The sequence below is a fragment of the Meleagris gallopavo genome, chromosome 5 (assembly GCF_905368555.1).
Source record: "Meleagris gallopavo chromosome 5, MGAL_WU_HG_1.1, whole genome shotgun sequence".
Lineage (NCBI taxonomy): Eukaryota > Metazoa > Chordata > Aves > Galliformes > Phasianidae > Meleagris > Meleagris gallopavo.
This window is the reverse complement of record NC_139408.1, coordinates 51,369,255-51,511,723: the sequence shown is the minus strand read 5'-3', so window position 1 is coordinate 51,511,723 and position 142,469 is coordinate 51,369,255. Positions and strand designations below refer to the sequence as shown.

Genomic DNA, 142,469 nt, shown 5'->3' with positions numbered 1-142,469 from the left:
TAGTCCGTGGGACTGGAAACAGCAACAGGGTGCTGAACAACATACGAAGATGTTAAGATCATAGCAATGCTTGCCCAGGCTTACCTTCCAGACAAAAGAGACGTCTTTGCATTTCTGTATTGCATGTTTAATTCTGAATATCACTTCTCAGTCATGTGTAGGAGCTTCCCTAGGTGGCTTCAATGCTGTCTTCCAAAAATTTTGTCTCAACAACGTCTGATTACATGGAAACTGCAGGTCCAGTGCATGGTCCTGGGTAGAAGCAGGAGTTGGACTGGACAGTCCTTGCGGGTCCCTTCCAGCTCGGGATGCTCTGTGACCCTATGATTCCATGACACACAGCATCTCTCCATGGACTTGCTCCTCCTCACGGACAGCACAAGGACCAATCCTCTGGAAACAGCAGCAGGAAGGGTGAAGCGAGCAACAGCGGGAGCAGGAGGGAGTTAGGAACACCTCCCTCCTTTTTCTAAAGAGCAGTAGAACTTCATTATTGCTTAGTGACTAGTATTATTGCCTTCTTTAATCAATATTTGAGCTCTTCTCTGGCAAATACATCTTGCCCAGGGAGTGACTTTAAGGTATGATTATCTTCAAAGGCCTAAAAGCTGGCTGAGACTGCAGCATTTGTATTTTATTGGAGCACTCTTGTTATCTCCTTGCAGAGGAGCAACACACCATGCCTTGCTGCTCTCTGCATCCCTGGGGTGCCAGGCAGGAGGACAGGGTGAGCAGTGGTCACTTCTGGGCCATTTTAAAGGCTTTTTGCATTGAGCTTTTGCCTAAACTGATGTAAATCCTTTATAAATAAAAGCAGACTTCCTCTTGTTTTCTTGTCCTGTTGTTGAGTCATATCTTATTATTGATTTAATTGCCCCATTAGGATTTTATAAATATTTTCCACTTCTCTCTGAACTACATCCAGAAATGCTGCTCTATCAGCCAATCCACAGAACAGCTCTATACAGCTATAAGGAGGTAGGATAATTTACTTCTTTATACAAGCCTGCCATCTAGGCAAATCTTTGCTATAAGTTACTATAAAAAGGTTAGTGATTGCTTTAGTTCCTCTTTAAGCTTGGTTTAACCAATACACATGTATTTATCTGAGCAGCCAGTGCTTCACTATTTATAGAGAAGAAAAATAGTCCCACGTGTCCTCTGACCTGATTGAAAACACAGTTTAGGCCAATGTGCTAGGCTTGCCTTAATGCTTTGTTACAGCCTCCTCATTTTATTCCAGTGATCTAGAGGGAATTAAAATATAATAAGGGTAGTCTTCCCTTCTTTCTTCACCACTCCTAAAATAGCATATGGGCATTGGGGGCTGCGGAATAGCATCGTGCTACACCGTTATCTTTAAATCCCATCTAAAAGAATGTATCTGTGGGAAGGAGAAGCTGTTGCTTCTTTGCTTTTTCACTTTTTTTCCCACTGGAACAAATTCTGTTGGCAGCCTTTGCAACATGTGCGCTGACCTGGTTGACACCAAGCGTTCACCAAACACACAACTGCCTTTGGAAGCATGATGCTAGTACATAGTTTCCTTAAAACCACCCCTGGTTTTCTCAGTGTGGCAGTTCAGTGCAGACACAAGAATGATATATTTGAAGAAGAGGAAGAGTATGACTGACTGGGAGGGGAGTTTCAAGGAGAAAATGTTGGCATGGAAGAAAGACTGTGAAGAGGAGAAAATACAGAGGATACATTGAAAATGAAGTTAAGTGATGGCAAGTGTTGAGGGTGCTTGAGTACAGAATACGCTGAGTATCCTGCACAGGGGCAGGACTGGGCTAAGTTGCACATCAAATGTGAAATTCAGCAGTTTTCACTCAGGTATATTGTCTGTTTTAAACATTCTCCAGCCATCATTATCACAGTGCTTTCAGCCCTATTCCCTAAACAGAGGGGAACATTACTTACATTCAACAATTAAAATGCCCCTGCTCTGACCTCATCAGTCCATGGGCCCAGTCTGCCTCCAATTGCATTGGGGAAATGTGTACTGCTGCAGGGCAGTGAGGCAGACACCCAAGCATGCAAGGAGAAGGGAAGGCTCAGGAAAGACCTCGAGAAGTTGGATGCAGCAGCAGCATAGTGCAGCCTGTGTTTGCAACAGGTGGTGCTTATCATGCAAATATCTACATTACTGTAGAACAGTCACCTTCAACTCCAAGGGGCATGCCTGTGGCTGTATGAACCTGCACAACCCAGGCTGCAGGAGGTTCACTGTACTGTACATTGTGCAGGTGCAGAGTGAGGAGCAATTCCTGTCCTAAAGCTTTGCCTCATATTCCCAGAAAACAAAGAGAAGTTGAGATAAAATCTCACTGAAAGAATAACAGTGGGTCATAGGCCTGTTGAAAAGCCAGTTTTTTGTAACCAGAACTGTTGAATCTAGATACAAAGATCATCTTTACTGAAATATCTTTTGTCTGAAACTCTGAGTCCATGGTTATCATGTCTTGGACCAGAACAACTTTAGTTCCTTACTTCAAAACAAAGATCCTGCCACTCCCAAAGGAGCTGAATTAGATCAGGCTTTTTTTGCCAGGTTCTGATGTAAGGGAAGTCTTGACAGAGTTCCCAAACGTGAAGCATCTTGCTACGTCTTGCTGCAGAAAAGGCTTCTGTTCCAAGCTGATCATAGCCTCATCCAGATACACCAGAATGGCAATTTTTAATGTGAATGGGATAAGTGAAAGAAAAAATATTATTGCTTAGGTACTCATATGATGGTTAGCTTGTAAGTAAAGATGTAAGAATTGCTGAGGGAACTCTGCCTGAGGAACCCATCACACGCTGCCTGAAATCAGGTACGTGCAGTAGCATGCACATACGTTCACAGGCACGCGTACAGCTTGTGAATTCCCAGCTGCTTTGCATCAAAGGCACTGCAGAAGGAGTCATCAGGCACTGTTTTGCAGGATTATTTCATTTGCTCTTCACTAACTTACTTGAGATGCATCAGGAAGGGTTCATAAGTAGGTCACGCAGGCTTCCTTAATGCTCTTCTTCACTCTGATGATTTCTGCTCCCATGTGATGACTTTCTATCCCAGAAAGCAAAAAACTGCATCAAGGCTAGTTCTTCAGGCCTTGCTGCAGGGAGCTGGATGTGCTCCTGTTCCACACTTGCAGGATTCTCCCTCTGGACCAGAATTCCTGGTTTCATTTTCAGTGCCAGCTGCAAAGATCTGTGGACTTTTGGAAGAGGACAAAGCAGGTCTGAACCCATGTCCTTCATGCAGCAAATGGTGCTATTGCCTGCCAACAGAAAGTACAGGATTGGGCCCTTTCTGTAGGGCTTAGGACCAATGCCTTTCATCACTAATTATGAATATCAGCCCAAGCTGGTTTACCACAGAATGCAAATCATCTCCCTTCTGAATATGCACTTTGCAAACCATCTGCCTTCTGAATATGTTCTTTTAAGTGTCATTTTGAATGTCTTTGCCTTGATTTTTCTTGTTTATTTCTGATTGATTGATTTATCTTTTAATTGCAAGGTATTTGTCAGCGCGTGGATGTTTATCTTCCATTTAGTAACGCTGGCGTAACAACGTTGCTGAATCCTGATTCGTATCAGCAAGAGCAAAGCAATTCTGCTCCTCCTCTCTAAGTATCAATCTTTCGCTCTGCCAAATGTATTGGTTGTGCTGTTTGCCAACATTCCCTTCTTCTGTGCAGCCAGCAACAGGCTGCAAAGCTGCCCAGTCAACTGGAAGACAATGGCACCATTCATGTGTGCAGTTATTCACTTGGACAAATGTTTGCAGAGATACAGTCTGACTGGGACAGACCTCTTGTTTGAACACTTCTGAAGGATGGAATTTTACAACACTAATGTTTTCAATTCATTTATTAAAGAGCTGTAGAGGCAGATTCTTAGCAGGATTATAGTATTATCACTCAAAATGGCTTCACTTTGGCTTCCTTGCTTTTTACCAGCTTGAGAGCTTTTCCTATATTTCTTCATCCACAGCATAGTCTCAAGTACCAACATGACATTTACTTTTAGTACAGTGGAATTTATTAAAATAAAACCTTCTATGCATTAACACTTCTTTTCATTATGTGCAGTACGGCCTTCTGTAGTCATCCTGCTTTATTCCCCCACTATGCCACAGAAATTATTTTATTTTTATTATATAGCTTAAATCATAGAGCGATGTTCAATTTATGACCCTCGTTACTCGAGTCAGGGGGCCAAGAAGAAATATCAGTGCAATAAAAGAGTGGAGCTGGTAGAGTGTGAGCGTTGTCAGAATGTCTCATCTAGGATTCATGCGGTATAAAACTTTATCGAAAGACTTAAAGCATATGCTTAAGTGATCTTATATTTGGCATTTTTAATTAGTGAAAGCTCAGCAATGAAGATGTTGTGCTGCATGATGAGATTAGGTCAGATGATACATGGCTGTGTGGTGTGGCATCTTAAATAGGAACCACCTTATGGCAAGTCGGAGCTATTTCGATGTCGCATTTAAAGAAATTGCTTCTCAGGGAAAGTTGATTGGTTTCATAAGAGAAGCAGCAGGGTTTTGAGGATTCCTGTGTGGGAGAATGGGGACAATGGGCAGCCTCAGATCATCTCCATTTCAGTTTCTTTTCTCTCATTCATTCAGTTAATATTTGTGTATGTGCATGCTTGTTATGAGAAAGGTTGCGTGCATCTTTAAACAGAAAAATGACTTTACGTGGCCTGAAGAATCCAGTGCAGCACATATAGCCAGGAAGCTGTATTTTGTCCTCTAAAACATGAGCAAATTCCTTCTTCTGTTCCACTGTGGTTTTGATTATAATGGTAAGGCATGAACTTTTGGTTGAATACCATAGATGTAAGATTTCCTTAATCTGTTTTGCTCCAGTACCTCTGCTTTTCTTTTTCTTCCTTTTCCCCTTTTACTCCACTCATGCACTTTCAGACCCAGGCTGAGCTTTACTTTGACAGCACATCCATGGTAGAGACTGTTTAAGGAAGATGATCCTCTACTGCCACATCTCCAGAGTCTGCCTGTTCAGAAGATACTTTATGGCACTTCATCACTTGGATAAATATCAGAAACATCCTTTCCAGGAAAATCTTGATATTTAGCTCATGGAGTCCATTTGATTGATATTTATGAAAGAGATCATAGAATCATGGAATGGCCTGGGTTGAGAAGGACCACAACGATCATCTAGTTTCAACCCCCTGCTATGTGCAGGGCCGCCAACCACCAGACCAGGCTGCCCATAGCCACATCCAGCCTGGCCTTCAATGCCAGGAATGAGGCATCCACAGTCTCCTTGGGCAACCTGTTCCAGTGCATCACCACCCTCTGTGTGAAAAACTTCCTCCTAATATCTAACTTAAATCTCCCTTGTCTCAATTTAAAACCATTGGTCCTATCAAGGATGAAAATCCTGATTCGAATTTAAGCATCAGTTAAGGAAAACTGAGACTGTCATTCAACTGCAGATCACTGATTTATGAACTGCACAGATTTCTTCCTTGTCTCAGAGACCAGACTTAGAAAATACACAACAGGTGAATGAGACCTCATGAAAAAAGAGAAGACGCCCCTGTACATTTTTATCAAAATAATGTATTACACAGGAAATCCAGGATTGTTGAAATTTCTTTGCTGGCCTTATAAATAAGGTAAATAAAGAAGAGAGATTTTTAGGTTAGAGTAGATTGCTGCTTCTCTGGACAACTCATAGCAAGAAGCATTTGTTCTGCTAACTGATACTAGAACGCACCATTCATGTTTAATGAAAAGGTCAGTTCTGCTAGAAACTATCTTACTGGCTTGTTACATTCTATTGCACTATACTTTTTGCCTGTAAGATGGAAAGCTTTGATGGAGTATCTAACATACATAAAAGAAAATATCACAATTCCTTTAAACTGAAGAACATCTCTACAGTAATATCCACTGCGGAGGTGAAGGCCTTACAAGGAGGGAAGTTTTTTAATTTATTGGCCTGCAGAGAATAATTTACTTGGAGATTCACGCATTTTCTATCTGGTGGAAGCTAAACCATATCCTGCTGTATTGATCTTCAGCACTGTGCTTCCATCATTTGAGATCAGTGGGGAATGATATGAATATGGATGAAAAGGTCATCAGTGTCAGGACAAGCCAGCCTGCTTCCACGGGGTCAACTGGGGGGGCAGCTTTAATTATTTATAGCATGCAAGCCATCAGCTGGAGATTTATATGCTTGCCAGGCATTTTAAAAGAAGTAATCAGAGTAATATTTATTTCTTTGGGGGAAACAGTTGGATTAGCAGCACCATAGGATTGTATAAGCCACCAGATGGAGACCAGCAGAGCAGTATTTTCATGATGGAGGAGCAGCGGATTGATTACTTGCAGGTTATTAAAAGATTCAGGATACTTTGGGATAATCTTCTTTAGTCAGCAGGTGCATGAACTCCCGTGTTCTCCATATTCATTGAATCATCTTAAAACCCGGCAAAGTGTGTGTGCCAGCTAAATACATGCACATGTCTCAGAGCTGTGCTTTTCACCAAAAAGCTCCATCTGCTTCAGGTAAACAGAGCAATTCCTACTGACACAGAATAAGGCAAGCCAGGCATGGACTGTGGTATTTTTTCAATGCATCCACGCTGGTCTAGATGACACAAGAGTGCAAGGTATTTTCATATTTTGCAGGGTACTTTCATTATGAGAAAGCTAAGTCCTGAAAACAACTTGTGGGTACGTGAGATGATGGGCAGAGGAAGGCAAAGTAACACCTGAACAAGAACCAGAGGTACCACATTGCCAGTTGTCTGGACCCTTTCAATATCTATCATACGGCATGGGTGCCCATTAGGAGATAACAGAACTGCCTGACTGCCATTGTTATATCAGTTTGTTTGCATTTTCCTGCATTTTCTGCAGGAAAATCTTCAGGAGAAGCAGCTCTCAATTGATTGAGTCTGGTTACCGCAGGCAGGCAGGGCCATGTTGTATTTCACTGGCCAGGTCACATACTGGAGGCTTTAGAAGCTCTCAGAGAAGGGTGCAGCCATCACCAAACTGCTTCTCCTTTCCCTGGAGTGCACATTTTTTTCACTGATTTGTGTTTTTCTCTAGCACCAGTTCAAGAGTTCCAGAGCAGCAAGGAGGCAGGTGTAATACCAGCAAATAGGGCCTCTGAGGAAAAACAGCAATCTCTGCTGGTCACGCATGCCTAATAGCCAATTGCTTAAAGATTGGAATGGATTATGCTGCTAAATATCACTAAGGAGGCGGTTGCCAATTCTTTTGCAACACATCACAGTGCAGAGCCTTTTCCATGCACATCACCTCCTCTCTCCATCTTGTCTAGCTGCATTTTGTCTTCCCCCTAGCTGCTGTAGGCCAGATTTCTCCTCTTGGGATCTTAAAGAAACGTCCTTGAGCTTTCCACCCACTCACTGTGAGTTGAATTTAAATACAGAGACATTCATTAGCTCTGCATTGTCTTAATTTCTCATTCATTCTCAAGAGTTATCTTCTCCACTCTACATTTTAACGTTAGGCGTTTCTCAGTGCCTGGGTTTGCATATCCATTACCTCCAACACATGGTGGAGATTAGAGGAGCAAACACAGCACAGACATGCCACGAAGAGGTCCTCCAAGTGGTGTGCTTAGAGACTGAACTGCATACATTGTACTATGCATTGAGCTGCTCAGCATTGCTGAAGTATAAATCATCATTCAGTAGAACCTAATGTATACCTGGAAAAGATGAAAATCAAATCCCTCCACGATCCTAGGTAAAATGGAGATAACTTATTAGAATTTTAAAAAGAAAGGCAATAAAGTGAGGAGGGGCAAGAGATGGTATAGTTAAGGCTGATTGTGTTGTCTGTAATTTTTTTTTGTTGTTGTTATAGCTTGTAATAGCTGAACACACAAAGAAAAGAAATTAAGCAACATCTTTGACTCCAATAATCACATTTATAAGAAGCCCTCTTATTAACATGAGGAGAACAGGAAATTCTCCAGTGTGTGGCCTGACTGGTCCTGTGATCTGTTGTTCAGCAGTAAGCTGATTGCCTGGGACACGTCTGGACAGGGAGAGGAGCCGAGGTTAACCGCACAGAGCTCACTGTGCCCTTTCACAGTGAATTCAGCAAAGTTTATGCAAATATATTCTGCACATACTTGAAGGGAGGGTAAAGAGCAATACAGTACTGGACTGGTGGGACAAAAGGACTTTTGAAATTTCCGGTTAATACTTGAAAGTGTTTTGAAGAGTGCACTGTCCACGTTTGCCAGGTTTCTTTGTCCCTGAAGGACAAACGTCTTGCAGAAGCATGGTTCATGCTTTCTCTCCCCCATAATGGCCACAATAGCTTTCCAAGAGATGACATTTCCTGCTTTAAGGCAAAACAAAACCAAAATGCAGAACATCATCCAGAAAGCCTATGTTTTAAAATACGCTTTTTGTTTGTCCTTAAAGGGGACAGAATTGGAGATCAAGAACAACAGTGTGATTCCTTGCACACTGCAGAGCCATGCACGCAGTGAATAGGAGGAGAGCACAGCATTTGCACAGCCAGGGCACTCCCAGCACATGAACCTCTAAGTGCCAGGAGTGTCCAGGAAGAGAGCAGTCTGTGTGATGTAACCCAACCCACATGAATGGAAGTCGGCACCTTCAGAGCCCTAATCACAGGATCTGGTCACAGACCATAGTCATTAACTGAGAGAGCACTGATGTCAGCGGCCATCAGGCACTGCCTCACTCTGCAGGTTTGTAGGTCCATGCCACTTCTGAGCCGTGTTATCAAAGTTAATCCATTTTCTTCCATCTCTGTGCTGCAGCTGGTTAATTTTTTACATTGGAAGCACTTAGAATGGATGGTGCCTAGAAATCAGCTTTTAAAAACATCAGATGAAAAATGCCCGCAGTTGTAAAACAAATTTAAGGCTTAAGGAGAGTATAGTGCTGCCTTTCACACTAATTTAAATCTTGAACTGCAGCCATCTTTACCTTTAACAAAATCAGTAGGAGCATGTGATGTGTCAGCCATTGCCCATTTCAATCTGAAGTCATGTTGGCGTCCAGAAACAAAGATAGCAGCATCCTGGGAGGCTGCATTCATCCCTGAGCAGCCTTCAGGATTGCATTGCTGCAGTCTTGAACAATCAGGTCCTAAGTCAGTTGTGGGGATTTCAGATAGAGCAGGACAATAAGCTGCCTTTTGGCTCTAGTTTACATGTAAGCTGTTTCAGAAGCACGAGCATCACAAGATGGAAGTGGTCAAATTGTTGATGTTGATGTGAAGATGACTGAGGTGTTCAATAAATATTTTTGTTCAGACTTTGGAAACAAGAAGAATCACGCATTGATGTCATGAGGAGACAATGCACTTTCCATCCCATTAGTAACCAAGGAGGCTATTAAACAGCATTACTGAGGATAAACATTATTACCTTAACAGGTCCATGCAACTGTCACCCTCACAACCAGAGTGAATTGGCTCAAGGGATCTCTGCTCCTCTCCCATTTCATCTTGGAGGACTTCAGACGTTTTACAGGATTGGAGAAATGCTGCATTTGGACAAACTAATAAAAACATAACTCAAGCAGCTAGGCCGTTCTAAGCCAGTTAGCATAGCAATTCTGGGCAAAGTAATGAAATGCTAATATAAAAGTCAACAAATGAAAGGTGTAAATAACAGAGGTCAACATGATTTACGGGGAAAAAAAGTCTTGTGAAAGAAGCTTGATTTTCTATTTTCGTGAAACTATCGGTTTGGCTGACAACAGCAACTAAATACAGATAATTTATATAATTTATAAAAATAATACAGATAATAAATAGATAATTTATTGTGCAGTTCTCTCATTGTAAGTTAAGGCAGTAGCTAATAACTTAGGAAGTAAGTGAATTAAGAGCTGAGTAACTGGCAAATCTAAAGTAAAACGCAACTCTCAGTAGGGAGTTGGCAGGAATCAGAAGTGCAGCCAGGTTCTGACATTACACCCAACACCACTCAGCTTTCTTTTCTAAGGTGAGTGCGTTGTGCACTTTGTATAAAATGGACTTCAGTTTAAAAAAGACGATGTCACAGTTTGTAGGAGTCACTGCTAAAGCCAGTTTCTACCACTGCCTCCTCTGCAACTGGTTTGGCCTGGGCCCCGAACGGAAAAATACGACTGTATAACTGGATGAGATACATACATGAGATCTCTCCCAGCTCAGGCAGAAAGGAGTGCTGTGACCCAGCTGCAGGGACCCATGGGAGAGCTCAAAAGGCACAGATTTTGGGAGTCAGAGTTTCAGTCATCAAAACAGTCATGCTGGGAATATTTAGCACAGCTGAGTGCTTCATCTGAGCTCTTGCAGTTTTGGCCGGGTAGCTTAAAAATAGAAAGCTGGGAAGTAAACATGGATATGTCAATGTCCTTACAGAGCAAGAGTTCACATCTCTGAGAACTTAGGCTCCAAATTTCTCTTCTCGGGTAGGGAGAAAGGCAAGGAAAGCTTTGAACAGTCTCATAGCGTAAGAGTAAATCTGTGGAAATCTATTTATGTTAGCAGAGGGTCTGACTGTGCACATTTATTCTGCTCTGTGTAATTAGCACCATTGCCTCCTGGTAATTATTTTACTCTCCATGAACACAGCCATTAACCTGGAAGGAAGAGAAAAAGAAGAAGTAGGGGCATGTGGGAAAGACTTTGAACACCAGATTCATTCACTAGTTAGGAAAAAAAAGAGCATATTTAGAAGCTTAATTAACGAAAAGTCTATCTCAAGGAATGCAGCTTACTACTAATAGATATCATGAAAATTCATCAATTCACTGCTGCAAATGAGGTTTTGCTGGCTGCAGACAGTTGCACGGAGCTCTTCCCTCTCTGCTTCTTTGCAATCTAATGGTAAGTGACGTCCAGAACTGAGTTTTCCTGCAGGCCTTTATGCAATTAGTGTGATTCCTTGGCACTGGATGCTAATGATTCACCTGGATTGAGTCACACACGAGGCAGTGTGGCTCTGGAACGCTTCCCGCTACAACGGCTGTGCTCAGCAAATCTGGGAGGTGAGTACAAAGGATCTTGCAACTGCTAAGCCTTCTAGGGAAAAGGAGAGGCTTAAAAGGAGTTCAGCAGTCACTTGCACTGATCACAGCCATGGATTTTATAAATCAAATCTTCTCTGCTGGAGAAAAGTAATTTCAGGGTATCTAAGACTTGAAGGGAGATGTCATAAGTAGAAGGCTGGGTTTGGGAACAGCGTGGGTGTTGGGAAGGTATTGTGGAGTTCCACAAAACTGAGAGAAGACAAGGAGCAAAGAGCAACAGTGGAGACACTCCAAACCTGCCCTGCTCCATCAGTCATTGGGAAAATGGCACAGGCCTGGGGATAGGCAACAGCCCATTTGGAAAGAAGGCAGGCAGACATGCAAAGAAAGCAGGGGAGGCATCGCTTGGCATTTGGGGAGCAGAGGTGGTGCAGGTGGCAGTGCCATGAAGAACAGAGTGAAAGAAAATGAAACATTCTTGAAGTGATGCTGGTTTTACTGGGCAGTTGAGGCTCTGTTGTTCTCAGCAGGGTGCGATGGGAAGAGGCACAGGGTTGCAAGATTTTCCATCAGTGTGGATGGATAACTCCAGCAGCCCCTCCCCTGCCCACTGTTATGCAGCAGCACTACAATCTCGATCAAGTATTTATTAAGAGGTGTTTTACTGGGCAAATGACACATCACTGGGCCCCACCTGTGGGCATTTGTGAGGTGTGGTTGTTGCAGTGTCCCTGCTGTCCTCAGTGCCTCAATGACACCACTGCTGGTATAGACTAAAAGTGGTCTGTGCGCTCTCTCAAGGTGGGATTGCAATGGGCTACCCAGAACATGTGCATGGGGCAGGGCAGGAGGTGAGCAATCAGCCTGACAAGTCCATGAGTGAATATTCACGTACGTGTCCAACACATTCAAGTGTCCCTTTGCATACAGAAGTGCATTAGCTCATCACATTGAGCAGTCTGTTAACTGAGTTAATAGCTGGAACAGGCAAAACTCAGAGTAGTGGATGACATGAACATTTCTGCTTTGGTTTTCAAGATCTGTGTTGCTTGAACCTGTTTATCCTGTGTCTAGTTCCATGATCTGATTAAATCACAAGTCAGCAAAAGAATTAAGCTCAAAATTATGATGTTTGCCCAGCAGTTCTCTTTAAGGTATCAAAACAGCTTGCCTATAAAAAGCCGTACATGTTTTTCCCAGAGCCGCCTTTCTTGCCTTGTATGATATGCCCAGTAAATCCCAGTATATTGGCCTTCAGAGGCATAGATGGCATCTTGGCCATCTTCACTTGGCCATATGTTAATGTCCGGGGGAGGAAGGTGGTTCAGGTGTGCAGGAGAAGCAGGCAGATCTCCTGCTAGATCCCACCATCTTTTGGACACAGATGGCATTGCTAGGATTTCTGAAAATAGAGGGTTACCAGTATGTACTGTAAAACACCTTTTCCCTTCCTGTTTTTTTCTTAGAAATAGCTAAAGAAAGCTGGCCTCAGTTAATGGGCCCGAGGCAGAGATAGGTTGGAGGGCTTTAACCCAAATGACTAAGCCTTAAACAAAATGTAACTAAGGGAAAATAGGTTTGTGAGAGGAAGTTAGAAGTAGCAATGCCAACCTCACCTACAGTAGGCATTATGTCAACCATGCTCAACATTTTGTGGTTTTAGTCCTCTGCAAGATTTGTAATAGGCTGTCAGCTTTTTCCTTCATATTCTTGATCACATCAAGAGATATGCTTAATTAGAGAATCATTTGGACAGTGCCTAGGTGAAATAAGGGATTTTAAGCCTGTCTTGTAGATAATGTGGTTTCTAAGTTTCTGTTTTTGTATGATTCCTTCAATTGTTGTAACACTGTTCCTGCACAGAGCAGCACCTGTATACCACAATCATTAGTTTTAAATGAAAATATACAAATAATTGTATACATCAATGCATGTGAAATAAAAAAATAAAATTTAAAAAACAAAACAAGAACAAAAACAAAATGTCAAAAAAAACAAAACAAACAAAAAACAAAAAACAAACACTTGGAGAATCTTTAAGAATATGAACTCTAAGTTTTGAAAACTAAATAAGCTTATTGTAATGCAGTTCACCAGTATAAAGTGGTGTATACGGAGTTTTATGCCTGTCTGGCTTTCTTTTCTTCCAAAAATGAATACTAGAATTGTTACAATCTCTTTTATACTAAAACAGTGCCTTTGTGAAGAATGGAGATGGATGAGCAATTTTCTCTTGTAGTGATGCCAGTATAATTAAAGAGGCAGAAGCAGAAGTGGAAATTGCTTCTTCACATGAATGATTGCATCTGGGATGCAATACAGAGGTGAAAAAAGCAGGGAATGCCTTAAGATTGGCCTTCCTGTGACCATCACACCTGCTGTGGTATATATGTAGATGGTCAGCTCCTTTCAGATCAATCACTCAAAACCGCCTTATTTGACTTTTTTACTGTTCAGTATTTCACATTCATCACTTCAAAGCCAAGTGCTCTCAAATTTCAGGTCCTTTTCCCTTCCCCATTTGCCTTTATTATGGACTTCTTTATGTGCATTACAAAGCTTAGCTGCCTCCCAGGTTCTGGCTAGTGCTCTGCTGTCCTCAGGCAACCACATCTCAAAACCCCAAATATAAACATCTCAGGCTCTACTTTGAGAACAACTCTGGGCTTCTCTTTCCAGTACTCATCCCTACAAGGAGGACATCCTTCCAGCCCCAAGAGTTAGAAGCTGTCTCCTTCAAAACCAAAATTCCTCATGGGACAACCTGGTCCTGCTGATCCTGGTGCCACCACTGAAGCACAAAACCAATGCCTGCACTCTCTGCAGTGCATAGCCCACAGCACAGCATGCTCAGACACACAGCCCCATCTCTGTCAGATCCAGTTTGCCTGACTGATAACTGTCTCTGATCTCTTTTGCTCAAGAAGCAATGGTGGAAGGTCATATGCTATGAAGTGCTGGAAATCGTCATCTTTTCTCGCTGGGGCCACTGCTCTGCTCCACACTGTGGACTCCACACTGTGGATACTCCTTGCTTGTGTTAGTGCTAAATTCATTTCCTAAGGCAATACAAACAACAACAACAGCAGCAACAGCACAAAACAAACAAAAAAAAAACACACCTTCAATGTCAGGACTGCTCCCTTTCCCTCCTGAGAGAGAAATCCTCAATCATTGCCTCCTCCTACACTCGTCTTCCTTTCACATACACAACCAGATTGAGCAGAGCGTCCCAGACGAAGTCTCACCAGCTTATGTACCTTCATGGCCTTCATCCTTCCTCATACCTACTGGAAACACATTCCCACCCCTTACATCCTTAGAGCAAACACACCACCATCAGCGCCATGCTATGTTGGTGAGTCTTGGACCTCCTTCACTTGGATGAAGCACTGAGGTCTTCCCAGTCATTCCCAAGTGTCAGTGACCTGTTTCATGGCCAAAGATCCATTGTTACTCCATTAACTCATGCTCAGAGCAACTGAATTTGATCCTCTTCTTCTCCTGCCATTCATGCTCCACTAGGACATGCAAGCTCTCCCTCTCCACAGCCATTTTCCACCTTCCTCCTGTAGGAAGAGCTCCAGCAGCTTTCTCCCAGTGCTAGTGCCTTCCTCACTGCTCACAACACCCTGGCCCTTACATCCTTACCCCATCAAAACACTCCTACTAATTCCCACCTTAATGCATAATTTCCTGTTTGGCACTTTATCAACTGCTCTGGGAAACAAGGTGGGTACATGCTGTACATCTTATCTGGAAGATCAGTTCTCCTATCAAAGAAAGCTAACAGGTTAGGCTAGCATGGTTGACTTGGGATAACGTTATCTCATCTTCTATTGCTTCCATAGCGATAATTGCTCATTCCTTCAAAGTTTCTTTTAAAGCCTTTCATCGCATTGAAGTAAGATTAATCTAACCTGTGGCTGTCCTGAGCTCACCTTTCCTCTCTACTTGTTTTAATTTTGTGCACAAATGCTGTGTGTTATTTGCCATAATATTTGCTCCAGATTAGATCATATGGGCTTTAAACCTTCTCTGCAAAAGTGTTCAGCTGTCTTTTGCTGCATACTTTTAGCAGAAAGTAATAACTATGAAACAAACATACAGTGCTCAAGAGCACACAGAGTCATGTTTTCTGAAGACTTTCTGCAAAAGGAGCTGGCCAGAGGAAATCGTATCCATGACTTCACTGGAGAGAGGAGTAGTTTGCTCACTGAGAAAAGCCAAAGCACTATAGCACAGTGGAGTGAGGAAGGAAAGTATGACATCATTTTTGTCCAGGAGTTGGAGAGCAGGATGTTGTCATTGGCCATGTATCTGCCCACCTAAAATATTTATACACCTCCCATCATCTTTTAACTGAGCACTCAGCAACCTGTAATAGGCTCATTCCCTTCTGAGGCAGGGAAATTAACATTTTTCACTTTACGGGATAAAAAGTAAGGCATAGAGTAGACTAGATTTATGTAATATAATACCATAATAACATACATATGCATAATAGCTTGTAACGACTATTTTAGAATCTTTAGCTGCACTCTGTTTTTTGTAGTGCAACAAAAACAAAAGTAGCCCAGTGTGGGAAAATGGCTTACAGTTATCAAACATGTGGAGCAGGTTTTTGTGGCAAAAGAAGGAGTCTCAGAACCTCAATGGCAGTATAACTTTTACCCTTGCTAATTAGCAAAATGCATCTGTAGTCAAAACGCACCCCTTACAGGCATTAATCTGTAAATACGTAATACACATTTTAACTCATTTTAAAATGTTTCTCTGCAATAAGCCTTTCATTTTAATGTGTCTGAACACTTACATACATTTACCACTATAAAATGGATGATGCTCAGAGTTTCATTGGTGAGAGCTACGTAACTGTACCATTAAAAGGCTTGGCCCCACAAAGTTTTTGGTGCTAACTCCTACTGAAACCAACCTCCAACGTTAGAAAGTAGTTACTGTGTTTGCACTGCTTCCTTAGCTAGCACATTGTGTTGCCACTTAGCACAAACTCTACAAAGGATTTCGGTCTTTTACTCTATTTCTTAATTATTATTTTTGCAAGGCAAACAGACAGGGAACGTGGAAGTATTACCTTAAATATGCACTAGAGGATGCTCTTGGGTCATCAGTGAGAGACAAGCTGCTTTCTCCTGCTCTCAACCTGCAGTGGCTCGAGATGTTTTCAGGGCTCAGAAAGTGTTTCACGGCTTAGACAGTGTTGTGAGTCTTAGAAAGGATAAGAAAAAATGTTCACATAGTGTAATGTAAATGATATAGTAGTGACAAAATCTTCTCCTCCTTGCTTGTGCAACTGTATTGCTGCTCAATATAAGTAGTATATGTTTAAAGTCTGCCTACATTCAGACAGGGACCTGGACAAGCCCAATAGTTCGTTGTTTTTTTTTTCTAATTACTTACTGATTATACATTACATGGGACAAGTTGTGTTTTGGCCAGAGCACGGAGGGCAAACATCACCTAAAGGCCATTTCTAACCTTGACTGGCTGTCACTGATATTGCTGACAGCAAGGAAGAAAGGACAGGAGGGGATCTGGGTGGCTCTGCACATTGCCAGGACAGGAATGGCTCTTGTGGAGGCCAGCAGGAGGTCAGAACAAACACACTGAGCACCTGAGTGATCTGATTGTTTTATCTAAAAGTACCTTTTTCATCAAACTGCCTAATTTTACAGTATGGAAACAGTTGCAGTGCATTGGAACAAATTTGGTGTAATGGAACACCTGCATGCAAATGCAGGCTGTCAGGTGAGCACTGAACTGAGAGTAGAAAAAGGACTCCAAATGAAGGGCTTGTCATTTCTGGGGAGCTGGAAACCCAGGGGGGATTTTTATTTTTAAAAAACAGATCAGGTGTTTTCAAAACAAAAGACAAAGGAAAACCCACCACAAAATGCCACGCTGATTTCATCATGAGGTGACACGAAGGGGCTGTGACTGTAATAACCACTCCAGCCTGGGCGGCTCCTGAGGGAACAGACTTGTGAGGCCATAAGAAAACTCTTTCAGGAGCCAGGCTTGCTTCATCCTTCACTCTGAACACTCTGTTCAGCAAAACTCCTTTCAAACACAAGCCTCCTGGCTTGGAACCTGCATGAGAGACAGATAGATCATGAGGAAGGCCCTGTGTGAAGTGCAGGAGCACACACTGGGTTATACCACATTCCTGGAGGTGCATGGGAAAGCATCCCAGAGCAACACACACCTGTCTCACAAAGCTCCATGGAGACAGCACTCAAACAGATCTTCTTCCTCAAGTAACACAAGGGCAAACTGATGATCTAAGCAACATGGCCTGCTCAGGGTGGGACAATTGCAGAGTCATCTGGGAGCCTGAGGTAGGAGCTGCCTTCTCACCTCCACCAGACATCTTAGGACAAGGGGTAATGGTTTACACCTAAAAGAGAATAGTCTAGATTTAGATTTAGATTGGATGTTAGGAAGAAATTCTTCACTCAGAGGGCAGTGAGGCCCTGGCACTGCTGCCCAGAGAGCCATGGATGCCCCATCCCTGGAGGTGCTCAAGGCCAGGCTGGATGGGGCCCTGGGCAGCCTGAGCTGGTGGGAGTAACCAGCCCATGGCAGGGGTTGGAGCTGGGTGGGCTCTTAAGGTCTCTTCCAACACAACCAATTCCATGATGCTGTGATTCTATGAACTCATTTGATCCCCTAATAAACGCACAGATGAAACCAGTCCTTTGTGGCACAGGAATAGGGAAAGCAGTATTAGCTGTGCCACTACTGAAAATCCTTCACCTGGAAAGTTCGTGCTGCTGAGTGAGCAGGGAAAACAATTATAACAGCAGATGAGCGGTGTAACTTGTGGTCATGATGCTCACCTGGGACTGCAGTTTGCAATTCAAGACTTTGCCGTGGTCCAGAGAGAACATACATTGCTCAAACCGAAGTTGAAACTTCTGCTCTGAACCTCAGAATCCTGTTATGTGTTTGAACCTTTTTCCTAGGAAAATCTGTTTTCCATATAAATACCCTGATGGCCTTTCCTCCCCCAGAGACATGCTAAATGTTTGGTGTAAGCAGCTCCATGTGGTAACAAATCCCAAAGGCTAATTGTGTGGAAAAGCATTTCCTTTCATCAGTTTTAAATTTTCTGCCTTTTAGTGTTGACTGCACCCTTTCCCTTGCATCATGAGAAAGCAATGCTCAATGCACAGAGCTGGAAAGGGCCCAAGACCACCGATTCATTCTGTGAAGACCAGCGGGCTGCCAGCAGCCTTAAACAACTGTTGATCACCAACACCAACGAATTCCAAACAGATTACCAAAAAAGGGCAAGGCCAAAACCCATTTCTGGGCTATAAAAACAGATTCCTCCAACTGTCGTTACGGTGAGTAATTCAGCTTGTTTGCAGATGACAGGCAGAGCAGAGCTGTCAGTTGCTGGCAGAAGGAAAACATGCAAGCCCTTGGAAGTTGTGCAGTTTTCCTTTATTTTGCCTGAGTAGCTGCTAACATCACAAACAGCTTTTCTGAAGAAAACGCCAAATCTATCCTGTTTTACTTCAGAATGAAAAAACAGTTACTCAGAATTCCCCCAGCATCAACTTTAGGCTGTATTTACGAGAAGAGATTTCTTTCCTTCCCCCTCCCTAACTTGTCTTTCTCTTCCCAAGAGTCTGCAGCCTGCTGGCTCTTAGGTAACCTTGGCAGACTAGCAACACCAAGCATCCTACCATATCAGACCTTCATTTGCTTCCATTCCTGAAATAAGGCAACTTAAAAAAGCCAAACTCACAGACAGGCCATTAAGTCACATCATGTGCTTTCTTATGCTCATTTCCACATGTGGCGTGTGGCAGTGAACCCATCTTTCCCAGTTCCACCTCCCTTCTGTGCCAACCTGGGACTGTGTGTGCCAGGCAGAAAGGCCAGCATCACGTGGTGGGATGCATGCATGCAGCCCAAATTGGGCAAGCAGTCAGGACAGAGGATGTCTCTGTATGCAAATCTCTGCTCACCTTCCTCCCCACACAGGCATGTGATGACTGGCTAGCAATCATAATAAAAACATAAGGAAAAATTAGGCGTTACCACCCAAATCTTTTGCTGTGTCAATGCACAAGGTAATCCTAGAGCAGATTAGTCAGCAGCTTCCCGCTATCCTATAATCTCCTGCATAAACTCCACTATTCCAACATTGCTGTTCCTATAGCCCATATCCTCAGATAACCCACTGCTGCTGTGTGCCCTTCTCTGGGAAGATGTGGCATGAAGGGAAAAAATACTCTGAGCTGAGACAACTCCCCATTTATTGTCTGTAGATGTACACAGAAGGGCTGAGAAGTCAGTACAGGTAATATCTGGCTACCACACAAGAAAATGTTTGCTTTCATTTAAGTCAATAACGTCAGTTAAAATGCTTAGCAGAAATTTCTTCATGGCTCCCTGATTCAAGATCCTTTGGTAAGTGAAAAGCAGAGTGGTAATTTTTGTAAGTTTATGGCTAAGAAAACATAACCAGGTTACTATAATGTGTCACCTACACCACCATAGGGACACTGTTGAAGATGTGTTTGGCATGGAAATATCACTATGGATTTTGGGGTAAAGTAAAAGAAATATATACGCTTTTAACTATATAGTATCACCATACATGGAATTGAGCACATTGAAAAAGTCAGTCTTCAGAGATTTTTTGCTGTTTCCGACAGGTTCTTTTGCTACTGAAGTTTGAAAATATTCTCTTTTTTATTAGTGAGAGACAGATTGGTTGAATTCTAGATTTGAATATGATCTCGTTGTCCAACTGCTTTAATTTCCTCAAATAAAATTCTGCAGGGTTAAAAACAAAATCCTACTTCATCCATCTTCGCAGTTGTCTTTGCTTTAAAAAAGCTCCTACTTCGACTTCAACATGAACTTCTTTGTACACGTCCCACACACATTCAGATGGGCAGTTATGCGTCTTCATAACCTCAGCAGTTAAAATTTTGTTTAAATATACCCTGGTTCAAGGAGTTCCAGAGCAAGCCAAGTGTGTTGCCTGCTGTACACAGCCTTAAAAGCGAGGTCTGTTTGCATTTGTGTGTGTCATTAAAGACAATATTGACGAGCTACTGAAAGGCAGAAGTGGAGCAAGGCATCAAACACTTGAAAATAATCCAGGGACAATTTTATATTGAGAAAAGAGCTGCTCTACTCTAAAGAAGCAGAAAAAGAAGTTGAAAACAGCAGCAGAAGTTTGAGCAGATGCTAGGGCAAAGGCAGGGGGTGAGATACGGGAAGAAAGCGAACTACAGGTTCTGCTTGCTGTCAGCTAACGCCAGCTGAAGGCACACAGATAATTTTCCCATCCCAGTTTATTTCCCTTTCTTTATGCTTATGATGCAAGCACATATTGACTTGATTTTAAACAAAAACTGAACTGCATAAATTGAAGTTCCTCAAATTGTCCTGAGAAAAGAGGGATGAGGATATGAAAACCAAATATTTATACAAGTGTTTTCTTTGGGAGAGTGGAATTGATTTTACTACTTTTCTCTCAATGAATACCACTGCTTTGTACCTCCGTGGGTTAAACTTTGACCAGACACAGCCTGAGAAAGAGAGAAGAACCTATGTTCAGTTAAAACTCATTTCAAATATATCTTCCCATTAACTTTCATTCTTCTTTTTCTGTTTCCTTCCCAGTACTTTTTCCCAAATACCTTCTACAAAGAGGCCTGCACTCTGACACCCACATACAAAGGTGAGGAGCTCCCCCTGCCACACTAACAACTAGCAGGAGCACGGAGTCAGGCTTGTCTCGCTTCAGCTGGTTGTACACACACAACGTCTGAAGCATTGCGCAAGGAATCTTGTGTGATTTTTCAGGGATTAAGAGACAATGCAGAAAACAGCACATCAAGATCCTTCCATGACCCAGGTTTCCCTCATCCACATCCCACGCAACAAATGCTCCAGTGCCCTCAATTCAGTGTCTGGGTCACCAGAGTGCTCCCACCCTGGTAGCAAGGTGGGTCTGTGTGATTGGTGAGACCTTGATCCATCAATCCACCCCACGCAGAGACCAGTCCAACACAAACACAGCTTTCTATGGAAGCACATAGCATTACATAAGTGACTTTAGCATTATTAGCCTTATCACTGTCAAGAGACAAATGCTTTCTGCTGTTTACCCCTCAAACTTTGGTCAATATTTACAGTGTTGTCCTCGATGCATTAGCAAAGACATTCTCTCACATTTGCTGTCTGCCAAAAAAGCGAGTTAATTTAGATCAGTGTTACAATCCAAAGCAGTTTGAGTCATCTACATCACCGGCTATTGGTGTCCAGACAGACACCACATCCATGCACGCACACATTAATAAAGGTGTAAAAATAGACCATCAGTTCCTCTAGACCTGAAATAACACATCTGAACCCAGGAAAGCAAAAGAACTGAGAGGAATGACCTTGGCTGAGGAGCTACAATGCAGGTTTTCTTAATGCATCCTCAAGTGGTAGTGGCAAGTCTTCCCGCTGTCCTGGAGCCTGCCTTTGGGGACGGAACACCAGTGATGCTCCAGCAGGGCCAGCACTGTCTCCTCACCCAGACCTAGGTACCAAGGAGCGATGGATCAATTATTCATCAGCTAAAAGGCACACTTCTATTACAGCAGATGTTTCTCCGAATGTTTGACACTGCCCATTAACTCACCCTTTAATTTTAATTGCTTAACTAATGGTTATAGTCAAGGTTAAATGAGTTTAAATCTTCCTACTTCTTTTATGCTGCTTAATAAAAAGATACCATCTGACCTAATGAGGAAAAAGGAGGAAGAAGGAGCTGAAGCAAGTACAATCTTTGATAGGATACAAACAAATAGCCATAGCAATAGTGAATGCTCCACGAACACAGCAATCAGACCTGGTTCTCACTACAGCAGAGGAGTGATGCAAAGCTCCCTGTGGCCAAAGGTGGCCATCAGGTTGCAAATTGGGGCAGGACCCCAGCTGCACGAGGGCAGGACACGTCACCTTCCACCTTCCTGAAGCCGATAGGGAGAGGAAGCTCCTGCTCAGAAAGGTAAGAAGCATTTGTTTCACACTAGCTGAGTAGGTGACCTCCAAGCTGAGACCTCAAGTTATTTGAGTAATTCAAGTCTATAGGTCACATTGAAGTTTTCCCCATGCTTTCTCCTGCACGTATCTACAGCCCATCTGAAGAGCAGAGCTAGTGGGACAAACAGGGAAGGAGCTGTTGCGTAAGAAGTGCTGGGTTGCAGGACAGGGACGGTCTGTCCCAGCCTTGCTGCTGCGATCGCATCCTTCCAGCTGGTTGCTGTTCTAGCTCTGTACCAGGTGAGAGCATGCAGCTGGTGCTCAGTGTCCTAGAGAGAGGGTAAGCACACCAATTTCTGCAGCATGCATAGCTGTGCTCTTGCTATCTTCCAAGGCAACAAATATCATGCATTTTTTCTCTGCAAGACAGTACTCCCAGGAATAAGTAATGTAGGTGCTGTGAGTGCCACAAGAAGAATGCACCTTTCCCATCACAGCTCCCCCAGCACAGACAGCAGCTGTGGCAATCTCACCCCTCAAATCACACAGGAGGAAAACATAAGGATGCATCCTGCAGGGACTACATCACCAAGCAGGAGTCTTTCTCTCAGCAGATGCAAGCACAAAGCTACCTTCAGCATCAAACTCTTTGACAAAACTCAAGGATTCACTCACGGTGTTTCTAGCCTTTCCTGTCTGAAAGGATCTCTTGACCAGTTCAGGTCTGCCCAGAGAAAAACATCCCAGTGTAGATAGCAGAAGTAAGGTGATACAGACCAAGCTGCTCCGCAGCCCAGGGACACACGGTCAAGGAAAACATTTTTTCTCTCAGCATCCTACCAGAATGACATGAGGGGAGGAAAGAGGAAGCAGGAAGAAGAATAAGCTATTTTTTTTCAACACAGAAAAGGAAACATATATCTTTCCTTTCTGTCTTTCTTTCCTTCCTTTTATAGAATCATAGAACCATTAAGGTTGGAAAAGACGACAACTAGCTCAACCATCACCACCACGCCCACTAGCCATGTCCCTTTTTGCTCCCTTTTCAAAAGGTGAGGGATCACAGATTGATGCACACCATACTCCAGGTTGTGCTTATCATTTGGTCTAGATACTTGTTGTCTGTTTTTTGTGAAGAATTTGGAGATCGGCATGAGAATGGGCTCCACACTAGGACTAAATGAGGCAAGAGCCTGATCTCAGCTTGGATGGTGCCGCTCAAGCTCAGTTCAGACATTACACCCAACCCAGGCTCTAGTACCATGTTCCCACTTCGGCTCACCATAGAATCATTAAAGGTGGAAAGACCGCTAAGATCATCTAGTCCAACCATCAAACCACACAGCCTCTCACTCAAGTTCCACAAATCCAGTCCCCACTTAGACCAAACACGTTACAACCAGCTACCTCACTGCAGTCATGCATTAGCTGCTGCTATGATCACAACTTGGAACGGGCCCAGGCCTTGATTTCTACATGGAAAAAGGGAAAACCATTAAGGAACATCAGCCTGTCCTCTGTTGCCACATCAGTTACATCACAGCTGTTAGGATCAGGGCTGCCCTCAGTTAAACATCCCTTTATAGAATCACAGAATCACCAAAGTTGGAAAAGACCTCCAAGATCATCTAGTCCAACCATTTGCCCATCACCAATATTTCCCACTAAACTATGTCCATCTCTCATCCCATGAGCAGTTTAGCAGAGGAGGACACCTCCTCCTTTCCCCTAAATCTGCTCCACCAAAATGGAACCAAGGAGCTGAGAGCTGCTGACCTCGCAGCTCTGCGTGCAGCAGGCACTCCTCTCAGTCTCATCACCTCTTCTCAGCTAAGCAATCACAAAGTAGAACAAGGCTCTCTACTTTAGTTTCTAAACTGAAAGAAAAAAAAAAAAAAGTTCTTAGGTTTTTGGTGCTTTTTGTCTTTTTCCATGTTTTTCCCTCCCCCAAGCAGGCTCACGAGGACATCCACTCATTTGCTTTTGGCTCCGGCTCAGCAGCGTTCAGTAGTGACAACCATCAATCCTGCCAGACAGCCGCCGGCACAGGCTGCTGGGAGTGGGCGATCTCCATTTTGCAGCTCCGCTGCAATGTGCGTGCGGCTCTGGGCGGGCTGGCGGGCAGCCAGGCGCTCGGCATCGCCCTCCCACCCGGAGAGGTGTCTCGACAGAGCGAGGTGCCAAGAGCGTGGTGCCAACCGTGCCCATCCTGCAAATAGAGGCAGCAGCATGGCGGGGCTGTTCATCCCATGCGTTTCAGTGTCACCAAGTTCGCCATCGGTGAGATTTTTCCACCCACTAAGCGGTGCTGAGTTTAATTCTACGGATGGCTCAGTGCAGAAAAAAGAAAGGCTGCATGAAGCACTCCCTTCAGCTGGCAATTTCAAGGTCCAGCCGAGGGTGTGCTACCAGCTTGCCCGTACCCTTTGGTGAAGATCAGATTTCTGAGTGCAGAATGGAGGATTTCATTCTTTGTTCTTGAACTTATTCTTTCCATTGCAGGGTCCAGTGGAATGTAATCTCTCTAGATGCCAGCACCTCTTAGGAAATTGTAATATAGCAGCTATGCGCTCTAAGTGGCTTATTCATACACAGAGACTAGTAATATCCTTGGGGGAACGTTTAGAAATGGTGCGCAGTGATGCGATCCCGGCACAGGCAGGCTTTCCTTCAGCAGAGGCTCTGTCCCAAATCCACGCTTGTTTTCAAGAGAAGCAGCAGAGCTTGCATTTTGCATTTTCCTCTCAGTTTGTTTAAAGTGTTTTCTTGCTGTTTAAAGCAACCAGCGCTTCCTTCCTGGGAGGGAGGCAATGCTTTTAGGGTTACTGTAAATAATCAGAGCCAGTACAATTGGCTGAGTAAATTATCCTGTCTGCTGACACTAACAGACTCCATCGAGCTACTGGGAACTTCATCAGCTTTTTTCCCTCTTACTATTATTGTAACAAAACAAAGATTTGCCGAGAGCTTTGCAGCAAACCAAGAGCAACACCTCGCAGACTGCAGCGCCAAGGCTCAATTTGCAAAGACCTCATGCAGTGGCTCCAAATGAAGAGGTCCATCAAGGAGAGAACCAAGGGGCTCAAGGAGCCAACTGGCAGATGATGGCATGACAGAGCCCAAAGGAAACTCCAGTGCTGCCAATGCAACTGCCTGCAGCATGCACCAGGAGCCAGGTGCTGCTGCTGGATGTCATTTTGTGGGGCTGGGGAGCCAGGATGGCACTTTGCAACATAAGAAGCTGATGGAGCTGTAGGTGTCCCTGTTCATTGCAGGGGAGTTGGACCCGGTGGCCTTTGAAGGTCCCTCCCAGTTCAAACAATTCTATGACTCTATGATTCTAGTCTAACAAAGAGGGGATGGAGGGACAGCTGTGGTCCCCATGCCCATTATATCTTGGGGATGGCAAGCAAGAGTATGAAAAGACCTGGAGAGAGGCATAGGTAGGTTTCTTACAGAAAGAAAAAAGAAAAAAAAAAAAAAAAAAGATGAGGTCTGCTTCTTACCCAGAAACTAGAATAGGAGCAAGCTGCAAAAAAGCTTTGGTTAGTGTCTTTCCTGTTTGTGCAAAGTAATCTACCACTCACGAGGGGACAAGCGATGGGTCAGACAAGGGGAAGGATGACACAGAGGTGAAGGGGTGCAGCAGTCAGCCTTGCAGAATGAGGACTCACACTGGGTATATTCAGGAGCTTGTTGCTCATCTTTCTCTAAAGAAGAACTTTATTAGCAGGCAGCTCTGCTCGGCAGCTGGATTATGCTGAGGAAAGGGCAAGTTAACGGTGTTAACATTACCCTTGGATGGAAGCAGCATAAATACAAAATATTTGTTTCTCTGCTACTGTGCAACATCTGTTCTCAATAACTCAGTCATTTTCATCTCTCCCTCCCTCAGGGTTTCAAAGTACACAAGGAAGTGGGAGCGACTTACAGGTAGCCCGCTGTGCCTGCCTGAAAGTTGTGCAACACACAGAGAAAGGCTTTGCAGAAAGTTTGCCCCAGCAAACTGGAGTTTGCCCCAGCAGCACCTACCAGGGCAGAGCTTTGTAGGATACTGGCAGTAAAACAGGCGCCTTGTAAAGAGATATATCTTCAGCAATTTGGTACATTCACATGTGAAAAATCTTGGGGGATGGCAACCTTAAAGACTTTCAACTAAAAGGCTGAAAATAAAAAAAATAAAAAAATAAAAAAGAAGAAGAAAAAAAGACTTGTAAACCTCTCCACAAATTAGACAGCTTTGGCTGCAGTTCTGAAAGCCAGCAATGCAGTAAGAACACTTGTTCATCTATTTTTCTCCTTTAGCACAATGCAGTTGTAAAAGCAGAGGGAGCTTGTGCCAGGTCATGATGTGGAAGAGGGCTCTCCAAGGAAAACTCCCGGCACTGACATTTGAGCAACAAGGCTTTTGGATATGTCAACTTGAGGCGAGAATTAAGAGATCCAGATATCATGGTTGTGCATGAGATCATCCTGGGGGATGAATTCAGGTTTTGTAGTTACATTCTTGATACCCTCCTGCATTCCCCTGTGCTCCATCAACTACACAGAGCCACGCTATGCACCCCAAAGACCAAATGAACAAACAAAAAACACACAAAAAGGCACATTTAGAAGAACAATTTTCCAAGATAAATCTCCTAGGTTTCCTTATTCTGAAGGCAGCTGACATTTTTGTTGGGTTTGAAATAAATGAAACAAAGAGCCAGAAGTTTTTATTTGAAGGTGAGCAGTAAGGCATTGCAAAAACTTGCCAGCATGCAACTGCAGGCACAGCAAAACACCTCAAGGAAGCTGCTGCACTCACACTGCACTTCAGAGCAGCGTTCAGTAAGTTCTGGCACCTTTTGATGTTTGCAAATACTGCAGAACAAAGCGCTGTCTGATCTCATAAATTCTAGTTTTACAAGAGGGCTTAAAAAAAAATTGAGTCCCCCCTCCCCTGAAAAATGACAGGTAACTTTTGTTGTTGAGAGTCTCAGGCTTTTTAGCTGCCCAGAGGGGTGGTGGAGTCACCGTCCCTGGAGGTATTCAAGGACCATGGAGATGTGGTACTGAGGGACACGGTCAGAGAGCATGATGGGAGGGGTTGGGGTTGGACTGGATGATCTTAGAGGTCCAGTGCCTCTGCCCTTTCATCGCTGTAGGGGTATTCCATCCCTACAAACGCCAGGAGCAATAGGAAGCAGTGCTGTTACTGACATTTTAGAGTAAGTCCATGCCCAGAGGCTTGTACCTTGCTCCAAAAAAATCCTGCCCTTTCCGCATTCAAGTCTGCAATCCCAGATTGCTGCCTTCCCAAAATTATCCTGGCTCCCTGTGGGCTGTATCTGGGCAATACAACCTAGGCTGGGATCCCAAATCCCAAAAGGCTGTGAAGGGCCTGAAGCTCTGCTACCTCACAACCTGCATCATGGCCAGAGCAAAATTCAACCCCCAGGTGAACTCGAGCTTGAGCAAACTCTCCACGCTCCAGCAGAGCCATGGAAGTGACAGTTTGTCTCCTAGGTGTAGGATAGGCACCAGGAAACAAAACACAGCCCAGAGGGACCAGGGGGGAGCAGTGAACACTGCCTGGCCTGCCCCTTGGCCTGGAGACAGCTTTCAAAGACCAGAGCCCCACCAGCCCCTTCCCTTTCCTACACACATTGCCTCAGTGGCCCATCTCTCACATCCTGGGGCCTCCTGTATCTTTACTGTCCACAAAATAAGGCATTTGGAGGCTTTAGAATAAGTTTGTCCTGTAGTTTGGTGAATTTGTTCGAGACTCTGCATCTCACCCCATGAGCCCACCCTCACAGTTCAGCCTTCACACTGCCAGCAGAGCCTCTCAGATAAACAAAAACATAACAGTATGAACTCTGTATTAGACATTGCAGGAAGAAACAAGCTTTCCAGGCTAAGGGAAAGGCAGACACCACTGCAGGTAGCATGAGGAGCTGAGCCAGCCTTGCACAAGAGTGGGAGGACAGAGCAGATACCCAGAAAGAGGTCTTCCAGCCCTCTGCCAAAGACTTTGTGCGTGGAAAGCAGCAGCGTGAATAGTTTTGCTTACAAAACAGTTGAAGAAAAAAAAAAAAGCTGTTTGCCACGTAAAAGGAACTCTGAAGAAATGATTAAAAGAAAATCAGCTTCTTCTGACAGCTGATTAGCCATCAGAAGGGTTGAAATCCCAGTCTTTGTAGCTACTCCCGGTCTACCAAAAATAAGATTTTTTAACTAATTTATAAGTAAAGGGAGAGAAAAGTTTCTGCTCCTCCAAATGTCAGTGGCCTGCTGTAAAATAAAGATTCTTTCTGCTATGTGAAAAATGTAGATGCCCATTTCCTTTCCTTGCTCAGCATTTGTTGCCATAACCTATAGCACAGATGCGATGGGTTTTTGAACACAAGATCTATTATGTTTCCTGCCAGAGGCTCAAATCCATACAGGTTTCAAAACACCTTGCCAGGCAGTTACCTTTTGTACTGACTCAGGATTTGCTGGCAGCTGCTGCCAGGCACTGGCTTAGGTCTCACCAATGGCCTGGGAAATCAGCATCACTAATAACATTCATTTTGTTATCTACACAATCAACCTCCCCCCACCCCAAAGCAAGCAATTGTCCAGAACCCAGCCCAAGTAAATTCTGGATTGTGCTGTCCAACAGGAAATTGGGATTATCCTTTCTCCCTCCTGCAAGCATGCTCTCACACAGAGTCCATACTCACACTGCATTTGTCCTACACTCCTGCAGCACTGCAGCTGCTTTACTGCCCCAGAAGGAAAACTTAGCGCCTTATTTCCTTCAACTTGAGCACCAAGCATTGTAATGCTTGTGTTTCCAGCCTGAGCTCCCTCACTGTGACCTTGGGGAGGGATGACAGCCCTGTCTGGCTCCTACCTTGTGCCAGCCAGGACACCCAGTGCCTGCCAAGCACCAGACAGACACCCCAGCAAATTGTGGCACAGCTTCTTCCTGAGCACAACCCGAGCCAAAATGGCCATTTGATAATTAACCACTTGGCCTGAGCCAGGCAAGGCACAACTAGGGACACGGCCTGCACTCAATGGGGTGGCTGCAACCTGCACACCATTCAGGGGGCATCTGGGATGAGACTGGGGGCTGACCCCAGCCTTGCTTGCAGCCACAGCAGCAGATGTGCTGGGCTTCCCCACAGCCTCCCCCTCGCCTGGCAGATGCTGGCCTCACTGGGAAAGCACTAAATGGATTCTGCTGAATCACTGCAGCAGATGGTTCCTAACACCACCTGGATAGCTCAGGAAAGAAGGGAGAGATAAGGAAGGTTGGGGAACAGAGAGTACCTAGTATGTGGGCTGAGCCATCCCCAGGGAGGAGTAACCTGTGAGTAAAGGTGTCATTCAAACTGCTGTTTTCCCCAAATTACTGTGTTAGCAAGTCTAATATCATCCCTTTCCTAGTGATGTTGTGCCAAAAGCACATCGCTCCATCCCCCCTTGGGAAAATCCTCTGCCCCCAGGGCTTCTTGAGAGGGCTTGAGGAGATGGACTAGGAGCTCAGGAAGAGGGACTGAGGCCAGGGTTGCTAGCATTATACCACAGGGTTGAAGGGGACAGAGAACTGACTGCCCACCAGGGAAGGCAGCACCACTGTCTCCATGCATGTACAAGGCTCTATATTCATCTGTAGTAATAGGTCTTTATTTTTAAAGGTTGGCAAGCACTTTTTATTTTCTGCAACAGTTCCTTCTAAAAGGACACAGGAGCCAGCTGTGTACAGAAGTGTGCAGCTGTATGACAGAGCATAACAAACAGGAAACAGGTAACAATAACTGAACTGTTTGCTCTTTCTCCTCCTATTCAAACAGTGCTAGTGATATTTTTTATTTTTTAATTGGCATGAAAAGAACCAGTCAGGAAGACAGAGGTACAAGCTTGGAAAGTACCCTGCATTCTTCTTCAGACACTGTCCCAACCTCAGTCACACGCATGGGCAACAGAGCAGCAGCCCTTGGATGCACTGTGGTGAAAGACACCTCTCTGTGCAAAGTTGCTCAATCCACAGCACTTCCAGTCCAGTCCTCCACAATACCAAACAGCAAGTAATTTGAGACAAAATGTTCCCCAAGCAGGTCACTGTGTGCATAGTTCCTCCTTCTTCTCTCCTCCTCCCAGGGCAAGGCGTTTTCACACACCAACCACACCATACTCCATTTCACTTAAGCCCAGCTTTGTCCTACATAGGCTGTTTTTGCTGGGTCACACCTGCCATTGATTTCCCAGATAACAGCTGCTGCTTCATGTTCTGCTGTGCACATACTCCAGCAAAAGGGCACAGAAAAATACTCAAAGGCAACTGAAGCTCAGGGTGACACAATGACAGCCACAGAAGATGGAAAGCAGAGGTGCCACAACCAAGTTGGGCAAGAGATCCTCTCTATGCTCCCCAGTACCAACTGTTTCTGATGGAGGCTTCCCTTATCACTGGCCTGGAGACTTGGCTCACCTTCAAGAATTTAAGGAATAAACATGGCCCATCCACACTGTGCAATTCTACAAGGTAGAATACAACAGGACTAGGGAACCTCACCTGGTGACATCCCCAAAGGCCAACATGAGCTTTCCTCAGTGGCTGGGATCTAATCAATGCCCTATTGTCGAAACTAGGAAAGAGCTGGTACTCAGTGGCATTCAGATGTACAGTGGCACTTAATGGCACATGGCAACTGCTATGCACACCCAAGGCCAGATCACCTCTGGAAGTCACTTGAAAACAGAAGTTAAAAACGAAAACATCTTGTAAGACTCACCCCAACAAGAGCCAAGCTTTACAAGAGCAGCAGGAACCCCCTTTGCCAGCACCTTCCAGGACTGACCCTCGTGGCTAGGACAGCCATCCCTTCAGGTTGGACAGTTGCAAAAGTTTCTTCTCTGAAGGAACGGTGAGGCATTGGCACAGCTGCCCAGGGAGGTGATGAAGTGACCATTCCTGGAGGCGTTAAGAACTATGGAGATGTGGCACTGAGGTACATGGTCAGCAGGCATGGTGAGGATGGGTTGGAGTTGGACTAGGTGATCTTAATGGTTTTTTTTTTTTTAACCTTTATGATTCTATGCTATTACCCATACTCACTCATAATTAAGGGCAGCAACACTCCCTGTGTACCTGCAAGTCAGGAACCTGTGCCCAGAAGCATCTGAAGGTTCCTTTGGTCCCTCCATGTGCACACAGCCCCTCCAGCATCAACTCAGCAGCTGGGTTTCTTCTTTCACATTCCACAGATTTAATGACATTATCAGAATAACAGTCATCGGGATCTGGAGTGCCAAATTTCACATTAGCAATTGATAACAGCAACAACAACAACAAAGAAAGGCACAGCGTGCCCACACCAGCACAGACGTGGGCAGCTCCCTTCAGTCTATGTGCAGTTACTTATAGCTGCCATCTCCCAGGAGGAGCTCTTTTCGCTTCTTCTCCCTCCTCACCCCCCAAACCTCCCCCTCCCCCTTCCACACCAAGGAAAGCTTGCTGCCTCCCTCCACAGCACAGCATCTAGATTTGAGTAGGGTGAGTTATACCTCCTTCCACTCATTTAAAGAGCATGCCACAGACAAAGCAACTGCAGGGAGATTTCCACCCTTCTCCCTCCCCAAAAGCAGAAATACAAACTTTAAAATGTTTCTAAGATTTTGCCTCAGAACTAAATGTTGCAGGAACGACGCACATCTCAGTGCTCCCTATGGATGGCGATGGGCACACAGGCTGCACCAAGCATGATTAAATGCAGGAAATATTCCTGTTTAGATGGCATTGCAGAGAAGCAACAACCTGACAGCAGGAGGGCAGATAGCTGTGCCTGCCCACCAGAACCACCTCGCATTTGCCCTTCCCTTAAGGAGCACCATCCCAAAGCAGCCCGATTCCAGTAGGGCCCTTTGCCTCACAAGAATTAAGCAATAAAAGACGTAATACAGGTGCAAAACCATCCATGGGCTCCTCTCCTCCCCGCAAGCAGCAGCTGGTGCATGCAGCTCATGTCTTCCTCCTCCCAACCCCAGCTCCTGCTGAAGGCAAACAGCTGCAGAACAGCAGGAGCTGGGGCAGAGCTCAGCTCTTCCAAACCCACCGAGGTTTTGGTGCCCGCACAGCTCCCTCCATCCATGTGGGCTCAGGATCCAACCGTGCACAACACCTTGCATATCTACAATTCCCACCGACCCTGAAAAAAAGAAATAGTGGAGCATCAACTTTAATGGGCAATATTGGTGGCAGGTGGACTAGATGACCTTAGAGGTCTTTTCCAACTTTAATGAGTCTACAGCAAACGCAATAAAAGCAGCAGCACCAGCTGTACGTCACAACAACCCCAACCACCCTCCCCTTCCGCTACAGGTGGAAGAGGAGGCTCAAGTTTACAACTCTAGCACATTTTATTTTGTGGAAATTTGTAAAGACAACAATCCTAGTCACGATTGTCACATTGTACAACACATACCAATACAGTTGCAAACAGAACTCCACGCAAAACTAAGCGCTAACAACAGCTGAAGTCACTCTCCCTGCGATTGTCGGACCTACGCTAACAGCACAACGCTAACACTGAAGGAAAAATAGTTCACTATAAAACAGTGATAGAATGCTCTTATAAAATATACTCCATTCCGATAGCTTTTTCTACATACTGTATACTATAAAACTCTCCCACAAAAAAATTAGTGTCTTTAAATATACATATTTAATCTGAACTGCACCAAAGATTAAAAACAATTAAAAATATCAATGATTTTTTTTGTGAGTTTTTTGTTTGTTTGTTTTTACATCAACTTCACAGTATTTGTTTGCAGTAGAAGACAAATCCAGTGTTTAAAATGCAGCGCAGCACCGTCCCCTACTGAGACAGCAACTGCCCCACAGTGACAGAGATCCTGCAAAGATGAGCCCAGTGTGCAATGGTTTGAGTACTTCTCTGTAGAGCCACGAACCCCTAGGAAAACATGCTCAGAGCTATTGCAGCTTGAAGTTGGAGACACAGAGAGAGAGAGAGAGAGAGAGACCAAAAAAAAAGTCACCTTAAGAACAAAAATAAGTGCAAACATCTTTACTTTAGAAATTCAAGCTATGACGAGTGGGAACACAAATACCAGACTATGAGAACAATGTGTTTATGATGGAGGAAAGAATGAGAAAAGTCTTTTTTGCTTTTTCCTTTTAAAAAAAAACTTTTGTCCTGTATTCACTGCAGTACAGAGTATGCTCATAGCATCAGTTAATGAGTTATTCCTATACTAACGTCAGATGCAAACTTGGTTCAACCTTTTCCTGCTCCATACGCAGGGATGTCTTATGGCACACCCTCTTTTATGCTCCTAGGAAAAATAACCAACAAAAAAAAAAACCAACAAACTGAAGACTGAAAGGCAAAAAGCGTAACAAGGATGCAAAATTAAGATCTCCAGCTCCAGTAATGCTGACTCTACATTAACTCCTTACATGTTGTTCAACATGCAAAACCACCGTTATAAAATTTAAAGTGTAAAGTAACTAGTTTTGAAATAGATTAACAGTAACAATTCCACTTCAAAAAAAAAAGCTAATAAATACTATATCAAGTATCTTCAGGAGAAAAAAATAACTTAATTTTAGTAGAAAGAAAAAAATAACTTAATTTTAGTAGATTTTGTTCAGTGCTATTTCCAATCACAGCAACAAAAGGAGAAATAGAACAGAAATTGATTAAGTAGAATAAGACCACAGTACCAAAGACACTTAAGAACTCTCCCACGACTTCCATATGTAACAGGTTCAGCAAAAATATTTTACAGTTGAGAAATCAGACTGAAAACAAAACCCCAAACTATAAATAGAAGCAAAATTTCACATTACATGTACATTCATAGTTTAAGAGATGAATGGGAGGAGGCTGCAACAAGTATATCTCAATATTTTTTCTTTAAGAGGAAGTACTTAGTTATAAAAAATAAAAACCAAAATCCCATATTACTCATGTAGGTAGTGCTCAGGTTTTGGACCAGAGGGGGAAGGCTTTAGGCAATTCTTTTCTTTATAAGGTGAAATACAGTATTTAAAGCACAACTTTAAGAAAGAAAAAAAAAAAAAAGAAACAAACCAAACTCAGTGCTTCACGTTCATTTAAAAATAAACTTATGTGCTTCACAGAACAGTTCCAGAAGCGTCAGGAAAACTGGTGAAGGCAAGTAATGGAGAGCAGCAGTTGGAACCCTCTGATGTACCTCAGCCCCACGCACACATACCTCGAATGGAGAACTCAGCGGGGTGGGAATCATCTGACATAAAGGATGCTCTACCAGGCGAGGCATTGAGTTGTGTTTGGAGTAACGCTGGTTGTGGTTACAGGCAGCCTCAGCTTACAGGAATTTAAAATAATAAAAATAAAAACCCAAATCCTAAAACCTCCCCTGGAAAGGTGGTGAGTGGCTGGGTGGGATGTGGGGGAGAGAGCTGGGATGCGCCTCCCTCCAGTGGTTTCCCTTCATTCAGCCCTCAGGGATTGCACAGAACCAGGCCCAGAGGGATCACCAACTTCATGAAAAATAAAAATAAATTAAATCCTGAGCTGCCGATCCAAGCAAGGCAGCAGGGCACCTCTCAGAGCAGACAGCAGGGCATCTCCTGCCTTCTGGAGCAGCACCAGCCCAAAGCTGTTCCCACCACATCAGTCCCAGTGTGTCAACATGGGGATAAAAGCAGCTGGGGACAGCACGGATCCATGCCCATTGGGGCCACCAGGAAGCTGCGTAGGTGAGGAAGATAGGTAGGAGGGAAATAAGTCAGGCCTGAAGGCAAACCTTCACATTCAGTAGTGGAGCTATTCCAAAATAACGAAGAGAATTTTAAAAAGTGAGCAGTACCGAAGGTGTACCCAGGAATTCTCACCCCTCCTTACTTTCTGGGCCAGTTAGAGTTTCCTCCTGCACCACAAGGCTGCTGCCAGCTACTCAAGAGAGAGCACTACAGAGAACTTCCTCTGCACTGAAATGTACTGAAAGCATCGCTCATCTCCCCAAACATCTCTGGGCAACATGCAGATGAATCAGGGAGCTTAACAGGATCCAAACACTTCTCCAGAATTGACAATCAATCCTTCTTCCAACTTAAAATAAAAGTTAATAAATAAATAGAACCTCCTCAACCACAGAGCGAGTACTTCCAGCACGAGAACAGGCGCTAAATCATTGCAGAATTACTGAGATTGTTTCACATTAATAATGGAACGTGGGAAGATCTGAGGGGCAGAGAGGTGAGAGGGGCAGGGCTGGGGAAATGGGGGGCGGAATTGCATTGAAAGGCCTCTGGAGTGTGTACCTCTGCATCTTTTAAAGATCAAATACCTGAAAAGTGAATATCACCAAAATAAAAGGGAGGGGGCAAAAAAAAAAAAAAAAAAAAGGAAAAAAAGATTCAAATGCTGCCTTTTTTCCCCTGCTTTAAGAGCGCGAGGGGGGGGGAGGGAGGGGGGGGAGTGAAAATAAGAAGAATCCCACGTCTCAAACAACCAAAGACTTGACAAGGCCACAATGGAACTTGCGGATGTGTCTGTACAGATCCCCCGACTGCGTGAAGCGTCTCTCGCACCACTTGCAGCCGTGGGGCTTCTCACGGGTGTGCACGACCGCGTGGCGGCTCAGGTTGTGCGAGTACTGGAAGCTCTTCCCGCACTGCCCGCAGGTGTAGGGCTTCTCGCCCGAGTGCGTCCGCTCGTGCCGCTTCAGGGTGTACATGCAGGAAAAAGTCTTCCCGCAGAGGGTGCAGGTGGGCACCGCGCCGTCGGGGGAGAGGCGGCTCCTGGCGCCATCCTTATCGCGGAAGTGGGAGCTGAGGTGCAACTGCAGGACGTGCGGGCTGGGGAACACCTTGCTGCACAGCGGGCAGATGCAGATGTGCCCTGGGGGCACCAGCACGCCCGCAGAGATGTCCGCGGGGTCTATGTCGTCCTCGCTCTCCTCTCGCTCTTGGTCTAGGTCCTCCTCCCGGCCGTGAGAGCTGCCATTCCTTGCGAACATGTGTCCTAACCCTGTCACCAGACTCTTGGCCGAGTTCCCAAAATGCTGACTCTCCGGACTGCCGGCTTCGCCGTCCTCCCGCTCTGACAGCGACTCTTGTTCATCCTTCACCAGCGGCTCGGTGCCCTGCTGCTGGCTGTCGGAAGCCAGCTGTCCGAAGGCATAGGAGGGCTGCAAGGAATCTCTCCCCAGCATGGGCTTGAAAGACAAATCCAGCGCGCAGTCGGCCTCGCTCGACACCGGGGGACGGCTGGCGGACCTTTGGGACAAAGGTCCCGCACAACTATTGACATTTGCCTTTGTTTTTCCAGCTGCCGCCGCGCAGGGCTCTGCCTCGGCCGGGCTGAGGTTGGGGGGGCCGCAGGGCCAGGCGGGGTGGGATCCCACCTTCTCCTTGCCCACGGCCCGCTCGTATTCCAATCTCGCTTTGCCCCCCGGCTCGAACTCATCGAGGAAACGCTCCGCTTTGTCCAGCACGGCCGCCTCATCGCCCGGCTTCTCCTCCGAGCCCGATTCTTTATCTTTCAACTTGCCCTTGCAGACTTTCACAATGTCATACATGTGGAGGTAGCTGGCAGCGGCCAGCACATCTTCCACCGGGAGGCTGTGGAACTCCAGCTTCCCCTCGTACATGAATTCAAGCAGCAGGCTGAAGGCAGGGGCCGTGACAATGTCACTGTTCAGATGCACAATATCCCTTTTGTCTAACTGGTCCCTGTAGAAAAGATGGAAGTACATGCTGCAAGAGGCGAGGACGGCTCTGTGCGCTCGGAACTGAGCTTCTCCAACCAACACAGTACAGTCACACAGGAAGCCCTGGTGACGCTGCTGACTCAGACACTGCAGCAACTGGCGGCTATGGTCTGGAAACTCCATTCTTCCTTCATAACCTGTTCAAAACAGGAAAAACTTGAATGCTACTGTAAACTAAAGCCTCCTAGCAGCTGGAGCAAACAGATCGGCTTTGGGGTAACGCAAGGCGAAAGGAGAGCCGCGGAGATAGCGTTTGCTGCTAATTGGGTGTAATGGTTTTATTAAAGGGGGGAGTGGGGGGAGGGAGGGGGAAAGAGAAGGGGGGAAAAAAAATAGGAGGAAAAAGAAAAAGGAAAAAACAGCACAACAGCTCCTCATCCCCTCGCACCTGCTCCAAACAGGAAAAACTTGATTGGAAGTAAACAAAAGCACCAAAAGCAGCAGCCCCTCCACCTTTGTTTCTTTCACTTAATAAAATTAAGAGGAAAACACGGGAAGCAAAAAAAGAAAAAAAAAAAAAAAAAAAGCAACCACCGAACTCCACAGCTCTTCCCGGCCACCCATCTCGGGGCATCCCCCGACACAGCCCATCCCCGTCCCGTACGCAGCCCTTATTTAAACTTTCTCCCCCGTCGTTATGCACCGAACCACAACACAACCCGCGGGCGGCGCTGGGGACGGGGCGGAATCCCCGGTATGGGGGGGGGGGGGGGAGAGAGGGAAAAGGCGGGGGGTGCGCGGTGTGGGCAGAGCGATGGCACCCCCCGAGCTCCGCATGCAGGAAATAAGAGAAAAAAAAAAAAAAAAAAACAGAAAAAAATAAATTAATTAAAAAAAAAAAAAGGAAAAAAAAGTTTCCCTCGAAGTTATTAAAAGCCGAGGGGGGATAAGCGGCGGGAGGAGGGCAGGGCCGGGTGCGGTGCCCGCCGGGCTCTTACCTTCCCGGGGCGCGGAGCCGGAGCCGTGCGGGAGGAGCGCGGAGCGGTGCGGGTGCGAGCGCGGCGCGGCGGGAGGGAGGCAGGCGGGCGGGCGGAGGGAAGGAGGAGTGCTCGGTTTGCTAATTACACCGCAAGCTGGAGAGTCAGCTGCTCTGACTTCACTGCGATGGAAATGCTACCTCCAGCTGTGCGCCTTTTAATGCCATATGTTACTCCAAATCTCGCTACCAGCCAACCACAGCTTGCTGCCTTTTAAAGTTCCAGCAACCCCATTTATAGCCCGCGATTAAATCCCACAAACTTGCCCCGAGCCCGCCCCCAAAGACCCCCCCCCCCTCCCACCGCAAAGCTCGTTCCCCGCACCACCGCGGTGACCTTCGCTGGAGCGAGCGGGGGGGGGGGCACCGCGGAGCCGCTTTTCGGTCGCCCCCCCCCCCCTCCTCCTTCTTTCCCGGCTCCGCTCTCCGCAACTTTGCGGGGCTCTCTCTCCCGAGGCTCGGCCGGCCCGTACTCACCGGCGGGCGGCTGCGGGGCTGTGCGGCCGCATGTGCGCGGTGCGCGGCGCTCCGCGGGCGCGGCGCGGGGCCGGCGGGGCTGCGGAGCAGGTTGTTCGCCGGCCGCTCTCGCGATACTTTCCTTCCGAGCCGCGGGTGTGAGTGAGTGAGTGCGTGTGTGGGAGCGTGTCTGTGTCTGTGTGTGTGTGTGCGCGCGTCCCCGGCTGGTGCACACAATAGCCCCCGCCGGCCCGGCCAGCCCCGGCGGCCGGTGCGTGCTGCCGGCTGCTCCCTCCTCCTGCTCTTTCTCCTCCTCCTCCTCCTCCTCCTCCTCCCTTCCTCCCCGCCCGGCCGCAGCGTTGGCCGTCCCGCTCCTAACTCCGGCGCAGCCCCGCGGAAGGAGCGCGGAGCGGAGCGCTCTGGGAGCGCTCCTCGGTGTTTCTTTTCCAGTGCACGGTGCTAGCTTCGTGCATCGGGTTTATCAACTGGCATATTTGTTACTAATTTAATCCAGCTCTTTGCTGTGACTGTTTTGCCACTATTCCCTTACAGACCTCAACCATTGAATTGGGTTGGCAGTGAGTGCCAGCCTATTTGGAGCACCTTCAGTAACCGCGTGATCCCAAAGCTCTGCATAATGTAAAGCCGTTATGCACAGTGCTCAAACTGGGAAACCCCAGCCCAGAATGGGGAGGTGCCCACTCCAGTGGACAAATTAAAGGTGCTGGGGCTACAACCATCCCTGTTTGGCACAACCGAGGGCGTTAAGAAAGAATAGAGGATTTAATTCGTGCTTGGATTCTTAAGCTAGGAGTCATAGAACATCATGAGCTGTTAGAGACCCGTAAGGATCATCGAGTCCAACCTGTGGCTCCACACAGCATCACCCAAATCCAATCTTTATGCCTGAGAGCGGTGTCCCAGCGCTCCCTGAGCTCCGGCACTGGGGCTGTGCCCACTGCCCTGGGCAGCCTTTTCTGTGCCCACCACCTTTCCCTAACCCTCGCTTGGCCCTCCCCTGTCACAGTTCCATGCTGTTCCCTCAGGCTCTGCCACGGCCAGTGCTGCCCTTCTGCTCCCTTGCAGATGCCATCAGGCCTCCCCTCATCACCTTCTGCTCTGGGCTCAGCAAACCAAGTAATTGTCTGCAATTTAACAGTACTCTATTTTTAGTAAACTTGTTACAATTTCATAGTAAACCTGTGATCTGTACCCAGGTTGAAATACCATGCCGTACGCCCGTGCCTGTTCCTTCATATCTCCTGCTCCGCACAGCGCTGGCTTGCTTTCCAGAAGCTCCCAAGCCCTGTGCTTGTCTTCACACCGGGCAGCAGCAGGCACACAATGCAGGTGTTGTGCTGATTTACCCGTGCCTGTATAAAATACTGGTAGTACAACTTGCTAGTGTAAACAGGCCCAGAGCGATTATTTGAGGCAAGGCAACAGGAAGAACTGCCCCAGAAGCTTTATTCTGTGAACTGCTCCGTTCTGAAAGCCCCTGTGAAAGCACAAAGTCACAAGCAAGCGATCTGCTTCCGCCCCAGCCCCAGGCTGGGGTCCCCATACATTCAGAACAGGCTCTGTTTTCAGACTTACCCCAAGGGGGAGGAGCTATCTGGCCCTCATATTCTGTAGGAAACACTGGGACCAGGGCCCAAGCAGGGGGACATCATCATCATCCCATTGCCAGATGTGGAGGTGGCTGCATGGAACAGCGAGTGATGGAGAAGGCTGAGAGCTGACATATTGGGCACTCTTTGTGCCATGTGCATTCCTGGGCTCCGCTAAAACCCTTCTGCAGTTTTAGGGCAGAGTGGAAACTTGGCTGTAATGGCAGGGCTTTCCTTTGCCAGCCCCAGTCCCTGTTCTGTATGCTGCCAAAGCCCACAGAAATTAGTAGAAAACCAACTGGATTGGGTCCATGGAGCCTGAGGACTCGCTTCCATTCCTTCCCCTTTGATCCCAGGAGAGAGCGTGTTTACCCAGTGGGGCCTCTCCGTCCCTCTTCGTTGGCCAAATGCAGAAGTGGTAGCAACAGGTTTTTCACGCGTTTAATCGTTTTCTTTCTCACCTCATTGGGTAGCAGCCTCTTTTGTTTGTTTCTACATGATTTCCGTGCTTTTATGTTTTTTTTTTTTTCTTTAGCATGGCATCTCCTTTTAGAAGTCTAGTCACATTTCAGAGGGAGAGGCAGGAACTGTGTAACACTGCAGGCAATGAAGATGTTTCAGATCTATTGGTCATAGCAAGGTTGGTTTGCAGAAGTTCTTCCCAACTTTTCCAAATGTTGACTTATCCCATGCAGACATCTGCATGCATTAGAAGGACCAAATGCTTCATCTTGTGCTCTGAAATAGCCCCATGCTATTAAGAGAAGGAGCTGCCACTGGCATCTGTGGATCTTCCCCACTTTGCAGTCTGTTCCAGCACTTACCTGCAGTCAGAACTAAGGTCAGCTTTCAGGGGTTGCCCAGTTTACATCCAAGCCATAGATAAGCGGGGTGAACTTTCCACAGATCCTGTCCTAGCACATCCTGTGGGACTCAAGGAAGCATTAACATATACTACTGCCATTCCAGACATTAATCTGAGTATATATTGCAGCCATGCTCCTGAGCAGTGTGCTTATGTACATCCTATTAGCTCTATGGCTGTCCTGCTGATTCATCCCTGATAACAAGACCTTTGTGCACTGGACTGTTGGTGAGCATGTATTGCAGTGCTTTATTCCACCGTCAAGCCATCCTACAGAATGCATAGACTCCTATTAGCCTTAATCTGCATATATAAATTGCATATTAACTCATATTTTCTGTTGCATCAATAAGGACAGGCTGATCTAGGAACAAGCATTAGAGGTGCAATGGGCTCTGCAGGCTCTGAGCCATCAGACACTTCCCATCGCACCTGCACTGCATCTCCAGCAGCAGCAGCTGGGAGAAGGCTTCTTCCTCCTCATTATTCATCCTTCACAGTTTCACTCTGCCTGCCGAACCCTCAACTTCTGCTTGGTCTTGTTACAATCTGCTGTGTTTGGGATTTCTAGAAAGTGTAAACAAAGGTACATTTTCAGCCTCTTGGTGTTTTTTTCACATACAGGGCTTGTACAGGTTGAGGAAATATATGTGGTATTGATAAGGTACAATGTCGTCTTTGGGAGGTTTTTTCCCTTTTGTCCTTGCTAATCACCCTAGCAGCCATATTTCAATGTTGCTCTAATTTGCTTGCTTACATTCAGAATCTAATATACATTTACTTTGGAATTATCTAATACAATTAAGCAACTTGCTTCCTTTTTGATATTTGCTTTATTTATTTATCCATCCATCAATCCCCAGGAAGCAAAACCAGGAGCCCATGTTATAAATTAACAGGTGGATGGAAGTTTGTAGCAGGATATATAGAGGGTGACAACGAGAGGCTGTAAATAACGGCAGATTGTAAGAGACAAAATTGGTGTCTGCTTTGGGACCAGGCATAAAATTCACCAGGCCCAGGCAAAACTCTTTAAATCAGCAGCTGATATGTTCTCAGATAAGCTAAGCAGCACTGTAGGGTCCAGTGTGGAGTTACAAATATCGTGCTAAAGGAGAAGTTCTTAACTGGTGCTGCTCTATTTGTAGGCAAATAGTACTCTTTGTTAACAATGCACTTTATTTTAGTAGCTCCCAGAAGAAAGCAGAGCTAAATATTGGAGATGTATTTTGCTATATTGGAACTGGGAAATCTCACAATGGAAACACTTGCTAAGCAAAAATATATCCTAAAATAAAAGACCCAGTACAAGTGGTGTTTGGGTGCCAGTTGAGCAGCGGTTCCTTGGAAAGTGCTTTGTCCCAGGGTAAATCAACCTCACCTCCAACTGTTACCCTGAACTTTGCGAGGCAGAAGATTGATGTACCCACCTCTCTGCCTGCAAAAGTTCTGTTAAGTGGGATGAGTTGTAGGTTGTTGGGTTGGCCAACTATAGCAGAATGAGCACTGTCATCCTGGTTTGATACATCTGCCATCTCAGGTGCGAAAGGACTCCATCTTTTCCCAAATGCGTGGCATATAATTTCAGTCTTCTCTTGATTTTTGCTGTTCCGTGGCAGTTTTATATCAAACTAGACAGAGCAAATATAAACAAGTGTAGGCATCCCAGATACAAGTTAAAGCAAACAAATAAACATACACACATATGTCTCACTTGTCTCCATTTCACATCCTAAATCCTTCACTCATGCCTTACACAGCTCACACCATGATTACTACAACCTCTTAGCTGGCCTTAGTGATGCCCATTTCTGCCTTCTCTAAGCCACGCAGATGGCTGCAGAAATCACCTCTACTATTTCTTTATCCTTTCTTTATTCAAGTTCTGAATCACAACCAAGCTCTTTGCTCCCACCTTCACGACCTTCTGCATATGGGGTGCTTACAGTGGCATCATTTCCTAGCCCCTCTCCCACTCACACTGGACATTCTCTCACACCCTTGTATCATTTTTATGCTATCCAGTGGATGTCTCTTACTCAGGAATCCATGCTTCTTCACTATTTTGTCTCCAAATACATAAACTACCAGTTTTTAAATGTAATAGACTTCTTCTGCATGGACAATCTCTCTTTCCTCTCATTCTCCCTGATCTGGTCAAAGGAGATGAGGATGGGACGAAACAGCATTGGACAAGAAGGGTTTTGGGAGGGAGTGGGAGCTGTGTGCAGAAGGAAGCTGGGCTTGTTGTGCTCCCAACCTCCGCTCAACTCTTTTGTGAGTGTGGGTCCAGACTGGGCTGCGAATGGAGAACTGGGGGCTGCAAATGGGGAGAGCAAGACTGACCATTTTCCTAGTCGAAAAGAGCTGCTGTTGTCTTATAGTAGCCATCCCCACTGGTCGCTCTAGTTCCTTCTAATGTATTCCAGGTGGAGGGGAAGTCCAAAGAATGTAATGTAAGAAATGCAAATAAAAATATCTTTCTAGACTTCCTTCTCTTATGTGCTGTCTGCCAAATCCTTCACTCCCTTCCTTTACTGCTTTGCCTATGGATGTTTTATGCTTTTATCTTTCTGTTCTGGTAAAAGAAGAAATACTTGCTGTGAGTTTACATAACTTGCTTTTTACTCCTCTGGAAATGAATGTGGAACTTTGGTCTTAATTAAATTCTCAGTGTAATAGAGAACTCTCCTGTTCTGTTGAATTGCTGAGATATGTGAATAGCATTAAGAAGGTGGTTGCTGAGTTCAGTGGATGTTGGCCACTCAAAGCTGGTTGCAAGGCTGGGTCTGTGGGACATGAGTGAAATATAGGATGTTGGAGATGTTAGCAGAGAGTTAGAGAAGCTGTGGATGCCCCATCCCTGGATGTGCCCAAGGCTAGGCTGGATACGGTCCTGGGCAGCCTAAGCTGGTGGAGGCAGCCAGCCCACACCTAGGGGTTGGAGCTGGATAGGCTTTAAGGTCCCTTCCAACCCAACCCATTTTGTGATTCTATGATTAGGAGTTGGACTCAATGATCCTTATGGGTCTCTTCCAACTCAAGATATCTTATGATTTTATGATGCTATGGTCATTTGCAGAAAATGAAAAACATACTGTGCTAAAAGTAAAACTGAAATGCAAACAATCTCTGTCTGCTTCCTGACCAGGAGGTCACATTGCTAATTTAACTCATCTCTACAGGTAAGGCAGACAAATGTGGAGAGATTTATACAGAGGAGAGATGGCAAAGAAATCACAAGTTAGATAGTATTTGAAGTGATGGGAAAATCTGGATAAATAGGGAAATCCTGGCAGAACAGCAGGACAAAAACGGTGAAGTTCTCAAGAGAGGCTGATAAAAAGTATATTTTACATACTGGAAAAATAAGATGGGTAAAGACTAAACCCCACAATCCCTTACTCACGCAAGGAATCCTGTTGACTGCAATACTTGTGTGGAAGTATTTCTGTGGGTAAGGATTTGTTGGACCACCTCCAGGAGCAGGCTGAGGCCGATGTGTTCGCAGGGACTTCCTTCTGCCACCTCGGCATTCGCAGGGCGTGTTTTGCCGACTAAATCAGAAGCCCCTCAGCTCAGTGTGTGGGGACATGGGGTGACAGGATGGTGACACCGGGAGCAGGGCCAGCGGTTGCCAGCACAGCCCCTCTGCTCGGGGACACCGCTGCCAGCAGAAACTTACACAAGTCGGGTTGGCGGCTGGCCTAGAACAACACGGGGCTGTTTTTTCCCTTTTGTGCCTGACTCTCTTGAGCTGGAACAATGTGAGAGTTTTTAGTTTTGTACGCAGAAGGAAGAAGGAATACAACCTTTTTTTTTGTTGTTTGTTTTTTAAGTTATTTTTTTCTCTGCTGTACTCATTTCTGTGCGTGGTCTGGTACAAAGCCAGGTCAGCACATATTTTATCCCAGTGACAAGTGTACGCGCAAAGGGCACAAGAGGCAGCTGTGAGCAGGGCACCTATAACAGCCACAGACACCAGAACAAACCCACGGAGTGTGTCCCAAACTTTTATTGCTCTGCAACAGGCTGTTGAAAGGCTACAGCAGCCTTTCTGAGAGAGCAACCAGCGGAGCAACAGAATGAAGCTTTCAGGTGCTTGATTGATAAACGCGATAAAAAGTCCTACTCACTTTTAGTGCTAGTGACTGAGGGAACCAAACTGCAAATCCTGCACTCATCCGTGGGCTGCGTGGATGTGAGTCTGGCCATACACAGCAATTCCTACACCCTGCAGCTGGTGGCCCTGGAGCACCAGCACTGGGGTAGCCCAGTCCTTCCCCAAGGAAGCCAGGGGAGGAATTGCTTCTCAGCAGCAGCCGGCACCTGACGTCCCTCCAGCACTTTGCAGAAGGAGCCGTGGGTGCATGTGGCCCTGATGTGCTGGGAGTCCCTCCCGTGCTTAGTGCTAGGCAGGTGCTGGCTAGCCCGGGATCTAAAGGGTTAATTTCCAAGTGGCTTCTTAGAGCAGATGTTCCCATGTGTATCCCCTCCTTCCCTCTTCTGACACATTTCCTACACAAACAGCAGATTGCATTGCTGCTGTCCTTTTGATCTGCGGGAGGGGGAGGAAAATCCCACACAAATGATATTAGTTCTCTGCTCAGGCAGCCTGGTGACGGCGCACAGAGCCCTGTGCCTCCTCCTGCCTCGTGCTATGCAGATGTCTGCTCTGGAACATCTCCTCTGGTCCTTGCACACCTCTGGAGCTGCTCTTCTTAAAGACTGTGAGGGAGTAGGGCAGTACAGCTGGGCAAATTGGGGGGAAAATTTTCCTTTGATACAAGAACAAAACAGATCAGATAAACTTAGAAGGATGGCTTAAGGGAGAGCCTCCCTTATGGAACTGCAGATTCCCTTGACACAATACCTTCTGGGTGCCAAAACTGCATAGGGCATAAGGGCTGCTAGAAAAAATATAGTCAATAAACTCGTTGAAAGGCAATGCCACAAGGCATTGGTTTTGACTGGGAGAGCCACAAAGTGCTGGCAGCACGAAGAACGTACTGGGGAAGTATCATGGTTTGATCACCCTATTTTTGTACTCAGCCCTCCATATCACTTCTGTTCTTTGATAGAGAGAAAATACTAGGTAATGTGTGCCTTTGGTCTGACCCGAGGTGGCCTTTTTTGTATTATTATCTCTGGATAAAGATAGGAAAGAAAGCTTGATGTCGCTCAGCTCCAGGTGGGAGTGAGAGAAGCCCTCTAGATGTATGGTGGAGATACTCATGGAATAATCCAAATTGGAAGAGACCCACAAAGATCATCAGGTCCAAGGAGGTGAGTGAGGTAGTCACCGATATTTCTTGTATCATCCTTATAACTCCTTCCTGTGACTTAACTGGTCTGAAAAAGGTCAGCAACTATGCATCATCATTCCTTTGGGGTGGCTTCGGGATGCTGAGAGCTGCCACATGGATGCAAGCACCTGATGGTTATAAGAATAACATGTTTTGAGGCAAGGAGTGGAAAGGCTCGGACGTGACATCGTGACGAGCCATAGCAGCAAGGAGGGGAGTGACTGGTTGAAATGCTCTAAATAACAAATTATTTTAAACCAGAAACAATTCCAAAGACTCTCTGCGTATTTGCAGATGTTCTTCATATATAAGGAGAGTCACATGTCGTCAAATAACCCAAGCACTCACTTGGAGAGGAGCTGGTCCCTTGCAGCAGTCATGCAAAAATTCACTTTGTGGTGACAACAGCAAAGGGAAGAGCACGCACGTCATGTTCCTGGAGGGAGAAGTGCAGGCTGGTTTTCCTTCACAGTGTTCCATTTGCAGCAGCTTTTCCATGAGTTTTTGTGATAGTTTTTAGACAGAATTTTCTGTCATTTTGTGTTTTTCCATTATCTTTGGATTTATCAAATTTCTGAGTTCACCTTGACTCCAGGGGAAAGAAGAAACCTGCCCAATCCTTTGCATTCCTCATTTACACTTTCTCAATATTTTTCTATTGTAAGCCATCATGTGAACCCTTGTTACAAAGTACGGAAGTAGAAAAGCTGGAGTTTGCCATTCTTTCTTTTCCCTGTAACTTTTCCCAAGCTGATGAAATGATGACAAGTTGGAGACTGAAAACAAAAGCAGTGGGGAGAATGGGGACAAATGGATCCCTTCTAATCCTCACCTGGCATTTCCCCAATATCTTTCACTTTATTTTGTTTAGCAGTAGCAACAATAGGAAACAAGTTTTTATCAAGTAACCAGATGTCCTTTGCAATGCTCTGAAAAGTGAATGTTTAGATTATTTGTGTGTTGGCCTTCATTGCTGTACAGTCTCAGGACTATTAAAAAATAGGTTTTGTTTTCTGGCAGCAGAGAAGACACCAGAGTGCTTGAAGCAAATTAAATTTCAAATTCAGAAGAAATAAGGTGAAGGAAAGGGAACAGTAATGGGAGAAAAATTGAAAAAGTTAAAAATAAAAGCTCTGGAGGCAAGCGTGTTCAGACAGACATCCTGGCAAGGGCAGTTGCAGCCCCCAGGAGCTGGTGTGAAAGACAAGGAGCTCATCCAGTTTGTGGGAAGATTCCACTGGCCATGTGGATATACTTGCTTTTAGGTGTTATTCTACCCAAGAGATCGTGTTCTATGATATCAGTAGCAGCTGAAAGCAGTTTTTGTGTGTTCCCCAAGGTAGGCCATATGCTTCATTCCCATCTTCTGCTTGACCCACTGTGTAGCCCAAGCTCTCCTCCTCAGCTGCTTTTACAGGTTGTCCCAGCAGCATTAGCAGAGCTCTTGCTCTCAGAAGTTGATTCAGGAGACCATGGGATGCATCTCAGCTTTGACTTCTGGGTTAAGCTGTGCTGCAGCACACATATGGCACAGCTGAGGAGCAGAAGGCAAAGAGGTGTTTTTCAGCTGGTAGGAAATGTTTCTTCCTAGGTCTAAATTTTATCAATTTCACTGCATTACATATATTTAGAGATTGTACATGTCCATATATTTCCTACCAATGAGTCTATAACCTTGTGGCAGCCCATAGGCTTAGTAGACTTGCATGCAACAATACTCAAATTCTTTCCTTCTAACATCAAACCATTCATTCATTACTGCTTGATTTATTCAAAGGCCGTAGCATGGAAAGTAAGAAATCCTGTTTGTTGCCAATAATATAATCACGTGGGGCTTAATCCTGTAAACACTTGAAGTAAAGTTACTTACATATCTAAGTCTTTGCTGAATGCAGCCATTTGAATGTAAACTCCTCAGCCTGAACATGCATCTGTATAGTATTTAATGCGAAAGGTTTGATCCAGCCTGGGGTCTTTGTGCTAAATATACAATAATTATTATAGTGAGTGTATTAATGATTTGTTTGTGCGCTGCTCTTACATCTAGTGCCAAATATTATAGAGATTGTGTATCTGGGAAGAATTTAGCCCTTAGTATTTTATATCTGTAATAATCCATGACTGAGTTGCTGGATTCCATCTCATTTGTATATGCCATATTTTTTTTTCCAGAACATCTGTTTAAACCCACACTGGATAGCTGCCAGATTAGTGGAAAGGATATGGTATAAAGAAGACTTTTGTTTCCTTCAAGCAAGGAGAAAAAATAAGTTACAAGTTGGTGCATATTGCTGAGAAGAAGCAACTTTTTCTCTCCAGAAGCAGATGTCCTGTAGCGTTTGAAAATGAAATGTTTTTGTGTCTTGCAGGCAAAGGTTCTGCATTTCAACAATATTGATTGTCGGTTCTTACAGGCTGTCAGCCTGCCGTGGTTAACCTACCAGTTGTTTGAGAGACAATCAAGAACAATTAAGAATCACATTTCGCAGTTTCAAATGCATCCATATTGCCACTTTATTCAAAATCCTTTTTTTTCATGTTGGAAAGTACACTGGTGAGAGAGGGGGAGTTTTCTTTTTTCCTCTTGCCAACCGTATTTTCATTGCTGGCCAAATTAAAAGAGATATATATTGCTCATAAACTTGCTGCAGTTTCTTGATTAAAATCTTACATGCAGCACTCCTTTCAACATCAATCTATAATAATAAGGAGTGAGCACAGTGCATTTCATTTCTTTGTATTGTGCCTGAGAAGTAAAGCAGCAGGGAAACATCATGGAAAGATTCAGCTGCCTAACAGCCTCACAATGAGAAAAAGGCCGTTCTTTCCAAGGACAAAACTTAGTGATTGAACTGAAGAAAAGAATGGGTAAATTAAAATCAAGAAGAGCCAAGTGCTGAGCAACTGAGGTTACAGCGGTGTTAGCTGCGCAGTGGTTTTACAGCTGATAGCAGCAAGGTAACAAAGTGCTGAGATCAACCTGTTGCACCAAAACAAGCAGCCCACACGACGTGAAGCACGGCATGCTAGCACAACTCCAAGGCCAGTGGTGCTTGGAAGACTCTCATCACCCTTCTGCCAAATGCTTTTCAAGTCTCTGCTAGCTGCTGGCCTGCTGGAGGGATGTGTCGGGGACACCGGGTTTGGGTGCTCTCTTAGCACAGATCAGTGGTGGGGATTGGCTCTTTTCCCAGGTAACTGTGGTAGGACAAGAGGTAACAGCTTTAAGTTGCACCAGGGAAGGTTCAGGTTGCACATTAGGAAAAATTTCTTCTCAGAAAGCATAATTTGTTATTGGCACAGCTGTCCAGGTAGGTGGTGGAGTCACTGCTCTTCAAGTTGTTCAAGAATGGGGATGGGTTGAACTAGATGATCTTAGAGGTCTTGGCAACCTTAATGATTCTAAGTTTCTATGATTCTGTGATGTGTTGCAGTATGCCAGGCTCTGTGCATGCTGTGTCATCGCCTTGACTGGTAACTTCAGTCCAAATACCTAGGAATCATCTCAGCCTCATGAGATTGGCTCAGAAGGACCACTGTTATGTGGAGTAACACAGGCAGGTTTTGCTGTTGGGATTACGCCCCTTGCAGAACACAGCATTCTGCATTATACAATATGGTGTAGGGAACCTGCTTTGGCAGGGGGGTTGGTCTCGATGATCTCTAGAGGTCCCTTCCAACCCCTACAATTCTGTGATTCTGTGATTCTGTGATTATACACATGGAAGACTACTAAATGTAAAGCCTTAAGCAAAACCATATACATAAATCAGAGACTGTCAAATTTCTACGAGAGCAACTAGCAGAAGATGTCAGCACATGCTTGGCAATTAAGGGGCTCAGAAAGGCTCGTAGTCTGTGACATCATCCATGGAAATCGTTTGATTCCTGTCTTGCTTTCCTTTCTGTCCCATCATCATTTAAAAAACAAACACACAAAAGCGGCACAGAAGGATTAACAAAGGGAAATCTTCACTATTTAGAATCTCAAGATAAAATTTCAGAAATGATTGTTGACAATTTTGGGCAGCAAAAGCATCAAATGAAAAGTGCTGAAAATGGGGAATCACAAGAGAAAAAAGGGAAATTATGCAGCTGAATAATATTGTGAAGCTATCTCCCACACGAAAATGTACACAGGTTCTGATACCAAAGTTGGTGTGAGCATAAAAGTGAAGAGTTTCACATTCAGTAGGACTTTGTCAATTCAAAACTTAGATGGCAGGATTTCTGTGCAGGACCCTTTTCTGAGCATCTTCACCTCTCCTCTGCACAAAACACAAGTTTGTGGTTTCACAATCACATTTTCCTATTTTTAAAATATGTTTTCTCTGCTTCTTGCTTTATGAGAAAGACAGTGAAACTGTAAGAGAAACTGTCTTGACAGAGGAAACAGAAATGGGTTTACATGCGAGTGACTGAACAAAGTAAACACTGACAAAAATAGAAAGCAAGGTTTATTTTCTTTCTGATCTTTCATTTTGGTGATATTTGTGATTAAGGAGAACTTCCAGCGCTTCAGACAAAAGGGAGATTTTTAAGGAAGTGAAATAATAGAGAGTTCAGATGTTATCGTACAATGAAATCGTATCTTCTTTTTACTGACAGCAGGATACAAAGATTTCTTGTATTTAGAACTCTACTCTAAACCAGCAAGAATTCTCTATTTAAAAGAACTGCAGGTCTTTGCATCACACTCAATAGCTCTGTCTCTTTGAAGCTGATTCTTTTAGGATTAAGCATTCAAGAAAACTAAACGTCCTTTTGGCCCCCTCTCCTATGTTTGACCTGAGAAGTTTTCATTGGAGTGACTTAAGCTGGAGAAAATGTCAACTGCCTCAAAAACATGAATGTGATTTATGGTCCCCAAATCTTGGTCCTGATACCAGAGACGAGAAATGTAAGCTTGCTTTGACAAAATGTCTTATGCTGATCTTGATCCAACTGTTGACACTGACATTAAGCAAACATACTAGGGTATAATTACATTTTATACTGATCCATAAAATATTCATGCAATAGTAATGAATACATATATGCAATCATACAATATCATCATCATAAACTGTGGTCAAATACATATGATATTTGCAATGCTTATACTTTGTGCATATTAATACGTATTCATTAGAACTGAAACTAATTAGCGCACGGTCAATGACAGCTGAGAATATTAAGTACCACTCCTGAATTACGCTTTCACAGGCAATTTTGAAATGACATTCATCTTCACGTTGTGGGTCAGTTTACTTCTCCAGCTACGACAATATTTTTTTGCGATGGAAAGGATAATGTTTATACTAACTGTCATGAGAACGTCCGAGCGGTTTCTGTGACTAGTAACCAAATCAGGCAGTTGAAAGTGTCCTTAACTATACCAATGATAGTCTATTTTCATATTTAAAATTGGCCTTTCCCACAGCTCATTCAAGTTTATGTTCTAGCCACATGTCCCACAGATAAATAAACAGATGCTCTATATAAAGAGTTAGATCATATTCTGAATGAGTGAGGAACATATGTCATCATTAAGAGAAGCTTCAGTGCCAATGCTGGCATTAAGGTAAAGGAAAGAAAACAAGTACTTGAAATGGAGCAGCATAATCCCAAGGAAGTTGTCAGAACCTGGAGAGAGGTTATTTTCACAGGAACTGCTAAGAAAATATCCTTCAGCAGTTTTTGCCGGAAAACAAAAGAATAGCGAGAGATATGTTTGATTTTTAATTAAAAGATGTCCTCTGTTGTTGGCAGGTTTTGACTGAAACCAAAAAATATGTTTTTTCAACGTGCCCAAACCCTAAGTGTTGTTTGAATAGTTTTTTTTGTGAGAGATCTTAAGTGCACCGTTCTCTAATTAAAACAGTGACAGAATGAATAAAACTGACATTTCCCAGGAATGCTTTTCCTTGCTAAAAACCTAACTTTCGAGTAAGAAATCTTCCTGATTTATCTTTACACACACTACCAATGAAGTAGATGGTAGCAGATCTTTACTGTCCAAGCAAAATTAGATTGGTGCAAACTTGCTGGAGGTACGCTCGATCCCACTGCCCATGACAAAGATGTTAAAACAGCACCAGTACCAAAATCAACCCCTGAGGAGCACTATTTGTCAGTGGGATTGCTCCGAGAAAAGCACTGTGCACACATAAAAGGATGTTAGTTCTTAGGGTTCAGGAAAACCAAAAATGAGAAATCATCTTGAAAGTCATAAACCAACAATTGTTATCTGCAAATGCCTCCACCAATTGTTTTAGCAATTCGATCATAGCAGATGAGCACAGGATGAATGCAGAAGATCTGGGGGAAAGCAAAGGGCTGAAAGACGGAGAGGGTTTTGTGATCGGCAGTGCAGAGATCACAGATGCAGCCAGAAGGTTTATGCGGGATATCATTTCAAGTGACAGCTGATTTTCTAAATCACAAACTTTCTACAGTGTGTTCGAAGATATAGAATAGTAACGTGCAGAGCGCTGGGAGGACAGCTGCTTTGACACCAAATTTCCTCTTTAAATTCTCTAAGCCAGGGTTTAGGTCTTGGATGAAATCCACAAGGATTGGGGCATCCAAGGGCAGGAAGGGAGAGAAGGCAGCAAAGAAAGGAAAAAGCCCGTTGCTCTGTCTTTGGCATAACACAGTGAATTAAGGAAACGTGGGTGTCAGGCTGCAGAGCCCTCTAGCCGCGTGGTGCTTGGGAGAGGTGAGAAGTTCTGCATCTGTGGATCGTGCTCCAGCTCTGGAGGAGGCTGCTGAATTTAGCACGCTGCTGTTGACTCCTGTTGCGTCGGTCAGTGGCGGGCTGCAACAGTTTGGCAGTACGTAGCTGGATCTGTGTGAGACTTGGCTGCCTGTGTGATGTTTTTATGTACTTAATTTGAGAAGTGAGCGCACGACAGAAATTTCTGATGGCCTGATGCAACTGAAAGTGTCCAGTGCTCTGTGTGACTAAGGAGTCCCGTAAAGCCCCAGATTCAGGTATAGCCCTGTCTGGAGGAACACAAGTCCTGCACTCCTGATGTAGAAGGGAAACTCAAGTAAGAAAGATGTAGGAAAGGTATTTTTGCTGCAGAACCATTCACACCAACAAGCTTTGGGCTATTTCTTGCTGAGGGCTGTGCAATCACTCCTGTCAATGCATCCCAATCTCTGGAGAGTGAGGGAAGAGGTAGTATGGCCCAAAGCTTGAGCTGTTTTGTCTCAGAGGTTGTGGCTCCATGGGCATGTTGGCCAGGCTGGCAGCTCAGCTTGTCCCTATGTTGCTACAGCTATTGCATTTTGTGACAGTTTGTGGGAAACATCTGGCATGGCATCTGACTGACAGCTACAGAAAACTGAGAAATATTAAAGCAGCCACCAGGGATAACAAAATGCCATTTTAGGCATCTTAAGCCTCATTTTCTTCTCACAGCCACCAGAAATAAGCCAAGGGTAATATAGGCAAAGTCAGGGAGAGACAGGCCAAAAGATAGCATGAGCGTTGGTAAAAGCATCACTATCTTATGCTCAAAGCACTCAGCTGGACCATCCAGGTTCTCTTGTTTGTACCATCACTGGTTTGGTGTGTTGCTCTGGTTCAAGTCATTTTTCTTTCCTCCAGTTTCTCTCTCAAAATGAGGAAAGAGACAGCTCTGGTCACATTGATATCTGTCGGTGCATATAGACAAGTTAATCACAGAGCCATTCTACCTCCATTTATGACTGTCTGTAGCTTTGGTGACAGTCTCACAGCCAAAGGGAAAACAGGACTAGGAGCTGGAAGGGGAAACTTATCACAGTTCAACCTAAATGCATGTGCATGTGTTCAGGGCAGATGACGGGCCACTTGCTTGAACTTATCATTGGCCATAGTGGATTCTCCATGCAGAATATCTACAGGAAGTCCGGCATTAAAAATACAGGTTCTAGAGGACTAGAACCGTGCTTTAACATTTGGTTTTCCTTCATCCAACACCTGACCAGCCTGCTACCACAAACTAAACCTAATAGTATGATCTGGGGGGAAATCAGGTCTCTATAGAGCTCAGGTGCAGGATCCAGGTAGTGAACAAGCTACCTCATGTCAGTTGAGATGGGGTAGCTACAAGAGTACTTGCTCCTACAAGCAATAACAATAGCTCCTTACAGCAAGTGTGCACAATTTCATCTCTGCTTTCCCCACCACGAGAAGTGCCATTCCCCTGCACTTACAGCGTGCACATGGTTGTAACAGCTTGATTCAGCTGACAAGTGCTAGCTTGTCAAATCGCAGTAGCTCGATAAAATGTCTGAGCGCTAATAGCGAAACCTCACTGAAAAGACCTCCTTGAGGACACATTCATTCTTAAGACGTGCTAACAGTGGATGTGGTTGTACAGTGAAGAAGCTCTAGCAGGTAGCGCACAGCCTTCTCCCCTACAGGAAGCTCTGCAGCTTCATAACCAGTGACTGCTGCTGCTATCCAAAGTTGTTGCTTAAAATACTCTCTGCTGTTGGAATACACCAGAACAGCTCTCCTCCCACATCCAGCCCCCATACAGAATGATCTAAATGTTAAAGCAGCTACAAAAAGAGTGTTTTTGGAAATAATTAGGTCAATTAAAATGTAACAAGGAGAGTGGTCTAGACACAGAAAGCACTTAAATTAGCAACAAACTGCTTCGTTTGGGCTCTTTGGTTCAATCGCCTATTTAATCATCAATTCATCTATGTGAATTCCTAGCAAATTTGCTAAATTAACATACCCTGAAGGTGGTGACTAAATTATGTATCAATGTCAGTGATGCCTGTTCTCTCTACAGCGTGAGAGAAGCACAGCCAGGCTGTTCAGAGAGAGGCTTTGGTGCTACACATTCTCCAGCGGTCACACGAAATGCTGCAGTTTAGAAAGGTCTGCAAGATTTAAAAAAATTCACTTGGTTCTGCATTAACAGACTGAGTTTTCATTTAAGCACTCCTCACCCAAACCTGAAGCCCATGAACAAAGCCACTGCTAAAACAGAGAGCGCTGAAACAAAATTCATCCTCAACCTGTCCTGTACCCCAAAGCTGCAGGCGGCCAAATTTGAAGCCAATGGTAATGAACAAATAAACACTTTGATAAGTGATATACCTCTCAAGTAGGTTGGTTGGAAGGCAGGAACTGGGAGGGTAATGCCCATCCCAGTGTAAGAGACGATCAGGTTCATGTGAGGAACCTGAACATCCAGAAGTCCCTATGAGATGCATACCAGAGTCTTGAGGGAACTGGCTGATGTAGTCACCAAGCCACTCTTGATGGTATTTGAAAAGTCATGGTCAGGCAAAGTCCTTGGTGACTGGAAAAAAAGACACTGTCACGCTCATTTTTAAAAAAAGTAGAAAGGATGACTCCTGTCACCTCACCTCTGTGCTGGGGAACGTCATGAAGCAGATCCTTCTGGAAGATATGATAAGGCACATGGATGAGTGGGAGGTGATAAGGGATAACCAGCATGGCTTCACCAAGGGCAAAGCCACATCTATCTGGACTTCAGTAAAGCCTTTGATATAGTTCCTACAACATCCTTCTCTCCAAATTGGAAAGACCTGAGAGCAGCCTTTCAGCATTTAAAGATGGGCTGTAAAAAAGAAGGGGACAGACTCTTTAGCAGGACTTGTTGTGATAGCGCAAGGAGGAATGGTTACAAATTAAAAGGGGAGATTTAGATTGGATTTAAGGAAGAAGCTTTTTACATAAGGGTGGTGAAGCACTGGTACAGGTTGCCCAGACATGGTGGATGCCCCATCCCTCTAGAAACCCAAGACCAGGCTGTATGGGGCTCTGAGCACCTGATGAAGCTGTGGGTGTCCCTGTTCGCTGCAGGGCAGTCAATGGTTCTTTCCAACTCAAATGATTCTGTGGTTCTATAAGTAAATCTAAAAGTGGGAGATGATGCGGGAACCATAATTATATACCAAGAAGCTAACCCTGGCCCTTGTACAGCCTTTCTCTGAGTGTCAGTGTCTTCTGCAAGTGAGACTAACTCTCAGCTGGGGTGAAGGTGGCCCTGTGGAAAACATATAAAAGAATAACCATCATCCCAGGCAGTGATACAAGCTAAATGATGAAAAAAAAAAAAAATCTGGTTTGGTTTTAGAATTGATGCCCTGCTAGAAACAAAGGTGTTCTCCAGGGCTCAAAAGTGAGCTTCTCTAACACGGTCTGAGTCCTTCAGCCCTGCAATGGACTTCAGCAGGACTGAAGCCATCTCTGAAGGAAACAAATACAAGGTGCATCCCAAAAGGCATCTTTGAAGGAAACATGGGTGGGGAGTCAATGGAGGATGAAGAAGATGTGTGAGGAAAAAATATGAGAGGCAAACAAAACTGGAAGCAAAATGGTGTTTGAAATGCCTACCTTCATGCTGCACACTCTACATGCTTTACTCTCCCTCCAGTGTACACTCATTTTGGCCTCAGCAATTTGAGGAAGCCCCTGCTGTGCAGTCAGCAACAGATCGAGTATTCAATCTCAAGCTTTGCCTAAAGCAAAAAGGGTGACATTATTTGTCACACGCCATAGCTCTTCTTAAGATTCCCTGCAACGGGACAAGCTTGCCTGGTGAGATCAGTCCAAGGGATGCTTTCAGGTGCTGCTCCTGAGTGAGGTGCACGTTGCCAGCATGCAGCCATCCTCACCGGGTTACCCGGTGACCTGAGAGCAGGGCTGCTGCCGAAGGGCTCAGTGCTGCTGGGGTGGTGTTCAAGTGCCTAGAGATAGAGGGATGGGTGCAGTCTTGGCAAGATTTGAAAAGCGAGATAAGGAGAAATGAATAACGAGGCATCTGACTTGAGCTGAAGATTTGCTTCTCTCCTCAGGATTGGTGAACTGCTTTGGCTACAACAAGATGCAGTTTGAATCTTTGCCAGTTGCCTGTATTAAACTGAACCCTTTTTTTTTTTTTTTTCCTTTCTTTCTTAAGATCAGAGATTGCTTTGTTCAATGTTGGAGCACGTCAGAAATTCTTCTGCAATCCTTGGAAGTGTGAGTGCAGGGGGGGCAGTGAGGAAGGAGTTGCCAGATTGCTGCCTTTGGCACTGGTGCTGCGATTCAGTGAGGGTTTTGAGAAACAAGAGGGGCTGCCTAGATGTGGGCAGCTCCCTGGGTACCCCTCTGTGCCCAATGCAAGGCATTTGGTTAAAAAAACAGGATACGGCCCCTCTGCGCAGCTTGGGCTTGCTGTTTTCAGAAAGGTTTGCCCTTCAGAGCAGGACCTTTCAGAGCCCTGCTTTCTTCCCCAGCCACTTGCTGGCTTGCAGAATACTTGCTGCCTTCCCAGATGGGTCCGATAACGGCACAGAGCTGGCTGGCCCCAGGCCCTGGGGTTTTAAAGGGCAGCCACAGCACTGCGGTGCGGAGCAGAGCCAGGAGGGTGGCTGGAAGAACTTTGACTTCAGCAGAAAGTGAAATGATTTGGGCAGTATATGAATACAGCAAGTATATGCTAACATGGCCAGATCTGAAATTAAAATAGAGGCAACTCTGGCATTCCTTTACTTTACAATGCCTGATTGAAGAATTTGGTCACATGGCAGGAAAGAAGGTCATTGAAGGGAACTGTTTTAACAGAAGCTCATTCGTATTTTAAACTGGTCACATGCCTTTTCATCTGTGTCCTCTCTGACATGACTCTCCTCCTCCTTCATCTTTATTTACATTGATCTATTTTGATATTTTGCTGTGCATTGTAAGCAGACTTTTATCTGTTAGCAGCGTGAGAGGATGGCTGAAGCATCCCCGCTGCTGGCACTGCATACAAGAGGAATCATTTCTGCTAATGAAGGAGCATTACAGCAATTGCATTGACACGATGCATTTTATGCTGACTGGTCAAGATCAATTTTATAAACAAACCAGCACTCAAGTGCTGCATTTCCATTTGTCTCTGCAGTCAAGCACATGACAAACACATTCCTTGTCACGTTCCAGACTGGAACAAAAAGTATCTATCTTAAACAGTAGGGCTCGTTAGCTAAAATTATCAGAAGTACTGCATAGAGATGCAACCTTGGTGCAGTACAGACTGAGGAATGGGTATCGTGCTCATAAAGTAGCAGTGTTTGTAAAGCATGCCATACATAACAAGGAGAATCTCATCCTGCACAGCAAGGAGACGTGTTGGCTGCTTCAAAGAAATAGATTTAGTTTATACTTGAAAATAATTTGATCTTCAGTTTTTCTCCACACTACTTACTATGTCTGAACAGCTTATACGAACTACTGACAGCAGAAATTGTTGGGGAGTTACGGCTTTTTAAGATCTGACTTTCTCAGCAGTTGCAAATACAAGACCAGAATGCTGATGAGCTCTAAGATGACATATGCATAAAATAAAGGACCCCAAGAATATCATAATTCAAGGCTACTTAAAGTGAAATGTGGTTTTGTAAACATGACGCATATTGTGACTTGGGGAATCTGAGCCCTGAGCAGAAAGCCAAGCTGAATACATTTGCAGAGAATGTGCAGTTAGTACCTCCACCGTGATAAGATTACAATGAGCATTTTCGACTCCTGCTAACTATAAACAGAAATCTGAGCCGTGTGGGTCAACGTGGTGACTCAGCAATCCAAGCACTTCCATCCTGCTGCAGTCAGAGGACTGCAGTTTGGTTCCCAGAACCACGTTTATGATTTCCAGGGGGAACAGGAGATGAGTCAGGGAATTAGAGCAACCTTGCACTGCATAACGAGCATTCGTGGCTTGATCAATGGCACTGGGAAGCACTGCTGTAGGGAACCCCTGCAACAGTGTCGCAGTGAGCTCACTGCTACAGAGCGCAGTGGAGGCTACCAGTGCTGTCTTACGTGTGGGGGGAAACTGGGGAGGGAAGGAAAAAAGATGGCAAGGAAATGAAGCGAGAATTTTCTGTAGCATCACATAGCAAATAATATTTACCCTATTGGGTGTGAGACAAAGCATACTGCATGCTGGCCGTGATGCACGTAGGAACAAAACTTTATATCCCATAGCTCAAAAAATACTGTTATTCTCAAGGTACCAGCAAGCTGGAAAGCACAGCAAAAAAAGCCCCACAGCATTTCCCTGTAGGAGTGTGTCCTCAGCAGTCAGCTGCAGCACCGGGCAGGTAATTAACAAATGCCTGGATAGAATGAGCGAGGGCTTGTTTATCAATCAACATGCTATTAATTATCTCACGTGTCAATTTTAATTGAAGCGATTTGTATTAATAATAGCAGTCTGCCCAACTTGTATGGCATACCTGCAGGGATATGTGCTTGTTCTCATGTTTTCCTTTTGGCACATATTCTAACCTGGATAACATCTTCCCAGTTTCAAAATACTGGCTATTTTTTCGGAGATAACTAGTTGTGTAACTAATGGTTATTCATTATAGAACCTATACATGAAGAACCATCACTTAACAAATGTCTGAAATTAAAAAAAAAAAATAATAAAAAATGATGCTGTTATGTAAGAAACTGTCTAGCTGAAGACATGCCATAAAAAAAATCTCCAATGGCACACATAAAGGGGTAACATTATTTGCAAATTACAATAATAGCTTTCCACAGCTGTTCTCATGAAGAGGGAAAGCTGTGTGGCTGATGGTATTTTATTTAATATTTGGATCCATATGGATTCTGTTTTTTAAAAAATCAATGCCTCTTTTCATTTTACCTGTTCTTACTTTGCTAGAGGAAATGCTGTTGCTCAGTTACTCAGTGACTGTCATAATCCCAGGATCATGTTGAGCCTCTTCTGGAACTGAATCATCCCAGGTGTGCTTTCAATTTAAAACTGATTCTGTGAGGACAAATATTAGGGCAATCACAGCTGCTTCTGTGCTACAGAACATGATTATTATTTTATCATTTACAGTATTGCCAGAGCTGCCTTGTGCTATGCAGTGCCCTGGCACCTCACAGGAGGCAGCATCTGCCCCCAAAGAACCTATCATCACAAAAACCAGAGAGTGGGCTGGGGGAAGGGAATTAATCAATTATTGACTTTCTCTGTATTAAATACAGGAGTGTCTGAGGTCCAGAGATTAAATGACTTGGCGGGGTTATGCAGAGAGCCTTTAAAACAGCTGGGAATTGAAAGTAGCCCTCTTCCATCTAAATTCAGCCGTGTTGAGTCATCAGTCAATAACAAAACTGATTTCCACGGCAGGAGCTTTTGGAGGCTTTAATTGGGTTTCACGTCCTATTATGCAGGGTACCATGTAAATATAGAATAGCAGAGGCTCTCTGCAGGCATGTCCTCAAGCAATCCTCAATGATTTCAGGGGAACTCTGCACCCAGAAGGATGTCGTGGGGTCGACCTGATTTCCTAAATAGGGACAAAGTGAGAGTAACACCAGCATCATGTGCTGAGTATGGCAAGAGCTGAGAAGGGGGGAAACATCCAAACAGGTGATTTTTATAGCAGCAGAAATGTAAGTTGTTTTCAGCCTGAATTTTGTGGAGTTTCTGCACGTGCCTGATTCTCATTCCTAGTATCTTCTTAAATTTGTGAACAGTTTCATTTCATGTGGAAGCATCCTTTTTCTGTATTTTCATTAACATCTTGGATTAGGGAAAGCGATTTGGAAGCAACTCCCCTGATCATGCCAATTCATAGAATTATAAAATCATAGAATGGTTTGTGTTGGAAGGGACCTTAAAGCACACCCAGATCAAGTCCCCTGCAGTGGGGAGGTCCTATCCAACCTGGCCTTAAGCACCTTCAGGGATGGGGCACCAACAGATCTCTGGGAAGCAGTGCCAGGGCCTCATCTCCCTCTAAATAAGAATTTCCTCCTAACATCTAAATAAATCTCCCCTCTTTTAGTTAAAAGCCAATTCACTGCACTTTGGTTCATATCACAGAGCAGCCTTGGAACATGTGTGCTGGGCTCCCTTCCAGTAAATCCAGAGCAGAGATGTCCTCCAGAATGGTTTCTATAAGCTCTGACCACCACCAGGCATTGAGCCCATGAGACCCATTTACACCTAATCTGAAGCGTGACCCTTCACCAACACACAGTGTGGAGTCAGGACCTCCACACCATTGCACTGCACTAGAAGACAGCTCCTCAAAGACCACGACTGCTCAAGCAGATCTGTCTCATCTTGCTTTCTTACCCACAGGAAACTTCAGGCCGGGGGGAGAGGAAGAGGTTCAGGCCTGGAGAGGAGCCCTGTCCGTATAAGCAGAATGGAGTAACTTGCTCTGGCCACAGAGTGCTATAGCCACAAACCTAAATGTAGGCACAGCTAACAAAAACAGCAAAGCTGTAGCCAAAGGCTAGTCAAAGCTTTCAAGAATTTTCTGACTGCAAGAAATTGGTCAGAAATCAAAAGAGAAAATCTGAGTGATCTCATTGAAGACAAGGGGTATCTTCCAGGCTGGATGTGACTCTGGGCAGCCTGGTCTGGTGATTGGCAGCCCTGCACACAGCAGGAGGGTTGAAACTAGATGATCACTGTGGTCCTTTTCAACCCAGGTCATTCTATGATTCTGTGATTCTATGACTCATAATCAAACTCAGTCAGACACTGAGGAAATACTGGAGAAATGCTTAAACTGGAAAAAAAAAAGAAAAAAAAAGAAAAAAAAAAGAAAAAAAATGCTCTGAATGGAGTTTTGCACTTACTGCACCATATAGTATTATATTTCTGGAGCTTCTCTTTCACAGAACAGCTTCTTGTATTCTAAATACAGCCAAAACACCTCTCTTGTTGCTTCACAAACCCATTGTTTTTTGGCTGGTATCTGACTGCAGAAACAAGGACATGGCAGGGCTCTGTTTCAAAGAAATGATATGAAGATATGAATTTATCCTTCTCCTCTTTCCTGGCTTATCCTTGGTTCATGGTAGTGTGATCTTTTCTACCCATGAGTGCGAATACAGATGAAGACACACTAAGTGCAGTTTTATGGCTGTGGGAGCTGGGAGGTCAGCCCAGAATGATGCTGCCCTTCAAAGTTTTCAAACTATAAAATTTTGATGAAGTGATTCAAATTGCAGCAGATTCTCGTGTGCGTGCAGACGCCACTGAGGAAATTTAAATCCCTTCTCTTCTAGCATCAATATACAAATAATGACATAGAAAACCCTGCCTGTTCTCTGGATAAATGTCTCAGGTACATGTTAAAGGATCTATGAAGCCTCTGTTGCCCTAATGCCTAAAACCTTAACAGCTCTGTTAAAGCTCTTGATCTCAAGGAAATTGTAAAGATCATAAGAAAGATTGACTGGCTCTGCATTGGTTCCACCTGGAGCACAGCACAGCCAACATCAGTGTTCCAACAGCACTGTGCTCATGCCATGCTGTGCTGCTGCTCCTTCTGCATTTCCAAGTGGAGATCTGCAGGGGCAATCAATCGCTAATACTGCACTCAAGTTAATATGCCCATATTGAGCTTAACTGCATAATTTTAAGTGAAGAGCATAATCAGTGATGGGTATATGAGAGACAGGAATGCAACAGGAACCTGACTGTTTTTACTTTGGCTTGTTTGTTTGTTTTTTGTTGTGGTTTTTTTTTTTCCCAATATATGTATATAAGTTCAATATTTCAGTGTCATAAGATTTTCCCTTCTGAGTACAGCTAGAATTGTGATGTTTCCTCACACAGGTTACTGGAATTTCAGCATTTTCCCAGAACTAAGTACTCATGAAATGTTACTTCACGAACAAGGGGGTAAATCAACAGTTTGAGGTAGAATTCAGTTCATCAACATCAGAAACTCTGTCTTCTGATGTGCCTCTGCAGACCTGAATGGTGACTGATCTAGAGTGGGACTTGTGGTTGTCACTGTAACAACAAAAACAGCTGTGGTGGTGTATGGGACAGAAGTGATACACACATTATTTTTGCATGCTCTGTATCTAACTAGTGCGTTTTCTATACAAACCAATTCAGTTTCTGTTTATGTTTCCCACAGTGTGTTTGCTGTCCTATGTTATGGCTATCATTATTCCAAATGGAGAGGACTGCACAGCTCTCACTTTGGAGTTTGTCAACACCATTCCTGACTCAGCCAGACAGGCTCATGGCAGGGCTGGGAAGTGCACCTTCTTCCTCCTGCTCCAGCTGGAGGAAGTGCACTGCCTCCCCAGGGCTCCCCAGCTTCAGCATGCTGGCGACCAGGAAACAGAAGCTGGCAACTGAACAGAGGTCTCCTGCCCTTCCTCTTGCAGGGGTTTTAACAAGCTATTAGGAAGAGCTCCCCAAAACACTCTAGCAAACAGCATAATTCAGACCGCTGCTGTTCAAGGTGCCGGTTTAGCTGACACTCAGCCTTATATGGACAAGACAAATTTCTAAAAAGCAAAGTCGCGATGTTTCAATATGACTGTAATTATTATTTTTTTCTAGATAGCCCGCTATTGTTTTGCTGCTGAGAAATACATCTTCAAGAATTGGATTTGTTCAATTTTAGAAGTACAACTCTGTTTCTTATAGCTGGCACTACTAAACGCACTCTTAATTTTCATATTCAGTAAGCTATATTTTTGTCCTAGACCAAACCTGAGTTGGGTACTTAAAAACCTTTAATACCTAGTTCAAAAACCCCAGTGGGCTGTCACATAGTCTTTCCATTTGAGTACACCCCACCTTTTAAAAAGGGAGGAACACATTTCCTGATGGCCCATAAAAGTGCTGCCGCTACTTGCATCACAGAACAGAACTTGTTCTACTGGTGGTTAACTCAGGAATTCCATTTCATCTTAATATGCTATTCCTTCTTTTTATGCCTGGCTGGGTATAAAACTTTTTTTTTTTTTAATCCAAAGCTGAATAATTTCAACATTTTAAAATGACTTTAACAGTTACATCAAATTCTATCATAGAATCACAGAATGGCCTGGGTTGAAAAGGAGCACAATGATCATCTAGTTTCAACCCCCTGCTATGTGCAGGGTCGCCAACCACCAGGCTGCCCAGAGCCACATCCAGCCTGGCCTTGAATGCCTCCAGGGATGGGGCATCCCAACCTCCTTGGGCAACCTGTTCCAGTGCATTACCGCTCCCTTTGTGAAAAACTTCCTCCCAGTATCTAACCTAAACCTCCTCTCTTAGTTTAAAACCATTCCCCCTTGTCCTATCGCTATCCATCCTTGTAAACAGCCATTTCCCCCTCCCCTCTCCCCCCCCCCCAGCCTCCCCTCTGTTTATATGCTCCCTTCAAGTATTGGAAGGCCACAGATTATTAAAAATGGATGGAAACTATTCTTTTGGTATGGTATCAACTGTTCTCTGCCATTAGCCCCTGCATTTATTATTTTAGGGTGATATGATACCAAGGAAGACCTGACGCACCTTATTCTGAAGCATGTAAGAAATGAGAGTAAACAGATGAAATCTGAGGACGCACCCAGGGAAATCTAGGGACTTCCCTCAAAATTAGGGTTTATAGACTGTAATCCCCTTGATGATAACTGAGTGATAAAGCACACGTTGTTTGCATTTATAACAATTATTGAGCGATTTCATTGTTCCCATTGAAGAAAAGGCCTGCTTTTGTTCATTGTTGATACAAAGTCTCTCTTGTTGCAGACTAGGCACTTCCTACTTTACCTGGGTATTTTTATCGGCAGTACTTCACTGAGTCTGAGACCAAGCCTTACTCCTGTCTCTGAGTCTAACTTCCCTCTCAAATTTGGGGAATATCAGCTCCACATCAGGATCCTGCATACTGCTTAGTATGGATCTGTCTTTCATCATGGTGAATCAACAGTCTGCGAATCTAAACAATCTCTTCGTGTTGATTTTTTTTTAATTGCACTTCCTTTTTAGCAAACAACGGAGGTTTATTTTCCTCTCTTCAGGACTGAAAACAGTGTTTACCATATGATCTTATTTTTAAAACTGCTGCTTCATTTGCAGGGGGAAGTCCTAATGACCTTGATCACCATGCAGCCTGGGAGCTTATTAATCAGGACTGGGTTTGGCAGGAAGGCAAGAAGCTCTCCTCAATCACATCTACTACCAGAGATCCCCCCACCTATACAGAAGCGTCTCACAGACAGTAAAGTCCAGTACTTACACATGCTCTTTATTGCTAGGCATAATTGCAGGCTGAAGACTCAAAATTAGTTCATAAGTGGATATTCTTCTTGTACTTGTAAGTTCTATATGTGCCTGTTAGCTCTGAGCTTTGCATGCTGACAATTAATTTCCTTTTAAATTTATCTCTGATACCTACCTACATTTTATTCTATGCTTAATATTCTGAACTTAACGCATAGTATATAGAAATATGATTTTTCTTTTCCATTATGTTAGGGTGTGGACAGTTCTCCGCCATTTCATTCTGTTCCGATATCAATATAAATCTTTCCACTGACAGCAGATGCAGATCTGACCTGATGCCAGGCAATTGGGCCTGCATCAGGGGGTCTGTGCATTCTGCCAAGTTGCCTGAATGTTATATTTTTAAAATTATGCTGAAACAAGCCCCAGCGAACCTAAAGGAGAGCTATGGTGTAGCATTCTGCCAGGAGGAGCTGGCTAGTTTGCTGGTGGGAAAGGAGGCTTTTTTCCCTCCGTCCTGAAGAAGGGCTTACTCTTTTCTTTCATGCTCCTCTAGTGCACTGATGTACACACAATCTGATGATCCACTGGACACTCAGAAAATTAGGGACAGATAAGATTATTTGGACAGACTTCCTAGTTGATTACAATGGAAGAAGGATATAAAACGTGAATTTCCGTAAGAACGTACAATCATCCCCAATGACACAGTGGGAAAATCTCTTAGTATATCAAATAGATTTGCTGCTTGTGTAAAAGCAGAGCTGTGTTCCCCAGCTTTACTGCTGTAAATGCATTTTACGCACCTTTATTTTGTTAACAGTGCAAAGCTGTGGGAAGATGTGCCATTTTCTAAGTTCTAACGAGTTTCCAATTACAGAAACACGATCATCAGTGATCGTATGCTTCTGAACAAATCAAATCACTCTTACGGCCCAGTTAGATTTTATGGCACTGTCAATTAGAAAATAAACAAAATCCCTTAATGAGTAAACAGGGAAAATTTTGATACTGGAAGCAGAGAGAAATCATAAATCTGTCAAAGCCATTTCCACAACATCATTTTTCAGAGCGGAACAGCTCTTAAAATCTGACAAAATACTGCCCTGCTGCAAGCGATAGTTCTTGTTGCTGCAGCAATCTGTAACGTTTTGGGAATGGCTTTAAACTAAAGAGAGGGACATTTAAGTTAGACGTTAGGAAGAAATTCTTCATTCAGAGGGCAACGAGGCCCTGGCAGTTCTGCACAGAGAGCACTGTGTGCCCCATTGCTGGAGGTGCTGGGGTCCTGGGCAGCCTGAGCTGGTAGGGGGCAATCAGCCCATGGCAGGGGTTGGAGCTGGGCAGGCTTTGAGGTCCCCTCCAACCGAAGACATTGTGTGATTGTATGAGATGTGTGTACTGAAAGCAGAACAGCCTAGCAAGCAGCAGGGAGGCTGAGAGGCAGCACCTAGACTCATGGCCTGGGTTGCTACCCAGTCCCCAGGCAGCCTGCTTGCTGTGGGAAGGGATATTGAAATATCCTCTAAGTGATACCACATTATTGAATCAATCAGGATTTAGGAGGCGCAGGGAAAACCTGCAGCGTGTTAAGTAGATTTGTATGGCTTCAGAAAAGCTCCACAAAGTTGCTCCGGCGCTGTACAGGAGTCGCACACTTTCTGAGCAGCAGAGGTGCCACGAAACCACTGGGGCCCGTGCTCTATGCCTGCTTTTTGGAGTTCACTGCCAACACTTTGGGAACACTTTGACGAGACCAGACAGCAGGCAGCTTCCCGCAGCCCTAAGCCAGGAGAAGCCACAAAGCGACTCGCACCCGAGGCTCTGGCAACGGAACGGCGGTGCCTCTCAAGGAGGGCAGCCCGAAGCGGGGCCCGGGGCCGGGCAGGCGGCGGGCCGAGGGGAGCAGCGAGGCGGAGCAGGGCGGCCCCGCGGCGGGGCGGGCGGGAAGCGGCGCGGCGGCGGTAGGACCCGGCGGCCGCTCCCCGGAGGATGTGAGCGAGCGCGTGTGGGACGAGCCCGGCTCCGGCTGCGGGGAGCTCGGCCCTGCGGCTCCGGGGGTGCTGCTGAGCGAGGAGAGAGGCGCAGCCTCCTCCTCTCGGCCAGAGGCAGGAGCGAGGCGGAGCGGCGGGGAAGGCAGGCCGGCAGCCCGTGTGAGCCCCATGGGCCGAGCGACTGCGAGAAGGGGAGGAGGAGCCGGCCCGCCGCCCGCCGCCCGGGGATGGTGAGGAGGCGGCGGCTGCCGTGAGCCCAGTTAGGCCTTCGCTCGGCGCCCGCCCGCCCGCCGGGCTCTCCCTTCCTCCGCTCGCTCGCTCCCCCCTTCCCTCCCCTTCCCCTGCTCCTTTCCCTGCCGCCGCCGCCGCCGCCCTCCCATCACCTCCTCCCCGGGCTCCCGCAGCCATGTAAGTGACCCGCTCCCCGGGGTGGGAAGGGCCGGGGGAAGGAAGCGCCGGGGCCTGCTCCGCCGCGCATTGTGCGGGGCCGGGAGGGGCGGCCAGGCGAGGCGAGGTTGAGGCGGCCGCTCTCCGCCTTCCCCGGGCGGCGGCTGCCGGGCGCTCGCTGACCCGCGTAGGCCGCGGCGGGGGCTGCTGCCGGCCCGGCTGAGGCACCGCGGGGCCGCGTGTGGTGTGCGGTGGGGGGGAGGAGAGGGCTGCGGCCCCGCCGGAGCCGGGCCGGAGGGCTCGGGGCGAACGGGAAGCCGTTGGCTTCCCCGGGATGCGGGGGATGGAAGCGCTGCGGGGCGGGGGGCTCCCCCGGCCGCCCTCGGGGCCTGCTGCGGCCGCGTAGTCCCCGAGCATCTCCGAGGGAAAAGGGGCTCGGGGCAGAGGGAGGCACGGGGCATTTCCCAAAGTGTGGCACAGAAAGTGGCCGAGCGCTCTTCCATCTCCTCCCCCCGCCCCCATTTTCTCCCTTTATCTTTTGTGCGGCCCCGCGCTGCGTTGTGGACCGGGGGTGTGGGTCTGTGTGTGTGTCGGTGCCGGGCAGTGCTGCCGGGCCCCATCGCTTTGACTTCTTGCGGTGGTGGTGTGCAGAGCTGCGGGGAGCTGCCTGCAGCCGACACCCCTCCTCCTCCCGCAAACCCCCCCAGGTGGAGTTCTGCTGTCGCTGAAGCGTTCCTGCAGACTTCTAGGACTTTTCCTTTGGATCCTTTGTAGAATGCAGAATTCTGTCGGAGCATGTGAGCATGCTGTGTTTGCTGTGTGTTTTACTGACAGAAAGGTACTGATGCAGGTTGCAACTTATTGGGATTCCCCCTGCCCCTGGGAAAGGATTTAACCATTTTTCTCCTTTATTTTTCTTCCATCCCACCCATACAAGAAGCTAATCCCTGCTTTACTCTTGTTTATTGTATTTATGCCACCAGGAGGGATGTACATTTCGAAATACAGTTACAAAGGGGCGTTACTAACACTTAATTCAGAAGAATATTTGTTTACAGGTAAATAAATGTAACACTAGTCTATGACTAGTAATTACCTTTTTGTAGCAGCTAATTTCCTGATGACAGCCACAGCATTTGTCTGAGTTAATAGATTTAAAGGCACTGTGAAAGTACCTTTGATTTTTTTAAATAGGAGGGTTTTCCTTGTGTACTTTGTGTATGGAACTGCTTTTGGTTCTGAGCTACAGCAGTAAATCAAATCTAAGAATTGATCCAATGTCCGCAAGTAACCTGTAGCTCCAGCATTGCTGGCTTATAGAAACAACCTGTAAGTAATTACAAATAGGATTAAATAGGTTCATGAGTGACTTGGTTTGTTTGGGAGACAGAACAAAACTTCTGTTATAAATACTTTGAAATGGAATTTGATTAAATGCATCTTAAGTTGGTACAGAAGTTCTGAGCAGCACAGTCATTAAATTATATGAGGGTAAACTGTAAAAGGCCTTCTTCTTGTTTTGGAACATAAAGAAGATTTTGTCTAGCCTATGTCTTTGACAGAGAGTATGAAGAGATCTCTTTCTCTGCCATTGCTTAGTTTTGAAATACGTAGTTCAGTTTGTCCTATCAAACTGCAGTTGTGGTTGCAGCTTGGACAGCTGCGTGTCGTAACTCTGGCCCCTCACCTGAACAAAATCAACCTCCTGTCTATTGATTAGCGAAGACATGAGAGCACAGGCATTCCAAATTGCAGCCTTGTAAACCTAGCTTGTGCTGACTGATTGGAAGAAAAGTGGATGTGGCTTTAGAGATCTTTTTTCTTCTCTGCTTACTGTTTTTCCCGCAGTTCTTAGTATCAGAGAAACATTTCTAAACCTTGTGATAAGCTGCACATACAATCATGAAATACTCATTTAGACATGATGTTCTAAATGGAACATCACATGAGCTAGTAGCAAATATTTGTGACCATGCCTAACTCATGGTCCACAATGCATTTTTGTAAAGCAAGCTAAGATGCTGGAACAACCTGGTCCTTCTGTGCTCTCCTGAAAGCTATCTGCCCAGATTGAGTAACTGGGTCATGGTGTGAAGCCTCTGTGAATTCGTGGAGCCTTGAGTGCTTTGGAAGCACTGCTTCTCCTGGGTAGGATTTGCATAATGCAGGAGATGTACTTCACTGGTCAGAGCCTGGTGGAGATACTTCTCCGTACGCTCTACTTAAAATGTTGGCTGGAGCCCAACTTTGTTGTGCTTGTGCCATTTGGATGCAGTTGGCTGTGAGTTTAAAATGAGAACGGGGATTATGCTGCAGAAAGAGAGCGCGGGCTGCTCGTGCGATGCATGGGCCCCAAAACACACACCTCTGCTCCCCTGCAGTTCTTGTGCAGCTTGCCTACCGTGTGACAGTGCCTTGCAACCAAGGTGGGCAGCGCGGGGTCCTTTTTTGAATGGTTCTGCTGTTGCGTGTTAAGGGAACGTGCACGGATGTGTGTCACGTGAGGGCATCAGGGCTGCCAGTCTGCGTCCCGTAATGGGTGTTGGGATGGGCAGAGCGTTAGTCCAGGAGCATGCTTTGCTGTAACCTGCTTTCTGATCTGTGCTGACTGGCACAGCTGAGTGAGACAGGTGGGACTGAGGCTGGTGGGTTTGATCTTCCTCTGAGAGAGGCTTACTGCTTCACAGGGATGAAGTCATTACCGTGATGCTCCTGCATCCCGTAAGCTTGTTTCAGATTCACTGTTAATGGAAGAATTAATTTTCTTCCTGCTCTGCTTTTGGGTGTGAGTAGAAAGGAATATAAAATTTGACCTTGGAAAGAAGGTGGATTGAGAAGGACAAATTGATCTCTTGATTTCAGGGGTATTTGGGAACAAGAGAACGTGAACATAAGTACAAAAGCATACAAAAAAAGGAGCCTTCGCAAATACAGGAAAGATGATTCTGCTCCACCTTCTGTTTAAGCTGATTCCTTAAAGCAGGCTTCGTTGTTTCAGTGCACAGGGAAATGAGTTATCTCATTACTTATGAAAGTTAATAACCTTTAGGGAATTAATGTATGCATTAGATCAGTATTCACTGGGGCACAATGCTGATGTTGTGCTATTTGTGATCTGTGCGCTTCCGCTGTGTGAGGAATATTTTGGTATTGAAAAAAGTATTACAGAAAGTGTATTGAAAGTCCAGCAAACTGAATGCTGAGAGAAAGACAGAGTTGTTTAGCTTTTGACAGTATTCAGTCATGTGCAGACAGACTGAAGCAGCCAGGTCATACTTACCTCAGATGCCCTCTGCTCACTGGGAACCATTCCTAGATGGCCATAAAGGAGGGCTGTAATAATTCTTCTTTTTTTTTTTTTCTTCTCTCTAACGATTTTATGCAAATGGAACTTTCTCTGGTTTACACATCTTCAGAAATACATTGGCCAGTGGTTAACTTACTCCTCTATCCCAGGAAATTACCATTATTTGCTAGCGCTCTATTTGATTACCTTTTATTTAAATACATTTATTAAGCACAACTTGGGTGTGTATTTTGAAGTACCAGGTAGAGTGAGTTTGCTGCTGTTGGAGCTTTGGACATTCTACCGCACAGCGAGAAGGCATTCCCAACTCTAAGTAAAGTTCCCCCTTACAAAATAAATGCTTTGGCATTGCTGAAGGAAGAACAAGGTGGAGCTGATGCTGCAGTGTGGTGGAAGGAGCTGGGCAGGTAGACACATCCCTGATGGCAGTGCTGCACTAATAAGTGGAGGATGCTTCTCGTATAGGAATTGGATGTGGAGGGCAGTCCAGGCTTTTTGGACACCACAGAAACTGGAAAAAGTAGTTCCTCTGAACTTTGGTTTTCGTTGCTGATTTGCTGTTTTTTGGTCTGCATGGTCACTGATTCAGATTGAGATGATAATTTAGGCTGTGAGGAGCAGGAGGCTGCCAGGTGGTAATCTTAGCAAGTGTTAACATAGAAACCTGAAGTATGTTAGTTGGAGGTTCTATGATTTTGTGCCATCACACTTTTTTCTGGTATTAGTAAAAGGACGGTCCTTTCTACAGACTAGTTTGGTTCATAGCTTTCTTTTTTTTTTTTTCTTTCTCTCTTTTTTTTTTTTTTTAAAGTATGAATCTTGAAAAGGATGTTGATTGCTTAACATGTTGAAATTGTAGAATTGAAGACACAGAGGTAGGCTACACAGAGCCCACTTTCTGTTACAGCACCATGTTAGATGCATTTATTTTCACACCTTGGTGTTGTGTTTCCTTACCTAAGCTGTGATAATCTTAGGGGTTTTGCTCAATGCTTTGCAAATCTCTCGATGCTGAAGTGAAGCCTTTAGAAAGGTTTGGTCTCTTGTTGATGTCAACAAGTAGATCTAGCTGGGGTGACTTGTGCATGCATTTTTGAAAGAGTGAAAGCCTGCTGTGTTCATCAAGTTGTGTCTTAATTGCTCTGGATCTGAAGGAGTTTGTTCGAAGACAACTGGTGGCTGTGGGTTGCTGGTCTCTATTCTGCAGCATATGGTTCTCACATATTTATTTATGAAATTAAGAATTCTTACAAGTCTCTTGTTCCAGTGTCATTTTTTTGTGTGTGTTTTCCCTCCCTCAGGCAAACGTTGTATCTGTTTCTTTGAGATTATAATTATAAGCAGTCAGAAATGGCAGATTCGTAATTTGGAAAAATATCTGCTGTTTCCAGGGGGGAAAAAAAAAAAAAAAACAATAAAATGTTACTGGAAATAGTGATAAATAGTTAAAGTTCATAGGTAAAAATACTAGGATTGGCTTTTTTTCTCTCACATCTCCTCCCTGTCAATTTCTGCTTCTAGTGACCATTCAAATTTGACTTCCTTGCTTTGAAAATAGTTACAGAGCTCTGGCAATGAATGGTACAGGCCCCTCTGTCCTTGCTAATGTCTCAGTTCTGGGTTGGATTCATTTTGACCACCTGCTTCTTCCATCCAGGGTTGTGTCTTAGTGAGTTATGTGAAATTAGTTGTTTTTTAATCTGGTTTCTGATGAGTATCACCTGCGTGCTCAGAAATAATTGATGCACACACGCCAAATGCATGCAGAGATGATATATATTTGTTGGTGGGAATGTGATGCCTCGATGTTTGGAGAGAGACCAGTAAAAGCCAGGTCTTTGTTGGCTTGTTACAAGTGCTGCTATGTTAGTTATTACTTAGTTATTGCTTAGAACATGTCACTAGATTTTTTTGATCACCTAAGCAGTATCCAATTGGATGAACAAATGGATGCTTCTGAGAGCTCGAAAGTCATTAAAGAAAAGCTACATAGATATATAGTATAGAACTATACCACAAGCAGAAAAGATAATAATATTCAATTTAGAAAAAAAATAAAAGCTGATGTGTCTGGGAAGAGCTACTTTCAGTGAGGGAGAGAAAGATTAAGAACATTCATGTGATGGTCAGCCATGAGATAGACAAAACCTTATTGAAAATGTGTCTATTTTGAGCTACTTAGATAGAGACTTCACCTCATAAAGCAAGAAGGTAGAAATCCTAAGGTGTCCTTAGGTTATTTCACTGCAAGAAGGAGCACCAATCTGCAGTGAGTTACAGAAAATGATAAAATTGATCAGGGTGCTTCTAAGGGCTGATTTAGGATAACATGGGCTTATCTCTGAATCTTTGTAGAGAGGCAGGAATTATATCACAGGTAGAAAAGGTGATTTTGGGGGAAGACAAGGAGATTTGAGTGAGATAACAAGATAATGTGCAGCAAAGTATTGGGAATTTTTACTCGTAATCCCTAAGATGCACCATGTATTTGTTGATAGACTGATGTAAAGCAGGCTGTAAATAAACCTTCTTGAGGAGATTCTGGAAGTCTTACCAGGAAATATTTAGAACTTGTCTTTGCTGAGTCTTGGATTTTTTCTTGGTGAGGGGAGTTTGATGTTGTTCAAGAGCTGGAAGATGCCTACTGGGCAGGGACTTGCAGCCACCTCTAATCTAGACAGGGTGGTGATATGGTGAGTCTGCCAGCGGTCAACCAACTTAGTGAGGAAGCAGGGCTTCAGCAGGCACTTCTAGCACCTTCACCTGCTGAGATACAACAATCCCTGCGAAGAACAAAGCCCTCATTTAGGATTTGTAATAATAGTTTAAAAACAAAAAAACCAACAACCCAGCAGTAAAACTACTCCCTGTTGTACCCCTGATTTAACGTAAGTGATGTACTTCAAATAATGGTGGACTTTGTTTCTTTGATCCTTTTAGAAGTAGCTGAGAACGAGAGAGACAAGAAAAAGAACATCCCTGTTGTGGACCCTTCTGCAGGAGTTCAGAAATTTCAACAGTGATCTTTTGACATAAGCTGATCTACCAAGAGACATTCTCGCCATTATGAATGAAGTAGCGATAGTGAAGGAAGGATGGCTCCACAAACGAGGTAAGTGGCTCTCCTCTTCAGGATGACTGGTCTTGGGTCCTGCAACATGGGATCTGCCCTTCAGCAAGGTATTATTTAGATAATCAGTTCTTATTTTCCTGCTTGCCTCAGTGGGAAACTGCCTGTAAGGAGTGTGTGTGACTTTCTGTCAAGCTGAGCAAACGTGTTACAAGGGGATTTCTTTGGGTTCGTGCATGTGCGTGTGTTCACATAAAACTGCAACAGCTCTTTGGTTTGAAAATGATTATGAAGATAGCAACCAGAGATGATACTTAGAGCGTTAAAGGTTCAGCTGAGCCAAATTGTTTGTTTTATATGTAGATCTGTAGCTTTTCTTTTTCTGTTTATATGCTGTTAGGAGGTAGAATTGTCTTGAAGTGAACCTTGATTTGAACGGTGATCAGTCTTTGCGAGCAGCGCGTTCTCTTGCAGAGACTTGCCAGAGAACATGTTTCTCTGTTTGCCTGAACCTCTCTTGGTACTGGTGCCCTGGACACAAAGAGCAACCTTGAGTTTGTGCACTCTGGGTTTCTGCTTTACCGCTAACAAAGTATGATTCTTATCCAAAATTTTCTTGACTGGATGGCAAAACTGCAGTAACGTAGTCACATGTACCATTATGCTTTTTGCATTCTTAAATGTTGTATTTCCAAAACGCCGGATTTGTACTTAATTTTTGAGAGGATAGGCGGGTGTTTTCAACACCGCTCTTGGCTTACCTGCTTCTTTGTATTCTGCTATTGTTTCTTGTAAGAGAGAGAACAGTGTTAGGTACTTTCCTTAATATCGTCATTTTTTGGACCAAAACCAGAACCCGTGTGCTCCAGCAGTAGGGAAACTTGTATGGTTTTGCAAACTCAGGATTTTTCCAGAGGGTTTGCAACAACATGCCTGAAGGTGCAAAGGTATAGTGTAATTATTTTTGGAAGAAAATGGAAATTCATTATCATAACCTTGATAAAGGCTGATCATTCATCTGCAACAATGAAGCTTATAATCCATGGTTTAATAGAGTGGAAGCTGGATGCAGTTTAGCAAATTATCTGATGCTTGATGTAAAAGTGCTTTGATAAGTTTTTTTCATGTTTTTGTTCTGGTCTGTTCTACTTAAAAGCAAGGATATGAATGCTCCTATTCACTCATTACCTTCAGTAATGCACCAGATAATTCTGGTGTACTCGGGCTGCCTTATTCTGGTGACAAAGTTGTGAATGACACTGTTTGGTTAGAACAGGAGGAAGAAACACAAAATCATGTTTCCCATTCCCATTTATGTATCTAGAAACTCATTAAATAAGTGATACATTTTTAGTTTTAAATGGTGTACTTAGACTGCAGTGTTTTTTAATCTTCTTGTTACAGTTTTTTTCTGTACTTTTTTTAATTTTTTTTAGGAGCACTGCACAGAAATTTGAGGGAGACGTATTTAGTTTTAAAAATCTGAAAATGGAATTTGAAAACCACACAGATTATCAGGATGATCCAGGTGTTTCTGAAACTTTAAAGCAGTCGTATTTCAGTCTTGTTTTAATTTAGCCTTGAGTACTGAATTCACGTTGTTTCTGGAATTACAATGAATCTCCTTTCATGTAAGGAGACCTTTGCAGGTACTACCAAAAGATGCTCTGATCTCTTGATCTGATACTTTACTTTTTCAAATCACCTTGCAGAATGAGATTATTGTCTCGGATGGCTTGCTGATAGTACTTTGAGATTGTCTGTAGAATGCATTTCCATTTCCAAAATGTTACTCTGCATGTTCTGCATAATTGAGATTGCAAATTTGTGCCTAAACTGTCAGATATATCTTTGTGGTTCTTGGATGCCAGTTGTCCCAGCCTTTTTTAACCAGTTCCACATTGCTTTTTTGCCTTCTTGGTAGGTACGGTGACTCCTACCTCACCCTGCTTAATACATTTTGCCACTGTTAATCTGGCATTGTCCAATTGGTTTTAGAAAGCAGTGCTGGATCTTCCCAGCTTACCCTGGTGCATTCTGCGTGCCAGTTCCGTTACTCTCTTAATTGTTGTAGCTGCTGTGAGATCTGTTGAGAAACTCAATTCTTTTGGCTTGGGGGAGGGGAATCTGATCCGTTTGTGTATATGTTTTGTAAATGACTTTTCTTTTTAATCACTTATTGTCAGACCCTATCAGTTTGCTTGCTCTGCAAGATGAAGTTTGCTACAACCACAGGATGTTTCCAAAACTGGTGTCTGATACTGAGAACTTCTGAAGTCAAGGCATAAACAGTAATTACTGCAGGGAGGGACTGCTAGAGGATTTTAGATTTAGGAAATGTATACTGCTTGTCTTATAAAACTGAAGGTTGGACTGCTTGTGGTCTTTGAAGATCCTAGGGCTTTTCACATGCAAATATTTTGTAGCAACAGGCCAAAATCCAGGTTGGGCAATTAACATTCTCTCTACCTAAAATTTCCCCCTTAGCTTTGGTTGGATATGGTATCTCTTAGTCCATGTCCTGAGCAGTTGAACAGTGTGACTGTGTGCAGTTAAACAGTTGCTACATCTCAATTAAGCAGAGGCTTAATTTTGGTAGTTTTAATGATTTGTGTATGTATAAATCAGTTGGTAAAGTGCTCTGGAGTCCTTCTGGATGGCAGGTGTATGTAAGCAAAAAGCCATCATTATCAGGAGCAGGTGTTTTGGTCTGGCAGGGAAATAGCAGGGCTTTCTAGAATTCTAGGGTTGTTTTCTTCTGTCAGCTTGCTTTACATTTTGGTTTTTGTTTCCAAGATTAAAAATACAAATGGAGAAATGAAATTAAACATCTCTGCTGGCTGCGAGCTCTTGGCAGTTCTGTAAGTCAGTCGCTTAAAGGAAGTTCTACTTCCAGTAGCACAGATGTTTGTTTGTGCAGAGGCCAGAGTCATCTCCATGACATGCCTAACCTCAACCAGGCAGAAATGTAAGAATTCATGAATGAACTTTTTTCCCACTTGGCAATACTTGTTGCTGTTGCTCCAGTCACAGTGAGGCGACAGACTCTTGCAAGACAAAAACGGTAGTTAAATTACTAACCAGTTTGTGCAGAACTGCATAGCTGAAGGCTTGAAACAAACACATGAAAAGCACGGAGTGAAGAAACTCTGATTTGGGGCGGTGCAGTGTGTGTGTATTCAGCACATGAAGCCTCTGAGAGTTAAGCAGGGGAATTGTTCATTGGCACACATGGGGGAAACGGGTAGCTACAGATGTGCTGTACTTGTGATTGTATATGAAGGAGCAAGGAGAAAAATGATTTGTCTAAACTGCTGCTTGCTGAAATATTGAGATTCTGGTTTTCTGGATGTTTATAAGGCATATCTTTACTTCTGGTTGTGTGTTGTGGAACTTTTAGATAAAAGAGAAATACCTGAGTGCATTTCATTAACTTTACTGCTTCACTTTTAAAGATCTCACTGGATTTCTCATATATTCCTGCTCTGGTCCCTGCTTATGAAAGTCCTTCTATTGTCTTCAGTCTTCATCCTGTTTTTTTTTAAGCCTTTCTGCAAGGCTAACAAAGAGTGGGATTGTGCATGCTGATGCTCTGTCATCTCTGTCTTCCCTACTACGTCCGGTTTTCCTATTAGGGCATAAACTCAATGGAGAGAGGAGTCTTTTGGAGAGAGAGAGGGTAGGACGGAAGGAGGGGGAGGGAAAAATGTACGCTGACATTTGTGAAAGGAAATAGAAATCTAGATTTCTCACTCTGAGAACTTTGAAGCAATTTTGAGCAATAGGAGAAACATTATGGATGTGTATTCATCCATTAATATTTGGCAGCAAACGTGGAGCTACTTTCTTGTTTGTTTTTAAATAGCTTAAGAACACAGCGCAGTGATTTTAGCCATGAAAACTAGAACATGTCCTCCAAATGTCAATTTGTGTGGGCTTCAGGCCGAACAGACTATTGGAGTAGTTGAAGTCTAGCTGCCAATCTGATGAAAATTGCTAAAGATGCTTAGATGAGAGATTACACAAAAGATACTTATTCCACTGCTGGAAATACTACTAAATTTGTTAAAGAATTGTTTCTATAATAAAATGGAGCGACACAGTTATTCTAATAAATAACTACGAGTTCTTGGTGGTTTGCCTTCTTACAGCTACATTGCATAAAATGAATGCAGGATCCTGATACAAATAAAAGCTACGAGTTAAACGCTGATTGTTGCTCTTTTCACCTTATTTAGCAGAGTAGTGCAGACTGTAAATTTTACTTCTGTTATTTTGAGTGCAACTTCATGCTTCTAGTGTTCTGTTAGTATCAATCACAATGGGATCATAAGATGTTTGACCAGAAGTTAACTCTCTTTCAAGCCAGTGAGTGTCTTGTGTTGCCATTTTCCTTCACCTTTTCTTTCTTTTCTCTTTCCTGTTTTCATCATGTTCTCTACTTCTTTTTGTATGTGTGTGTGTTTGCTTTATTTTGGGGTCTTTTTTTTTTTTTTTCTTTTCTCTTTACCTTGGCTTCTGTCTGTCTCTGGGTTGTAGCCGGGTGCTTTCTTGATGACCTGTGTAACCAGAGCCATCAAGGTTCACATTAGTTCAAGGAGCATCTGGCTTTTGTGGTATTTCAAAGGAGTGGCTGGGGCATTTGATACAAAGGATCCTAAGGCGCATCTGAACTCTGAAGATGCCAGCTATAGAGAAGTGCAGCTGCTTCAGAGGGAAAACAGGGTAAAAGGAAAGGTAAGAAACAAGATAGGAGCTGAACAAAGAGTGGAAGGGGGAAGTTTGTAACAGGGATATAATCTGATGTCACTTCCAGAGCTGAAGGCTTGGGTGTAAGGGGAAATCTCTTTGCTGTTCTTCTTGAAAACAAAAGATAAGCTGTGTCAGTTAGTGGTTTTTGTTGTGTGTCTCTTTTTCAACACAAGGGGCAATAGTTTTGCAATGCTAGCTCTGGGTTGCTTTCATTTTGCTAGCACTGTTCTGGGAAAAGGGAACTGGGGAGGAACCAGGAAATTATCGACCAATAAATCTGACCTCGATGGTAGGCAAGATGCTAGAAACATTAAGAAAGGATGAGATCACAAAACATCTGGAGAAATATGAGCTGATAATGGCTAGTCAGCTTGACTCTTGGAGGGTAAACCTCATATGACGGAATTATTTGTGGAGAGATCATAGGAAACAAACTGGGTACAGTGTACTGTAAAAAGTCTGCTTTGGACAGCAGGGAGGCCAGATGCTGAGGATTACCGAGCACAGCGTAACTGTACTGCACTATGCCTTTGAGAGGAGAAAGAGCTAGTGCTGCCTAGAGATTGCTCGTCTTCCTACCGCTGAGCAGCAGACTGCTTCAGCTGCTGACCATCTCAGTTACTTTCCAGTGTCTTTTTTGAAATGTCTTTCTGACCAGGACTTCTCGGTGTCACACCTTCACATTTCTGAAGGGCAAAGTCTGAATATTTGTTTGTTTGTTTCCCCAGAAAAAACTTACTCCCACCAAAATATTTGTATTCCAGTATTTTCCTTGCCTACATACAGTTCTTCAGTAAGAATAGTTCTTAATCAGTTTTTTGGAGAAGTCATATTAGGTTAGGTCTTTTTTTCTGTGTTTGGAACTTGTGAGTGATACCAGTCCACTCTCAGTTTGAATGACAAAGAGGAACAGCTCAGATGTAGATGCTCAAGATTGTTTGTGGCAGTTCTGGAAGTGTACTTTTGTATTCTGCATTATTGTACGTCAGCAGCCAAACAAACTAGGTCTCAGTTTTATTTCTGAAAGTGAAGCAGCATCATAAATTGCTGCTACTTCTTGTTGAAAGAGATCTGAGAATGAGGGATCTAGGACATTGCAAGCCTTATTTAAAGTGAACCCAGCAATCTTTTATACAGTGGTTTACACAGAAACCATCTGCATTGTCTTTGATCCTCTCCTCTCCTTCCTGATTCTTTTATTTGAGAGGAGAAACAAAGTAAAAGCTAGGCCTGTGGGGAAAAAATAAATATTTGTCCACATGTGGTTTTCTATTTCTTTTTTTTCCCCTTCTCTTAGTAGACATATTGAGAAGTCATCAGGTCTGCACCGAGGAAGAAGTAAGTACTAAGGGAGTATGCTATTTTGAGGTGAGGAGAGGGCAGAGAATAAAGCTCTGCACATTGTTCTGGCAGGAGTGATTTTGAGTAGGGAACTGTGCAATGTCTTTTGAATTTGGCGCCTAGTCCTTCCTTTGGAATTTCTTCCTGCAAACCAGTGTGAATGCCAGATGCTTCCCTTCCCTTCCTCTGTTTCATGCTCGTGCTCCCACTGTGTCCATACCTCCAGCTGCATTCCTTGCCTTTGCCAGAACTGGCTCTGGCTTAGCACCAGTAGCCTTAGACTTCACCATATGAAAGAACTGGCCAGGACTTACACTGTTAGACTCGGTGGTGACCTGTAGTTGAGTCTCCATTTTCCCACAGTTTGCGTTACTGTCAAGTTCTCCTAAAAATTGTTATGATGGTTGTTAGCCTCAGGATCATCCAAGGAATAAAGAAACAAACCTTATATGCATTGGAAAGAGTGTACTTAACATCTGAACTTTTCATTTGAATACATTTTAAAAGATGAAGCATTGTTGTAAGAAAATAACTGCCAGCCTTGTGTTGTTGTTGTTGTTTTTTTCTTTTCCCTTTTGTGTATTGAAGTAACTGATTTACTAAGAGAAGAAATGAGTCGAACTTTACTGAAAAATAATCTCTCAAGGGGAGAAGACAAGAGGAGGGATTATTATTTTCAGATGCACATTGTACCTGAAACATAATGCATCTTGAAGGGGGAACAAAAAGCAGGAAACTATATGAGGAAAGAGGAAGAAAAAGAATGGAGGAAGAATGACACCATATTAGGTGTGAAGTAGTGTGCTGCTGTGAGAAGTGTTTATTGCAACTGAAAGTGGGAAATAGTGAAGACCAAATTTAAGTGAGAACATATTATGAACTATTGGATTATTCTCCCAACTCTTCAAGTTGAGCCAAAAATGTGAAAAGATAGCTGGTCAAACAATGTTGTGAAATTTGTCAATTTATGCAAAAGTGCACGGTCGTGTTTGCAGACAGCTGAGGTAAACAGTCACCACAGCCTGCAGGCAGAAGAGAGCTGTCAGTTGATGCTTTCTCAGTCTCTTGGGTAAATCAGGAGAGCGATTCTGAAGTAGAGATGTGCTCTGAGCCTGTGGTTCTGCGTGTGGCTGCTGGGGCTGAGCAGAGCACCTGGTCAGTCACAGGGCTGTCAGATCACCACGATGTTCAGCTTTAATAACGTACTCTTAATGGGGACCACAAAACATGCGTGCCAGGGATTTGGGCTTTGTGTTGGCTGTGAACCATGACCTTCACAGGAGATGGTTGTGTTGAGGACTGGAGCTTGCTACCAAAATTTGTGGTGGTGTGCTGATAGGAAAGTCTGACTCATTGAGTTGACACTGTGGATTTCAGGTGCTGAATGGGGTTCGTTGCTGCTTGCAGCAGTCACTGTTACTTCTCAGATTTTAGGTGCAGGCCTTATGTGTTTACAAAAATCAGTTCCCACCAATAGATGTTGTGAGATTTTTGCCCCTTTTTCTTAGGTGGAGAAGTGTGCTAATCCTCACTATCTAGAGGAAAACTGGAAAGTGTAGCCTGAGAGGCTTCGCAACAGTCTAGACCAAGGAGAAGAAAAAGGGCTGTTTAATTGTTGTTAATAATAAGTCTTAAACCATTATGTGATTTAAAATAATTCTGAAGGTATGCTTGTATTTTTCTGAGTTCTTTCCTACTATATCTGTAACTCTGCCAGAGGATGTGGGGATCAGGCAAAATATCCTGATTACACTTCAGAAAGTCTCTGTTAAGAAAGAACAACTTTTGTGTTTGCTGAAGAGGCTTGATGCCTCTAATGGATAATAGGCACATATAAACAAAACTATAAATGAACTTATTTTTTGTGCATTAAACCCTAGTAAAATCTCAAGACTTAATAGGAAAAAATACCTGTATAGAAAACACACTGCAAGAATTTTAAGTCTGTGTGTGTGCTATACTACATCTGCAAACATACCACTACCATGTTTGGAATAATTTAGTTACACTGGTCAGGAAGATGCTTACACTAGGTAGGGTTTATGCCCTGAAACACAGGGATGCTCACTGCTTTATCTACTTTTGCCATCATTCCTTGGTTGGACTTCACCAAAGTGGAGCGTCAGTAAAATGTTCCACCTTTGAATAAAACTGTTGAGCAGTTCAAAATCCAGTTAGGTCTCTTCATAGCTGCACAGAGGGAATGCTGCCTTGTGCTTGCTTGTTGCTTTCCATGGACATGCAGGCACAGATTGTTCTGTCTGGATTGTTTTTTGCACGTGTGTCATAGAAATACCCACTCCTATCTGTGGGCTGTAGACCTTCTGTAAATAGTTACTGAAATGGAAGTATTTTCATTGTTTAGGCTATTTACATTCTTTTTAAAAAGTTCTGATCATGCAGTCTCCTTCCTCTCTTATCATCATTAAGTAGAAGTTAAGGTGCACCACAAGAAATGACAGCTTATTAGCTGAAGGCTTTCACTTCTTAATTCAAGGCATCACTCACAGAGTGGCTGTAGCATTTTAGCTGTACTGTATGTTTATGCATGGATGAGACTTAAATATGTGATAATTTATGATGGCAACACAAGTTGTGGGGCTTGGAAGTAATTTTATAGGTGGAAATTGGTTTCTGAGCATAGGGTGTGAATCCCATGCTGCTGTAAATTCAGTAATCAAGCCATTCTGTGACAAATATTTTTCCTGTTGCTTTGGCAATATCTTGAAAACGCTGCTTTAAATTGGTAGGTGAAATGCCACTAATCACTATGCCATTTTCTTTTTTCCTCTGTGTATGTGTATTATTAAATCTAGCCTTTTAAAGTTGTCTTCATTAGAAAAATGGTGTCACTGGTTTAATGCTGCCTCTGATGCCTTTCAGGCAGTTGAACGAGTAGGATAATAATGAACTTTTTCAACCTGAAGTTTTCCTTGCATCGGAGATCTCTGCAGTTTTAGACTGTCTTTTCTGGTACAGATAAAGCTTTAATACTGCACGAATGTTTGAAGATACACAACTGATTTACCTCCAGGTGTGGAAGCTGAAGTTGTCTTGTTACTTGCATGATAGGAGAAGTATTTATCCTAAATGAGAATTAGAAAAAATTACTTTTTTATGTGGAAAATCCCTTGTAAACTTGCCAGCAACAGCTTTCAGTTGACTTGTGGAGGCAATGCCTACCAAACACTACTGTGACAGCTCATTTCTGTTGTTTCTGCAAGGGTTTATCCAATAAAGTCAAGATATCTTGCTCCAAGAGAAGGGGAGAGATGCGGAGATTACATCAGCATGGAAGAATACCAGAATAGTTAGCTTTAAGGCCATTCAAGACTGCATTGGCACCCCTTTGTTATACAGTGTAGCTGAAAACGAACTGCAGCAATAATGAACCAATCCATCTAAATCACAGCAGCTGAACAACTGACTGTTCTATCTCAAAATGCAAATGCGTTGTGCAGAATGGATTTAATTGTAAATGTTTACTTAGTGGGGAATATGAGCCTTTTAGTTTGTGACAATAATCATGAATACAAAGGCCCAAAGAATTTTAGGATTTACATAGCTTGTCCCTGTTCTCATAACAATATTTCAAAGTCCATTTTTTAAAGAAATATACCGTTTGGCTTTTTTTCTAGCCAGCAAATAGAAATCCTAAGTGCTCAATCACGAAGCCACATGTTGAAAACCAAAAGATAAATTTAGCTATGTGTATTTAGATCGGGCAGGCTTTTGTGTGTATTTCTTTCACATCTGTGTTAGGGCTTTTTAATAGCTTCAGGTAATAAGGAAAAAATGCTGACTTTCAAGGCTCAGATTTGTTTTAAAAAACATGTAGTGTTACACAGAGTATTCGCATTCTCTTCCAGGTTCACATAGTGAGGTGACTCTCAAACGAGTCAAGGGTTATACTTAGGAATTTCTGCTCCAGTTTAAAATAAAACAAAAACAAACCAACATGTTGAAATCTTCCTTTGTTAAATTCTTGAAATCAGGCCCCAGATTGCAGCTCATGAAGATGAGTCTCTGTCACTACTTTGATTTTTTTAATTAAAATGAAATAGGATTGCAGTCTTTTGGGGAAAGGAAAAAGCCTACAGAGCTGTACTAGTAAAAAGAAAGAGAAAGCATAAATATCAGCCTCCAAGCTGTTACTGGGTATCTTTTGGTGTAAGAAAAGACACATTATTTTGAAAACATACACATACCAAAAAAAAAACCAACCCAATAGTGTGCATGTTTATGCTTCTGTTGGCATTTTGTGTGTGCGTTCTTTAATATATTTCACATGTAGAGTAGTCCTCCTGAAAAAGAGACAACAAACGCCCCTGAAGAATAGGCCTTTGTGACACTGGAGAAGTTTACTGTGCCAAAGTTATGGTAAGAATTTGTAAATTTTGGCTGCTGGAGTGCTTCCTTCCCCTGCTATGTTTTTAATGTTGGAAACTTGTAAGTGTGGAATAGAGAGTTGCTTTTTGTTGTTGTTGGTATTTTTTTTAACTGACAATGCAAACATTCATTTCACAAACTAAACCACCATCCACATGACGCTGCTGGCTGTATACAAACACCCTGTTGAGCTCGTTCTGCAGAAGTCTGCTGTGGGCTTCCTGGGTTGCACGGAAACGGTTGGCCACTCTTTTCAGGGCCGTGGTGCGGACCCAGCCTGTAGCTGCTCAGATTGAGTGTGCCAGATTCATGTCTCTGAAAGAATTGCTTTTAATTGGAGCGAAACCCTCCAAGCCTGGCTGTTTTTCTACGTCTCTTTCTCACTGTCTGTTTCACAGACTTCATTTCTGCTATCTTGGGGATTGTTTTGTTTTGCCCGTATTGCTTGGACGAAGCTGAACCTATCAGGAGGATGTTTAGTTTTAACTCATGGCAAAATATGTTTCCTTTCTGTATATGATGTCCTTTCTTCGTCTTGATCTTGTGTTGAATATTTTGGGTTTTGGGTAGGCAAGATCACTTGGGATCAGTACCTGTGGCCTGAGGACTCAGTGATGAGCTAGCCAACAGCACCTTGTTGTTCTCACAAGTTTTTTGGAGTTACCAAGGACAGAATTAGAGTCCAAGGCTGGACTGTCATGGTGACAAAATATTTAGAAAACAGTTTCTTGCCTGAAACAAAAGCTTGGATTGTAGAACACAAAGTACTGTCCCAGTCTATTAAATGACTCTGTGTGTGCTTTAAAGGGTTCTGTGTGTTCCATGACCGTCAGCTCTGACCACATTCAGTGTGTTCAGGTAAAACAACGCTTTTCCCCTCTGAACACTCGGCTTTCCAAGCTGGGTTAGTTCTCCCCCTTTACACAATGGCCTTACAAAGTTGTAGCAGCCAAATCTGGCCTCATGCTTTGAACAAAGTGGACAGTCCTATTCAAGATAGATGCAGCAGAGCTGCTTATTCTCTGCATCTGTGGTGGCCCTGCTGCGTCATGAGCAGATGTGCAAAACTTCAGCCTCGCCATTGGCGTCGGTTGCTCTGATCCTGAGTAACCTGTAGGATCAGGTAAGTGCTTCTGTTGAGTTAGAACGTGGTGCAGTAAGAGTCTTTTGTACCGTTGGTGTTTCATACTTTCACAGTAATTGCTATTACTTTTTAATGTCTGAGATTTTGTGATGTCCCAGCCTTACTGATACCTATCCTCCGACTTGAGAGGAAGGCGGTGATCTGAAGTGACTGTAGAAATTTGCAGTGGCTGTAGTAGATGGTTTATTGGGAATCATGTAAAATGATTTTAAGACGGGGAGAAATCTGTGAAAATGAGGTGAAGATTGTTAGCTAGCCAGTTCATCATAACTGCACCGTTTGAAGTTCATGCATTTTTTTCCAGTAGTCTGTCTTCGGTGGAAGTGCCGGTTGTGATTTTGAAGGAAGGAATGGTTTTACTTAAGTACTACTGATATTGCCAGAGCAGCAGGTGGGCAAGTTTCTTTCTGAAATAGTGAGTTTTCCCAGCTCTGCAGCAACTACGACCAGATTGTTTGCAGAGACTGTATTTTTTTTGATCTTCAAAGAAACTGAAGTTGTTGGACCATAACGTTCTTCAAGAAAACGGGAAACAAAAGTGAAACACTGAGGTGGTGGTGGTGTGGAATATACTTTTCTTAGATTTGCATCATCTTGCAACTTTATATGCTTGGCATGTAACCCTGTCCCATTCAGAGTGCTGCTGCAGAGCTAGTTCCTTTGGACTGCTGCGCTTTTGCTATCTGCTAGTTCCTCTGTTGCATTGAATTGCAAAAGCAGCTGCTTTTCCTTTTCATACCTATTTTTACCGTCCCTAATTTGCTATTAAGATGTTAACTTCTGCCTCCAGTTAGCCTAGCACGTCTCAATGCAGTGACTACAACATGGGGGCAAGCAAATACTTCTGTGCTTTCTCTTGTGCCACCCTTTCACACTTGGAAATGTTCCCTGTAAACATCTGCAGTGCTGCTTTATTATCCTCTTCAAAAGCTCTCGCTCCTTGTGTTGCTTATAAAAGGCCTTGATGAACTTGCACTGCATGTGTACTGAGACACTGAGACTGCTCTTCACTGTGATGCCCACTGCCTGTCTTCTTTTCCCCTCTTTTTTTTCTTTTTTTTCATTGTTCCTGCCTTATAACACAAAACTCTGCAGAACAGGAACTGTCTCGTTGTTCTATTTGTACAGCAGGTGGTTCAGGTCCAGATGTTTATCTGAAATTGCAGTGTACTACAGCAATACAAATTAGGCTTTAGAAAGCTGTATCTAAAATACAGAGAGAAAAAGGTCACATTTACTGTGGTTATTTTTGTGAGGCTTTTATGGTAGCTTTTTTTTTTTTTTTTTAACATTAACAGGTGACTAGTTGGAATGCACAAAAATTAATATATATGAAGTTTTCTTCCCACTTTAAGGCAGTGCTTCTCCCTAAGGCCAGAGGAAAGCTTTTTTCTCAGCAGCAGCTCCAGGCTACTTGGAGAGGGCTTCTTCAACACTTCTTAGTTTCTTGAAGAGGTTTGTTTACTCCCTTGACGAGACTGGGTGTGATTATAGCAAAACCTCCTGTTTGTGGAGACTCTTCTCTTTTTGGGTACCATTTTAGAAGTGGAATGACACTCAGCAGGATGTGTGGTTGTAGACACATATTCAAACTTCAGAGGCAGTGCATACCTTTTTGACCATGCACTATCCTGTGCTATTTCTCTCACGATTCATGTGGTAGAATAAAACATGGAGGCACACAGAGAATATTCACTACGCACAGAGAATATTCATTGATACTCACCTTTCCGCTGACGCTTAAAATCCTCAAACCAGTTACTGGAGGCAAGGAGATTAAAATGAGGGCAAACAGCCAAGCAGACTTGAGGTTTTGTTTCTTGAATTTGATTTGAAAGTGGCAGTTTGATGAAGTTGCACCTCTACTGGTTCCTTTCAACATAAAGTATTATGTGATTTTTATTTTTATTTTTCAGCAGTTTGATATTGGTAATCAAATGTAAAGCTAAGTCAGATTTGAAGGAGAGTAACAGACTTCTTTCTAGATGAGAGCAGTTTGGTTTTTGTTTTGAGATTCCTTGTGATGACCAACAAACAAAAAATAAACAGTAGTTGCTCTGTTGTCAGCAGGCTTTGTCATTTTTCAGCGCTGTCTGATGTGTTCAAATACAGAAGTCAGGATTTCTCAGGGCAAAGGTTCAAATTGTGTAGTAATAAACAAACCTCGCTAGTTCATTACTTCTTGTTAGTAATCTGAATCTGTGCTTTGGAACCAAAAGTTGCTTTTCCCTTTAATTACTGGGATGTCAGGCCTACTAGGAATTCTATGTAGCTTTAAAGCTGCTGAGATTTGTTGTTGTTATGTTTATTGTTTCTATGAGTAAGTAGGAATGTTTCTAACTTCACTCTTTTCACTCTTCTGGGAGAGGAACGTTCCCAAGTTGAAATATGGGTTGCAGGATGTGTTGTGGGGCCAGCTCTGTTCTTTCCAGTCCTCACCAATTAAGGCTAGAGATATTTTATGTTGCTCACAGAGATTAAGTGCCTGGATGGTCATCTTCATCTATTGCTGATGCTGCAGCTGCTTGGGACTCTGTGGCTGAGTGTAGTAGATGAGATGAGCTCTGAGTTCATATTGTATTTGTGGTGGCTGAAGTTTACAGAAAAAGCCTGTTGGAAAGATTAGGCTTGGGCCAGCTTATCGGCAGAGATGAACAGAATAGTCTGTGGTAGCAGAGGTGATTTGGAAGCTTTGCACGGTGCCCTCAGCTAGTACCAACCCACACATTTCTTCCTTTGCACTGGTCAGGGTAATGGTAACATCCTTTCTTGAGGCTTGCTAGTGATGGTGTAGCAGTTTGTTAACCTGTGTCCAGTATGATGAGCAGCCACAGTCTGGAGTCAGACGTAGTATACCAGGTAACCCATCCAGTGATGGATCTTTTCTGTTTCCGTCAGTGAAATGGTGACCACAAGCAGCTGACGTTGTCAGGAGGTTGCAAACTCTGTGAAGTTATAGAAGTTTGTTTCACAGCTGGAGCTGTAGATGTCTGCAGTTGGAATCCCAAATTTTGGGACCTGAGGTGACATTTCACTCAGAAGAAAGATACTTTGAGGGCAGGGTTAAAGTCTGGCTGCATCCTGAAAAAGAAAGCTTGAGCTCTTTGCAGCCTCTAACTTTTTTTTTATCTGAAACAAGGCTGTTATGTGAAGCCTGGAGCCAGAGTCTGTCTATGCACCTACATCAGATCTGTCTGAAAAGAGACAGTTGTAGTCTCAAAGAGATTTTTTAATTTCTTATTGTTTTATAACACCAAATCTTCAGAGTAGGGAGATTTGTGAAGGATGTGTGTCTAATACCAGTTTCCTATTAAAACTTTCACTAATTATTTTGAAATTGTACTGTGATTTGCCAGGGATTATTTTATTTTTCTACTTTGGAAACTTTGTATGTCTTCCTTCCTTTTCCCACAATAACAGGATAGTGCTGACTATTTTGGAAATTTTCTTTGTTCAGATTTGGATTTCTGAAAGCAAACAACACGCATGTTTGCTACCCTGTTCCATTTCTGATGGGCCAAAAGCACTGCTAATAGAAGGGGTAGGTGCTCCCCGTTGAAGAGGGATGATAGGTGGGTCAGACTGAAGGCTGAGCATCCAGAAGCTGAGGTGGTGGCTGCCGTATTGTGCAAGGACAGGGAGGTGATTGTCCCCCTCTACTCTGCTCTTGTGAGGCTCCATCTGGAGTTCTGTGTCCAGGTCTGGAGGCCTCAGTACAAGAAAGACAGGGAGCTGTTGGAGAGGGTCCAGAGGAGAGCCACAAAGAAGATCGGAGGACTGGAGCACCTCCCCTATGAAGACAGGCTGAGGGAGCTGGGCTTGTTCAGCCTGGAGAAAAGAAGGCTGCGGGGTGACCTCATTGCAGCCTTTCAGTACCTAAAGGGAGCCTATAAGCAGGAGGGGAGTCAAGTCTTTGAAAGGGTAGATAAGAGCAGGACGAGGGGAGATGGTTCTAAGTTGAGGGAGGGAAGATTTAGGTTGGATGTCAGGGGGAAGTTCTTTACAGAGGGAGTGGTGAGGTGCTGGAACAGGCTGCCCAAAGAGGTTGTGGATGCCCCATCCACATGTGGTGTGGGCAGTGTGGTGTTCAAGGCCAGGTTGGATGGGGCCCTGGGCAGCCTGGTCTAGTATTAAATGTGGAGGTTGGTGGCCCTGCCTGTGGCACAGGGATTGGAGCTTCATGATCCTTGAGGTCCCTTCCATCCCTGGCCATTCTGTGATTCTGTATTAGAGTGCTGTCCTGGAACTGAGAATTGAAGCCAGTCCTCCCTTGCTCCACCATAAACTTCCTTCTGTATGATCATCTCGGATAAGGTTATTTTTATTTCTCTGCACCCCAGTTCCCTATCTGTTAAATGGCGATAGCGGCACTTCCCTACTTCACAGGGATGTTGTGAGGACAACCGCAGCTCAGACTGTGGGGCTCTTGGATGCTGTGGTAACTTGGGGCACAGATGGAAGAAGGGAAATGTTCCGCATAAAAGCTTTCTGTTCTTTAAGCCCAGCAGTAGGTTACAGCCCTGATGCGAGTGTGGTTTCCACTCATGTCATGACTGGTGCCGTGTCTTTTCCCTGAATGTTTCCTTGCTGAAATAGTGTGTGCACACCAGCAAAGCACTTAGTGTCCTTATGGGAAGCTATTGTTTGCATCATTGGCTGCAGGCTCTGAGCGAGACTTACTATTTGTATTTGCCTGTGTGGGCCGCTCACAGTGAGTGAGTGGAGTACGTGCTTCTGGCAGCAGCTACCCTGTGCATCTCACAGGCTGACTCAGGTGCTGGAAGGAGTTAAAAATCAATGGATTTTCACTTGTGAAATTCCAATGAATCTAGCGGTTACTGTGAGCGAGACGTGGACTGCAGTCTGGCAAGAATAATGCAATTGTACTTGACATAACTGGTTAAATTTCACAGAAACCACATCCTTTTTGTTGCCATTGACAACATAACATTCCCTAACGTTTGATTTCAAGTGGTGCTTTATTACCCAGATGTACGTGTAAATGTACTTCTGAAGAATTTCTGTCCAAAGACACTACAGGAAAGTGCTATGTTTTTTCTATTTTTACATAGTACTTATATATAGATATGTATAGAGTAGAAGCAGGTGAGACACAAGAGCCCTATCTGCTCAACGTTTACATTATCATTTGTCCAAAGGGAAGACTGCAGAGAGCTGAATATGTGTTCAGTTGAATCTTGCACATGCAAACTGAAGTGTGTTTTTTGGGGTGTTTTTTGGGCTGGGAGGTAGGAGTGTGCTTCACTTACTGCTTGCTCCTTGAAACGTGTGGCTCATGCCATCTTCCTTGTTCACCTGCTTTGATAAATTCTATATTTAGTTGTCTCTGCCCATCCACTTGAACAGGACAAAAATAACTTTAGTGTAATCCATCCTCTCAGTCCTTTCCTCTCCACCCCTTCCCTCCCCTCTCCTTTCCTGCTGCTGGATTTAAGGCATTCAGTTGTTTGGCTGGTGGCAGATTTTTTGTTTGGTTTTGTTTTCTTTCCTTACAAGAAGGGCTTGTGAGCAGGATAAAACATTTATACTCTGCTATAAAACTGTGAAGAGTATGCAGGCTATCAGAAACACTTCTTCCTCTGTTGCAGTGCTTGCTTAGGGGTCAGAGTCTGTGCAGAGTGCATGGAGGGAGGTGGAGCAGAGGGATTGGGAAATGACTTGGATGTGGCATACATCTGTCTGACAAAAAGCCAACCGTGCCAGGGGAGAAATGGACAAACAAATCGTGTTTCAGTGCTGAACTCCGAGGCTGAACCTAAAGTTTGCACAGGAGCAAATCTGCAGATAAGTTTCCGATGGACCTTGACTCCTGTTGTGCAAGTGCTGCATAGTATTTAGTGCAGAGGAGATGGTCGCGGGCGTCTCTGCTCAGGCCTCTGCTGCGTCCTACCACTGCGTCCTCCATTGCAATCAGTGCCTGTCACAAAGCAGTGCTGGCCCAACCACCAGGAGCAGGCAGGTGCCCAGCCCCTTGACTTCAGTGTGCTTTAAGCACCAAATTGCTTAGAAGCAAGTTTGTTCACCTAACTTTGGGTGTTGACTGTTTTTGTCTACAAATTGAAGAAAGAGTATCCACTGAACTGACCAAAACGTTTGCTGCCTGTTTTATCTGAAATATTATTGTCTGCCGCAACGAAGCTGATTGTGATTTGACGGAGACTGTATTGTTTTGGTGAAACTGCTTTGGGATGCAGCCTGCCAAGTTTTTGTGTATCTGGAGCTGAGTGTTCAGTGTGTTGTTGTTGCGAACAGACGCATTGTCTGGAGATGGTGGGGCTGCATTTCTTCCCACACACACACATGCACAAACTCACACACACACGGACTTCTAATTTAAGCAATTTTTAGTTTGTGTTAAAGGTGATTATGAGGAATGGAAAGATTTAGGGAAAAGCTTTCAGTCAAGACTGTGAAGAACTTTTGCTTATTTTTGTGTTCATAGAATTGCTGCAGGACAGGATGTCAGAAGGGTTGTGTTTGGAAACCAGTCATAACTTCAAAGATTCACATTCTCCTTTCTTCTTTCTCCTGTGCTCTACGAGCCTAGGAGCAGTGGTGAAGCTCCAACCTAGCAGACGTTGCTGGAGGTGTTCAAGGCCAGGTTGCGTGGGGCTCTAGTTTGTGATTTAGTGGGTGGCAGCCAGCCCACAACAGGGGGGGGAGGTTGGAACTGGATGATCTTTGAGGTCCCTTCCAACTCGATCCATTGTATGATGTGGACACAGAAGATGGCAGCCGTGGCAGCACCAGTTGTCACTTCTCGGCATGACTTCTGTGCTGGGAAGTGTGTTGGGCAGTAAAGTGAAACCACTGACCAAACCCAGTTTGCACTTTGGAACCTAAATCCAGGTTTGATCCTCCAGACCACACGTTTGTTAAAAAGGTGTGCTGCCCTTGCCTGCTTCTGTGCAATGGGATCACATTGGCCCCCATGCTCTGTTCTGCTTTTCAAGTGAAGTTCGCTTTAATTTCTAGGAATGTTAATTCCTTGCTTCAGAAGCACAAATATGCATTTGGAGCGTTTAAAAGGGAGTGGGCCCTGAATTGAAAGTGCACTTCTGCTTCAAGGCATAGCATAATCCTTTTAGTAGTTTGGATTACTGAGATTGTAGTGGGCAGGCCGGGATGCCTCGCAGACATCTGTTTTTCTGTCTATTGAGTCAAGTCAATATCCTCAAAACTGTAATTTTCACTGTAATGATGGATTACACTTGTCAGAGCGTATAGAGTTTTGTCGTGTGTGCTTAATAAAAAGAAAACAGATTCTTGTGCTTATTTTTTCTGAAGTCAAATACATCTGAACTAAAGCTCAGCGTATGCAAGACAAACTACGCTTTAATTTTACAATTGTCTGATGGGACTTTGCGATTTATTTGTTGTTACTTCCTTAATGATGTTGCAGTCAGAGGCACTGTTTTGCTAAATGTTGTGTAAAAAGTAAATTGTAGCACAGCAGATGTTGGTATTTGGATGGATGTCGGTGCAATGGGGGGACAGCAACAGTCATCTCTGTCAGCTGTCTTCAGACTCCACAGGCCTGCTGTGTGGTTACTTTGGTGTGTAAAAACAGCTCGTTTTGCAACTGGGAAGTTTGGCATTACATTTGGCACAGAGCCACCGAGCTGGGTTTAACACAAGTGTTTATCCAGCGATTTTCTCAAAATTGGTAACTTGGAGAAAATGTTTATTAAACTTCAGTACAAAGGAAGGGGAAGGGGGAGTTATAACTGGATCTTTTCTTTATAAAAGAAATCAACGTTTGTAATGGTGAGAATTTTTGAATTCCTGCCCTCCCTCCTCCCCCCAACCCTGTCTGCCTTCAGCTGCCCTTTTATCCTTTCAAACCTTTTTGCAGCTTGCTGTTTATAATTTCCTTTTTAAAGATTAAAACAAGGAAGCATAGCAGATGAAATACAAAGTATACAGTGTGCAGTCATTACCTTTCTCTCCATTCGGTGTTTTGTTGTGGATTAGGTGCAAAGAATTGAGGACTGGAAATGGAGCTGCTTAATTACCCTCTCCTCCTGCCTTTCTGTAGAAATTCCACTTGAATCACAGAATGTGAGCCCTGATCTGCAGAGCAGCTGATTTTTTGTATGATAAATTACTGTAGATTTTACCTTTTGGTTAAATAAGAGAATCCTTGAAGGCCACTAAGAATTTTTTGTACAATCCCATCAATATCAAGCATATTTCTTTATGAAAACAGCAATTTGGACTGCATTTTTAATGAACAGGGCAGAGGAGAGCAGCAGTTTTGCAAAGCAGCAGCAGTTTTAATCAGATTTTATACCTTAAATTGGGAACCTTTTGATTAAAGATTCATTGGGAAAGTCTGTCATAACGGAGGCATTTAGTTTGGATTAATTTTTCTAATCCATTCCAATCTTTTATTGCCCCTGTGATTAAATAATTAAATGCCTTTGTTGTTTGAAATAGATGCTATTCTTTTGGAAAAGGCAGTAGGAGATTGGGATTCTCTGGTGAAGGAGGAGAAGTAAGCAAACCAAGAATAGTGACCCAGTGGTGACTGTGTGCTTTGGTAATTTTATAGATGAACAGCATTTTTATTACCAAGTATGATATCAATACATCACTTTTCACATGGATCCTTTTGTTTTATATGATGATGTTACAGTGGCTTCCCGTTTCTGTGCCCAAAGGTGGCTTTGTTTACAAAACCAGAATTTGCAAGAAGCTCTGCCCACTATGAAAATCAATTTAGTTTGCTGTGGATGAATGAAAATTGCAGATTAACTGCAAGTGTTCTGCGGCTGCTTTTTGGAAACTTTTTTTTTTTTTTGGCTTGTGTTGATATTGAAATTATAATCCTAGTCTTAATTTTTTATTTTCGTTGCAGAAGTGATGGTGGTGTGGAATAAATGCAATAAAGCAAATTTGGGACTAATCTAAACTTTACAGCATCCCCAAAACAGGGAGTGAGCTGAGGCTTCGTGGTCAGCCTGACCTTGGACTTTCTGCTGGCTCTGCTTGCCTGTAAAAGAGCAGGATCATCGCAGTGATGTTATGTGCTCCCTAATAGGCTCTGTGCCAGCTCTGTTTAACATACCTGTGTGTGTGTGAGCGTGTTTAAAGGATGTAGTGCAGCTTGGTTTGCATTGGATTTGGCCATGCTCCAAGAATGAGGTTCTGAACGAATAGCAGTGCTGTGCCCATGGGCTGGGCTGAACCTGCCCACTCCCTGTCGCCTTCCCTGTCTGCAGCCCAGTGCCATCACCCTGCCTGCAGAGACCCAGTGCTGGAAGCATGCAGTACATCCCTTTTTCTGTACCCTCTTCTCCGATGCAGCAGGCTTCAGCCAGAGCAGCTGGGGCTTGGCTCATCCATTCCCCTCACTGCAGCTGGCCTCTGTCCTCTCTCTTTCTCCAGCTCCCCTCCCACCTTGCTGGTAGCAGCTTTTCCAGGGTGGCTTTGCTTGGCTTGACCCCTGCAGAATGGAGGAGCCCCCAGCAGCTGCTGCACAAGGTGTGGCATCAGATCAGGAACTAGACGAAGGAAATGCTGCATCCTAAGCATGTGCTAAGCAGCAAGCTAACAAAGTGGGGTTTGCATGTGGGCTTTGCTGCACACGTGCCTGCTCCGTCCACTGCAGAAGTCTCTGAGGCATGAACATTGCCCCACATGACCTTCTTTAGGAATGCTACCCCAGGTGACCTTTAGGTTTTTCATTTTTATGTAAGTTTGAAGCTTTACGTATTGCTCTCTAGTGTTCTCCTTCTCATCCTTAATATATGGTTTTCTAACTCTCGTGGACAGCTGCTGTTGTTTTTGTAAGTTTATCTACAAACTTCAAGGGTAGTTGAACTCAGCCAGGCAAGGGACTGTCTTGGTTTTTGCTTTGCTTCTGTTCTTTAGTAAGAAAACAGACATCTGGAATTTTAGCCACATGTTCCCAATACAACAGGGTAGGGCACTACAGGCTGGGAAGTACCACTCATGCTCTCATCTTCCTGTGCCCATCTACTTTTTTTTGCTTTTGTGCAGTGTATGCCTTCTATTTTTGCTGCTTGTATTTAATGAACAGTGACTTTAACATACCAAGAAGCTGTTTCAAGATGCTGTTGCAATATGAAAATTAATTCATGGCAATGCTATCAAGGTAGGTGGGTCTTTATTCAGCTGTATCAGTTATTTTTCATTCCTCCTCCTATAAGAAGCAGATTTTCACATGACTGAATGTAACACATCTTGCTTAGAGCTGTTAGGGAATGATGAGCTTATTAGAATGGATGATTTTGGGGTTCAGAAATGAATAGTCATGTTTATATTAATACACTTCAATATTAGAGCAGTAAATTGTGGTACCACTGAAATTCTCCAGGAATTTTGCTTTCTCATTATACTTAAACTCAATGTTTTTGCTGCATATTGTAATTTAAAATAATTCTGATAGTTCTTAGGTGACAGAAATGTGTCTGCCTGAGCTGGTGACCCTGGTGCAGCAGCAGGGTGGAATGCACTCTGCTTCACAGTGATGGCACATCTCAATCCAGGCCCCAAGCTGGCCCTAGCAGATCTCTTCCTACCCTTACATTCCTTGGTTTCTCTCACCCATGTGGTGACAAAACTGTTTAGCAGTGACAAGAACATAAAAATTCAAGTGGAACTTGAAGGCTGGGTGAGATGACATATTTCTCTGGCTGTACATTCTAGCTGCTGGCACTTCTTGCAGCTGTGCTGTGTTTTGGGGTGCCTTGTAGGTCCCCTCCTGTTCCCTGGTACTGGGCAGGCTGTCCCCCTGCTGGCTCTTGCTAAGAGAGGGGAATCCTTGGAGATGTTTCCTGTGCCTGTGTTGCTTGGCTGTGCTCAGCACCAAAGCTTGGAGGAGCGTTCCCTCTCACATTTCCCAGTGCTGAAGTTGCTTTCATAAATTCACAATATGCAGTTAATTTACTTTGCAGAATTCCTCTGAATTGAGCCAGGCAGTCTTGCTGCTTATCTGAAGGATACTTCCATTGCTGAGTTTAGGTTAGTGACTCAGTGGAAGTTATCTAAGAATACTAAATTTGGAGGTGAAGCCAGGAGGTTGCCATGATAACAAATATTAGGACTTACTTTCTGGGAAGTGCTTGTAATTCTTTCATTGATGGCCATTAAATGACTCAAAATAAATGAAGCTTTTTATTAGAACTAGCCTGCTCTCAGTGTGTTCTTCCTGGATTTTGGAGACTTGCTAATGAAGAAACGAGAAAGGAAATCCAAATTAGCCCCGATCATATAAGCAGCTCCCCTTTTTTATGCTGCTTCTTATTTTTGTCACTGAAATATTTGCCTGGCTTAGCTCTAAAGCCAGGCAGGAGTATTTACCCAGTAGCTGTTTGTGTAAATGTTTTAAATTCTGCATTGATTTTTTTCTTTTCTTGGCACTTGTAAGAAATTTCCTAAAGCACAACATGGTCATGCCATTACTGGTTGAGTTTGTATTGTAAGTGGCCTAAAATGACCCTGTTTATTTATTTATGGTGAAAATTAGGACTCAAAACCAGAAGCTAAAAGATAACAATGTGATGTATTCCTATTTTACCCTACATAAAATGCTTATTTGTGAAAGTCCGAGTTCAGCTCAGTTTTTACAAATAGAGCTTGGTTTGGTTTGATTTGGTTTCAAACTGCCTCTGAAGTTTATCCGTATCATCTGTTTTAGCAAAGCTGCTACCATAAATCTCTTCTAATGTCCTTTAGCTTTTGTTTTTCTGCCGTTTCCCAAGGTTTTGATCTGCTTTATGAATGGCACAATGATGCAGGAATGTGAGCCTAGAAGAAGCAGCCCGGAACTCTCGAGTCCTTGGTGCAGCCCTTCGTGTATGGCTGCATCCCACCAGCTCCCTCCAACTTAATGGCTCGCCCTGCATAAACCCGAGGATTTTAGTGGGGCAGAGTGGGGGAGGAGACCTCAAATTGTTTTTTATTCAATTAGAGGTGCCTTCCTCGAGGAACCTCTGTGTGCTGTGTGTAAGCAGCCTTGGAAATACAAGCTAGAGGTGATACTTTTGGACCTATTTTGTTTAAGATGTGGAAGAGCTTTGGCTTGTGTGTGTTTCATTGCTTTGTCCCTGGTTGCACTGTCCAAAGGACAGTGGAGAGGACGTTGCTGAAGAACGTAACTGAGTATGTCCCATTCACATAAGGCATTCAGATAAGTACAGGGATCACTGTTATGGATGCTTCTGCTAAGAGATGAAGTAATTAAGTCAGCTTTTAGATGATGTATAGAAAAGCTCTTCCTTGTTCAAATACACCAGGGTGTGGTGTGTTTTGGTGTTGGGTTTTTGTGCTTTGTGTTCTTAGTAGAGATCATAACATCTTGGGAAGATTATGTCACACCCTTTTATAAATACATTTACTGTGTTTATGAGCCTGATTTGCAGAAGTGCTGATTGTATTAACTTCATGTTGAGCTCGAGGAAAGTTGGAGGAACCTCCTTTATCTAAAGGAAGATATTTAAAAAGTTACAGAGGTTTATTAGCCTAAGTGCTTCGTTAGCTGCTTGTGCTATTTTCCATCATCGTGTCAAGGTAAAAATTACCTGGGGAGAAATAATTGTTCCGAGCAGATTTAATTCAGTTCAGTGAATCTGACACATCCTCTGTCATGTTTATTTATTTATAAAAATGAGAGTTGGGCACCTGTCAAAAGCAGAGGCACACATGATGGCATTTTCTCTTTGTTACAGGAGTGCTTTGTTGTGTTCAATTCTGTAGCTGCTTGCGAGCCTATTGCAGAACAGACCTCTCTGATTGCCTTGGACACCTCGTGGTAGCTTTAAGTCCTTTTGCTCCCACCACAAGGTAACAGAGATGAAATTCACTCTTAGGTTTTCAACATGGCTGAAGAAATGACTTCCTAACTTCCTGTAATTTATGTAGCAAATCCTTAAAACTGCTGTTTTTAATGAAACTTCATTTACATCTTCTCCCACTGGAGACAGCTGTAGGTTAGGACTAGCCTGACTAAGCTGTGCCAAAGGTAGGAGTAAGGAGTTTTTTTACATGCTGATTAATTCTCTTTCATTCCTCTGGGAATATCTGGTATTGCTTAAATTGATTGCTGTAAGCAATATGCCAACATTTTTGACCTTCTGAAGTGAAATTCAGCACAAAAAAAAAAAAAAAAAAAAAAAGATAAACCTCAGTGTTTGAGTTTTACATAACCCTACAGTTGGAATACAATGGTTTTATGAAAAAGATGTCATCGGTGGTGGTGGTGGTGGTGATCTCAGACCGTTTGAAAGAGATGAAATCGGAACGTGGCAGTTGTCTATGAGCAAAGCATTGGGTGACAGCCTGATTTTGTTTCTCCATAATCTGACTTTTGATCTCTCCCATGGCCTGGCTTCATCAATCAGAGCATCCGTTCCTTGCTTTCACTAAGGGTTTTAATTCGGAGCTGTTGTGTAACTACAGACTGAGGCACCTTCGGATACGTGCATTTTCCTACCCAGCTCACGTACAGCAGGAAGCGAGAAGTCGGCGTTATTTGTTGTTTTCCAAAGTTAATTTACAGATGTGGGATGCCAGGAGAAGAGGAACTGCAGCGTGCTGGCTTTGAAGGCGCTGGCACTGAGTGCGGTGCGAAGATCTCCCTTTGTCAGGCTGAACATTGAATCGCTCCCCTTTGCCCCACCTCCAGCCTCCCTCTTCCTCCCCTCCCTCCCCAAATTCCCCGAAGAGATGATAATGAAGCAGGTGCCATATATCGTAGCTTTGTGCGAGCGTGAGAAACAGCCGCCGCTTCAGAATAGCCGGAGCCGCTCAGGAGGAGGAGGCATTTCTTCTTAACCTGTTGGCAACAACGTCAATCATTGTCCCGTCGCCCGCACTGCGCTGCCATCCAGCTGCACGCGGAGCGGCTCGGCATAAAGCGGGGAGCGGATTTGCGGTGCCCTGAATTAGCTCCTTGTGCCGGCGGGGTCCCCGCCGGGGCGGCTGCAGACGGGCTGCTGACTCAGGCTTGACCTCCCCATTGGGGAGCACCCGGGGCTGCAGTCTGAGCCGCCTCATTGAGATGCAGGGCACGGGCGACGCGGCCGCAGCTGTACGCTGGAGGCGAGGACTGAGAACTCATCCAGAGTGACCAAGAAAAAAAAATAATCAAAGAACTGGCCCCCTTCTGTACTCCTCTGAATAGGCAGACAGAGCAGAGGTCCTCCTCTCTCTGCGAGCGTGTTGGGAAAGACATTAGCGTGCCCTGTTGTTTTTTTTCTTCTTTCCTAAAAAAGCTACCTCAAACCTGGCGCTGTTTTGAAACCTCTTGTTTTGACAGTTTGTGGAGGCGGGGGGGAGGAAGAGTGCTGCAGCAGCCCAATGGATGTCTGCACAGCTATTTGGAAAATAAAAAGGGAATTCAGGTTTCTCATTTGGGTCGCTCTCGCCTTGCTTAATTGTTTAGTATCAAGTATTTATGATCCAGAACCGACTCCCTGTGCTTAGGAAGGGTGTGCTTCTGAGCACTTTAGAAATGCAAAGGAGAAATTCGAGCCCTGCTTTCTTTTTGGAAATCTGTTTTGATTTCAGCTGGTTTGCCAGTGAGTGGGCACTGATTTGCTCAACCAGCAGAAACTAACTGTAAATCCACCTTCCTCTTTCCAGACATGCCAGTGTGCGTGAGATGGCAGCTCCTGAAAGCTTCACGTCTTGAGGGAGGCTGGCATCTGCCTCGGAGAAGCCTTATTAGGCAGACAGGGCGCAGAACACTCTCCGCTGCCATTGAAGTTTTAGAACTGATTCAGTCTGTCTCTGACCAGTGGCACATGAGCGCCGCACTTGGCACAGCCCTCGTGTCTCGCTCGGCTGGCTGTGTGCTGCACGATCAAGGAATGCAACGCGTCTTCAGAGTGTGTGGGAACGGACCAGAGGCTTGCATAACTTAAAGCCTCGTATTTTGAGTGTTACCTTTTAATTGTAATTAATGATGCCGCTTTTGATGCTCAAAGCAGAATATAGAATGCATTATTTATCCATAGATTCGCAGTAGCCGATGGAGCGTGCTTAATATAACTGAGACCTCGTTCTTGCTCGGTGTTGCTGGGCTTGTTCTGGTTACTTTGGGGCATAAGAAAGTTAATAGCAGGTCCAGGACTTCTGTAAATATCAAGGGTATTGTTGGATGCTGTCTTGGTTAACCTAATGATTTTTTTAAACCATCGGTATGTATGAGTTGATTAAAAAAATAAGCAACGATTTCTTAAGTATAGTCTGTTCTGAATTAAAGGGTGTGGCGTTGGCTTTGAATGAGCTTGATGCAGCAACAAGCATGCAGCAGTTGGTAAATAAAGATGGATTTTCTTTTGTTCTGCTGGTGCTTGCTGCTCATTATTCTCCACTTACCCCGTAAGCTTCCCAGGGAGTGGCAGCTGTTTCTGATGTTAGACACTCTATCAGTGGTAGACAGCTCCAGATTCGGTGAGATACTGTTGGGGAGAGCAGAGGAAAATAACCTAACCCTGCATTATTGTAAATCCTCAGCAGAATTAACTTTTCATGAACCAGAAGAGTTCTGTGTTTGACTTTCCAAAATATTCAGGCGTAAGTGTGCTCTGCAGTACGTGTTACTGGGAAAAGCTTCTTTGGCATGAGGTGGATTTACATGCTGAGCGTGTATTAAGTATTTTAATATGCAGTGTGTGGGGGCAGACACAAAGCAATAAAGTGAAATCAGTCTATAACAGTCTTGGTGTGTATTTGCAGATATCTACAGTTTGGGAATCTTTGCAACTTGAAAATTGCTTTGAGTAAACACAACGACACATAAAGGTTTTAAATAATAAAGCCAGCGAGTTATAGAGGAGTCTGTTTGATTCCAGGATTTTATATGTAGGATTTACAACTCATGCTTTTGCTTTTCTGTCTCTGCAGTGTTAGCATTCTGTTACTGAAAACAAAGAAGGCTCTGCCAGGGCATTACACAAGCAATGAATCACAGAGGAAAAAATGTTTTGCTTTGTAAATTGTTCACTTTTCCGTGGTGGATCATTATTATTATTATTAAGTGTTGTCTAATAGAATCTGCCACACATGCTTGTGCTTATTCTGTCTGTTTCTTCTAGAGAAACGACATAGCTAATACCATGAGTGACTTCAAGCAACTTCTTGCTTTTATTATTCTTAAAAACAAAACCGCAACAGGAACAAAAATCACAGGACAAAAATCGAAACAGTTCAGTTCGCTCTTCAGGCACGGCAGCTTAATGAGGAAGGAAAAGGTGTTTTTTGGTCAGGTTGTAGAAAGTTTGTAGTGTTTCTGCTGATTTAGTTACTAAAAAGGATGTAAAGTTGTTTCTTAAGAATATTCATTTTGTATGTTTTGTTGATGACGTTCTTGGTGATCTGAATTTCAGAACAGAGGAACGAGAGTTAGTTCCAACTTGTCTATAAGATCAGATTAACAGGTAACCTGATTGGGGTGTCGCAAACAAGGCACTGTCATGCTGCTGCAAGGTGCAGGAGTATAACCTCAGAGTTACATAATAGAACGTACTCTGCAGATGCTGCAGTGTGCCTCAGACTGTCCTTGGCAAGAGTAATAATCAATAATGTGTAAGCTTGCCATGTTGCAGCATTCATTAAGCTCCAGACGTGGAAAAAGCAGTTTATTTACTTATTTACAAATTAAAAAGTTAGACAGGAACCTGAACCAGCTAAAGCAATAAGTGAACAAAGGTCCAGGTGGAGTGATCCATGTGAAATGCTAACGAACTGCTTGGTCTTTCACTTCCGATGAAAAGTGAGCTATAGACTTGTAGAACAGTAGACTCACAGAATGGTTTGGGCTGTAAGGGACCTTAAAAGTCCATCCCGTTCCATCCCCCTGCTGTGGGCTGGTTGCCTCCCACCAGACAACGCTGCCCAGGGCCCCGTCCAGCCTGGCGTTGGGCACCTCCAGGGATGGGGCAGAAGGAGTGAGTGTGGAGGATGATGGTGTGTGTGGAACATATGGAATACACCATTTTAAGGACTATGTGATTAATCCTGTTAGATGATGTATTTCTAACAGAAACAGATCAGTGGAATAAAGCTGTAAGAAAGTATTAGAGCCAAACATAAGCCTCTAATAAAGCATAAAATAGGATCAGGGAGAGGAGGAGACCCTTGTGACAGTAGAGTGTGATTTGGTGTAAAATTATGCATATCTCACTGAAAATAACCAGGTATTATTTTCAGAATATCTTTAAATAAATAAAAAAAAAAAAAGTTAATGTCTCCTGTAAATACTGACTGGGAAGATGCATAATGTACATTAGGCAAGACTCTAATAACTCTCCAACTTGCCCCTCATTTAGTTGGTTGTTAGTTTTTTTTCTTTGCTTGTTTTTTTTTTTTTTTTTAACATACCGTCCAGTGTGGATTTAGTCATAAGCGTAGGCATGTGATGGAGAAGGAAGTCCTAGCTCTTCTGGGTTTGCTTAGATGAAGAGAAGAAAACACCAATGTGGCAGGTATGTCGCAGAGTCCCGACAGTCCCGACAGCTGCCTGCCCGACCTGCTTACCTGGCAGAGCTCTCTGGTAGGCACTGGGCCAAGCGCATTCTGTTTTCTTATTCCTGTAGTCCCATCTGTGGTGTAATAGTAATGAGATTGGAGTAATCTCACTGATTTGGGCTGAGTTGGATTGATAATTTAAATGTGAAAGGCTTCATAATCTCCTACTGACCCCAGAAAGTTCTCAGCTTTTAATTAAGGTCAAAATTAAGAAGGTGACAACAAAACCTTCTACGTCTACTGCCTTGCCTATAAACGCCATGACAGTGCTCAAGGTGAGTCCTTCTGAAATTCCTGTAGTGACACAGACATTTTTGTAAGGCTCTTCTAGGTCAGTATAATACTGCAACTGCAGTTGCAGCTGCGACTGATGTCTATAAAAGAAATACTGCATAGGTTTGTGTCCGCTTCTTTTACTCTCATCTGTTTTGACTGTGCTGTTGGATCAGTACAAATAGATATTTTTTGAAGGGTAACTCAGTAAATTTTTGTTTCTTGCTTTAGAATAGAAAGTTAAAGGCCTAACCAAGGGCTAAATGCTTGAAAGTAACAGTCAGGATGCAAGTGGCACCTGGGAGAAAAGCAGAAGGTTGCTGTAATCAGTAAATTTAGGGAGCCCTTCCTTCTCCCTGCTCTTGGCTGCTGCTAGAATTGCTCACTGGCAGGTGAAGCAGCAGGCAGTGGGTGCTAGGGAGGTGCTCAGACCTGCTGCTGCTCACCTGAGCAATGCTTGGTGTCTGGTCTGCTCCCTTATTCTCTCCCTGCTGTTGATCAAACAGACAAACACAAAATCTTACTGCAGGGAGGAGGCTGCAGCTGCTGCCCAGCTGTGGGTGGTTTGCAGTGACAGCTTTGGTTTGTTTTCTCTTCTAAATCGGTTGTTGGTAGGGATGGGCAAAGGTGAAATGTGGCCTGTATCATGGGTTGAGTAGCACCTGGAGTGAGGCGTTTGTGATTCAGCTGTGTAGAAATGTTACCTAGCGATCTGGGAATAGCATGGGCAGGGAGCACAAGGGGGAACTGATGCGCACTGACTCCCAGAACGGACGTAGGTGGAACTCCAGACTGCCATCCTTGAAGCCCAGTTGAGTAGCTCTGATAACTCACCTGAGGTTTTAATCAGCACATTTCTTCAACTGCTGAAGGTTTAGAGCATGGCTGTGATAGCCATCAACTAGTATCTGCTCAGTGTTATTCAGATGATTAGTAGCACGATGCAGTCCAAGGGGTGTCCTCTCTAAAACGAAGGCTGGGGTGTGTTTCAGAAGAGATGCTTATTTTCTTGTTTGTGGTGGCTATACATCATCCAGTGTTTTCTCCTTTTGTATTGTGATATATCATCTCGTGTTTCATCCTTCAGATGTTGTGAGAGGAGTGAGTGATGTTATGTAACGTAAGCAGAGAATTATCTCTTTATGTTCTAAAAATGACTGTTGGTTTGATAAAGCAGTTGACTAATTAGTAAATTACCCATTGTTGTTTAAAATACTTGCACTGCAAAATGTAAATGAAAAAAATTTCTCCACTTGTCAGTATGAAAAATGACAATAGCAAAAATAATACATAGGACATCTGCTCTGATTTTTTAAAAATTTAAAATGCGTTTAAGGCAGATGTTGTAGAATTTGAATGGGAATAGAAATAGATAGAAGAACAAAACAGAGCTGTTTACCTTTTGTGAAGTCCCATTCTTATGGGTAGCATCACTAAAAATATCTGACTCAGTGCTTGTATTTTTCCACTGCTTGTATCAGAATGAACTGAATGTTCTTAAGTCTGCTGCTATGTCAGGAGTTGGAGTTTCAATACTTAAAAAATATATAGATTGGTGAATCAGTATTGTGGGGTGTTTTCTGATGATATCTTTCTTTTCACATTTGTTTTTTGCAGGAGAATATATCAAAACATGGAGGCCTCGGTATTTTCTTTTAAAGAATGATGGCACATTCATTGGCTACAAGGAACGACCACAAGATGTTGACCAACGAGAATCGCCTTTAAATAACTTCTCAGTAGCTCGTAAGTGGTTTTATGTGCTCTCTCATCCAGTTTGGGGGCTGACATCCCAGTTATAGCCCTGGGAATCTGCATCAGTAATGTTCAAGTCTGCCCAGACTAATATATCTAATTTAGATTAAAAAAAACCAAAACACAACAAAACAACACCATGTTTCTCAGTAATGACTGTGTAGGTTTGATGCTGTAGGGGTTTTGAAGTTTTCTACTAATTTACAATCTCTGGTTGTAGAATAAAACAGGTTTACTTGTTACTATTTTGTTTGTCTGTTACTCAGCAAGGATTAACCTAAGTGTGTGGTACTTGGCAAGAAGGCACAGCCAACGCATTTCAGCCACCAGATCTGAATGCAAGGGGCACTAATATCATAGCATCGTAGCATAACATGGAACAAGCTCTGGTTTTAATAAAACACGCTCGTTTTTTCTTCCTTTTGAAAACAAAACCACGTTTCTTTTTTTAGAGCCAACAGAAAGGTTTGCAAACAATAATATCTCCTAACCTCTGCACTCTGTCCTTTGCAAACATTTCCGTCTTTGCTCAGGTGCCACAGCACAGGATGTGATAGAAGAACCTGAGGAACATTTCCTTCTCTTGCTAGTGTTTTTAGCCTTTCTCTTCGTATTTCCAGCTTTTATTTTCTCCAGTTCTTGATCTTTCCTCTCTCATGATTTGCCTGTGTTTCATTTCACTACTTAAAAACAGATCATTGTGGCACCTGTTATTAGCAATAATTTGTTTCTGATGACTACTGGAAGCAAAGCTCTGCGGAGGGAAGCATAGGGCACTTTCCTTCTCGTTACAGGGATGCACAGGATTCATCTTATCGTAGAACCATAGAGTTGTTAAGGTTGGAAATGACCTCCAAGATCATCCAGTCCAGCATCAACCCATCCCCATCATGCTCACTAAATCGTGTCCCTCAGTGCCACATTTACCCTTTTCTTGACAATTTCCAGGCTGGGAGGTTTGAGCAGGTTTATTTTGGAGTGCCTTTGGCTGTGCAGCACCAGGCATTAATGCAAACGTTCATTTTCTCTGGTAGTGACATATACCTGTTGGGAATGATGGTAGGGCGTGCTGCTGGGTTGCCTGGTGTGCTCCAGTGCAGGATGCCAGGAGAGTTTAGGGGAATTTTGCCTCATTTTAGAGAATAATTGTCTTAGAATTTTTACTTCACTACTGACATGGTGCTTTCCCCTTTGGATGGGTATCTCCTTATGGATCAAGGAGGTAAAAAACAGCGGCGGAAAGCTGTGAATTCATAAATTAATTCAGCACTTGGTCTGTAGCCAGAGGCTTTTACCAAATGCACTTTCTGCAGGACGCTTCCCTTCTGTTGCTGCTAACTGCATTACTTACAGTAATTATTTACTGCAGATCACTGCTAAGGAATAAAAAAGGACGTCTGTTGCCTTCCCTTTGTCCAAGTTGCTTTCAGAAAGAGTTAACTTAAATTGATTTTCACAACAGAAATATGTTGCTTTTTTTGGCAAATTGAGCTTGTCAGTCTTGGCATTTATATATAAACAAGTTTGTTGCCATGGTATCAGAGCATTGTCAAAAAGACAAGACACATGCCTGTACAGTGAGGTGTACCCCCATAAGGACTGCAGGGAGGTGGTGGGTGGAAGGATGCTCTCAGCAGTGGCTCCTATCTGGAGGGCCAGTGGCAGGTTGGGAAGACCTCGATGCTCATGGGGATGGGCTCCTCACTATGAGTCACTACTGTGCTGTGGGTCTCACTGAAGCAGCTGTTGCCTCACCGGGATTTAATTTTTCATATAGGCACTGGCATGCAGTGTTGTTAGCATCTGATGTGTGGTTCCCTTCTAGGTACCCTCCACGCTTGTTTTGCACCACAGCTCTTCCCTTTGAACCTGCTTGCCTTGTGCTTTCACTTGAGTTAACTTGTCAAGTTCACGTGAGTCAATTGGAGCAAGCTCTGCAGGAATTCTAGGCCAGAGTGGCTCTGCACTGCAGAGGATGCCTGCAGAAGGCTTGTGCCAGTGGAGCTGGGGTGGCTTCAGCTTAAACATTTTGTAAAAATTGATCCTTTTACTTTCCTTTTTTTTTTTCCTTTTTTCTCCTGATCATGATAGCCTTGATTTTTTTTGTTAATTAGAGAGAGGGGGTTTTGGGTTTTTTGATTTTTTTTTTTTTTTTTAATGAGATGGCAGGCTGTCCCTGTCAGTCTGTTCTTTGGAAGGGGTCCCATGTTTCTGATTAAAAATTTTACCCTCTTCTGCTCCAAAATAATGTTGGCTTTCTTTAGCTTTGCAACTAAAAGTTATTTTTTCTCTTTTTCTGTCCACAACTAAGGGACTCTTATAATTTGAAACGTAAAATTCATATTAATTCATATTTTATCAGTCCGTGAAAACTAGAGATATTGAAATCAGGAGAAAACAGTGAAAGATAGTAACATTGTCTAATAATGCTCTATCTTTCCCAGTAACAGTTGTGGAGAAAGCAATAACAATAAGTGCAAAATGTACTTTATAGGATTTTTTAATGTGCTTTACAATCAGTGTCTTCTTTATCTTAAGCCCTCTCCCTTCAACCTACAAGGATTTTGACAGTATGTCTTTGAAAACTTGTTTAAAATGCCCATGTGGTAAAGAAAGAATCGCGTTATTAAAAATAATAATAATAAAAAAATCTCTGCTTCTCATTTAAAACAACTGAGTATCTGTGTTTGCAGTCGAATGATTTGTGCATGTAGTTTAATTACCTAGATGTTCCCTACTGGTGATTTTTTTTTTTTTTTTTTCCAAACTTGTGAAACTTGAGCACTAACTGTGATTTCTAAGTCATACCTGTGTCTGTTAAGATAGATGGAATAGAAGTGCTGGTACCTAAGTAGTTAGTTATGCTCCGGAGACCCCGCAGATAAATAACCAATAGAGCCTGTGCTGTAAACCTGTTAGGTAAGTAGCCTTCGTGCTGATTGTAATCTCAGATTGCCATGTATGTTTGCCCATTAGGTTATAAGCTCTTAAAACTATATAGCTGAGAAGAGCAGTATATTGTGATAAACAGCATGGAGAGAAAGGAGCTATTCCCTTTAGGAAGAAGAGATTATTTCTCTGGCTGTACAAAAGGAAGGTGGACTGCAGTGGTTTTGTTCAACAGTGCAGTTGCTTTAACAGTGCAGTTAAAATTGCAGTTTAATTGCTCAACAGTGAGTGCTCCTTTTGGGACAGGACTGGATATCTGCCGTCAGGCATTTATCACAGGGCACAGTATGGCCAGATCTGTAGGCACATTTTTGGAGTCTGCTGTTATTCTGGCCACTTAAATGTAGGTCTCTAAATCAGGGCTTCCACCTCCTCACTTTGGCCATGCTGAGCTATGTAGCAGGGGGGATCTGCTCAGTGATGCTAGAACAGAAAAGCACCTCAACGCAGTATTCCTTCTTGACTTTCCAAAGTCTTATTTATTCATCTTTGTTTTTTTCCAACTTGCTTTTTTTTTTTTCTCCCCCCCCATCTCCTTCCTTAAAGAAACCAAAGCAGGAATGGGAAGGATGCCTGACATTATTGGTTTAAAGTGTGATGTCATTATATAGGGAGCAGAGTTTGACACTTTCATTGCAAGTAATCTGCCTTTTAGCTTAAGTGCTGGTGAAGCAAATATTGTGACATTTTAGAAAGTCACTGGGATAATACTAAGTGTCTTTCAAACACAAAATGGTAATTTACATTTGAATGCCTTGGTGTCTATTCCTGTTAGGAACAATTTCTCTGTCCTACTTATTTTAAAAGACCAAACACCAGGAAAGAATCAAGAGGTTCTTCAGAGCAATTTAAATCATTTTTAACAGGCTGTTGTTTATTTGTTGCAAATGAAGGATATGCTGTCCTGTTTGACAGGAAAAACTGCCATCAGAGTGAGTAAATGACCACCAGCACGTAGATGAAATGTGAACGTTTTCACAGCAGAACCCCCAGATGTGCCATGAATCAGACCTGATATTATGTGGAGTCTGTATTTGGGCTCTGCTACAGCAGTGCCTGTTGCTGTATATGATAATAGGAGACAACTTTGGTGCTTCTTTTGCTTACCAACTACAATAAAGAGTACAGAGTTGGTTCTAAAAGTAGGAAAAACCCACTGCTTCCTTACTTGAGTGATAAAATCTGTGAGCTGGTTCTCCCCATATGCAGCAAAGTGGGAGCTTTTTGAAACCTGTCATGTACAGCCCTTACGCTGGTAAAGCGAGTTAAAAATAAAGCCTTCTGTATTTTTTCTTATGTGCTGTTATGATTGAGCAGGGTAATTAGACAGCATATTGTTCACTAAACAAAACATTTCTATGTGACATACTTGAATTATAGTGGTTATTAACTGACAAATCTCTATTATTCGTCTTGCTGTATGCATTAAAGATTGCTGGATCAGCAGGCTTAACAGATATCGATGAACAGTGCTGACTTGGGGGAAGAGCAGTGGTATTTATTTGGTCCCCTTCTGTGACAGACATCTTCTTGGGTTATTATGCTGGTATTAAATGGTTAAAGTGTAGAGCTCATGGTTAATTGAAGTATCTATGCCACTTATTCAGGGTATTTATTCTGAGGCACTGAATATGCATCTAAAGGCTGTTATAAAAAAGTAAGCAACACCTCTCAGTTTGTTTCCTTATCACGTTGTACTTGTGGGTAAGTACAGCAAGAGTTCTGGGTTTGCAGAAAATTAGAAATTGCCTTGTATTCTTTTGTAAGTCTTCAGCCAAATTCAGTATCTGTCGTGTCTGCATTGTGCAGCTTCATAGAGGACAGTCCCAGCCTTAATGTAATTGCGTTAAGCAGTCAGGCAAAAACGGGAGATACAGCAAACAAAAAAAATGAAGAGCAGCTTAGCTAAGGTGGCAGATCTTGGAGCAGGAATGAGATCTCTTGAGTTAAATTGCTTAGAACAGGGCTTACTGGGCTGCGCCAGGTCCTGCGGTTGTGTTCAGCATTAGTGGCCATTCTGCAGAGGATGATGGAGGTGCTGGAAGGCAGAATATGGGGTTCTGGAAGCATGACCACGTTGTTTTGTGGAAGTCCTTTAATCTCGGTGAATAGAGGAGTGCTGTTTATCACACTAAAACCTTTTCATGACTCATTAATAAACTTTCTCTTATCTAATTGCTGTACTTTAGTAGGATGCAGTATAACCTCAGCATGCTATTAAAGAAAAATTAGATTTTCTTGTCATGAAAAATGCAAAGTTACTCATTGAAAACCTTATAATTCCAGTAGCAAATGAGGCACGAAATATATTGCCAAACTACAGCACCCAAAAACACTGGTGGTAAATATTTTATCTGTGTGCTAATTAAGAGCTTGAATTTAAAACTGAGCAATCTAAATTTTCACAATAATAAGATTAGCCTAACGAGACCGGTGGATCCCTACTAACGTGGACTGTTAATCCACATTAATAATCTGGCCATATCCTGTCCTCAGCTTGTGTATAGCTGAATGTGTTCGTAGCTCTGGCAGGAAGCAGAAATTTCTCCTTGTCTTTTCAGTGCCTTCCTTTCACTTGGAAGTTGATTTAGACCCTGAAGACCAAATCACAGTGAGTTTGTGGTTTCATTAACTGCTAGAAAGAATCGTTAATGGAAGAGCACTTCTCCCATTATCCTTCTACTTACTTTGAGTTTGCTTGAAGAGGAACTTGTTAATTAGCATTGGATTTTATTTTAATATAAATCTGGAAACTGTAGTGCTTTGGCTTCTGCTGTCATTTAATCAACCTTCTTCTGGTTTGGTTTGGTTTTGGTTGCTTTATAGTTTGTGTACCCTTGATCAGGTGCCCAAATTTGAAGGGTAAGCATTCATCATATCCTACAAAGCTTAAAACAGAAGATGTGTTTATTTTACTTAAAAATAAATAAATCACCCTCAGCTCTTCAGGGGGCATTTTTATGAAGAATGTGGTATTTTTGATTGTGGCCACATTTCCTCAGAGGTTCCAGGTGCTGTTTGAATGCTGACAGGGATGACAGTCCATGCAGCTGAGCACAATGGTGGCAGCTCTCTGGGTGCTGTTTGGAATGGGGTGCCCTGCAGTTTGTTGTTCCCTCTAATGTTTGAGGGCTGAAATGCTTTCTGCCAGAGTCTGATCTCCATCAGAGCAATGAAAAATGACTGAATACACTTTCCAGCAACTCCTTGAAAGCCAAAGGTTGGATTTTGTGTCTGGAACATCAGAGGGTGGGAACGTAGAGGCTTGCCTTTAATTTCAGTGGATGTAATTGCTGCGCTATCAGCTGACTTTGTCCATGTGTTGGTGGATGACCTTTGGAGTGTAGGATCTGTGTCTGAATGGTTTCTGTGTCATCACAACACATTTCTACTTACCTCTCCAGGCAGACCAAACATGGAGCCTTTCTAAGCAGAATTTGTTCTCAGTGCTGCTTAGATTACTATCTCACAAGCTATTTATTGGTTTCATCAACACAGTAAATTGTTTCAAGTTGCCTAAAGAAGTACTTACAGAGATTTCAATGGCTGATTAATTGCAACAGTTTGCTAGATAAGAATAAAGACAAATGATTATTTAAACCTGCTTATGTACCATGACTCTTTCTTCCTTGATTGTGGTAGAGTGCCAGCTGATGAAGACAGAACGACCTAAACCAAACACATTTATCATTAGATGCCTCCAGTGGACCACAGTAATTGAAAGAACATTTCATGTGGAGACTCCAGAGGAGCGGTATGTTTCATTCATATTTAATACATAAAACTACTTGCACAAGCAGATGCGAGTTCAGCATTAATAGTAAGTCCTCTCCTGAAGCTCTTACTTACGAGGTGATGTACATCTAGACTGAAAAGTAACAATTTTTGAGCGTCTCAGGTTTAGTTTGTGTTGTAGCACAGAAGGTTCCTTAAAGAGGGGTTGGCTTTTAAGAAGGATGTTGTCTGTCACTGAAATGATGTCGATTTGGATATCCAAAAAAGCCAGGTGTATGTCTGTACCAGCACACAGGTAGTTATTTCTGGAAGGTTAGGCTTCATTTCTTACTGGGAACTGTGTGGTATGTGAAGTGTTTCTGTCCTGGGAGTTTCCGGAAGGATGAACACAAGTGAAAGAGATGGAAGCAAAGTTGAGTTGTGTCACAGTGCTGACCTTTTAATTTCTTTTCAGACTCCTTGTTTTTAAAGGAAAAAATGTTAGTAGTATCACTGCTGATTGCTAATGTTTTATGCAAATTAGATAATAAAGGTGATAGTTATCTGCTGCAGGTGCAGATTTCTATTTCAGCTGTTAGGAAACAAAGCTAAGAGCATACATCCTGTGCTCTCATCATTAGAGAATTGATCTCTTACCTCCTAACAGAAGAGTTTTCCAGCACAGCTACTCTACAACTACAGAGTATTTAAATATTTACTTGCTCTTCAGGAACTGAACTTAAATTATTCCAGTATCATTGCCCTAGGGGAAGGAGTATTTTAAAACCATGGTCCTCCCTAGGTATAATATTGGTACGTGTTCGATTTTAATGTTCTTTGCTTTTTTGTACTGTAGCCTTTATGTGTAGTGATTTAAAGACACTTCTTATTTATCGCTTTTGATTCTATTGCAGTATTCAGAAGAAAGGGAAATCAAATTAAAACAAAGAAAAATAAACTGGTCCTTGTTTCATTTAGTAGCTTTGCAGTCACTGACCCTAAAGTGAATGAATAACAGTTTCCACTTGGGGAAATTTCTATCTTGTTTTGTTCGCTCCTAGCCAATGGAGTCAGCTCAGTGATGCTTCAGATCTTGGGCATTAGTCACCTCTGTTGTGTACACTTGAGATGTAAAAGCTGAAGGTGAAATTCTGGTATCCCAGAAACCAGATATTGACTTCAGGAAGGCCACGATCTTAACTAAGTCAGTAATAAATCCTGAAACAGATGCAGAGGTAGCCTTTAGCTTCTCTGTGCCAGTTCTGAATAACAAACATGACTTTTAAATAAAGACTATGTCTGTGATTTTTACTGAAGGAGTCTCTGCTGGAAGCATAGGAGAACATCCAGAAATTCCTATGTTTAGCATTACCTTACTGCCCCAGAGAGGGCTGGATAGCATATGTTGAACAGCCTTTTGCAGACACGTCACATAGAAGAGGTGATTTTTCTTTTTCTTTTTTTCTTTAACCCCAAATTGGTGATTCTGTATACCTGTCTTAATTCTTGGAGATGAGGGAAGATTTCCTAGATTTCTCTTATATCTGTAAAGTAGAAATGGATGCTGTATTAGTCAGGCAAAATCCCCCCAAAAAACCTGCATGGGCCATAAAAGATCTTATACGTAATCAGTGCAGATTGTATTAGAATCTTATTTCAGGCACTTTTTCCATGGACTTTGGTCCCTGTGTGGAATACTTAGCTTTTTTCATCCAATAAAAATTGCAATTCAGATGGTCAGGCACGATTTTTTTTTTTTAATCTGATATTTCATTATATTATTTCAGATAGCCAGTGAAAAAACATTGTGACACTGCTTAGGATGGTATGGCTTCTCCTGCACATTGCTGATCATGTGTGGTGTTGCTCAGCATTGGCTGCTTATTTATATTCCTGTTGTCATGAGGGTAGTTTACCTGTGATGTCCTAGGAAGAAGAGTTTAGCCAGTGCCACCAAAATTTCAAGTAGAACAACATCCTGTTCCTTAAAGACGCAAAAGACACAATAAAAAATGGTAAATGCACGTAGTCCACAAAACTTCAGCCCCTGTACACCTTACAGGTTTTCCCAAAACCCTGCTAGGCGCTGGGTTATACGTTTTGTGTTCAGTGCATTTGCAGTGAAATGAGGTGAATGCCAAAAACTTTAACTTGAGTAGTTTTCAAAGGTATGAAATTTCCTGAAGTTCAGTGCAGGGAAGATGGTCTGCATAGGAGTTAAAGAGGTCAATAGCAGAACAGCACTTGCTGAAATGGTATGGGAACTTTCTTGTAACCATGCCTCTGTCACTGTTTTTGCTGACATTCTGCTAAACTTTTTACAAAAGAGCTGCTGTCATCCATCTATCCAAGAGAAGAATAACTTAAAATTTCTCCTGGAACATTCCTTGCTGTTGAAACTTTGGATATGTGTGTGAAGAGATGGCATAGTGCCCCCAGCAGTTGGATATACGTGTTTCAGTGCACTGTAGGAATGGAGGAGCTGTGTTTAGTTGCTTGTGCTGTGTGGCGTGGGATCCTTCTACGTCTTGGTTTTGGCAGGTCTGCTTTTGTTATGTAAATCTCTGTATCACTAGGTCATATCTTGACCCGATGACTGACAGTGCATTACAAGTCTTCTGTGCTAAAGAGTCTTAAGTTGATATGGAGTGCTGGAACTTCTGCTGCCTTTTATTTTCTAGTGATAAAGACATAGCCTAAAAATGCTCTTGAAAATGTATTTTTATAGTGCTTGAAAACGCATAATTCAGTGTACATTGCATTGGTGTGTTTGAGAGCATTAATTCTTCTGTATTCCTTGGAGACCCTTGCTGTGGCCGACAGTAATCTGGAGTTGCAAGTAACAGATGTCATTGCTTGTATTTTTCCAGGGAAGAATGGACAAAAGCCATCCAAACTGTAGCAGACAGCCTCAAGAAACAGGAGGAAGAGATGATGGATTTTAGATCTGGTTCTCCTAGTGATAATTCAGGTGCTGAAGAAATGGAAGTTTCTATGACAAAGCCAAAACACAAAGTGGTAAGCAAGCACAGCAGGAATAACAATAAATTTTAGGTCTTCCTGAATGTAGACAAGAAGCAACCATCAAGGCACATCTGTTCCTGTAACAATTGTGCAGTTTTTGTAGATGTGGCTTCTGGATGAAACAGTTGTCAGAGATGAGGAGGTACCAATCAAAGCCTGACTGGGTTAGTCAGCATTCTAAACTTGGATATAATGCTTGACTTCTAAGACCAGCTCAGATCTAGAAGAAGTTTGCCCATTTTCCTGAAATTGTAGCTTCCACTGTACCTTTTCTCTGTGTAAACTCTGTGCACTGTGTTGTTGCAGGCTACTGCAGTATACACCAGTATCTGCAGTATGCAGATTTAGGGTGGATCCAGTGGATTTGATTTCTCTGGGTTTAGGGCCTGTGTTTACTGACAACCACTGATATGTCCATCCATATGTGTTCGTGGAGCTTGGGTTTTTGGATTGAGTAGAGTAATGACTGAATTGCTTGCATGGAAACAGTATGTGCCAGTGTAGATCTCTGCCCTTTGGAGTCCTTTTGGGCATCTTCCTTCAGCCTTTTTTCTGCCCTATCTGTGCCTCTTATTGGGTTTCTGTTTTCCAAAGGATTTCCATTGGCACTTGTAATTGAAAATTGATTTAACCTTCTCCTGTCCTTGTCTCACTGTTGTCATCCCCCATTACATTCATAATTTTGCTTCAGTTTTGGCAAAACTGATGAAATTTTTAAAGATAAAATATAAACTATCCACCACCAGAGGCTGCCGTGTATGTCTGCCAGCCTTGTGTCATGTTGTTGATTTTAGACTGATGTGGGTGACTATTTATGTGTCACTCTGAATTGTAGCTGCCATTAGCCTTCTGCATCCTTGACTGAGCAGATACAAATCTTTCTGAGTGCTGACAAAGCGATTGAAATGTCTATAGAGTGATAATATGCTAAGTAGTGAATGAGTTTTCTGTTAGCAGGCAGTTTATGGTTTTTCTTGGTTTGATTATGTTTCATAAGTGTACTGGTACTCATGTACCAGGCCTGCATGAAAGCTGGGGAGGGACTTTTTACAAGGGCATGTAGGAACAGGAGGAAGGGAAATGGCTTTAAACTGGAAGAGGGCAGATTTAGACTAGATATTAGGAAGAAATTCTTTACTGTGAGGGTGTGAGACACTGGAACAGGTTGCCCAGAGAGGTTGTGGATGACCCCTCCCTGGAAGCATTCAGGGCCAGGCTGGATGAGGGCTTTGACCAACCTGCTCTACAGGGAGGTGTTCCTGCCTAAAGCAGGGAGGTAGAACTAGGTGATGTTAAAGGTCCCTTCCAATCCAAACCTTTCTGTGATTATGATTCTATGATCATGACTTCTATGGAAGAATCATTTCTACTTCTGTTTTCGGCTAAGCAAAAGTGTTAATGCATGCACATAGTATTCTTACAAGAATGAGAAATCTTAGTCTGAGAATGATGTACTTGGTAGTTCATATAATTCAGTTCTTATTTATCTGTGTCATTAACAGACCATGAATGAATTTGAATACCTTAAGCTACTGGGAAAAGGCACTTTTGGAAAGGTCATTTTAGTTAAAGAAAAAGCAACTGGACGATATTACGCTATGAAAATTCTGAAGAAGGAAGTTATTGTAGCAAAGGTGAGTAGATGGGAAAATCAGTTCACTCTTGCTGTAGCCTTCTGGAAAGTCGTAACAAGGGTACTGTGAGCACTTGTAAATAATTGCTCCAGTAGTGTTTGAAATAAACCCCCTGATTTGCAGAATTGCTGTAGTGATTTCCTTCTGCCTGTGTTTCAGGATGAAGTAGCACACACGCTGACAGAAAACCGTGTTTTACAGAACTCACGGCATCCGTTCTTAACAGTAAGTATTTGTCCCTCTGTTTATTGTAACTTAACTTCGTGACAACTGAGACTTTCCTTATTTTTGGTTGTTTATATAATGATCTGTGTTTTTAGAGCAGGTATTTATTCTTGTATGTTTCCATTTTTGGGAAGCATAAATTATAATCCTTTCGTATGGATCAGACCTTCAGTGCCTCTTGAAATCAGAGACTGTAGTTTCAGGATGAGATCTGATATTATGGCTCACCTGTATAATGGCTCCTGTCTCTTGAGAGAAGTATTTGCTTTCCCTGTCCTCCAAATGCTTGCTGTCCTCTGTGATAGAGACCAGGATGACTCTGACCTTGTGACAGATGAGTTCAGGGTTACATTCATAGTGGGAAAAGCTCTTTAATTTTTTTTTCCTTTTCAAATTCCCACAAGCAGCTCACTGTGCAATCAGAGCTGTTGTACTGCCAGCAGAAGTGTGGGGGTGAGACAGGGGAGAGCAGGACCATACTTTATCTGTTGCTTTCCATTTAGATAGGCTGTTAAATGAGGCTGTAGCCTGACTTTACAACTCTAACAGTCTCTCTAGATTGAGTTCTAATTCAAGACTTTGTAGTATTCATTACAAGTTTGCTTTGAATCATTTCCAACCACTTCAGGCCTCTGAGACCTGTGTAGTATCCTGGTGGTTTCCTTCATCCAGGTACACATGAGTTTAACTGGAATTCAAACTTTTTAAGTGTGACCTCTGTAAGTAAATATTAGCTGAATTGAGTATAATCAGTTCATGTTTGTTGACACGTCTAAAACCTGATTCTCCCTTTCTTTGCAAAACCATGGCTGGTATAAAAATGATTTCCTTAATAATGAAGATGATGATGATGCCAGATGTGGTATTTTCTCGTTGCTTTCATAAACCCTAAAATCCAAAACAAGGGCTGTCTTAAAGTCAGCTAGGAGAGAAGGTTGTGACCAAGAAACATATAAGACCGTGGCAAACAAGTTAGTATTACTCTTGATGCAGGAGTACCTGTTACACAACTGTACAAAAGGCACCTAGTGACACTCCATCACACCCTCTGTCTGATCTGTTTTTGCAAATTGCTCACAAGTGGATATTGATAGCATTGCTCAATCCCCTGGCAGGCTGTCAGCAGAGAGCAGTTGCAGCGAGCAGGGCAGAGACTAGGGGGCTGGTGTCTGTAAGTGCACTTGTTTCATACTAGTGGGCTTGCAGCCAGTGTGGCAAAACCTTGTGCTCTTGGATTTGGCTGTGGCCCACTGTCTGAGAGATCAAACTGGGAGCTTGTGGCCTGTGGATATTTCAGTGCCACTGCACTTTGTGCCATTGTAATGGGTTAGGGCTTCTCACAGTATTATAGGCATTACCAATAGTTTCTGCAAGGGATTTTTTTTGTACTGTTGCATTAAATATATTTAATAAAATAAGTTGGCAGTGGATCAGTACTCAACTCAAATGAGAAACTGTATTATATGAGAGTCAAGGACGAAATGTCCACTAAGATCTTACTTTTGTCTGTCTATGATTCTGAAAACTTATTCAAAATGCTTTTTGTAACTGTCTGTGTGATCATCTGAGTTTTCATTTAAATCTGTTTCAGGCTTTAAAGTATTCCTTTCAGACACATGATCGCTTGTGTTTTGTTATGGAGTATGCTAATGGAGGGGAGGTAAGGGAAATGTCACAATGTTTAATAATGTGGGATATTCCTGTACTAGTATTAATCGTGCTTGGCATTGTTTAGCTAAGGTCTGCGTTTGCATTTCTAGTTAATCCAAGTTGTCCCAGCTAAACAGAGCTGCAGTTTTAACTAATGTTAAGAATTAAGACTACTTCTTCACTCCACTTTTAGTAAGTGCAGGTTTGGTGTAGGTATGTATTTTACACGTGACAACAACATACTTTAATTTGACTTTTAGTTATTCAGAAGAGCGACTTGCTTTCTGTTTGCTTTTCAGGCAGGTTTTAACACTTCTAGATGAATATTATGAACACATTACTATGGAGAGAATTTGAAGTGCAGCAAAATGCTGTTAGTTAAGAAGGAAAAGATGAAATGTCAACATTTTCTCTGAACTGTGCCATAAGATAGTTTTAATATGTAATTGTAATTTGATTAAAAGGTTTTATTTTCTATACACACAAGAAAGTGTAGCTCACAAAGTAGTTATTAGCATACATCCGTGAATATGAGTTATAATGCATTGTTTATGATGGTTTTTAAAACACTTGGGAACACAGCTGGGTGCGGATGGGAGGGAGTTTTCTCTTAGGTAACATCAGGTGCAGGATGGCCTGCAAAGTGTTAGATGTAACACAGAAACATTGACAATCTAAATGTGATACACTGTTGGTCTTGTAGTTGTTTTTCCATCTGTCGAGAGAGCGTGTGTTTTCTGAAGACAGGGCACGTTTTTATGGAGCTGAGATTGTTTCAGCGCTGGATTACCTGCACTCAGAGAAGAATGTGGTCTACAGAGATTTGAAGGTATGGAGAAAAACAATTTCAGAGGCTTTTTGGAGTTGGGTTTTCTGTTTCTTAGTCACAGAAGTAAATGTGCCTTCACTGTAAGAAAGCCTTTTCTCACTGAAGTTTAACATTAACGGTTATTGCAGCTGTCGGGTTTGACTTCACAGGGTGTCTAAACACCTTTGTAGCCTAAGAGCTTGTCTAATGCATTTATCAGGGCTTTGGCAATATTTTGGAGAATACAGAGAGGGTCTGAGCATCGTGAGTTGTGTTCTCCCCTGACTGCTTGTTCCAAAAGAAACCTTTCTGACTTCATGTGTGATGAAATACAATTCTGGACTCTTCATGCCAGGACTGATCAGATACATGCAAATTCACACTGTGTGGATGTTGTTCTTCCTTTCAGTCTGCTGTGCATCACTATCTTCATAGTACCTTCTTGCAGAGAGAAAATTGCATAAAGTTCAAATGGCTTATGTTTGGTGAGCAGAGAGGGAAAAGCACCAAGTAAGAAATCTCAGGGAAAACAAACTAGGGAAGTTCTCAAGGGTATTGCAACAGCAAAATGATTTTCTGAGAAGTGTTTTCAGGAGAGAATGAGGTGTTGCTACTGGGAGCATGCAAGGTAATATTTGCAGGCTACTTCAAAGTGCTTTTAGAGATTCCTGCTGGGATTTTGTATCCCATGTCGCTGTGATTCCTTTGAAATTGCACTTTGTTTCATACATAGTTGAAGCTCTGTCTTGAAATCTGGATGGCCTTGTTAGAAATTGGTAGTGCAAACTAGAATGAATATCAGGTGTTGAGTAGATGTACAAAATGATTCCTGTATCAAGGATATCTGACGAACGGTTCCTTAAACGTACACTTACTTATTTACTTTCATTCATTTACTACTCTTTAGTAGTACAGAATATTTTATACAGTCACTTAAGAATGAAAGTAGGGATGAAGTCATGTGAGAAGTAACAATGCGTTATTTTTAAAAGAATCTGGTGTTCTGTTGGTGATAATATTTTGGTAACATAACTATGTTTACATTCTGTATCTTTTTGTATGTATGACCAGTTATCCAAAGACTGCAAATCAGTCACCTAATGCTCCCTAAAGAACTAGGGAAAGTGATATAAATGCATATTTACATCACACGTGCTTTGGCAGCTACTGTAGTTCAGACTCCAGTGAAAAAACTGTAATCAGTCTGCAGAAATTCATGGTTTTTATTGACTAGCTCAGGAGCAGTGTATGTTATATCTAATGTGTTTCCTTCGGGTTTTCTTCTCAGCTGGAAAATCTTATGCTGGATAAAGATGGACACATAAAAATTACAGACTTTGGACTATGTAAAGAAGGCATAAAAGATGGAGCAACGATGAAGACTTTCTGTGGCACTCCAGAGTATCTTGCACCAGAGGTCTGTTTACACTGGCTTTTAGACATAATTATATTCTTAAATGCCATCCACAACAGCTTTACCGATCCGTAATAACTCCTGTGCCATATTGTGTTCATACAGCACTGCTGTTACATAACACATACTCAAAATCTTTTTATTCATCATTCTGGGACATACCTTCGCTATGAAGATGTGTGATAATTTCCAGATGTGGTAGCATTTTCCTGTTGCTCTAGGGAATATTTACGTTTTAACAGAGGAGTGCTTGCTTCTTGTGTCAGAAGTCTAATTTAAACAAAACAGCACAAAAACTTGTACAAAGGAACAAGCTCTTTTTTAGTGTTCAGCACTGTGTATGTTAAAAGTGCCAACTGCTTCATGGATGAAAATGCACGAAGTCTTCCTCAGGGTTAATTTATTAAGGAAATAATCATAGAATCATAGAATGGCCTGGGTTGAAATGGAGCATAATGATCATCTAGTTTCAACCCCCTGCTACGTGCAGGGTCACCAACCACCAGACCAGGCTGCCCAGAGCCACATCCAGCCTGGCCTTGAATGCCTGCAGGGATGGGGCATCCCAACCTCCTTGGGCAACCTGTTCCAGTGCATCACCACCCTCTGTGTGAAAAACTTCCTCCTAATGTCTAACCTAAACCTCCCTTGTTTCAATTTAAGATCATTGCCCTTGTCCTATCACTATCCACCCTTGTAAACAGCTGTTCCCAAGCAGGGAAGCCTAAGCAGGGAACTTGAATCCCCAAGCATACATTTTGGGTGCTGTTTTTTCTACAGAAAGTGTTTTTGCAAAGCATAAAATCCAAATCCATGGTTGTAACATTCATCCTGGAAATACTTCTTTGGGAAGTTGTGCAACACAGGTGCTGTTAGAGCAGTGAGTGAGTTAAGGGCAGATCAAAAGCGAAATTGTGTGATAGAGAAGATGTATACGTGGTATTTTGCAGGCAGATGCTGGTTTTCTCTGCCTACGCTCTAACCTGTCTGGAAGCAGTTGCTGTATTAGCAGGGCACAGTGCCTGAGCTCATGGCCCGTGCCTCACAGAAGGGCTCATTGCCTGCACTTTGCTACCCATGGCGTTACGGCTGCCATCCAGCTCAGAGCGCAGGCAGGAGCAAGTCTTGGGCTGCCAGCAGATTAGGGATTGCAGGCACACCCAGGATGCATTCCTTCTCCGAGGTGTGCATTGCAAACCTTCCTTGAGTCAAAGTACGCAGAGGTACAAAGCACAGAAGACCAAAGTGGAGGAGGAATATTGCTGTGCAGAGCTGATGTCGCTGCTGATCAGTGCTTTTGCAGCTTGCGTGGTGGTGGCAGTGAGGCAGTTGTATGCTCTCATATTTTTGTTTTAACTACCAGCTGCTCTCAAGGGCCTGCAGTCTTCGTAATAATGAGGAACACGGGCACCTGTCGAAGTAGCTTGCAGCAAAGAGGTGGAGCCAGCTCTCCATGGATCACTAGAAGTCTTCAGTATTTCTAAATTGGGGCCCGTGCAGCTCAATTTGAGATGCACTGATGCAGGGAGTAATTAGCAGCACAACAAAGAGTATTTTTTATTCATAAACATGGCTTTTATTTGGTGGCTCTCCTCCTAAAATCAATGGCTGAACTTCAGTTTCTCATCGAGGATTTTGTGAGGTGATTAAAAAGTATTTGTTTTTACTTAGCACATGGCAATTCCCTGTGTAGGTTGTTATTTTTTCAGTAATAGTGTTTGCTGTTATTTTTCATATTTATGACAAGTTGGTTCATCCAAAACCCTGAAGAACAAATCCTTCTGATTAACCCAGCTCTCTCCTTTACTTTCAAATCCATCTGTGAGCTGGAGTGTTAAACTCTGGAGGCTTTTGTCATCTGGTTGATAGCATGCAGAAAATCTGGAAATTGTGCGTTGAGTGATGTTCTGTGCATTTAAGGTCAAACATCCTTAAAAGCAGAGGCCTCGTTCTCGTTATCTGTGTCTGTAACTTGAATCTGGTGAGCAGCCTGTTTGTACAGTTGTGCATAGTTGTTTTTAGGTTCATATTGGAATCTTGTGCATGGATGACAGTGACTGAACCATGTCAACTTTGATGTGTCAGATATATCAATGACTGTGATGTTTACAGCTGTTGTGCCTTCTCTTTCACATTCCATCTCACAGCAGTCTAGAGCTGCTTGTTAGGGATTGATCATCCTTTAAGTGAAATGACCTTGTTATTTCAGTGCTGTCCTGCACGTTGCAGTAAATCACGGGTACGTGTAATACCTTTTTCATTAAGGTATATTTTTAATACTTGTACCATTACTGTGTTTTATGCAATTACAAGTATGAGCATTTATGTGTTCACATTCATGATAAAGCACTTCGAAGAAATTAGCATTTTATATTCTGTTTAGAATTAATGGAGGAGTGGAAAGTGTCGTAGTTAGCAACCTGTACTATAATGCATTTGTAGTATCCTCACTAAAATAATGTTTGAATTACTCTGTGCCTTTCGAAAGCATCTGTAGCACTGCCCATATTACAACCAAAGCGTTCGTGGTGTTTTGCTTTCAATCCTCTCCTCTCGTAGCTCCTGCAGCAACCTATAAATACACAAACAGAGACCCCGGACAAATTTATTTTAGGTAAACTCAAGCAGGGCAGCAGGAGCAGGAAGCATTGATTGGAAGTGGGGCACTCTGTGCAGGAGCTGCACAGTCACACAAGGGCCACGGTGCCTCGGGAAGGCTGGCTCCTGGAATCCTGTCCGGCCAGCAGCTGTGTCGGCCGTATACAGATATGGGGCAGCTGCAGAGCCAGCTGTCGTTTGGTGTGAATCATACGGCAGGGGATGCTGTAAATAGACCAGCGTGGGGTAATCTAATACCTGGCAGCCTTTTGATTTTTACTGCAGGCCCTTTCCCTCGTTCAGATAATTAAGGAGAATAATTAGTGAATAAAGAGAGGCACAGCGCAAACAGTTGTTCCAGGAAGTCTCAATATTTAAATTTTGCACGCGCACAAAAATTTCTGAAGGTTTTCAGGAGGTTCGGATCCTGCTTCTGTTAAAGGGAAAGCTGCCAACTTCGATCGACTCTTTCAGCCTTTTAGTTTTGAATGCAGAGAATTCTGTACTTCAGCAATGTAAAGCTCATTCAGCCGCCGTGCACTGAGAGGGAGTGAAGGTGGCCTGGTGGTGGTTCTGACTCTTGGTGACAGTACACAGTTCAGTGCAGACCTGTGAAAAGACTGAAGATGACAAGTAAAACCTGAGGACAGGGTCTGGAATATGAGACTGATGGTGTCAACTACAGACAACTATATTGGAGACATGAAGTCTGGGGAAGTGCTCCCAGCATCCACTCCATGAGCCACAAAACGTTCCTGATCTCCTCAGCAACTGTTGGTGCAAAGGATGAGAAATGCAGTGTGAAAGTACTTCTGTGGAGCAAGGGCACTGCTGAGCCCCGAGGCCCTGCATTAATCAGGGATTTGTTGGGTAGAAATGCCCAGGGGAGGGGAAAAATGAAATGTGCTGAACCCCTTCTGCTGTGAGAACTGGAAGAAGCTGAAATGAGGGCCTTCAGTGTTGGAGCCAGTGTGCAAGTCCCACTGGAGGGAGGAAGGAAAATATTTCACTTTGCCTGCCATTTTACAGCCTTGCAGTCGGTCAAGTGTTAGGAGGGGAGTTCTGGCTCTTAGGGCTGAATGTGGGTTAGTCATTTGGTGTGTGTGGGTGGTCTTTTGTGATGTGCAGAGTAGCCCTTTGAGTAGGAGCAGGTTAATACAGAGATGATTGTGATGATCAGTTTGATTTTCAGTTTGTTGCTTCTGAAGTAACAGACCAGTGGGCTTTTTACCTCTTCCCAAAATGGCTCCTTGATTTTATATCTATATATAAAAGATATGTATATATACTGTTCCAAATAGGATCTCATTTAAAAAAAAAATATATATATATATATATATATTTTAATGAGATCCCATTTGGAACAGTTTGTGATGAATAAGTGAAAATTCAGCAGCTGGCTCTGTAATGTGAGAACAGTCCTCAGCCTTTGGGCTTTCAAAGGTTCTGCTTACCATCGATGTAATGAGAGGGGGAGGGTAGAAGAAGGAAGAGGAGAAGAACATTGCCATAACATGCACACTTTCTTCTCTTCCCCATCTTGCTCATCTACTGTGCTCTCTTTTGTCTCTTTCGACCTTTGTTTTCAAGGAGAATCTTCTGAAAACACTCTGTGCTAATAGATTCAGCTGTGTAACACGAGAACATGAATTTGCTGGTGTAAATTTTACTTCTTGAGTTCTGCGTTCATTCCCAGTGTAGAAATGTCTTCTGAAGCCTTCTCCTTACCTTTCTGCAGGTGCTGGAAGATAATGACTATGGTCGTGCAGTGGACTGGTGGGGATTAGGAGTTGTGATGTATGAAATGATGTGTGGCCGGCTCCCTTTCTACAATCAGGACCATGAAAAGCTCTTTGAACTCATCCTTATGGAAGAGATTAGATTTCCACGCACTTTGTCACCTGAAGCAAAATCTCTCTTGTCAGGTTTGCTGAAGAAAGATCCTAAGCAAAGGTGAGGCTTTTTCTTAATATTTGTGTTTTTAAACACTCGTTCCCTCAGAAAAAGCTAAATAAATCAAGGCCTTCTCCAAAAAGTTAGTAACTGTGTTTTGTAGAGGTGTGCCTGTGAAAGGGAGCTGTCTTTTTAGACAAGTGACTTAAAAGTGGCTGTTCCTGTGCTGCCATTTAAATGATCCATATCTCCACCACTGAGAAGCAATTGAAGAGGATTCTGCACAAAGGATACTGAATGCACACATGCCAGTCTTTCTGTATTTAAAAATGAGGAAGGTATTTTGGATGAAATTCTGGATTTGTTTTTAACTGGTTCACAATTATCATCTATCTACCAAGCAGAGCTGAGAGATGTAGCACTCACACCTATTCAGTTTCATCTTAACTTTTGACTCAGGCTGGCTTGCAGATGGCAACATGAAGCAGTTCTGTTGATCAGAAGACCGAATTTCAGAACTTGATGGCTGCCAGCTATAGCTTTGGACAAAGCAAGTTAACCTTGCTTTTGGTCATAATTAATCTGATCGTTGCTGTGAGTTATCAGCTGCTCTACAGTAATTGTTTTACCATCTATCCAAGTTCAGGCTGCTTACAGTAAGCTTTCTGAATTTTCTGTTCAATCTGTGCCAGTGATCTATCATCCTGCTTTGGACAGCAGGTGGTGGTGTTTGTACCGTGTTTGTGGTGGAGTTCATACTGTGCTTTAATCTACTTTTCCCATTTCCTCCTTTTGTTTAAAAAAAAAAAAAAAAAAAAAAAAAGCCTATGTCTTAATACCAAACAAAAACAACATCAACAAAAAAGAAAACCCCAAACCCTTAATGGCTAACAAACAAAACATAACAAAAAATAGAACAGGATCCAAAAAGGATGTTGACCTTTGCACCAAGGGTAAACATCAGTCTGAAAACCTGCTATCTTGTCAGCCCAGACACTTTTTAAACAAACGAAAATAGTGACTCTGAACCTTCCCACCATAACGGAAACCAAGCTAGGAAACCTTTCACACGAGGTGTAGGTAAAGTGTTCCAGTTTGCTTTCTGATGTTTGTCTAGTTTGTGCATCCATACGCTCTTAACGTGAAAATGCTTTTTGCCAGTTTGGGATTTCTTAGAGCAGGGATTTTTTTGTCACAAGGGTGGACTCCCTCCATCACTACTTTTACTTGTGTGATGGATTAGCAGCCCTCTGGGTACTCCGCCCAGCAAATGTGGCTGCAGCCCCTGCCAGCAGGATTCCTGTCTAGGAAAGTCCTGGGTTAAATACAGTTGTGACCCTCTTGTAGCTTATTCAGGTGGGGCCTTTCAATCTCTGGAAACACAAGCAGCATCTGCTGTAATTTGTTCTTAAAGGAGCATCTCTGATAAACCAAAATACAATTTGTTTACAAACAAAGAACGCCCACTTGTTTCTAATTGCAAGGTTTTTCCAATGCCAATAATTACTCTACAATATGCTCATTTTATACAAATAGCCACTTCTTCACGTGTATCTTCAGCAGGCTTGGAACCAGTGATGCTGTGATCTGTTGGACAGATGATTTTCACGCTGGTGATAGAAATAACTATAGACTAGAGAAGCCTGCACCTTGCTAATTACACTCTGCCTCCCAAGCTTTTTGGATCCTGGACCATTCTTAAATACTGGTTTCTCACCAATCACTGTTCACCCAGCTTTTTAACTGCAGTTGGGATTCTGCAATGCAGTGCACTTGGTGGTGTTTCGGGCAGCAGGGAGAGCTGAGTTGGGGGCACTGGGGGTGGCAGTCCTGAGTCCTGCCCTGCCCTTGTAGTGTTGTGGGTTTTACTGTCAGCTGTTCACACGGTGTGGTCTGTATTGGGGTGGGCACCTGGGAGACGTGGTGATTGACTCATAATGAGGTCATTCAGCCATGCTAAAGGAAAACACCCAGATAGCCACAAAATACAGTCAGTTGAAATTAAATAACGTGCAGCAGTCCATTTCACATTAGCCTATTGATGATGTTTTGGGGAATTTGTGTAATTGAACAGAAATCCCCTCCTCAGCAAAGCCCAGTGATTGGCAGAAGTTGGCTTCATTGTAGCGTTTGTGGCAGAAAACATCATCACTGGCATTTAGTTACTGCTAGTGGGCTCGAGAATGGGACAGAGGAGATGAGCAAAAGGAAAATGAAACAGGGACGTATTCTTCTTTCCAGTAAAATCACCCCCCTTCCTCCCCCCCAAAAAAGTTGAAATAATGAAACTCAGTGTAAATCGTAAATGAATTATGAACCAGAGTTGGTGAATTGAATCTTACAAATTACCTGTTGTACATAAGCTGGAAATAGAGTCATAGCATTCTGCTTTTAGTAATGGCAACTCCCAGGCATATGGGGAAAATATGAAGAACAATAAATTGCATTCTGCTTTTAATAATGGCTGTTTCCTAAATTTGGTCATATAAAATCCATTTTGTAAGAGAAAAGGAATTTTGAAGTTTCTTTTGGGATTGATATAAGTTTATTAATCTTGTAATGTGAGCCTTAATTTTCCTAAGAAGGAAAAAATCTATTCTACAAATTCTTCTTTTTAGTGTGACCTGAAATCCTCCTCTGCTGCTTTGTGACATAGATGAAATGGAAGGAGGTAATCATAGCATAGTTGTACACGTAAAACAGCAAAGTTGTTGGCATTCTGATTATTTTTTATCTAAGTAGGGTCTGCAACTTGTGAAGGTGGGCATGCATCAGAGGGCTCCATGTAGCTGGGCTGAGCTTAGGTGTGTGAGTGCATTGTAACCAGCAGAGTCTCAGAGGCACTGAACCTTGGCAGGTTTTAAACCTGAGGGACCTCCAAGGCTGTTCTGTCTGAATTTTGATGCTGTTTTCACTGCATCCTTTTGTGCTGCCCACGTGGAGGAGGGTGGCCTCCAGTGTTCAGCCTCTTTCCATGTGTTTATCACGAGCTGCTTCGTTTCATCAGTGCTGCCTTTGGTGGTGCTGTGGGACCTTGCCATGCAGGAATTAAGAGGAGGAAGACCTGTTAGAAGGTCAGACGACTGCACAGAGCTGCAGATGTCTGTTCTCTCTGTGGTTCTTTGCTACGTGAAGGGTAAGCAGCGTGAGCAAACCTGCTCTCAGGTGCAGCAAAGTCTGCACCCTTGCAGCTGCTGTTGGCTTTGGAAGAGGTGGGGGTGACAACTGTCGGGACTGCAGACCCCCCTGCTTCCTCTGCAATAAGCTCTTGAATAGCTGCTCCTGTTCTGCAGCACGCTTCGTGTCTTGTTGGCTTGCAGAGCTTTGGCATCACGTGTGACAGGCATCTGGTGTCTGAAACCTGTGTCCTGTAAGTACAAAAAGGTTGTCATCTCCAGAGAGCCTCAGCATCCTTGTTATCCCTTGAACTGCTCGTCAGGACTGTGCACATTTCACCAAGTGCTGTGAAGGGAGGCTGAGCTTTAGCTCTTGTACACAGTAACATTAGTCACATTAATAACATTGCTACTTCAGAGTTGTTCAGGATCATTCTGGATGTGAGTTTGAGCAAACTCAGGCCAGAGCTTCTCTGTGCTGCTAGCACTGGCCCCAGGAAGGCTGGGTAGATGCAATTCATAAATATGTGCCTGTGGCTGCTAAAGGTCTGTGAGGGTAAGGACCGTACCAAAGTACAGTCCTGCTCTCCTTCCTGCCTGTATCACAGAAGCTGAAATAAGCATCTGTGAGCTCCAACCTGGTGAACACAAGGAGCTTTTTCTGAGCTGGTGTTCCTTGGCTTCTGGAACACAGGCACTTGTGATTAAATAATTAAAGTAACTTGCAAGTAGCACACAATATCATAACAATTGAAAGTGTGGAAACAATTTGAATTTAACAATAACGTTGTATTTATAAATAATTTTCTTCTTGGAATTTAACTGAAGCACCAAACCAGAGGGTCTCAAGTTTTGAAGGAAGTTAAATTAATAACCAGAACCATTCAGCAGGTACATTTTAAGGAGACCAGTTTGGATTAAAAAAAAAATAAAATGTTTTTCAGTCTCTACATGTACTGAGATATTTGCTTGTACACGGTAAGCCTCAGCAGCCTTTCATTTTTGAGTTCTCTTTATACAGATTTTGGTTCTGTTTGAAGACTTAGACGTATAGAATTTAACATCACTGTACAGGAGTCTTGAAAAAGTCTGCTGTTCATGCTGTATTTTTCTTCAGTTGTTGCATATCCCTACGAGAGAGAAACGTGTTGGGCTTTCAGTTCTCAGCATCCCTTTTGTATTGGGTGCTGACACAATTTTGTTCACCTTGAGAGGGTCTTTTCATAATAATTCTGAAAAGTATAAGATATTTTAGAATAAGTTCATATCCAAAACATGCGTTTTCTATCGTTTTTCCATTAGATTTGAACGGGTTTGTTTAATAGTATCAGTTTTTAAAAGGTAAGTAAAACATCTGGGGTTTCTCTTGGCATTTCCCTGAGTGTGTGTTTGCCCTTCATGGAACAAAGGCTCATAATAGATAATGTATTCTCCAAAGCACTTGTGTATGGCTGCAATCATCCAGCCTTTCTGCATGCTTGTGCAAAACAGTACTTGGGTTCTTTGTAGCTTTTAGTCACTTCATAACTCCCAAACTTAGTTGCTGGAGTGCAGCCTGGTGCCATCTGGGAGTAAAGAGGAAAGAACTGATCGATTCCACCCTCTTCTTCACCGGCCATCTTCATCTGCACCAGGGAAGCAGTGGAGGAGCCTGATATAGACTTGGCAAACCCTCTAGACCTGCAGGGAACTGACTGAGAGATGATTACTCACAGATTTTGTCTCTGTTCCCAGGCTACCCTGGCATTTGTCTCTGTTCCAGGTGGCTTTGCAGCTGTATGCCATGCTGGCACACGGAGGGGAGAGCCGTCGTCCAGCCTGTTGTGGCCTGTGGGGCTCTGGGGTGGACTTAGGCTTGCAGTTAGAGTTTACCGGGGGAGACAGAGTGTCCCTCAGCTCTTTGTGACTTGAAGCCTGGCAGTCTGTTGTATGTTGCACTGCAGGTTTCCTGAAGAAACAGAGACAAGCAAACTCCTTAGAATACTGTGCCACTAAACGAAACAGGGCCAGGCAGCAAGCACGGGTGCTGAACTAGTAAGCCTTCATCACCTGGAGCCAATGTTCCAAGCCCATAAAATCAAGTTAACTTTTCAGTTTGCCAGTGGCATTGGGGTGGCAGCAGGAACAGAGGCTCGCAGATACCAGAGGTCAGACTGGGTGAACAGAGATAGAGAAAGCCAGAGTATCTCTTCACCTTGTTATCCGGCGTAAGTCTCCTGCTGATTGCTCAGTATGTGTTTAGTTTTCGCAATGCATTGTCTTTGTGTGCAGATGTGAGAACACTTTAACCTCCACAGCAAAATTTAAGCATCTGTTAGCTCCAGACTGCAACTAAACTGATTATGTCTATAAGCTGTGTGGACAGTTTTATTCTGGAATAAAAATGCTTTATCTTGATATACCTTTAAGTCAATAAAACACCCTTTGTGCTTTCTTGAAACTGAAGAGGAGGAAGGATTTGCGTACAAGATGATATTATCACTGTAGTTGTCAACTGTTTTCTTTAATGGAAATTTAAATCAGATTGCATAGATCAGTTTGTCTTAAAAATACTTGCCTCTCTTAAGCATCAAAATCAAGTTCAGTTTTATTGCTGCCATTGCGCTGCTCCTGAAATCTCTAAGGGGTAGTCACTTGTTAATTTAGGAGGAGGGAAGGCCAGGTTGCTCAGACCCTTACTTGCAGTATCTGCTCTAGACTGTAGGACAGCATCCTTTCTGAGGTTTGTTTGTTTAACAGAAGCCTTAATTACATACTAAGATTTCTTAATGTGTTTTCAAACCTTTTAGACAAACTGTGTTGACATCTAAAATAGACTGTCCTGCAGGCCTTGCAGAAAAAACAAATGTGAAACAAATGCCAGAATTGCTCTGGAACGTGTTATGTAAACTGTGAATTTCTTCAGTACCATTTAATAAAAATTGTATGAAGAAAAAATAACTGTATTCAAACACTTCTTTATTTTGCCCCAAACAGGTTAGGAGGCGGTCCTGATGATGCCAAGGAGATTATGCAACACAAATTCTTTGCTGGCATTGTTTGGCAAGATGTATACGAGAAAAAGGTACTTAAACAACTCTTCTTCCAAGGTGAATGGTAGTGCACCTCAGATTTTGTTGCCTGTGGTACGGTACACACAAGTTCTCCACAGAAGAGATTTGCAATTGTTTTTATCAAGGCTGAATTGCTCCTTGCTTCTTAAAATCCTGTGGCTGAATTGCTTCAGAACCAAAGGTTTGGTTTTTTTCTGCATTGAGAGAGAGGCCTCTCTCAATTAGAAATGGTTCCCTGTGATTGAATAAATAAGGCTATAGCCAAAATTGCTTCCAAATGTAGATGCTGTATAAGCTTTTGAAATGGCATTTCCTGTGAATTCCTGTTGCCATTTCTTGCTATCAACTGATGTACCCCTTGTGATTTATGGAGCCTGAAAGTTGGGAACTGCTGGTTCCTGAGCATCTGGAAGCAAAACTTTGTAGAAACAGAGTGGAAGACTGGCTGTGCCATTCCCTTTGTTTTTCTTGTCTTGAATGACATAATCAGGCTGAATTCAACAGGCACAGTGAAATACAGTCTTTTGCATCCTAAGACATGTGTATATATTTGGTGATATAGGAATGTTGTGAAGTGTCCACCCTTCATGGCTTTTCTCCTCAGCTTTCCTTGAGACTCACTGAGTTTGTAGGCATTCCAGTGAGTTTCATCAGCTGCATCTGTCTCACTGCCCTTTCACTCCCCAGTCACTCAGTGCACTCTTCTGGGATGTCCCTGTTGATGCTTTTGATCTGCTGTTGTCCTCTCCCAATTAATTCTCATCAGCTGCCATTTCCTAGCAGTCACATGAAATGCAGCTAACTGAAACTTAGGTCTGGTGATTCAAGGCTCCCATTTACTGATGCCATATGATCTCACCCAACCTCAGCCTTCCCTCATTTCCCTCCTTCCCCTGCAGCCCCATAAGATACCAGCTCTAGTTGAATCTATCAGTAGAGTTCAGTTCTGATTCCAGATGATGAAAGCAGGCAAGAAAGGAGATCTAATTCCTTGGATTCTTTTGGTAGAACTAATGCAGTGCAATTTTTGTTTTCTTAGAAAGCAGAGAATGACGCCACTGCTTTCCATACTGCAGTAAGAGAATTGTCCAGTGCTTCTATACAAGGAGAGCTCTGTTTCCTTCTTGTTCACTTCCTCCTAGATTTGTATGACTAAAAGGAACTGAAAAATTAGAAAGTAGTTCTTTGTGCCTTGAAAGCATATGAAGCTTTGAGATCTGTCCTTTCAAAATGTCTCTTGCAGAGTTCCATGCAACCTATGATGTAGGTTTGGGCAGGAGGGAACAGTGTGACTCGTGCAAGGAAGCTGGATTCTGGTTTTTTCCCTATCCCTATCCCCCCTATCAATAGTGCACCTGAAATTTGGATGTAAGCTGTTATCTATTATAGAAATAGCTGTCCTGTGTAAATGGAGAGATTTCATACAGCCCATGAGCAATTGCTGCCTGAGTTCTGGGTGGTCCAATGGGGTTCTTGCAGCATTTGCCTGAAATGCAGCATAGTGAATAAATCCGGAATTCTGTCAGCTGCCTGGGGGTGGTTGTGCACTCAGCTTGGTTACCCCCCATCTCCAGAAAATGGCAAATATGTTTATGAGTACAGGTTTAGGGTACTTGAGAACGCTTACTTTGTAATTAAGCTTTTTGGAAACAGAGCTGTGCTTTGAGTTATAAGCGGTTTTGAGTCACTGAGGTTGTCCCAAGGATGTAAAATATTCATTAGACTATCCTGGAGAAGTGCTGCTATTTGTCTCTGGTGTAACAAAAGGTGCAGTTCAATTTGCAGTGCTTTGCCCATCCACAAGTGAGAGGTACGCAATGAGATGTTAATCACATGCAGGTTTTACTGGGCTCTTGCCTTTTAAGCCAACATAAGCCTGCGGGTATCAAGCTGGTCTGCAGCAGTGGGAGGCTACAGGTGGCACCTCTCTGCTGGTTGAGCTGCAGAGCTATTGCAGTGACAGCTTTTCAGTAAAGCAACATATTTGCTTGCTAAAGCCAGCAGTGTAGCTTTCTGTGGCTTCCCCTCTGTTTCCAGCTTAATGTTCTGAATTTGACAGCTAGGAAAAGAATTTTGTCTTGTGGGTGCAGCGTAATCTGTCTCAAATTGCTTTTAACAGATCCTAAAATAAAAGGAAGAAATGATCCAGGCAGCAGTCGCCCATTACACATGCGTTCTGACTTAGGGCTGCTGCTCCAAGTCACTCTGATGTGCACAGTTCAGGTGTCTGCTGCATTGCCCAAGTCCTAAATCACTGTGTGCTGCACAAAGCAAGCCAGAGCGGCTGGGAGCTCTGCCATGCCCAAACCACCCTCAGCTTAAAAAGGACAGACCGAGCTTCATGTGCACATGCACACCCGGCTTGTGAAACAGCATACCCAGTTCACTTTAAGGTAACAGGCAGAAAACTGCTATGAGGAGAAAAAATAGAGATGATGTGATAAATAATACTCATCCTCAGCAGGGCTTTATGCGTAACGTGCTGGTTTGACTTGATCGAGAATACTGTTATTAGCATTACAATGTGCACCATTCCCTCTTCAGTAGCTCTGGGAGGACTGCAGGGCGCAGAGGGACTACTGGCTTTGGGATATCCGGTTTCCTTTTCCGTTTTAAATTCGGGACATAAAGCCCGACCTAATTTTTTTACAGGAACATTTGCCAGGCTCCTTGAAGCCATATTTGGGAACAGAGAATAATTAGCAATTAAAAAAGGATGATGAATACGTACTGTAATTTTGCTCTCTTCTATAATAAAGATAGAATTTGTATGTCCCTTAGTACTTAAAGATTGGTTTTAAACTGCAGAATGCTTCTTTGTATTTGGAAATAAAGCTATATGTGTTGATTACACTGCTTGGAGGCTTTACATTGAAAAAGAAGAGGCTGTATTGTCGGGTGGGAAAGTCAGAGCAGTGCTGTTAGGTGCTCTCAAAAAGAAGGCTAATGAGGAGCTTGAAGGCAGTGATTTTCCTATTAGCTGACTTGCCAAGCAGATGATTCTTCAGCTTTCCTCCGGCTCGGATCTGAAGGTGGAAAAGAGATCCTTTGTACATTCAAGATATGATGATATTTTCCAGATAGTGATTTCTGTCGCTTTACTTGTGCAAGAGCAAAAGTGCATCTCAGGGTCACTGCTTAATTCCAGTCTGAGCCATTTACCACTTGCCCAGATGAACCTTTCCCTGCGGTTTCAGCTTGGAAGCCATACACTTCCTCAATCACGCTCCAAAATTGTTGCCCAGTGTGGCTCAGTGCTATTAAAAGATGGCCACATTTAACCCCAGCGGTGGGCGACCCGAAGCCCAGCTCTGAGAGCTGCGCGTGCCCTCTGTGGGCAGGCTGAGGGCAGTGTTTACATCGTGTTCCTCGTGTATCATGCGGCGGGGAGGTGAGCAAGGTCTGAATCCCAGAGACTTTGCCCTCCAAAATTGTATGTGTTCCAACTCCGTGCATCTGCATGCAGCCGGCTCTGGCACCCTGCTTCCTAGGCTTTCTTCTCCTTCAGCCCCATTCAAGCAGCTCAGCTCCATCTGGAGTTCCTGTTGCCAGTGCTTGCCTACGTGCACGTGAATGATTTCTGACCCTTCTGCCCAAGTGCATTTCAAGAATAGGACCGGAACAGTGCTGTAATAAGAGGATGATGGTTACTGCTCTTTTTTTTTTTTTTTTTTTTTAAACACTTCTATTCCTTCCTTCTCTTCCTTCCTTTCTTTCTTGTTCAGAGTTTACATCAAACTGCTTTTTGAGAATTTGGAGCATAATGCTTAATGTAGCTGCTGCTGTGACCCACGTTCTCCCAAGCTGCTCCAGTCTGCTGCGCAGTTGTGTTTTGAGCTGCTGGGGCACAGTAACTATAGTTGGAATTTTTTTGTGAATGTTATCACCCTTATTCCTCAGTATGGGAGAGAGGTGAACCTACTGGAGCGTTTCCAGAGGAAGGCTATGAAAATGGCCCAAGGAGGGACAGGCTGAGAGAGCTGGGGATTGGGGGAGACCTTTCAGTATCTGAAGGGGGGCTGTAAAGGAGAAGGGGATGGACTCTAGCAGGGTCTGTTGTGATAGGACAAGGGGAAATTGTCCTATGCGCAGAGAGATGGTGGATGTCCCATCCTTAGAGACAGCCACGATCAGGCTGGACGGGGCTCTGTGCACCTGATGGAGCTGTGGGTGTCCCTGTTTACTGCAGGGGAGTTGGATTAGATGGTCTTTAAAGGTCCCTTCCAACTCAGATGTCTCTGTGACTTTTTTTTGCAAGGATTACTAATCCGTTTGCAGTTGCTGGTTCTTACTCCTTTTCAACCTCCTCGAGTGTAAATCAGACGAGATTTGCATATAATTAGGAAGAGAAGCAGTATGTACTGTTAATTTAAACTCTTACATGTATGTTATTTTTTACTTGAAGTGACATTAGGAGTGTCGGATTTTCTTTGTACAATTAAATTCTAGAAGCGCAACGTGTTAAAGGCCTCATAAGTGCACACCTAGCCTTAATGCATGCTGTTCCTTTTTTATGGACTGTTGGGGTTTTTGAAGCCACTGTAGCTTATAACCATACTTCAGATCCTGCCTGCTTGAAACAGTACTTCGTGAACCTGTAAACAAACAGTATTTTTCTGTTTTTCATAGCTTGTACCTCCATTTAAGCCACAAGTTACATCTGAAACAGATACAAGATACTTTGATGAAGAATTTACAGCACAGATGATTACAATCACTCCTCCTGACCAAGGTAAAGTTCTCCCAAACATTTCCCGCTGTCTTTTCCAGGCCATAAAAACAATTTGCTGTAAGGTTATTTGTTAGAACATATGAAAGATGCTCACACATTTTTTCACGTATTTGACCAAGAATTTGTGTGAATTTCAGAATCAGTGTGAAACTTTCGACACATCTCTCCTGCTTCAGAAATGGGAAACCCATTTTAGAAGACACTGAAGTTATTTATACTGTTGTCTTTTCAAAATCTGCATAGTCCTCTGTTGGGGAAAAAAGCTCTGTTCATGAGCTTTACTGCGTACATCTGTTCACACACTGGGTATATGCAGTCAGTTGAGTTTGGGTTAATGTCCATTCTCAGTCAGTCTTTCATTCTGATGGAGCATGTTCAGTACTTTGAAATAGCAACTGCCAAAGATTCAGAACACTGAATATGAAGTTAAGTGATGAAAGCCCCTAGCAGTTTTAAATAGACATCCAAACAACCATTTTCAGAGTGAACATAAACTCAGGATCTTCTGTGATGCCCAGTGAATGGGGTGAGATTTCAGACTTGATGTCTCTTTGTTTTTTCTAGCTGTGGAAGAAGAAATCAAGGCTGAATTTTCTGAGAGAAATTTACTATGTGTTATCTCGTTGTTTGTTTATGTAAAATAAAAAAAAAAACCAAATGTTGTCTAACGGGTTTGCTTTGTTTGTTTTTCTTCCTCCAGATGACAGCATGGATTGTGTAGACAATGAGAGAAGACCTCATTTTCCTCAGTTCTCCTATTCAGCCAGTGGAACCGCTTAATGTTTTGCAGTGTTTTCCCATTCAGAAACAAAACAGACTGCATTTTGGGGACCTTACTTCAATGGACACTAGAGAACTTTCTTTATTATCTGAATTACAAACTGTGTTTGTATTACGATTTAGATGAATTTGTAGGAAGCCTCACAGATTCTGTATTTAAAACAATTCTTTGATGCATTTTTGAGAAGGAAAACAAATCCATTCTTAAAGTATTACGTCAAGGCTCTTATGCTGAACGACCATAGGTTTTTAAGAATATGCACCAAAACTGTTTACTTTAGAATTAATTAAGGTATTCAACATATCAGCAGCTCTGACCAGAACATCCCCTTGTTTTATTTATTTCATACAGTTCATTGTCTAAATATAGAATCTGCACTCTGAACAATTAGATTTATATAGGAAGATATAAGACTTTAGTAGTTAGTGCAATAATAGAAGCAACAAAGTGAACAAACTCTGGAGGATTAAGGTTCAAACTCATTTTGGACAGCAGTTGAAGTGTCATCCAGCTCCAGAAAACCAACTATAGGAACAGCATTAATGGCCTCAGTGAGGTAAATCAAAAAGCAAAAGTTATTTTTGTTATAACATCTGCTACAAGACATTACATATCAAACCGAATCCAGTGGAATCTGGTCCATTGCTACACAGTACAGCTGAATATTCCGTTCAGGACAGTGCATTTAATTGTTCCATTTGTGTAGTTTAGGAATACTTCATAGGATTGGCTTCTCAGAACATAGAAAATGCTTAATTTACCAATTAATACGAACTGCAACAACACAGAATCATCCACTTTCACCACTGTATAAAAATACCATACAGGTCTACATGAGAAACCACCTGAAGGAGCGAGTTATCCAGACAGACATCCATTTTGGCACTGAAGTAATGACTTGTTGCCGCTTTTTTTTTTTTTATGAAAAGATATATGAATATATATAAACACTTAATGATTTTTTGCATCATGCCAGATCATTTCCTCTTTCTTGAGTGTGCATTAAAGGTATCAACTGACAGTTCACGGTGCCTTCTCACTCTTGAAGATTCACTTTACCAGTGTTTCCCATGTATAAGAAAAAAACTAGGTTGGAACTTCGTATGTGTTTGAATAATAATGGTGTTCAAAAAGTGAATTTTTTTTTGTTTCTTCATTTTTTTTTTAACCTTAGTGGAAAAATTCCCCTCACCCTATTTTTGTTGTATCAGTTTCTTTGTAATTTTCATAAAAGCAGTCTTATTCTGTCTCTCCTGCGAATGAATTTATTCCATTGTAGGTTGCATTCTCTTAAATTGCTTTTTTGTGGTTTTTTTTTGTTCTCTTGACTGTATAAAAAACGATGCCATGTACCACCGTTAACTAGCATTTGATTTTTATTTGAAAAGGAGTATATTATGAACCCCTTTGCTTCCCCTTTCCATCAGAGCCTGCTGCGTTTGCACAGAGAACCATCGTCTTTTTTTTTTTTTTAACAACGTTCAACTCTAGTATTTTTACTTATGATATGGAAGTTTCCCTCCAAATACTTAAATAAAAATTGCTTTAACACGCTAGGTTCTTATTTGTCGTAGTAGGAGCCTTCTGAATCTGTACAGATGCAACAGTTGCTCCTGTTTTGAGAGCCGGTGAAGGGATTTTAGCTTTTCTGTCCCTCCTTAGTTGTTACATCTCTGTGCTTTTTGTGATGCAACGACAGTTTTGGTAAAGCTTTGTGAAGTGAAATACGCCCTGCTGTGGAATTACTCTTGAGGTAAAGGAGGACGGGCCTCACTCTGCGTCCTCCCAGTGCTAGTGACAGTGAGTTACTGAGGCCCCAAACCTAAAGGTATTTCTGTTTCAGTCACTCTGGCCAGTGCACAACATATAACACTGTGTTTCCTTTCTAGGGACTGGTATACTCACTTCTGGGAGCCAGTTACACAAGGCTGGAATGTCCTTTTTCAAATGAGAATACAGAGAAAAGTGCAAGAACATCCAAGAACAACTGTAATTTGCTTCAAACTAAGCACAGAAGTTGCAACCGTTGTAAACTTTTAAATGTCCCAAACATTCTTTTGGTTCAAGGAATAGGCTGTAATTCTCAGTAGAATTTACTGCGTGTTCTTTGCAAAGATGGAAAGTGAAAGGAGGATCTATCTGTAGAGTATACCTTAAATTGATGCTGGACTATCCATCTCTTAACTTCTTCCTTTGCTTCTAAACCTTCATCTGAATTTGCAGCCAGCTCAGGGACGAAGTCCAGAGAACTCTTCTGCAAGTCTACAAGCCCTGACAAGATCAGAACTAACATACTTCGTGCATCCAAATATAGACAACGCTAATGAGCAAAGGTTACCACAATCTGCCCCAAGGAAAATCTGTTTTTCCAAATGCAGGAACAGATGAGGATCAGGTTGGTCTGTTGAGGCAGTGTCTGAGAACAGTATTTTTCTTACTAGTTGTTCCTGTTGGATTTTTGTTTTAACTTCCATATCTACGATGGAATTAAGAGGGCAAAATGTCTGTCAGAAAGTCTGGTAGTCTTAGCACTGCTGGCAACTGTGAACTGAGGGCAACACCTCAGCACAAGGTCTTCTGGATGTGAGTCCTCATTTCACCTGTGGTTTTTCAAAGCCTGTTGTCTTGACTGAATATTCACCCACAGCCTATTGCAGATATAAAATATGTTCTTTAAATTTTGATTTAACAGAGAAACTGAGAAGAAGCTGATATGGTACTGTTGTCTTTCCCTGGCACAAGTCTGTGAGCTGCCTTGTTCATCTCATTGCTTTCATATAGTATATGCAGAAACTGCTTAAATCTCGTGCATTCATTTAGCTGGTGTGTTTAAAACATACAAACAGAACTTGTAAAACTGTCAGAACTTCCTCGTTCTTCCCTCTGACACTGATAAATGTTCTTCTGTTATGCATTGTAGCAAAGATCTTATGATCCCATTGATCTGACATTAATTTCTTTTTCAGTGTGTGTTCTTATACTGTGTAGAGTCTGCTGTTGACCAGACCACTGGTCCTCCATGTCACAGGTTGTTCCTGTGTTCCCTGATGTCTTTTCTCTGCTACTGCTTGAAACACTGATAGCAGTGTCTTCTAGCTCCTATTTTTTGTGCAGCTTTTTTTGCCTTCATTTTTGTACATGGGAGGAATGCCTCCAGACATCTTCTAAATTATTGCTTTCCTGATCTTATGCTTAAAGCTGTCCTTGCTGTGATGACCAGTCAGGTATCCTGGCTGAGCTGTGCCATCTTCTTTCTCCCTGCTGCTTATTTTTTGTCTGGTTCCAGGTCCTTGCCCCCAGAATGCTGGCAGAGCTCAGTATAATGGGGTCCCTTTCAAGATGAAGATGATGCATGCTGAGTGCTACACCTCCTGAATGCAGAACATTGCTCACAGGTGTGTGTTGCAGCCCAAGAACCTGGCTGTAAATTCAGGCTGGGAGAAAACAGGAGAAAAACTTACATTTGCAACAGCATATAAGCAAGCAGCGTTTCTTTGTGTGCTGCTAACTGCAATCCAGAGACATGGTCAGCTGAATGCTGCTCAGAACATGTGCTGCTGCTAGTTGGGGCTAAGAGACTTTGGCCAAAGCCAGGTGATACTGCAAATCCCTTTATATGTTCTGAGAAGTAACCGTTCGGTACAGGCTTGTCAGGCTTGGCAAACTGTTCTTTCTCTAAACTGGGAGAAGGCCGCTGTGCTTTCTGTGCAGAGCTTTGAATGCTAAACTGACCTCTCGCATCTCACAACAAAGCAAACTGCTGCTTCTGCAGTTTTCTTTCTACATCATCATCTTTCCAGGAGCTCCACGTGCACTCCAGCTGCTGCACTGCTCTCATGCAGGCCCAAAGTTGTACTGTTTGGATTTGCTCCCAGTTTTCCAACTATTTTTTTTTTTCTTTAGATGGGAGGTGAAAACTTTCCTTGATTGTTTGAAGTTTCCAGATTTAAACTCCAGCAGCAGGATTTGCTTAGGATGGAGATCTGCAGTGGGAGTATAAGCCCCAAGCAGCTGGAGATGCAGAGCTTGCTAACATGAAGCGCCTGTGAGAGTTGTGGGGGTTTCTGCCTGAGAAGTTTGGGAATTGGTAAGTTAGGAGGAAGGCTTGATTTGCTTTGCTGTATCTTAAAGAGCTTTGGAGGTAAAAACACATTTGAAGAAATGAGCATATGTGAAAGGATCTTGTTTCTTCAGCGTTGCAAATGAGTGTGTTTGTCTTCCACTTTGAGCTCAATTTTCTTAATAACAGGGAGGTTAATTGCCACTAGAAGTAAAACGAAAAGAACATACAGTGCCTATAGCAAATGAGAGCTTATTATCCCAAATGCAGCTGAGTGTACAGACGTTTCGTAGTTCTGTCTAATGGAACATATGTCGCATTCTAATCAGGTGATGACTGGTTGCTCTGTGTTTGAAATCATTTTAAACAAAGCCATTTCATTACAGTAGTCCCTGCATGCCTTTTCCCTCTCCTTTTTCTTTATTTGGGTAGTTATTTACTGCTGGTCCCCATCGTGGTGTTGTGCACATGGTGGGCCCTCCCTTGGGGACCAGATGAAGGACTTTGTATGTGATACCTCTGCAGCTTTCCAGCACGCTCTCTGCTCAGTTCTTGGTTTTTTGCTCACAGAAGGGTTGTTTCATGTGGCTGTCTGTACTGCAGCTCAGTATCGGCTCCCTTAGAAATGGACTTTCACCTTCCTGTACTAAATGTAAGCCCAATCGTTCCGTTTATATGATTTTTTGCAGCTTTTCATTCATGTCTCTATCCACTGCCACGCCTGTTGTATTTTGCATCTTCCACTGGGTCTCTAAGTGTGTTTCAAGAAGACTGCTGCCCAGACTGCTCTTGTTGTGTTTCCTGGATTCTGATGGTCGTTATGATTCTACACGTTTTTTAAGTTAAGTTAAATATTCACCCCACAGAAGAGACAAAAATCATTTTGACAGGAGTGAAAATTAATCACAGAACCAGATGAGATGCAGTCCTACCACCGACGTGATCTTTTTTTATAGACTCCCCACCATCGCATCTCTTTGCATTATTGTGTCCTCGAAACAGGAGAAAATCTGTTTGGATGTCATAAAAATCTTAATCACTGTGAAGGTGGTGATGGGTTGCCCAGAGAGGCTGTAGAGTCACCATCCTTTGAGCCGTGACCCACCTCGGAGCAACCTGCTTTCGCTGACTGTGCCCTGCATTTTTCCTATCTCCAGACTTGAATGTGTTTGAATGTTTGTTTTTCCTTTATACAACAGCAAACTTTTCTTAGGTATTTGCTAAGTTGAGGATTTTAAAGAATATGGATGTGCAGAAAGATCAGAAGACAAATCCCTTTATGAATTTCAATAATGAAATCAGAGTGATACTATTTTTAAGAAAGATGGTTGCTGCATGTAGTTGACTTCCATATATTATAACCTGCTACAATTTTTCCTTCTTCTGCTGTTCCCGGGGAAAGGAAACTAACCAGGAAGACTGTAATATCTGGTGACAATCCAGTAACGAGTACAAAGTGAAACTGAATGAAAATGGAGTGGAAAGAGCAAGGTCACTTGCTGCAAATGGAAAGTTGCAGAGGAAGGAAAGTATAAAAACAAACCCAAAAATGCACTTATGTACACAGGTAAGGTTTTCATAAATTTAGTGTATAATTAAGATAAAGGGCTCAAACTTAGTCCCTCCCTGTAGTTGATTGTAAACCTTGAAGTCACATTACCTTTCCAGAGTTTTACTTTCTGTGTTCATTTGCTCAGCTGTTGAGGAAGAGCAGATCAAAGGTGACAGCCTGTTATTTAAAATGGCCTTCCTTGGATTTCTCCTGCTCCCTCGGTCACCCCACGGTTGTTATTTTTTTCAGGTAATTTTGAGAAACCTGTCATTTCTGTTTTCTCTGTTTGTCAGACAGAAAAGCACCGGCACTGACTGCTGAAGTTTCT

At 43.2% G+C, this 142,469-nt stretch overlaps 2 protein-coding genes across 9 annotated transcripts; one reads left to right on the top strand and one right to left on the bottom strand.

The window, feature by feature from the left end:
• Positions 1–32,420: 32,420 nt before the first annotated feature.
• Positions 32,421–38,515, bottom strand: ZBTB42 (zinc finger and BTB domain containing 42). 7 transcript variants are annotated; one of them, XM_085225734.1, is made up of 3 exons: positions 38,258–38,429; positions 37,743–37,903; positions 32,421–36,941 (listed from the first exon to the last, which is right to left on the bottom strand). In XM_085225734.1, the coding sequence occupies exons 1-3, from the start codon at positions 38,287–38,289 to the stop codon at positions 35,536–35,538; spliced, it is 1,599 nt and encodes a 532-aa protein (XP_085081860.1). In that variant the 5' UTR covers positions 38,290–38,429; the 3' UTR covers positions 32,421–35,535. The 7 variants fall into 7 exon arrangements, with proteins under 7 accessions (XP_085081860.1, XP_085081864.1, XP_085081863.1 ...); XM_085225738.1 differs by having other exon boundaries at positions 37,743–37,935; positions 38,258–38,396; XM_085225737.1 differs by having other exon boundaries at positions 37,743–37,991; positions 38,258–38,367.
• A 28,272-nt stretch (positions 38,516–66,787) lies between these two features.
• AKT1 (AKT serine/threonine kinase 1) lies at positions 66,788–137,881 on the top strand. 2 transcript variants are annotated; one of them, XM_085225730.1, is made up of 14 exons: positions 66,788–67,408; positions 73,635–73,806; positions 104,801–104,929; positions 111,530–111,641; positions 114,472–114,619; positions 116,128–116,259; positions 116,419–116,484; positions 118,076–118,144; positions 118,838–118,963; positions 120,231–120,359; positions 124,693–124,907; positions 130,940–131,027; positions 135,646–135,748; positions 136,449–137,881. In XM_085225730.1, exons 2-14 carry the CDS (start codon positions 73,761–73,763, stop codon positions 136,526–136,528), a joined length of 1,443 nt encoding a protein of 480 aa, XP_085081856.1. In that variant the 5' UTR covers positions 66,788–67,408; positions 73,635–73,760; the 3' UTR covers positions 136,529–137,881. The 2 variants fall into 2 exon arrangements, with proteins under 2 accessions (XP_085081856.1, XP_003206805.1); XM_003206757.5 differs by lacking the exon at positions 66,788–67,408 and adding an exon at positions 68,317–68,445.
• The last annotated feature ends 4,588 nt before the right edge of the window (positions 137,882–142,469 follow it).

What these genes read in the sequence shown, in the direction of transcription:
- ZBTB42 (XM_085225734.1), bottom strand. Translation starts at nt 38,289, where the DNA reads ATGCGGCCGCACAGCCCCGCAGCCGCCCGCCG. An exon ending in AGCCCCGCAGCCGCCCGCCG is followed by an intron (nt 37,904 to 38,257) that starts GTGAGTACGGGC and finishes TTTCCATCGCAG; the next exon opens with TGAAGTCAGAGCAGCTGACT. An exon ending in CGGCTCCGCGCCCCGGGAAG is followed by an intron (nt 36,942 to 37,742) that starts GTAAGAGCCCGG and finishes TGTTTTGAACAG; the next exon opens with GTTATGAAGGAAGAATGGAG.
- AKT1 (XM_085225730.1), top strand. Translation starts at nt 73,761, where the DNA reads ATGAATGAAGTAGCGATAGTGAAGGAAGGATGGCTCCACAAACGAG. An exon ending in GTGGAGACTCCAGAGGAGCG is followed by an intron (nt 111,642 to 114,471) that starts GTATGTTTCATT and finishes GTATTTTTCCAG; the next exon opens with GGAAGAATGGACAAAAGCCA. An exon ending in AAGAAAGATCCTAAGCAAAG is followed by an intron (nt 124,908 to 130,939) that starts GTGAGGCTTTTT and finishes TGCCCCAAACAG; the next exon opens with GTTAGGAGGCGGTCCTGATG.